The sequence below is a fragment of the Protopterus annectens genome, chromosome 1.part0, assembly GCF_019279795.1.
Source record: "Protopterus annectens isolate FY-2018-M chromosome 1.part0, PAN1.0, whole genome shotgun sequence".
Lineage (NCBI taxonomy): Eukaryota > Metazoa > Chordata > Ceratodontiformes > Protopteridae > Protopterus > Protopterus annectens.
This window is the reverse complement of record NC_056725.1, coordinates 245,782,277-245,926,455: the sequence shown is the minus strand read 5'-3', so window position 1 is coordinate 245,926,455 and position 144,179 is coordinate 245,782,277.

The following is a 144,179-nucleotide window of genomic DNA, read 5'->3' as shown; positions in this document are numbered from 1 at the left end:
ACTGAATACAAATCAGCACACTACCATGTGTGCATCATGGTGCAATGTGCACATGGTCTTAGCGCACTGTGTAGGCTTTATTGAATCCAGCCCAAATATTTATTATAGGTCTACTACACGTGTTTGCATGCTAGTAGCTCATGACTCACCTGGTCTCTGCCACATGCTCAAACAAACAAGTTCTCAAACTCCCACAAGCCCAGTCTCTTATTTCTATGTAGCCCTCCCACATCCAGTGCTGTAAAACTACATAGCCATTACCCTAAACCTCCACTCCCCAACTCTAAATTCCCCAACACCTCTCTAAACCTAAAACTACAATCCCCATTGCTAAGTTCATAATTACCATAATCACTACCTAGCTCTAAATGCCACTATCAGTCCTTAAACATAAAACTCCCTTCCTACTTCCTAACCCTAAAACTCTCTTCCTGCTCCCTAATGCTAAATTTCTCCTCATGCTCTTTAAGTCTATGAACTCCATCCTATTCGCTAACCCACATATCCCCTTACTGCTCCATTTCCACAGCTGCTTGCCTGAATACATATTTGAGTTTGAGTGTGAGCAGTGACCCACATAAGCTACAAGGAGCTTGAGTCCCTACCTTCAAGACTGCATTTTTTGAGCACTTGTGACTCAGGCATTTCTAGTGATCCCATTTATCACAGCTGTGTTATTGTAATGTATGTCAAACATTGTACATTTTACTATGAATCCAGTCTTGTGACATTTTGCTTTTTTTATATTTTACTAAAATATAACCGTATTTCATTAGTTATTGATTTTTCTTTGATTGAGTAAATGGGTAACTGAGTGAACTGCATTCTGTCTCACTTTATGTGATGTAATCTTCTACAGACTTCAGGAAATATATCAAAACACTGCAACCTTTCTACCCACATTTGCATCTCTAGAAAGTGTGACCAGTCAGATATCTGTTCAGCATAAAATAAATAGAAGTTCACATTTATTAAACTTAATGGACATAGTGCTACAAAAATAATTAAAGGAAAACTACATATTTTAGAATCCAAAAGACTACTCGTGATGAGTACCATTAAAGCAAAAATAAATAGTAAAAAATATCTTTACATGTGATATTTAAATTGAATATGTTTTATAACAATATTCAATGAAATAATTCATCAAGTCTCAGCACAATAATATTAAAAGGCTCCACTCATTTTGAGGAATTTTACTTTTCTTTAATATGTCTCAAGCACTACCACATTTTGCATAAGATAGACTTTACTATCTTGACAGACTCTGACCAAGGATAGATAATTAAGCAATAATCTGCAACTGGGTGTGAGTAAATCAGGATTTACCCACTGCTGAAATGGTTTAATCATGTTGGCAAAGCCAGTGGTGGGTAAATCCTGATATACCCTCATATAGGAGTAAATTATTGCTTTTATACAATAACAGTATCATCAGTACGCACAATGTTCTGTCACTGTACTGGGTAGAGGGTTCTAATCCCCTGTGGGTATTATGCATATTTCTCTGTTAGTTTTTCCTCAGAGTGTTTGGAAAACATCTTTGCCATTTATTTCCTTGAAGTGGGAATAAAGAGTTGCTGATATGTTTTTCATTTGTTCATTTAAGTTCATAGACAATAGCATTGTTCATGTTGTTATCTGTACCACCACACAGTCATTTGCACATTTAGCCTAATGGTGCAGTGCTGCTAGAAAGCTCTGCAAAAAACTCAGAAAAAAATTTATAATCTTAAATCAATATTAAGATAAGCATTGCATCCCAGTTCCACTCTCAAAAATATTGCTGAATGTACCGTGTTAGTAACTGTTGCTTTATTTATGCTGTGAATGAGAGGATACAGTAATGAACTGTCAGCCTTTAATCTGAATTGATAAGTAACAGATTATCCTTTAGGACACCAGATTTTGATAATTCCATACATATTGACCTCAAGACATCCTTCTTACGTCCTAAACTTATAAACTACCTAGTACTTACTATTGAAAAAAAAAAAAAAAACTAAATTGCATTGAATGCCAGATGTAGATAAAATAGACCAAAAATGTCAGGAAGGACTTTTATTATCAAGTGTTTTTTTTTCTTTAAGGTAACATCTGTGCAACTGGAAAGATTGAAGGTTTTCAATAAGAAATGACTTTACTGGCATTTAATTAGTGAATATACTACTTTACCTGTAATCATAAGCTGTTACTTCTGTGAAACTGAGCTTCATCTTGCAGTAGTCAACATGCCAAGCTTTACTTTGTCAGGCATTCTCATTTCTTAGCAAAGAAGTTATAAAAAATGATTAATTTGTACAAAAGCAACTTCAAATATTGAAATGGCTCCAGCTATTTCAGAAACATTCCCCCATATTCACGAATCTTCCGTGTAAGACTAAATAAGTCCTACTCAGAAACTGCAGTTGAACAGAATGAGGTCAGCGTGCCAAGCATATTCATGAGGGCATGCTGACTCTACTCCAAGTCTAACACGGACCATGCAGGAAGGCAGGGGGTGTGTTTGACTGCCGAGCAGTCCAAAGGTCCACGCCCCTGCAAGTGTCTGAATTGTGAAATGTCAACATACATGAGTCCGCTCAAATGTCTACATACCCAACACTACACTCCCTCACATTGTAAATCCCCAGTACAGTTATAAAATGTAAAACTTTTATTTTTTTTATCATTCTCGATATAGCTGCCCGTATTTGCGCGTGTGTGCGCGGGTGTGCCCATTGCTTAGCCACAGTTAGCAATTCCGACATCAAAGAGCATAATAAGAAATGTTTATGCAAATTAAGCCAAATAGCAAAAGCGTAGTGGTAGAGCCTTCGCACAAAGAGGAGGCTTTCACGGTTCGAGTCCCACCACTCACCTTTCTATTTTATGTTTAAATTAGTATATGAAGTAATTCCTGACATATATGAATAAAATATTACTAAAATGCATTGAAATGGCCTATGTATCAGTGAACAAAATGTATATATATATATATAAATATAAAAAGGATCCTGACATATAATTGCCCGTAGCTAAGCAGCACTTTACCCAGTGCAATATAGTTGCCCATAGTCAAGCAGCGCTTTACCTAGCGCAATATAGTTCCCCATAGCCAAGGAGCACTTTACCCAGTGCAATATAGTTGCCCATAGCTAAGCATCTCTTTACCCAGTGCAATATAGTTGCCCATAGCTAAGCAGCGCTTTACCTAGCACAATAGTTTTGCGTGGAGCTGTGCACCGCACTAACCAGCGCACCATAGGGCAACGTGGGGCAAGGTAGAGAAAAGTCACCTAAACACAGCCACACCCCCTAGCCTGTCTGGACATTAATAAAATAAAAAGCAATGACAAGGTTCAAACCCGGGACACTGTGCACCATAACCAAAGTACGGAACCACTAAGCCATGACAGCTTAGGATAAATATTCAGTGTTAACATACATATAGTTATAAATGGAAGAGTAACCATTGCTAAGCATGTCTGCAGTCAGCCGAGAAATTTCAAAAATGGCCAATCACAAAAAAGTGTGGGAAATGCAGCATATTTAAGCTCCATAGGTGGGAATACTCGCCATAACTGATTGTAGCTCCCATCTGCAGTCAGAATGTCTGGTGCTGGAGAGGGTAGTCACTTTTGAGCACAACGCTGGGGCATTGTGGAGTCAAAATACATGGTTTGGCTCCTTGTCCACCATCATGAGTCAAGACTCTTGCAGGGCCAGTTCCAAGGGATGGAGTACAAAGCAGAGGCTTGGAACCAGTTAGCTCATGATCTCACCAGTGCCACAGGCGTCCCTCGGACTGGTGAGCATGTCCGTCACCACCATGCAGACCTGAAGAGACAGTAGCAGGACCTACTGAACCAATGGATCCAGGAGGCCCGTGACATGCAAGATGCCCCACTACTGAGTAGGTAGCCATGGAATGAAGTATGTAAGACATGCTAATTTAGTCTATATAACAGATAGGGATGTCTCAACATCCCTTCATTTACTTCACAGCTGCAGGTGTTCATGATGCGAATCAGCAAGCCTATGCAGATAGGCTGCTAAGGCTGCACCACCAGGCAGGTTAGTAATTATTCTGCATGTATTGTTATATAAAATAGGTAAGAGAGCCTGACAAAAAGTGTTGTAGCCCAATAATAAAGCCATAAAATGTCCTGAATAATTTCTCTGCATGTACTGTTATATAAAATAAGTCAGAGAGCCAGAAAAAGAGTGTAGTAACCCATTAATAAAGGTAAAATAAGTCTGGAATAATACCTCTGCATGTAGTGTTAAATAACATAAGTGAGCAAGCCTTTAAAAGAGTGTTGTAACCTATTAATAAAGGTATAATACATCTTGAATAAGTCTTCTATATGCACTGTAATATCAAATAAATGAGATAGCCTGCAGAAAAGTGTGTAATGTAATTAATAAAGGTATAATACTTGGAGTGTGTCTGTGCCACTTACTTTGAAATGTTGTTGTACCCTTGCATTATATAAATAGTACTGTTGTATTAAGTGCTGTCAACCCACAGTTGGGCAGTCCCATATAAAGTGGATGAAGGAAGTGCCAGTAGTTGTGAAGCATATATACAGTCCTCAACAGTTGGTAATTGGCTGGCATGCATAGTTAAATCTGGCACATGAGTAGCTTGTTAATGTGTACCCCAGAATTGTGAGTGTGCTATATGAAATGTAGGTTTCTGTAGAAATGTAACTGAAAATGTCACGTGAACACATCCAGATATGTAGATATATAAATATACATAAAATATATAAGCATGTAGCAGTAACATCTGCATCTTGGACAGTTAGTATGTCAGATATAGGTCAGGTATATAATGAACTAGCCAAACCCATTACACAACCTAATGCACGTTGCCTAGTGTAATAATACATGTAGGGGATATACACCTGCAGTCAATAGGAATGTAGTGTAGACTAAAAGTACTTATAAGATGTTAATGGAGGTATCTTTTTACACCCTACTGTATGGGCATAAACAATGCAATTCCACACCTCAATGGGCATGTCTAATCTGACGACATTTGTTGGGACATATGTCCTATTGTTCTATAAATATCTGCATGAACTTTGATGCATGTGCCCTGTTCAAACACCCCAATCTTGGTGGCCTGTTGCCACCAATCTTCCCTGCATGCTGTTGGAATGTCCACTGTCGTTCAATATATGCATGTGTTATGCTTGCTGTTCAACTGTTGGAACCTTGGTGTGTTGGGTTAATGGGAATATTACTGCATGCTGTTACAACTAATTTGGAATGCTGTTGTCTATGTTGTAATTAAACACATCTAAACACAGAACGTATGGGAAGGCCAGTCCCAGCGGACCCACCTGTCCCTCCTCAGCTGGCAATTGCACCTGGCACCAGCAGGTCTGGTGCCCACCCAGGGCTCCCCTCCTCCGTTGGTCCTGGAAGCGCTGCAGGGAATGCGGCTCGTCCCCCCCCCATGCAAGTGTGGGTGGAGAAGGGCCACCTGTCACCCTCCAAAGTGTCCGGGCTGTGGTGCATAGGGAGATCCAGCATTCAGTCGCTGATCCCCTATTCCAGCTCAAGGCGAGAGTGGCATGACTCATGGGTGAGCCTGCCCCTCCTACGCAGCCCCCAGCACAGCCACCCTCGGGGCTGTGAAGGTGCAGTAGTTACTACCCATGGATGGGGATTTCAGTTCCACTGTTACCATCTGTGGGCTCATGGGCTTGCAATTTCCAAACATCCGTCCCCGTCAATTGTGTACACCCATCCCATGTGTCATATTCCATCCCTGTATGTGTCTTGTTTGTCTTGTCTGATTACCTCCCCAACCTACCTCCCAAATATACCTACTTCCTCTACCTCACTTTCCACTCTCACCTGAAAAAAAAAAAAGGCAATCTGTTCCCACAAAAAAAATTGTGCCCCATACATAGCTGCCCATTTCGCACACATGTCCGCTGGACATGTAAACTGATAATTATAATTCGCAGTACAACATACTCTGTTGTCCTCACCCCTCTCTCAGGGGTGGAAGGTTTCAAATTTCACTCCAAATCTAACATATGCACAGCTGTTGCTGGTAAAGAAATGGGCAGCTATGGACCTTCCCTACACCCATCCTGCACATCCCGAGCTGGTTTTTCTACTGTCTTTCCCTCTTTGTGCCCCCTTTTCCACCACTTTCCTATCTCCCCATTTTCTTTTCTTTCAAAGAAATTAGCGTGGGGGTTAGCGGGAGTAAGCACTTTTAAGCAGTAGTAAGCGGGTTTGAGCAAGTGTGCACATGTGTGTGCTTAGCTAAGTATTGCTAAGCATCGCGCAAACCCACGCAAACCAGCTTACAACTGCTTAAAAGGGCCTTAGTCACTCTGTATGTCAGGGCCCATTTTCTGCTCAGCAGCAAAATAAAACACCTCTGTCAGTCATGAACCCCAGTCCTTGGACACACTTGACTGCATGAAGTACCACTAAGTCACAGCAGATATACAATAACTTGGTGCTGAAATAAATATATCATGCATTACAATGAGTGAATGTAAAGGAAAATAGGAAGGCCATAACACAAAGCTTGTTCTGTGGATCTTTATCAGCAATTGTTGTGGAATTGCATTACATGAGTGTGATAAGAGAAGCAGCCATTCTAGCAGCAAATAATGTTACAGAGGCACTTTACAACCCCCAGACAGTATCATAGCAGGACAAACACTGGCATATCTGATTAGGGCAGCGGCTATACTTCCTAACTGACTACTTTTCAGGGATGTCCCTGATTGTGAAACATATTTTAGCTGTGTCCCTCTGAATCCCTCAGAAGAGTACTGACGTCAGTAAGAAAGGTGGGGTATTACACAATAAATACTGACTATAATAACAGTAGACACCACTTGTACTTCATAAAAGGTGTACTAATCCATATGCACTGCTTCACTCAAGTATACACTTACTGTCTCTATTATGTGTAAGGTGTACCTCACTTTTAACTACCTATCCCTGACTCTATGCAAAGATGTATCTGAGTGTTTCATAGGCCTGGCAGAGGCAAAGACACACAGGCATATCAGCTATTCTGCTGTTACACACTCTGCAAATAGCTTTGGTAGGACTTTCACAAGCATACCCTTATGTAGGAGTACAACACAGAAATACCAAAGGATGTAAACATGTACTGGTAGCAACTCACTGTAACAATGCTATTGTACCAGTGCTGAAAACACCTGTGGGTTGCACAGACAAAGAATAACAGTGTAACATCTGGCTACCATCTGGATAGGTTCACAGTTGGGAACTATGCAGACAGACCACCTGCCTTGATAAACTAACAGGTACACACCAATCCTTTAAGTCCAGTAAGATAACATTCACACAATAATAAAAAATGCTTTCTGTATGTCTGCACCCTGCCCCCACAATTAAAATATACTTGTGTGTTTAGGGTCTACCAAGGATGTAGGTAGGCATACTCAGTACTGGAATTGTCCAGTTTTCCTGAGAATCCTGTACGAATGTCAACAATAAAAAACACAAACCCTGCAGAAGTGAGTACATTAATATTCACAGTATAACAGTTCACAAACAGTTCATGTGCCAAAAGAATACTTCTTAATAACTACTTTTGTATGGCAGTTAATTATATGGGTAGGAAAGAAACTACATACTCACATATATCTTGTGTAAGCATTTGTAGGGGTGAGTTAAACTCTACACTGATAGCTCTGTACTGGAAGTGGCAACAGTCAGGTCTGAGTACAACATGTACATCACTGTCTACACCTCTAGCTTCAGATATAAGAAGTATACAAACCTTCTGACTTACACAACAGTGTCCACAGCAAACAAGCATGGGCGCCACTCTGGAAATCTGAAAGGGCTATGTCTACATACCTTAGCAATTTTATAGCATTGGGTTGCTATGACAGTGAGTACTGCAATTACCACATAGCAAGCTGTATGCATTTACCAAGTGCTGGGCATCAATTGGTGCAGAGGGCATCACATGCACATGCGCAGATACCTATAAAAGCAGACTGTACTTACTATCCCTACATGCAAGCATTACATTGCACATGTTAGAGACTATATAACTCCTGGAGAGTAGTGAAAAAAAATCATTACTTAATAAAAAAATATTTAATTAAGTAAAAAAAAAATTAATTACTAAGCAAAAATATTATTTAAGAAAAAAATACTTAATTAATAACCAAAAATAAAAATTAAGTAAAAAAATAAATTTACTTAATTAAAAAAAAAAAAAAAAAAAAAAAGTTGTCAAAGCATACACAGATGGACCTGAAACTGACAAACAGGTATGTAACAGATATGCAGTTACCAGCAAGTAGTAGATGTTTATGAAGAGTACTGTACATACTCTAAAATATGCATATGTGGCAGCAGTAGGTATGTATGCACTGATGCCATGCATAACTACTGCCATGGACAAATTAGTGTGTAGCTGTGTGCAGTGGGATATAACTGTGACATATGTAGCTCAGCATTAAATGTCAAACAGCTGATCATGTTATCTATGTTCTGCACAGTACTGTGTATAATGGCAGTTTGGGGGAGTAGTGCAAACACCTATATAAACTTTGATGTGACAGAGCAAGACATGTATAATAGTCATATAATGTGTAGCTTAGCATTGGCAACTGCTGTACCAGGCTAGTATACAAATGTAGCATTTGCAGCTATATATACTCTCTGTAATATTACTGTATGCACACATGTGACAACTGTTCATTTTGCAGCAAGGCCCAACAGGTCATCCGTGAGGTGTACGGACTTACAACAGTGTGGACATTGTGTGTGTATGGCACACACATAATGAGAGATATTTATGTGTCCAATATATTAGCATCTTAACATGTGCATAGAGCAAGGGACATACTGCAACTGTTTGTGAAGGGCGGACATATATATGTTAGTGCAGTTTGTTATGTGCATATTTTTATGTAGGTTGTAGTGTGTGGTAAACAAGACAGAATACAGTGCTGGCATATGACATGTGGTGTTTAAACTCTGTGGGTATGATTTGTTAGGTTTTTTAGTCTTCCAGACAGGGGGTCCTGCTAAAGATACATGGGCTAAGAATACCTTCCATGCATTCTGCACAAGACTGTGCAATATTATTACATAACTGTATCCCTCTCAACCTTTGCATAATTGATATTCCCACCATGAAAGGTGAACTGTATATGTGCCTATATGTATATCTATATGTACACCAATGGATGTTTATATGTACGCTCAAGCTCAATGTTGTAAATGTATTGCCATCCCTTTTGTTAAAAACCCTGTACCCATGAACTACCACATAGGTGGTAGTCTCCTCAACACCAAAAGTGTGATAAGAGACCACGGGACACAGGTGGACAGTAGTGCCCCTTTTGATAATCACAGTGCCACACTAGTCATGTAAACCATGTATGGTCCACATGTCATCAGAAAAGGTGTGTCATCCATGGAAAAAGGGGTCAGTGTTCCACTCCACTCATCAGTCATAAAACCCATCATAGAGTACAATGGCCCTTTTGGTATGTACCTAAGAAGACATCTACAGCAACTGTAGACGCCAGATACATACTTCACAAAAAGTATTACCAGACTCAAACATATGCCCTATGCAGACTGTCTTACAAAATCACAGCTACACTGTGTTGCATACCGCCTACCCAGAGGCAACCCCTGCCTAACACAAAGCTATGCCAAACCCACAGGTGTTGGACATGCTCCATATAAACAGATTAAATTCCATACAAGCTACACACTGTACTGATCTAAACCTTGTAACGTCAAAAAGCAGAACATGCTGGAGTGGTACATTCTCATCTCAGACACATACCATACTCTGGAACTACCTACATATCAATAGCAAATAAAGGTTGTCATTAGCAGTTGTCATGAATAATCATGATGATTGGATGTGAGATAGGAAATACAAGCTGGGAATCAGCTCTGTGGCTCTGCATGACAGGGGCACATGAACTTAAATTACATGGGTGTTGAAGGGCAGGGTACCGTATGGCTAGGCTTCCATAGGCCCTATGGCTAATAGCTTATTAGCTACCTAGGACCCGATACACACACACGCATGTACTTGTTGCATTAATTGCTATGTGAGGTTGACTGAATGTGATGGTGAATGTGTCAAAGTTGTGTATATGTGTGATAGCCTAGTGGGAAACTGTTTATATCATGGTATGTAGTGTTGTAGCTCTGATCCCAGCAAAAGATATGTATGCTATTGCTAGGCAGGAAAAGCAGTATGGCATACGGTGTGACGTAGTCCCATGGTGTTGACTGGAGTGTGCCATTGTAGGCTAAAGCAGTACATGTATACTTATTGATTGTTAACACTAGTGAATGCAAATCCCGTATGAACTGTAGTACTACCTGAAGCTGTAGGCCTAAACAGCACAGTATGGTGTATATCCACATTGATTGGAAACACTGTTTTGTTTGTTACCTGTAGTCCTCACACATTACATACCTCATGCATAAGGTTTTGTAAGTGCTGACACACAGTACTGTATGGTACACAGGTAAAACTAATCTGGGCTGCCATACCTTTGTGTCTTGTAGGTATGTCTGATGTGTGTGTGGGTATGCCTGTAACATGGCCTCAGTCATATGTGTGTCACAGGATATAAGTGCATATCTAGCAACATGTATAGTGTAGTACAGCAGTATGCCACCTATATTGATGAATGTGCACATATGTTACTTAGGGGTTTGCTATCAACAAATAGTGTGGTGTACTGGTAGATTTGTAACTGTACTTTGCATTCATTTTAATGGATGGCATATGTCTGTATGCATTAGCTTCACATATACCTCCTGTGGCTAGGTGGTGCATTGTGTCACATACAGTGTGCCATGTACTGTTGTATAGTCTTACATACTGGTTTCTCTTTGTTGCTATGCAGAACATGGTTTAATATATAGAATGTGCCAGACACTGTCAGGCAGTTGTGAGCTGAGCACTGATATGTGGTATTAAAAGTGTGTATCTACTGACAGCCAATAGGTTGCTATATATGGCATTTCATTGATATCTGTATTTTAGAATGTTAAGTGTGCCACATGACTTGCTCACAATTATTGTTTTATTGTCTTCCAGGGACATGTCTCACCATCAAAACCCTGCATATTCCCCTGAAGAGGAAGACATAATAATATCCACCCTAGTACAACATCACATCCTGCTGTTCTCCAGAGCCAGCCAGGACCAGCATGAGTGCACTGCACTGTGGCAAGATGTTGTCTGTCGGGTTAATGACATAGACATGCATAACCGGACTTATGAGCAGGTACGCCATCACTGCAGTGATTTAATTAGACATGTCCGGCAGCATGCCTCCGATGTCATCAGACAACAGCTTGCCACAGGTGGTGGTGCAACATTACATCCACCCCGCACCAGAGTGGAGGAGCTGCTCCTCAGCATGGTGGCTCCTGGCCAACCACTATGACAGACATGTGTCATCATGGAGGCCGGAGTCACCCAGCAAGTTGACTCAGAGCATGCAGGTAACATGGCATATCTGTAGACTACTGCTAGCTCGATTGTTAGAACATGCATACGTCAGATGTGTACTGTGTATTTAGAAGATGTAGAGCCTGGTGTTGTGCAATACTGATAATTTGGAACATAATCTGTATGCCTGTGACTGTCAACCATTGTACTACTGTAAAATTGCAAACTCACAGCAGCAATGTCATAGTTGTTGACACTGACAAACTGTCTCATATCCTTGTAGGTCTCTCTGGTGTGACAGCAAGACGGCAGACCCATGTTGGTGAGTGTTCTACATTTAATATAGCAAATAACATGTGTATGTCATAGGTGAGTTGTATATGGCCTACAACTCACCTATGACATACACATGTAAAACACATACACATAATGCATGCTGTGCATGTTTTCTGTGGGAATATGCACATCCCAGTAACATGAGTAGCTGCCTCAAACACATGCAATACACAGAGCATCCCAAACAATTGTGGTACACTGTAGTGGACATTGTATAGGCAGAGTCAATACACATGCACACAACATGCACCACTTTGTCATATGCAGTATGTGTTCATATTATACACATGGTGTATTTAGACACCTGCTGTAAGGTCAGACTCCAGTATCCCAAATGTCATCCACACAGCACACATACTATACCTGAGGGGTAGAGGCCTATAATGGGGCGGTGCAACACTCTTCAACACACAACACATTCATGTTAGGCAATGCTCCCTATTGAACACCTTACATACCCATGTAACAACTGCCTGTGATATGGTTAATGTAGCCACAGTGCTGCAGTTCAGGTACAGCAAGATAGTTGCCAGTGTGGCACGCATTAGTGGCCTTGAGTGACCACATGATGCTGACTGATAATGGCACATGGTACTACACTACATCCAGTTACAGTAACTACAGTACTACACATAGCATTCATTGCTATACACCTGAAGGTTGTGTGCATCCATTCATGGTATGTTTACCTGTGAGTGATGGTGCTCAGGACATTGGAAAGCATTTAATACTTGCACAGCAATGTTGTGTCTATGTACACATTATGTTCCAGGGTGAGGCCAATCATTGAACATCACACATGCTTCAAAGACATGTATATTGTTATTAACAAGGACTCTCTACACTCACACTGCATGCTGTTGAGCAACACACATCCTGTATGCTGATACGTGTAATAGGACTCTCTGGCTTCTGATACTGTACTCTACCATCAACCACTAATTAGTATGTTCTGGATTGCTGTTGGTGTGTGTGTGTGTGTGTGTGTGTGTGTGTGTGTCTACTTTACTGAGTAGTGTATGTGTGTTCATGTGTTCATGTGTGCATGTGTTCATGTGTGCATGTGTGCATGTATTCACGCGTTGATGTGTTCATGTGTTCATGTGTGCATATGTGCATGTGTGCGTGTGTGCATGTGTTCATGCGTGCATGTGTGCATGTATTCATGTGTGCATGTGTTCACGTGTTCATGTGTTCATGTGTGCATGTGTGCATGTGTTCACATGTTCATGTGTTCATGTGTGCATGTGTTCACGTGTTCATGTGTTCATATGTTCATGTGTGCATGTGTGCATGTGTTCATGTGTGCATGTGTTCACATGTTCATGTGTGCATGTGTTCACATGTTCATGTGTTCATATGTTCATGTGTGCATGTGTGCATGTGTTCATGTGTGCATGTGTTCATGTGTGCATGTGTGCTAACATCATGTACAGATTGTAAAGTGTGCTTCCTGTCTTCCTCTCACAGGTTCTGAGGTTGGGTTGGTTGAGTGCAGGAGGGAACCTGAAGTCACTGCCACAAATAGTGGAAATGATGATACATGTGTTGTGGCACAGGCAGGTTTGACAGGATCTGTCGTTGGGCCGCCAATCGACAGTACACAGCTTTCCACCCCATCTATGTGCACATTCATACTGCCAATACATCCTTCATCACCAATGGCCTTAGCTGAGGGACAGCATACAGTAGGCATTGACCAGGATAGTGTGGTATCTATGGCACATGCATCCCCTCACAGCAGCCATACCCAGATTCTTGGAATGTTACCACATAGGCAGATTCCATGGGTTCTCGTGGGAGCACTGCTGGTTGTAATGCCCCTGGCAGACGTGCCCCCACAGGTGTTACAACCTCAGGTATGTTCCGGGCTGTAATGCAGGCACAGGCACATATGGAACATTACACCAGACAGGGACTAAGGGTGCAGAGGGCCCATAAAACCGCTATCAATGACAGTATCCGTGACCTTGCCGGTGCCATCAGTAATTACACCAAGGTCATTGATAGATGTTGGGGGGAGACATTAGATGTCCTCCGCAATGTCATGTCCATGTGCCAGGACAGTGCGGGACGGTTATGTCAACGAGGACGTATGCCAGCAACATCATTGGCTGGCAGCCGTCGCGGACAACCCGCAAGTCACAGCCGCTCCCATAGTGGGAGTACCAGCCCCAGTAATGTTGGGGCTGGGCTGTCAATAGACCGTTCTAGAAGACCACATGCACATGGCTCTGGACAGTACCAGGAGGGACATGGGTCCAGTCGACATACCTCTGCCTCTGATGATAGTACCCAGTCTGGCTTAGTACCTGAATCTGTCCGTAGCACCCCTGCCAGGCATAGGTACTGTGTCCATGGCCAGAGACGGTGATCTGTACAGCCTGGCAGGTACAGTCTGTGGCTGTTTCACAACCTCCCATATATGACAGTCACATGGTGGAACTGTGTGCATGCAGACACACACATGTAAACCAAACACCTAGGGCTAACACATACACACACACATTACATCAACATTGGCACATGCTGTACTGTTATCCTTTACACACACACCCACATACACATACATGTCGATTGGATGGGTCAATGTCGGGCTCAGGCAAACCAACAACACACCCTGCACATATGATGAAACTGTGCCACCTCCTGTCATCTATAACACTGATGCAGGAACAGGCTAACATGGTGCTAATACACAGGGTGACTTTATAGCAGTGTAGCAATGTTAGCATGTTGTCAACAGTAAAGTGTAATGATATCCTTCTAGGTATATCTGAACAGGCATGATGCATTAAAGCTATGATTGTCAATATAGTATTGTTTACACCACTGTTAATTCCAACAATGTATTGTCCGCCCATGTGCCACTTGGCTGATGTGTGTAGTTTTGGCAGCATGTGTTAGTGAGTGGACAGTACGTGTGTGATGTGTGCAGTACAGAGTTGCAGGTGTACATTTGTGAACATGGTGGAGGTGCATTGTCTGCATGTACGTGCATAGTGGACACATGAGAAGGGTGGCATACCCTGTATTTCACAGTGTTAACATCTCACAGTTTCTATTAGTGGCCAGTATGCATTTTACTACACATATGTTTTAACTTGGGTACACATGTGTGTATGACATGGTTTGACACTATGCTGTGGGTGATACTGTTACTATCTGCCACTGGTTTGCATTCTGGTAGTATACACAACCTCAACAGCCTGACTATAACCAATCGTTAGATGATGTCTTGACAACTGACACACAGATGTTGTAGGAAACTCAGTAACATTTGGATCCCTCCGGTACTATACTATACCAGTAACCAGTGATATTGACTGCCACCCGTTCCTGGGACCACTCCTGTTTGGCATATAGCCCTCTTAGGTACAAGCAAACACACTAGGGATATGTCCATCCACATCTGGAAATGCATACAGTGGCCTACAGTGCATTCTCCAGATGAGACACTTATCCTCTGCAAGGGTATCATACAGACAGAAACCTGTTGTCCAACCCATGCTGTAAAGCGATAAGCCAACTATAGCATAGTCATCCACATTTACTAAACATAGTATCCCGACAGTTCCACATAGGTAGTAGCCCCCAACATGTAGAACGGGTACCGATGTATACATACAGCCAAGTGTTATGTCATCTGTCCTTTGTCATCTGTCTGGGAACATCGATATCTGTGCAGTAACAGAAACCTGGTTCAGGGCTCCCGAGAGCACCCCAGCACTACCAGGTTATACCTCATACCATGCTTTTTGGCCCCAAAACTTGGACCGAACCACAAAAGGAGGGGGAGTATCGATATTCATGAAAGATACTCACACCTCCAGGTTGGTGGCAAAGCACGAAGCATCACAGACTATCCATGTGCAACTAACAGTGGGTAAAACTGCCTTCCAGTTTATAGCCTGCTACAGACCACCCTCCCAAACCCAGGAACCCCACTTGGCCTTCCTGAGAACATTGGAAAATATGAAGGTCTCTCCAAACACCATTATATTGGGTGACTTCAACTACCCAAACATAGACTGGGAGCATTACTCTAGCTCCAACACCCTAGCCTAAAGGTTCCTAGAATTTATAAACTCAAATGCCATGGAACAACTTGTTACCACTCCCACAAGAGGGGAAAACATACTGAACCTGATCATCCCCAACATGGGGACTCTATGCTCCAGACCAGAAGTGTATACCTCACTGGTAAGATCAGACCATAAACTAATCTCACTGGATATTCACATCCCAACCCCACCCCCTGCCCAGAAAACCACAGTGAAAAAATTCTCTAAAGCAAATTTCACACTCCTCAAAACTGAGGTGGAATCCTTCAAAGCCCCCGGGCCTGTGGAAAATACGGCCCAGACCGCAGAATCCTTTATAAATGCATTCTATGAACACCTTCAGGAATGCATGGATCATGCGATCCCAAATAAAACCAAGACCCAATCCTCCAAAGGCAGGCGTCCTGTCTGGTGGACCCCTGCCATAAACAAACTATACAATAGAAGGAGGAAGCTACTAAATGATAGAGCAAAATCCCAAAAAGGGAAGGCATCACTGATCAGTATTAGCAAAAAACTACGGGCACTCATAAAATTGTCTAAGGCCAGCTTCGAGAGAAAAATTGCACAGGACACTAAGGATAATCACAAGGCTCTCTTTAGTTATGTTAGGAACTTGGGTGGTAATTCCCAGATATGCTCAGAATTAGTCCAAAATGACAAAAAATACACCAAACCCACAGACATTGCCAACATCCTAGCTGACAGGTTCAGCACAAACTTCTCCCCCCCTCCCCACCAAAAGGGCAAATATCTATCCCAGCAGAGTGCTTCCCCCCTGACATCTCAGAGTCTCAGGTAAGAGCTGCCCTCTCCAAAGCAAAAAAACACAGCATCAATGGGACCAGACGGTGTCCCGGGCTGCGTCCTACATGAACTCCAAGAAGAGCTATACCCAAACATAAAACTACTGTTTAATCTCAGCCTTACTACAGGATATGTGCCCAAAGAGTGGAGTACAACAACACTGGTCCCTCTCCATAAAGGTGGTGCCTCAACAGATCCTGGAAACTATTGCCCCATAAGCCTGACTAGCTTGGTCTGCAAAGCTATGGAAAGGATCATCATGGACCTCATAAATAAAGATATTGGGGACCTACAGGCACTGGATTGTACCCAGTTCAGCTTTGTTAAGGGCAGATCCTGCCTCTTAAACCTGGTTGATTTCTTTGAAACAGTCACCAAGGCCATTGACGAGGGGAAGGTGGTCCACACAGCCTACCTGGACCTCACAAAAGCCTTCAATACAATACCCCACTCAGGCATTATAGATAAGCTCACCAGCTTAAATATAAACCCCTATGTCACTAGATGGATTGCAAACTGGCTCAAGGACAGAACCCACATGGTTAGAATTGCTGGAGCCATGGCAGACTCCAAACCAGTTACAAGTGGTGTCCCACAAGGCTCAGTCCTGGGACCTCTTTTTTTCGGTATATATTTCTCGGAGGTACAGGCCAACATGGAAGGTCTGTGGCTGACCAAGTTCTCAGATGACTGCAAACTGGGCACCATAATCAACTTTCCATCTGACACAAGCATCCTCCAAAAGGGCCTCATAGAAACAGACAACTGGTGCCAGAGCCATGGCCTCAAGCTAAATGCCAAAAAGTGTATAGTCATCCCTTATGGCAAAAACAGTGCCACAAATTACCACATAGGTGGTAATCCATTAAGTACAGAAGAAGTAATTAGGGACCTGGGGACCCAAGTTGATAGCAATCTCTCATTTGACAACCACGTGGCCAAAGTGGTTAGAAAAACATTTTATATAGCCCACCTAATCATGAAGGGATTCACATCTAGATCAGGGGAGGTCATCGTGCCTCTTTATTCATCCCTCATCAGGCCCATAATTGAGTACAATGCCCCTTTTGGGATGTACCTTACCAGACACCTGCAGCAACTGGAAAGACCCCAAAAGTACCTCACCAAGAGGATCAAAGGGTCAAACAGATGCCATATGCTGCCCGGTTAAAGAAACTCCATCTCTACTCAGTGGCATACCGCCTGTTCAGTGGCGATCTGTGCCTGACATATAAAGCCATGTCCAACCCGGAATTAATGGACATGCTGCACCTCAGAAAATCCAAATCCCATCGAGCTACGCGCTTGAGAGACTTGAACCTCAGCACTGAAATAAATAGGACATACTGGAGGGACAGATTCATAACCCAGAGGCTCGATTCACTCTGGAATAAAATCCCAGTCCAGGTTAGGCAGAGTCCCTCATTGACTCTCTTCAAGAGGAATCTTGATGAGTGGATGGGAGATCGTAGGTTTACCCTGGGTATCACTTCTGTGTCACTGTTAGACAGAGGCACAGTATACTAACCTCAAAAAAGGGCATAGTAAAATAAATTTAAAATGGGTGGCGAAAGCCAAACACATTCTGGCTAGGCTTATAAATGCCCTAGGGCAGATAGCCTAGTATGAGCCTATGAACCTATGGTATTCACCTTTCCATAGGTATTCTGACGTGCCTTGGTGTATCACATAAGCAATAAGGGGTCTGTATGCATATCCACAAAGGTTGTTGTACAACTATAATGAATGTCCATTATTGACAGACTGTGTTGTGTTTGAACATGTCTGTAATATACCCCAGGCATGAACCCTCACTCACACTATTCTATACACAGATACCTGAAGTGTGCAATGCACATACTGTTGTTATACTGATATGTCATACAGTAGTAAAAGCAAAACCCAGAACACATCACACACACACACTCAGCAATTGCAGGATTCAAACCCCTACCTAACTATATTATGATATTGGAGAAGTACACATTAACACTACACGCTATATGCTTTACTGGGAGCTTTATTTCCGCTGCTATATTTGTAGGCTGCTGACATCATCAGACTTGCCAAAGATGAATATACCACTTTTAAAGTGTTTTCCTAGACTCCAAAAAGGGCACTTCTCTCAAAGGATATCACCCCCCCCCAATTGCAGGATTCAAACCCCTACCTAACTATGTTATAATATTAGAGAAATATGCATTAACACAACGCGCTATATGAGTTACTGGGAGTCTTTATTTCCACTGCTATATTTGTAGGCTGCTGACATCATCAGACTTGCCAAAGATGAATATACCACTTTTAAGGCGTTTTCCTAATCTCCAAAAAGGGCACTCCTCTCAAAGGAAATTACACAGAAACACACACCCAGCAATTGCAGAATTCAACCCCCTACCTAACTATATTATGATACTAGAGAAATATGCATTTACACGACATGCTGTATGCTTTACTGGGAGTTTTTATTTCCACTGCTATATTTATAGGCTGCTGACATCATCAGACTTGCCAAATATGAATATACCATTTTTAAGGCGTTTTCCTAGTCTCCAAAAAGGGATCTCCTCTCAAAAGAAATAGCACACCCTCAGCACTTGTAGGATTCAAACCCTTACTTAACTAGGTTATGATATTAGAGATGTACACATTAACACGACACGCTATATGCTTTAGTGGGAGTTTTCATTTCCACCGCTATATTTGTAGGATGCTGACATCATCAGACCTGCCAAAGATGAATATACCACTTTAAAGGCGTTTTCCTAGTCTCCAAAAAGGGCACTCCTCCCAAAGGAAATCACACACCACCCCCTGCACACTCAGCAATTGGAGGATTCAACCCCCAATATAACTATGCTCTGATACTAGAGAAGTATGCATTAACATGCCGTGCTATATGCTTCACTGGGAGTTTGCCTTTCCACTGCTATATTTGTAGGATGCTGACATCATCAGACTTGTCAAAGATGAATATACCACTTTTAAGGTGTTTTCCTAGTCTCCAAAAAGGACACTCCTCTCAAAGGAAATCACACACAAACATACACATGCCCCCACACACGCAGCAATTGCAGGATTCAATCCCCTACTTAACTATGTTATGATATTAGAAAAATACACATTAACATGATGTGCTATATATTTTACTGGGAGTTTTTATTTCTCCTGCTATATTTGTGGGATGCTGACATCATCAGACTAGACATGGTAATGTGTGTGCACTTTGTTTTATGCAATCCCAGGACTGAGTCATGGGGGACAGCAGGTGTTACCAGCTTGAACAGGTCTCCACAATTCTTACCTTGTGTGATCTATCTGTGGCCCAGTTGCCAATCCATCAGATGACAATACATATTTATGCACAGGTTGTTGATTTTGTGAATACAACATGTGTCTGGGATGTTGGAAAAGGGCTATTCAAAGTCTATGTGAGACGTGTGTAGCTCGTTTCATTGATGTATGTCCTGGGTGACTGCCTTGCAAACAGTCTAGCAGGTTTGGGAACCATGATCTGCCCATAACCAAGCCAAAGTTGGTAGGGTTGTGTGTTTGTAGGTTTCCAATAGCTCTGTTTATGACTTCAATCATGATGGACTCCATGGCCTTGCAGATCAGACTTCATAGGCTTATAAGACTATATTTCCCATAGTCTGTTGTGCACCAACACTTGTGGAGTGTGCCAAATATTGCTGTAACCCATTCAACAGTTTCATATCCTGTACAGAGGGTGAGGCTCAACAGACTGTTCAGGTGCAGGGTCTGTTTGTTCTGCAGTTCAGTTATGACACAAATAGGGAAACAATGTAATCCCATTGATGCCATGTTTTCAGTTTGGAAGGAACTGTTTACCCATTCTATATGTGATATCTCCTGGTATGATGATAGGGCCTTTTGTCAGTGGGAGGTGGGTATGTATGTATGGGCCTGTCTGACAGGATGTTGGCATTGTCAGTCATTTACACTTGGCCTGACTCAGGACATATATGAGTGTACATTGCTATTTATGACATAGCTGAAGGAAGTATCATGGTTCTGTATGGACTCCTTCGCAGATAATTTTTCCATAACCTGGTTTGTATAATGTTTGGAGTGCACATTGTTTATTGGTGATACTGATTGCAGGATTTTAATCTTCTTTGCTTTTCTACTTTCTACGAACAGCCTACGTATCTGTACTACATATTTGATTATGGCAGGGTTCCAATATATTATATATGTTTCTGTTTTCATATAACTGTGTGCACAAGGCAGGATTGGTGAATAGTGAGAGGTTCCTGGGTTAACACATGCAACTGCCAGATATGTGTGGCCCACTGCTGTACTCAGACATGGCCTAAGTGTGTGAGCATGCCCCGTTTAACTTTCAGTATGTTGTTGTCTGACATTTGCCTCATTTATTCAAGTGTGTGAGCATGCCCAGTGTGACCTTTCAGCATGTTATTGTCTGAGGTTCACTACATTTGTTGATGTGTGTGAACATGCCCAATGTTAACATTTATACTATATGTGTATTGACAATCAAGTTGTATTTTTACTGCAGGGCTCACCTTTGTGTCATAAATCTACAGGGATTATGTTGTGCCTGCAGGGTTTCCATGAGACACTTTGCATAGACTTATCAACATTTCTTCATACAGGCTGACCAGTGAAATACTGTCATGGTTTTCTGGTTCAGTACTGTGACTATAGTGCACAGTATCCTAGGTTTGAGGATTGTCACTGCATTTTTTTTCATACTGGGCAGACCAGACTGCATAAGGACCAGTAAAGCAAATATGAGCATGTTTACCTGCTTTTGCTCAACTAAGCCCAACCTTGCCTGAACTTGCCCAGCATTGCTCAATGTTCTTGAAAAAATAGCCAAGGTAGGAACTGTGCCCACTGTTGTCTCCGTTGAAATAACCACAAGATATAACAAGCTCTTCAGCACTATTAAACTGGTTTAATCCATAGGTAAAATAACAGCATATGCAAAAATGAATGAATAAAAAAGACACAACTTAGCGCTTTCACCCTCCTACTGAGGGCATCATCAAACATTAATAATAACACACACTGCAGTGTGGTATTAGTACTTAACATTAAATTACCATTCTCTTGTTAGGTGTTACAATTTATTGACATTACACCATTGTATTAATACACATTACATTTCATTGGAGTTGTCCACCATTTATTATTCATTATTTGTTATTATTATTTCTATTTTTATTTTTATTTTTATTTTTATTTTTATTTTTATTTTTCAGTGTATCATTTTTATTTTAGTGTAAATGTACAAGTTTTTGATGTGGTGCGATCTTTTAGAATTTTAACGATGTTTCTTGTAATATTTATGTATTGTTCAAGATTATTACACAAGAACTTCAAACGATTTAAATTGTTTAAACAGATGAATCTGATTGGTGTATGTAAGGAGGGTGTGTTTTTAAGGACGTTATTTAAACTTTAATGTATGTTTATACACAACTCTGATGATGCCCTCAGTAGGAGGGTGAAAGCGCTAAGTTGTGTCTTTTTTATTCATTCATTTTTGCATATGCTGTTATTTTACCTATGGATTAAACCAGTTTAATAGTGCTGAAGAGCTTGTTATATCTTGTGGTTATTTCAACGGAGACAACAGTGGGCACAGTTCCTAGCTTGGCTATTTTTTCAAGACCGTTGTTTCAGTGAATGTGAGCTGTATTGCTCAATGTTAACCAACATTGCTCAACATTGCCCAATATTGCTCAACATTGCCCAAAGTTGAGCTAGTTAGTGCGTGCAATTTTGTTAACATATACTAAATGGTGGTAATAGCTGTTTAGCACTGCTTTATATTGCTTAAAACATGGCAATCATGCCTCAGGTGGTGATGCAGGGCTGCCTATGTCGGATGCACATAGTACACTCTCTATACATGTTTGAAAACAGGTAGTGTCAAGTTAGGCATCCCTTTTACTATATGTGTGAGTCAGAGAGAGGTATCATTTCCAGGGTTCCTACTGAGCCAGTGGTGTGTGCTATGCATTGCCTCTTTGTCAAGGCCAAGGCATACTGGGCATGCCTCCTTCTGCCTACTGGGGCAGGCTCAGGTTATTCCTCCTCCGAGTCACTCTCTGCCTGTGATGGCCTTGGCAATGGTGGGGGGCTGTTTGGCCCGGCTCTATGCTGCTCCTGCTGCAGCTGTTTTCGCAGGATCATATTATGTAGCACAGCACATACCATGACAATTTGGGTACATGTAGTTGGTGAGTATTGCAAGGCTCCGCCTGGTGTCTCCAGGTACCGGAACCATGACTTGAGCAGTCCAAACACACGCTCGATTACATTTTGTGTTTGTGCATGTGCCTCATTATGGCATTCCTGTTCGGGTGTGTGTGCATTTCTGATGGGTGTCATCAGCCACGGCTCCAGTGCGTATCCAGCATCCCCCACTAGGTGACCATGAGGGATGTCCCCATTGGCAAATGTCTGGTAAAGCTGCGTCAGATGCCAGATATGGGAATCGTGGTAGCTTCCAGGGCAGCCAGCACACACATTCAGTATTATGCCCTGGGCATCACACATGAACTGGCAGTTGATGGAGGGGAAGCCCTTGCGGTTAAAGTAGGCCCTACCCTGCTCACCAGCTGGTGCTTTGATGTGTATGTGCGTGCAGTCTCTTGCACCCACTACCTCAGGGTATTCTGCTATTTGCTGAAAAAGACGCATATTGCTGGCCAATACCTCACAGGAATTGGGGAAATATACTTGGTCACCGACATGTGCTGACATGGCATCCGGGAACTGGTGCAGTGCCCTGGATGCTGATGCCTCTGAAATCCCCATCATATCACCAGTTGATCTCTAGAAGGTACCTGTTACTAGTATTCTTAGGCCAACACATACCTTGGTTTCTACTGGGTTGGGTTCCCCTCTGTTGGTTCTGTGTGTGAGGTGTGGCCTGCATAGCTCAACAATTTGCTGCATGAGGTCTTTGTCCACTCTATAGCACTCCATTATCTCCAGCTCATGTAGCCCCTGGTAGGTTACCCTGGGCCTGTACACTCTTCTCTGTCTCCTCACTGTGGGTTGCTCAGCAGCATTCGCATTGTCACCACCCTCAGCATGTTGCATATGTCGCCTTATAACAGCAATGGGAGCCCCTAACATATTTTTTGTCTCAGTAAAGTTTTTATGTTTTCACTTCTCTTAGGATACTGCAGTGTTGCAGTGTCTCTGAGAAAAACATGGTGGAATGTTGTTTGCAGAGTTTTAAGTGCTGGGCTGGGCTGGGCTAGTGTATTGCCTGTGTAATTGCTTGATTCTGATTGTTTTCACCTGCTAGTTCTGCTAGTTCTCCTTGGTTAACTTCCTACTATTTTCTGCACTTCCTTTTCCCTTTCTGTTTCCGCAGGAGGCAGCCCCGCGCAAACACGCACACATCAGCTCACAAGTGCGCACACATGCTTACATGGGTTTCCACAACCTAACACTTGTTTACTCCTGCTTAAATGCGCCACACAGGTGCAAATGCGCTTACACAGATTTCAGCAACCTTACACTTGCTTACTCCGGCTTAAACATGCGCACACAGTCTTACTCAGAATTACAGGTGTGCACCCATGCGCAAACATGTTGCAGGCACTTTTACAAGAAACTTTAGTGATATTCATGGCATACACCTTCAATTTCTTGCCTTTAGCTAGGATACCTGTTGACACGCCTCTTCCAGTGATGAGTAACTGACAGCAAACACATGCCACTCTGCTCCAATGAGCTCACATTCTTTCATACATACCCCCCCTCATGATGTCACCTAGCTTCTACTCTGATACTCCCCTTATCCTACTCTTACACTCCACAGACCTGGCTCATATGCCATGTAAAATTGGGATTCACTATCCTTACCCTCATTTGCATAGGATTGTCTACTAATGCTTGGTTACATTTCTTAGACTGAGCTTCCCCCCTTAGCAACCTCTACTCAGTAGCCATGTTGTCTTCAGCCTGCCATTCACTTGCATGGCAGATTAATATTATGAATTAAATCCCTATTTGTGGCTTTTTTTTTTTTGCTTTTCTGGTTTTTAAGCTATGCTTAAACATCGGAGATCGAGGAAAAAAAAATATTATTTTTTATTATTTTGCAACACGTAAAAATGCCAATGGCCATATATTTGACCATTGGCATGCTTCCTCAACTGGATGCATCCTTTATTTGGAGCTGTCATGGCTCCATTTTGCTATTTGCAGAACGGTACTCAGTTGCCAACCGAGTACATTTCTACAAATAACACTACTCTTGCTCGGACAGGTTAGTGTTTCCTGGATCGCAAATTTACCTCATTTGCATAGCTTTCAGCTGCAAATGAGGTAATTTGCATAAACCAACCCTGTCTGTGCAAGAGTCGTTTTAGGAGCTCTCTTGCACTCCTCTGCCGGCTGTTCCTGGATTGCTCAGCAGACATGTTGGCTGCATGGAGTCTTACTCTACTCTTAGACTCCGTGCAAGCCTTCGTGAATCCAGCACATTGTATTAGCTATGTTTGAGTAATGTATGAAAGGGCACTAAACAAAAGTATAAATAGTCTGACAACTTACTCCACTGAGATTACTTTTGTAATTGAGGACAGATTTAATCACTAGTGAGTGAAGAAGAGAATTGGTATTGGATATTATAGCAGAGGTCAAAAGAAGTGAAAGGGACATAGTAAATCCATTTCATATTCCAGGCAGGAAGTACCATTATAATGTCAAATAGAAAACTATATTTTTAAGTAAGCCCTAATGTTTGGCCCTGACAATATAAAATAAAACTGAGATGGTTCATTTATTTTGAAATGTATTTGGTTACATTTTGTTGCGCAATGCATTTGGAAATAAAAGTAGAGTTGAGTCACCTAAGCTTACAATAACAATAGATGCTCAAATATCTTAGCTATATGGGTTATATCCTACCAAGAATATAACAGATAGCTAGCTTCCAAAGCTTTGGGGCACCTTCCACATTCCCAAACTTTCAGGAAGTTAGAGCTGAGCTGACTAAAAGACAAGTTAGGTGTGAAACTTTTCATAGCTTTCCTGCCAGCAAAAGATGGAAGCTGAATCCTGAAAGGGCAATGCACAAAAATAGCAAAAATAAATGTCCACACCCTGGAATAAACACACACCAAAAATAGGGAGATGGAGGGAGGGAATGCCTATTCATCCAACAGCGATCATTTGAGCATCTTCTCTTATTGTAAATTCAGCTTACACAACTGTACTATGTTCATCACATTTGTCACTGCTGCAGTAGTCATACATGCTTTGTAAAAGTATGTACAGAGGACCAAGCAGCATCTTCTAGAATACTTCTTAAATCCAATCCTTTCTAAAAACAACACAGAAGAAGCCAAGGCCCTGGTAGAGTCAATCTTGACCCTACCTGGAATAGATATGTAATGGTGAGTATAACAAAAGGTAATAACCTTAGACAAACATTAGGAAATAGTCTATTTTAACACAGGCCATCCATCCTTCTTGTCTTTACAAGAAATGAACAATTGATGTGAAGATCTAAAAGGTTTAATTCTGGCAAGATAGTACCAGAGTAGCCTGTGGACATCTAAAGTATGGAGAATCCTTTCTCCCTCACTTTTAGGTTCAGGAAAGAAAATGGAGAATTGGATAGTTTGTCTTAAAGTATACTGGGAAACCACTTTAGCATGAAAGAAGGATTAGTTCTCAAAGAAACCCTGTCCCTATGGAAAACGAGGAAAGGTTGACTCAACATAAGAGCCCGCACCTCAGTTACACTTCTTGCAGAGGTCAAAGCAGCAAACTATTTTCCATGTTAAGAAACTGAATAAATCAGATTAGCTGATTCAAATGGAGTAAGTGTGAGTTTTTCTAACACAGAATTAAAATCCCAAAGAGGGTCTACCACTTTTCTGGAGGTCTCTTATGCAAAACCACTTTCAAGAACATTTTCACATGAGACTGCCTTGATAGAGGAGGCTCCATGGGCAGACATGCTGAAATGGCTGATAAATTAACCTTCATAGAGGAATAAAAAAGGCCATAGGATAGCAATTCATACAAATATTGTAAAACCAGAGAACAACTATCCACCCAGATGGGTACTGATTATGCTGTTGGCATCAACTAGAAAACCTTTCCTATTTGCTAATAGATTAATTTCTAGTATCAGGCATTCTTGCCTCCATTAATATCTACTGCATGTCTTTAGAAAATGGCTCCCTACTGAAATGTCAGCATTCAAAATGTTGAGGGCCAGCAAGTTGAAAAATAAAAAAGACTACAAACACAGGAGAAGAGCAAATCTCAAAAATCTCTGTTCACCTTAAAACTTCTTTGCGGGGGTGGGGGGTCAAGCTCTCACATCCCCAGAACATATATATATATATATATATATATATATATATACTAACCCCAAAATTGTCATACCTTGGAGTAAAGGGAATATTCAGAGAAATGATCTGATCTTTTGGCCATTCAGTCTCTGTGTTTCTGGTGTTTCTGGACTCGGATCCTGACATTTCAAATGTTTACCTTAGAAAACAGGTGTCTAAAAGGAACTAAGATCCTGTCATCCAGGCAGGCAACTAAAATAGATTGATGTTGGGTTTTATCAAACATACCTGTTCTTGTATAAGTAGATCCATTCTGTGAGGAAGCTTGTGGTAATTGTCCCTAGCCATTTCCAAAAGAAGGGAGAATCATGGTTGCCTGGGCCAGAAGGGTGTCACCACAATGATCTTGGAGGATTCCTACTGAATCTTAAGAAGCACCATGGATATTAATGGAAATGGAGGAAATACTACAGGAAAATTCTTGTCCAAAGTAAAGAAAAGGCATCTGTCTTCCAGGCCTTCTTGCATGGAGTCCTGAAACAAAATTGTGACAGTTGATTTTTCAGACAGGAGTCAAAAGGTTCTACTAGAGTAACTCCCTATAGATGGGTCAAATCTTGGAAGACCTGCAATCTAGATTTCCATTCATGAGGATCTTTCTCAGCTTGTCTGCCACACAATTTTACTCTGATGAAATGTAGGGTGCCTGTAGACTGAGATTGTGCTGTGAAGCTGTATCCCAAGTTGGCAAGGCTTGTCTCAAAGGGGGTACAATGTAGTTCCTCCTTGCTTACTGATGTACTAAATGACTGTGGTATTGTCTGTAACCACTTTAACTGGTCTAGGGGACCAAAGATGGTTCAGTGAGTTGAGTACCTTGATCAGGGCAAGCATCTCCTTGATATTTATATGCTTAGTATCTCACACTCCCTGCACTTTTATCCCACCACTAACTGCTTCCCAAGCAAATTCCAAGGAGTCCAAGGTGTTGGTAGTGACTGCTTTGGAGAAAGGAGGGAGAAGGTAAGACCTGGATTTAAGGATATCTGCTATATCCACAAACATATTTCTCTTCTGATAAATCTCAGTAATGGAATCTGAAAAGATAAAGGGTGTTGATGCTGGAACCAAAGATATTTCAGATACCACCGTACCTTTCTCATATGGAGTATTGTTAGGGGTATCATGAGAATCATAGATGCCATGAGACCAAAAATCCTGAGGTATTCCCTCACAGTGGCCATGATCTGAATGGAAAACCATAGAAATAGATCTAAATAAAGATCTATTTTTTCCCTGAGAAAAAATTTCTTTGAACTGAGGTGGCTAGTTGACATCCCTGGAAAACAATCTCTGTGAGGGAGTAAAGAAACACTTTTAAATGTTCTATTGGAATCCCAATTTGTGCAAGAGATCTCTCACCCAAAAGAAAGTGATTCTTGACATTTTGAAAAAAAAACTATGCAAAGATAAGCAAGTAATCAAAATATGGAAATTCTGGATAACCTGTAGCCTGCAATTAGCTATAATTGGATCTAGATAATTTGTTAACATTCTTGGTGCAGTGGATAGTCCAAAGGGTAAGGCAAAGAACTGATAATGCAACCCAGACACAAAATCTTAAGAAACATTAGAAGTCTGGACAGAGGCGCTGGAAGCTGTTGAAGACTGGGGGAGGGGGCTTGAATTAACATTTCCTGATTGGTCTTACCTATCCCATAGCTGATATTTGTATATTAGCCCAAGTGAAGATAAATATGATTATACTATAGATAATTTGAGGGGACCCATGTAAGGGAAGCAGCATTTAGGAACTGCCTCTAGCCATTAGTGGCATGAGGTGCAATCCTGGAGTACATTTTCTATCACCCATCCTTATATCCAAGTTGCATTTGAATATGGACAGGGATGAGCTTTGTTTTACTTGAATGGATAGTCTGTTCTGGAACAGTAGTAGCCTCTGTGATATATATCAGTCCCTCCACAACATTCAGTTTAGATACCTGGACTGAGTATTTCTGATGCCATTTGACTTGCTGATGTTCAGTAGGCCCAACTGTATTAGGTCGGAGGATGCCTTGTATGCCAGACATGTCACCTCTAAGAACTCTGTAGGATACTGAGTATAGTGATAAATCTTTGAGGTAGTCCATGCAAGACCTATTGTTTAGGACTTCTATCCTTTTAGTAATTTGGTTTGAGTTTGTGTGCTTTGGATTTATCCCTTTGGTATTTTGTTTTACTTTTGAGATGTATATGCCAAACAGAAAAAGTCTCAGCACCAAACCCTGGAGGACACCATTGGTGACTGGTCAATTTCCTTATTTTGATCTCCTACATCCTGTGAGCAAGCTTACATGTATGTATTCTTTGATTCACCTTCCTGATTATATTAACCTGATTGTATTTAATTATATTCCTTGTATAATACAGCACCACTTGTTAGAATGTGTTTTAAATTTGTAGTTTGGAACAGTCTTCTAGTAAGCAATGAAACAAAATGTATGAACAAATAATGACAAAACTACCCATTCAGAAAATTTCAACCATAAAAGGCCACTCAAAGTTCTGTCATTACAATCCACCAATATCAGTAAAGATGCAAAATCTCTGCAGAAGTAAGTCATCTAAGTAATTCCACATTAAAGGGATCTGTAACTAAAGAAGAAGTTGCTGCTAGCAAACAACTTCATATTTCATTGTTTCATCTACAAATAAAGTGCCTGTTGCCATTGAAGAATAAATCACCTATGCTTACATTAAAAAAAATGATAAGCTAGTAATTTTCCAATGGGGAATGGAAGGAAAACTGATAACAGAAACATAGTCACTAAGTACCTCCTCCAAAGGAAGACATTCATTGGACTGCAGTATCCACTCTCTTTAAAATACACCACAGCATAGTATCAGCAATCCATCTGTGTAGTATGGGAGTAGAACCCACAGCCTTCTGCATCAAAAGCAAGTACACTACCTGTCGTGCTACTAACATCAAAACCAGTGCAGCATAAATAGCGCTAAACTTCTCTTCCCCCAAAGCTCTCAACTCTTTGTAAAATCCACTTGACACACAACTAAATCTCTCAACATCTCAGCACAAGAAATCTGGAAAATGCCAAAATTTATATTGGGGGGGGGGGGAGGCACAAAACCAGGGACACATTTTAAATATTGCTTGTATAATCTTAGAAAGTTGGTGAAATACAGTGTTTTGTGTTACCATGTGTTTTCTGAAAGATAGGAAGACTGAAACTTAAAGGGCTATCATTATTTAGTGAATTCAGTTCTCACTGATTTGCCCGAAAACCACAAATTTTAAGAGGAACAGACCAAAAGTATGAGCCAAATATTCTGTGAAAATCTGGACAGTTGAGAGCTATGGACTCAACTCCCTGAATCACAAGTGGTGGTATGGGTAGAGAATTCAGGCTTTTGTTTGAGCCTAACACTAACCACCAGGTATACCTAACTGGGGCATTTTACACACACAAACACACACACACACACACACAGACACACACACACACACACACACACACACACACACACACACACACACACACACACACACACACACACACAAACATGCACACACCCGCACACACACACTCACACAGGCACACACACACACACACACACACACACACACACACACACACACACATACGCACACAGGGGTGTAGCATAACTCCTACAAATAAAACAACAAAACTCTCCTTACCAGCATGCCTCTGGCTTTGGCAGCACCAACAGAACAGCGGCATCATAACTCCTGTAACACAGAGCAGTAAGAGAACAAGAACAGCTGGTTTAGTTAGTTTAACTTCTGCACGTGAATCCACGTTAGCATGAAAACTCCACTTCATTAATTTTCCCAACAAGCTGTAGCTGGCTCTATGGTTCTGGTGTCCATGAGTCTGGATGAATAGTGGTGTGATGATAAGCATCTTTTAAGTCTAGTGTTGCCAGGAAACGTGAAAGATGAAGAAGAGGTAATAGATTGTGAAGTGACATTTGTTTGAATTTGGGCACTGTCACAAAAAATGTAGGAAACAAAGATCCAGAAATAGTCTCCAAGCATTTTCTTTCTTTGGCACTAGTAACACCCTTGAATAAAACCACTTCCCAACATGGGAAGGAGAAACTGGTTCTATCACTCTTTGGGACAGCATATAATGAAGAACAGGTATAAATTAAAGAGTCTGATCTCCAGGATGAGGAATGATCTCCAAGAAAGAAGAAACTTCCTCCAACATTAACGTGTAACCCTGATTAATGATTTTCTGAACTAATTTGCCTGAAACAATGTGTTATCAAAGAGAAAAAAAAAATGGAAGTTCCGCCTTTTTAGAAGAGAAAAGGGGCCAGGGTGTTAGGGGGTCACAAGATCTCTAGAAAAGTAATTCAGACTTGGTGGACTGTCATTGGTTTTGGGACATTTGCGACTTCTTCTTGGAACCTGCTTGTTTGTTCTTCTTAAATGTCTGTTTACCTGAAATCTGTTGAGACTGTTTATTCTGGGTATTTTTTGTTTTTGCTAAAATTGAATGATGAGATAGAAAATCCATTGAAGAATTTGGAAAATGGGGTCTGAAAAATCTTAGAGAGTCCCTGGATAAGCTTGTCCCTTTCATCAAATGTTTTCTTTACCTCTGTAGCAGAGGGGCTAAACACTAAGTTTCTATCCAAGGAAGAAATTAAAATCTTTTACATCATCTGAAAAGTTCTAAGAATGAGGCAAAGCAAACCTCCCTAAAAGAATACCAGTGGTCTTAGCCCTGGAAGAAGTATCAACAGAGTCATACGCACACTGCAAACAGTGAGTATTGGCATGTGCAGTGGAAGAAACTAAATTATTTAAAGCAGATTTGTCTTCACAAGAAGAAACTGTTCCTCATACTTTCACAATGTGTTAGAACAAACTTAAAGTCAAAACTGCAAAAGTATACTCTTTTTTCCCAATACTTGTCAAAAGATTTCCCCTCCGTATTAGAAAAAGTAGGATTGGGATTAAGTAAGTATTTAACAGCAGTCAACCATTGCTATAGCTGCTGAGTCAGGTTTGGAAATATTATATAACTTTATACATCCTATCTGTTTTTTTAGGGACAGCTGTCTATCAGGAAAATTGCAGGCAGTAAGACACACATCCTCTAAAGCAGACAGAACAGGAAAAATGAGTGTAGGTTCTGGAAAATCCTTCTGTATCAACTCATAGTAGTGTCTGGGGGATGGATAAACCTCAGAAATCTGAGGAAAAAAAATTGAATCCATATCTGCATCTTGCTTTTCAGATTCAGAATCTTGAATCTCTTCAGGAAAAGAGGAACAGGGCCAACCATGTTACTAATGGCAGCAGCTCTTTCCCCAAGGATGGGCACAGCGTTCTGACACAACAGGTAAACTTCCCTGTTCCCTCTCCCAGGACCGACAAGAGCGGTTCTCACTTGCCCACTGTGGGGACTCTAACAGCCACAGAGAACATGGTTAACCCTCAGTTCATAGTGTCTTTAGGTGTTACACCAGAGGGATCCAGAGTAAAAATGAGTGGCCTGATGTACAACAAATGGTCACAACAGAGTCACCCACATGCTGCTGAGGCAAATTGCTAGCTTACTGTGGTGGCAAAGTCTGTTTGCCTGACTTTTTCTTTTTGTGGCTGGAAAAAGGACTGAACATGGGGCCTACAATCTGTTCCATGCTCAATCCAAAAATGTACTACTTTTCCAGGGAAGATAAGCAGAAAATTCCAGGAAAACTATCAGTCCACAAAAGTTAGTTTATGACAGATAAAATACAGTAAAATGCACTTTAAAACACTATGGCGACCCAACAACTTCTAAAAAATCAACAAAATTTCTCTGCAGAAAATATGTTTTCAGTAGTTTACCCTACTTTTAAACTGACAGAAAAAACAAGTTCTCCATTTAAAAGAACATTACAATCCCAACTGAAACAAAATACTCCTAACTTTAAAATAAATTTCCTGAAGAGGAAAGTAATACAACTATAAGTAATTTGAGAAAACAGAAGTTTTTTTTCCCCAAAGGGAACTTATCTGCCGAACAAAGGAAAACAGAAGCCGAATGTCAATCCTCAAATGCCTCAGAGGAGTATATTCTTTGGCAGCAGTAAAGCTCTGAAGTTCTTTCTGCTTAAACTTATCAGTTAGTCAGCTCAACTTGAACTGCCTGACAGTTTGGTACATGGGAAGGTGCTCTAAAGATTTGGAAGCTGGCCAACTGTTATCTCCTTGACAGGGTATAACCCACATATCTAAGGCTACTATAGCAGTGATCAATACGAAGAACATGGAATATTTACTTTTAATGTTAGTTGAGTTCTTTCTACACTTCTGTCACTGCAAGGAATGGATCCGTTCTAATTGTCACATATCCCTCGGTGATTAATAAGCAGTATAATTATGGCCGCGTTCCAGGATATTGATCAGACACCTTGAACAAAATAAGAGAGCCTAGATTATAATTGCCTTTGCTGTAATCATCAGCTCAGAGTTGTGTACAGAAGCTAGAAAATCTATATAGCAATAATGTCAAATGTAAGACTGCTAATATGGAACAAACTGCAATAGTTGCTTCAGAAAGTGAAGATTGTGTGTATAAAATGAATTACAAGAAGATAAACTTTTACAGTTCAATAATGCACATTTAACATTATTATTTATTTCATTTTATAAGATTATAAATAAAGTATTATAGCACGTGTACTTAATTGTGATTGATTGGCAAAAGTGAGTAAAATATGAATCACGACTTTGGAAATTTTAATTAGCTGTCTTTACTCAGCTACACTTTTGTGTAGACAGGTTTGAAAAGTTAACAAAAAATCAGTTGGATTTTATCTTCAACAAATATGATGACCTTGTTAATGTCTGCCCAATAAGTTCTGTCTCTCACTTGTTAATGAAACGTCTGATTAAAAGAACTCTGTTAGAGTATTGACCAAGCTCTTTAAAAAAATTGCAATTTCTTTACTGACCTGTGTTCACTGAGCGTGCTCAGTAAAAAAAGGATGTATAAAAAATTATATTTATTTGCTTCTTTGTCAATTATGAAATGAAAACTTTTTAAATCAATACTTCTGGTAAAAGTGAATCACACATTTTTTTCATTTTACTATGCCACTTATAAATACAATGCTGTTTGAAAGAGTTTCAGTATATTAAAATGACTTGAATAATATGTTGTTCAATATACAATGTTATAAACACAAGACAGAATTTGCAAAGGCTTGATTATGTCGTTAAAATAACAACTATTTCATATATGGTTGTGCAAGATATTTATGAGATATTTGCAACATTTAGTTGACAGACCTAGGCTAAAGAAATGGTATTTGCATGTTGACTCCAGCACTTTTAAGTTGCAAATGATTGCTCTGCCTGATATACTTAAATTGAATCTCTAGCCTAAAATCAGTTATCCACCTTCGCAAATGCACCTTGTTATACATCCCATGGGTAGCTAAGAAGCACAGATTCCAAGGCATATATCATTCTGTGGCTGTATACAAAATGGTTCAGATGATGATTTGCACTGTAAGCAATACAACACCAAATTCAAGACTGACAAACACAAAGACAGCCGCCATTTTTACCTAATAAAAGCCTTAGGGCAGGATTCACAAAGGCTTGCACGGAGTCTAAGAGTTGAGTAAGACTCCATGCAGCCATCATGTCTGCCGAGCGATCCAAGAACAGCCGGTAGGGGCATGCAACAGAGCTCTCAAAACGAGTCCTACACGGACAGGGCTTGGATATCAAAATTACCTCAATTGCAGGTGAAAGCTATGCAAATGAGGTAAATTTGTGATCCAGGAAACCTGAACCTGTCCGAGTAGGAGTAGTGTTATTTGTAGAAATGTACTCAGTTGACAACTGAGTACGGTTCTGCAAATAGCAAAACGGAGCCGTGACAGCTCCAAAAAACGGATGCATTTACATGGGGAAGCATGCCAATGGCCAAAAATTTGGCCAATTGGCAACGTTCAGTGATGCAAAATAAAAATAAAATAACTTTTTTTTTTTCATCCCCATCTCTGGGGTTTAAGCATAGCACAGCGCCGTGCAAACGTGCTGCACCCTAAAAACCAGACAAGCAATAATTAAGATCCACAAATGTGGATTTTATTGCTAATATGAATTTACAATGCAAGGGAATGGCAGGCTGAGCACAACATGACCACCGAGTAGAGGTTGCTAAGGGAAAAGTTCAGTAAGAGATGTAACCAAGCATTAGTAGGCAATCCTATGCAAATGAGGGTTAGGATAGTGAATCGCAAGTTTACATAGCAAATGAGCACAGTCAGTGGAGTGTAGGAGTAGGATAAGGGGAGTAATAGAGTAGAAGATAGGTGACATCACGAGGGGGGTATGTATGAAAGAAGTGAAGCTCATTGGAGCAGAGTGGCATGTGTCAGCTGTCATTTACACATCATGGAAAGAGGTGTGTCAAAAGGTAGGCTAGGTAAAGGCAAGAAATCGAAGGTGTATGCCGTGGATAACACTAAAGTTTCTTGCTGAGTGTGTATGCATGCGGGTGTGCACCTGTAAACCCGAGTAAGACTGTGTGCGCACGTGTAAGTGTGTGTGTGTGCACGTTTAAGCCGGAGTAAGCATGTATAAGGATGTTGAAATAGTTGTAAGTGCGTTTGTGCCGGTGTGCATGTGTTTTAACAAGAATAAGCAAGTTTTAGTCCGTGTAAGCATGTGTGCGCGTGTGAGTTGCTGTGCGCACGTTTGCGCTTGTGTGTGCGGCGCTGCCCCCCCGAGGAAACAGAAAGGAAAAAGGAAGTGCAACAAATAGTAGGAAGTTACCATGGAGTACTAGCAGTGCTAGCAGGTGAAAACAATCAGAATCAGGCAATTACTCAGGCAGTCACTAGCCCAGCACAGCCCAGCACTTAAAACTCTGCAAACAACAGTCCATAATGTTTCTCTCAAGAGACACTGCAACACTGCAGTAAGCTAATAGAAGTGAAAACTGAAAAAGCTTTACTGAGACAAAGAAATGTTAGGGGCTGCCATTGCTGTTATAAGGCGACATATGCAACATGCAGAGGGTGGTGACAATGCAAATGCTGCTGGACAACCCACAATGAGGAGACGGAGAAGAGTGTACAGGCCCAGGGTAACCTACCAGGGGCTACATGAGCTGGAGATAGTGGAGCGCTACAGAGTGGACAGAGACCTCTTGCAGCAAATTGTTGAGCTGTGCAGGCCACACCTCACACACAGAACCAACAGAGGGGAACCCATCCCAGTGGAAACCAAGGTATGTGTTGGCCTAAGAATATTAGCAACAGGTACCTTCCAGAAACCAACTGGTGATATGATGGGGATATCACAGGCATCAGCATTCAGGGTACTGCACCAGTTCCTGGATGCCATGTCAGCACATGTTGGTGATCATGTATATTTCCCCAATTCCCGTGAGGTATTGGCCAGCAATATGCATCTCTTCCAGCAAATAGCAGAATACCCTGAGGTAGTGGGTGCAATAGACTGCACGCACATACGCATCAAAGCACCAGCCGGTGAGCAGGGTAGGGTCTACTACAACCGCAAGGGCTTCCCCTCCATCAACTGCCAGGTTGTGTGTGATGCCCAGGGCATAATACTGAATGTGTGTGCTGGCTGCCCTGGAAGCAACCATGATTCCCATATCTGGCATCTGACGCAGCTGTACCAGACATTTGCCAATGGGGACATCCCACATGGTCACCTAGTGGGGGATGCTGGCTATGCACTGGAGCTGTGGCTCATGCCACCCATCAGAAATGCACACACACCTGAACAGGAACACCATAATGAGGCACACGCACAAACACAAAATGTAATCGAGCGTGTGTTTGGCCTGTTCAAGTCACGGTTCCGGTGCCTGGACACATCTGGTGGAGCCTTGCAGTACACACCAACTACATGTACCCAAATTGTCATGGTATGTACTATGCTACATAATATGATCCAGGTAAAACAGCTGCAGCAGGACCAGCATAGGGCCGGGCCAAACAGCCCCCCACCATTGCCAAGGCCATCACAGGCAGAGCGTGACTCGGAGGAGGAATAACCTAATCCTGCCCCAGTAGGCAGAAGGAGGTGTGCCCAGTATGCTTTGGCCTTGGCAAAAAGGCAACACATAGCACATACACTGGCTCAGTAGGAACTCTGGAAATTATACCTCTCTCTGACTCGCACATATAGTAAAAGGGATGCCTAACTTGACACTACCTGTTTTCAAACATGTATAGGGAGTGTAGTATGTGCATCTGACATAGGCAGCCCTGCAGCACCACCTGAGGTATGATTGCCATGTGTTAAGCAATATAAAGCAGTGCTAAACAGCATTTACCACCATGTAGTATGTGTAAACAAAATCACACACACCAACTAGCACAACTGTGGTCAATGCTGAGTAATATTTAGCAACGTCCAGCAATGTTGGTTAATATTGAGTAATGTCGGACAAGCTTGGTTTAAGTAGGGCATAGCTGAACAAAAGCCAACATGCTCATATTTGCTCTACTGGCCCTTAAGCAGTCTGGTCTGCTCAGTATGAAAATATAAAGCAGTGATGGGCCTCAAACCCAGGATACTGTGCACTATAGTCATAGTATTGAACCACTAAACCATGACAGTATTGCAGTGGTCAGCCTGTATGAAGAAATGTTGATAAGTCTATGCAAAGTTTCTCATGGAAACCCTGCAGGCACAGCATAATCCCTGTCGAGTTATGACACAAAGGTGAGTCCTGCAGTAAGAATAGAACCTGACTTTCAACACACACAGTATAAATGTTAATATTGGTCATGTTCACACACATCAACAAATGTAGTGGACCTCAGACAGCAACATACTGAAAGGTCACACTGGGTATGCTCACACACTTGAATAAATGAGACAAATGTCAGGCAACAAAACACTGAAAGTCCGAATTGGGCATGCTCACACACTTAGGCCATGTCTGAGTACAGCAGGGGGCCACACATATCCAGCAGTTGCATGTGTTAACCCAGGAACCTCTCACTATTCAGCAATCCACCCTGTGCACACAGTTATATGACAACAGACACATATATAATATAGTGGAACCCTGTCATAATCAAATATGTTCTGCAGATACCTAAGTTGTTCATAGAAAGTGGGAAAGCAAAGACGATAAAAACCTGCAATCAGTATCATCAATAAACATTGTGCATCCCGAACATTATCATAGGTTCAGAGGTTGATACTAGGCTATCTGCCCTAGGACATGTACAAGCCTAGCCAGAGTGTGTTTGTTTTTTGCAACCCTGTCAGATTAGTACACTGTGCCTGTGAATAGTAGGTCACACAAGATAGCCAATTTACATTTAGTCTATTGTGCCTCTGTCTAGCAGGGACACAGAAGATATCCCATGGGTAAACATACGATTACCCATCCACTTGTCAAGATGTCTCTTGTAGGTGGTCAGTGGGTGGCTCTGCCTATGCAAAACCGGGATTACATTCCGGAGTGAGTGGAGCCTCCGGGATAAGAATCTGTCCCTCCAGCATGTCCTATTAACATCTGTGCTGAGGTTTATGTCCCTGGAGTGTGTAGCTCCAAGGGATTCGGATATCCTGAGGTGGAGCATGTCCATTAATTCTCTGTTGGACATTAACTCATTAACCCCGAGTACCTTTTCATGGCGTCTCTGTGCTTAACACCGAGCGCGCCATGAGAAGATACTAATTACAGGCTGTTACCCCCGAGTGCCTTCCACAAGCATGAGAAACTGTGCTCAAGATTTGTAGATGAGCTTAACGTAAAACACGCTGAAATCTTAACTGAATTTGTAAATTACCTTATATAGTTATGATTCAGCATGTTTTTACATTAAGTTCACATTAAAGTTCTTGTAGAAAATCATGTTTAAATGTTCTTGATAAAGTAAGTGGTGGCAGCCGATCGGATTCTTGCAATCCAAGCCACCACTTGCTTCACACACCTCCGTCTTGGAAACACATGAATAACGTGCCCCGTGAAAAGTTCAGAAGGTAAGCAAATTACACACCCTAGAGCTGCCCTTGTTTTATGAAAAAAGCTTTTTACAAGACTGAAAAAAAAACACAAGTTTGACGTGAAAACAGAAAAGTAATTATAATTTCCTATACCAGATTAGCCAGTTTCCAAAATACAGAAACGTGCCCTTCTCCAGCCAAACCCCACAAAAATACACTAATCCAATTCACGATGATGTCGCACGTATAGCTAAGAATTATTAATCAACAGATACGTTGCAGATATGGCACCTCCATCCTTTTACAGGATGGACTGATGAGGTATGTGCGTGTGATAGCAGCTAGATCATATTATTCAGAATAGATGCCAATCTGCAGCTGAATAGTTAGCCATGACTTGCAGGGCGGCCACTGTTTCTGCCAAAGTGCCAAACAATGAGAAGCATGGTGCAGTTAAAGAAACGCTACCCTAGAAGTGCTACATTCTGATCTTTTTGCAATAATAATAAACAAACATTGGCACCAGAACCCAATGAGACTTAATGCTAGACGTAATAGTGATATAATTATAAGAGAACACGGGGGGAAAGTTCATGCTGAACACCTATCAGCTGCACATAAACTTTATACAGCTTTCATAAACTTGATCCATGGGCGCCGAAACTGTAGGACGTGGGGGGCTGAGCTTTTGCATATTAAGCAGCTCATCTTCTATTTAAAAAAAAAATATATAGATGCTGTTGAATACAATTTTTTTTTAAACCTGGCAACCACGAATGGCAAGCAAGCGATTAAACCATGCAGCTGTGAATGCCTTCCATTCGATATTCGTGGCTGCACAGTTGCTTGCTTGCCTTCTATAATGTATTAGTTTCATCTACATATAAAGTATGTTCCACCTTCACATGGAGGGCTCTCATGTTTACTTTCTATCCTACATTATGGTTTGAAAGGGAGCAGAGCTGAGCAATGCTGTCTGCATATTCAGGGAGTCTACCTTTGGGTGTCTGCATCTAAACTTTTGACTGCTAATTTGTCTGCAGCCATCAACATGAAGGGTGTAATCAGATGAAGTTCTTGTCTCATGCATATTACACATGTACTTACTATTAAATGACCAAACAGAACGTGTAACTGAAATTCTGTTTGGTCGTTTAATAGTTAGCAGTATAATTTACAACTAAATCATATGCGGGCAGTGTCTAAGGAACAAACTGCAGCTATCTGTGAAAGAGAAATGAATCATATTATTTCAATGACTGTATTCTTTTTTAAAATTGTATAAGTATCTTTAGTAATCTATTGTATGTACCTAGTATGTTTGTTTGCTTATAGAGCTTTTCTCTATTGTATGTACCTAGTCTGTATGTCTATTTTTTGGAGCTTTTCTCCCCAGGACTCCATTGAAAACGGGTTCTTTTGGCCCAATGGACTATCCTGGTAAACCAACTGCAAATAAATAAATAAATAAATAAGAGTTCACAAAAGGAGATAACCGGCACCTGTAAGTATCTGGCGACTAGTCGGCAGGATGGGCACTGCTGGAGCTGCTTGTGCAGTTAGGGAAAGGTTGCACGAGGTGAGGGTGCCAAGAAGGAACATGTGCTGAGGCAGCCTTAGGGGTGAGGAATCGAGATTCAAGCTCCAGGTGATAGGTTCATAGATATCTGATCGCTATGAAGAGCATGAATATGTGTGTGTTAGTGGTGCTCTTTAGGATCATAGTGCACTTTGCCTTCACTTCACAATTAACATTTTTGCCATGTTGCCAATATATGAATATTGTAAAGTAAAAAAAAAAAAAAAAAAAAACGATTATACGGGCAGTGATTTACGTTTATTGTGTCAAGGAAATAATATTTAACTTATATTGCTGGATTTGTGAAATTAAATAATTGGGTAATTTTGCACTTGAAGAAAGATTTTCTAATCTGAGAAACTATAACTCTACATTGCAGGGAAGACAGGAAGTTGCATGGATTTTACTAGGGCAAGACTAGGTGGATGTTAATGACTGTTGTAACTTTAAAAATAAGATGCATTAACTGCCATGTAGAGGCCTGCAAGTTAAGAATTTGATAGATTCATTGGCTCCAGTAGAATGAGTCAGCAGTGCTGAAGTACTGGAATATTAGTTCCTTTAGTTGTTCTTTTTGGTATTGTCTAGGAATGAGAAACATACCTCTCAAGTGTACCTCATTATGAGGAACGTACCTCATTTGGAGTCTTAAAAAGTTCATGTTCCTCAAAGTTTCTCAATGTTCCACATTGAAAGACTCTGACACACATTCAGTGTTAGGAATTTTTTTAACTGAAATCTATGGTAAACAGAAATGAATCATATTATTTCATTAAAAGCACTATTTTATAAGTAAAACCAGCATATTTTAACAATCCTATGGCCTTCCTAGTTGAAGTTGTTAGTAAGCCACCAGTATGTGTTCCACATTTTGCCCATTTGTTCCACATTATGAGGGCTAGTGTTCCTCATTTTGGAGATGGAAGGTTGAGAGCTATGATGAGAAATAATGCCATCTCATACAAATAGAGGTAACCTGGCATATTGTCTTACGGGGGCAGAAACTATATGGTCTGGAATGAGAGAGTAAGAAAGACTTGAAGGGTTGGGTGTCTAGGCAACCATTATGATCATGTGAGTGGCTGGGGAGGGGGAAATGATAAGGTGAATAAAGCCTTTCTTCTTTTCCACTTTTTCTTTTTCCTCAGTTGTCAGGAGGAACCTCAGGAATGGCTTGCCTGGGATTCTTTCAGCTAAGTCGATAATTGTTTTCAGGCACCATTTATTTCATTATTTTTCTTAATTCTATCCATAAGGTGAAACACTGTTATTGTGATGAAAAATAGTATGACTCAATGGTCCACTGCAGTGCATGCATTGTTTGCCCATGTAGTACATGTTTATAATCTCCTCTGAAGGGTGGCATGCTCAGGATTGCAGCACCTCCATTCCAGTTATAGTAGATATCTTTGTCGTATGAGCTCTTCCCTATAGCCATTTGACTGTCCAGCAGACAAGGAATGGCGTTTTGTTGAGTTGTGGTTCTTCATAGGATCACAGGAGGTTACTAGCCTAATGGCCCTGGGGGCCTTACAAGCCTAGCCAAGAGTTTATCCCCAAAACAAACCTCAGTCAGCACCTGTCGCCCCTGTCAATGATCGACATAGGTGGAACCCCTGGGACAGATTTGTGGTTTCCCATCCACTCATCAAGGTTGCACTTGAATAGTGTCAGCGAGGTGCTCTGTTTGACGTGTATGTGAAGTCTCTTCCAGAGAAGAAGCAATGTCTGGGAGACAAACCTTTCTCGCTAGCAGGTTTGTTGATGTTGCATATTTGGGGGTGCAGGGGTCTTATCTCCTTGTACAAAAACAAGTTTAAAGAACATTGATGTTTGACATCTGTCATTTTTGAGATCCTGAATTGCAAGTCTTGAGGTAGTTGTAATATGGACCTCTCTAAATTCTAGGATGGGATCAGATAGGCTCTACCTTGAGGTGAGATGACTTGTATTTCTCATTATACTAAGTAGTTCCCTGAGTGAAATAAAGGTTATTACTTGCTGGCTACTACCAGCATGGAGCTACCTTATATTTTGGGATTTTTTTCTTGGCTTTGTCAGTCATGTGTGGAATTTAGGTGGGAGGAAGGACTCTATAATATCTATGTGTTATAGTATTTTACTGAATTACTCAGCTCATCCCCCTACTGATGATAATGAGTCTGTGTTACATAGCTGCACAAGGTAATATAATGAATGCCTCTTCAACAGGTTATGTGCAGCAATTATCACCTGTGTCTAAGCATGCATAACTTTGCAGTAATGAAAGTCAGGTCATTATCACATTAGCAATAAGTGCAGTTACAATATAGCACTGAGTCATTATCACTTTTCAGGTAAAATACATAAGTAGAAGTCGTTATCACATTATCAACGCGCTTCTGCTAAGCTTCTTTTTCCTCTGATGATTTCCGACCGAGGGGCCCTGCTTTTTGCATCCGAAATCAAGTGTTGGTTCCTGGGTATGATCTTCACATAATCCTCGGTCTAAAATAGAAGATCCAGCTCCCAACAGGCTAGGTTGTCAACACTAACATTGTGTGAAGGCTAAATTCCCAAGGTGCAATGCTTCCTTAAAGCTACAGAGCCCAACTCTACACAGTCCTGCACCGAAGGAGAATAAAAATGAAAGTGAAGAGTAAAAACAACTCAAGCAACCAGAGGATACAGCAAAACTTCGTAGAGGAAGCAGGCTCACACTAATATGGACAAAATACTGGATATCTCACTATACAAAGGTACTTTAAAAACTACATGGTGACTTAAAATAGGATAGGATGCTGAAGAAATCTAAGGGCTTAATACATTTAACGTTGTACTGTTTAAAGGGCAAACAGTGGAAATGCATAATATAGGTGGATCTTATGTCTGGTTGCATATTAGTCTCTGTTTATTCAGCTTAAAAAACAGAGGCGTTTTTTTTTTTTTTTACATAGACATTAAGACAGCAACTTGTGGATTATGGTCACAGCCAGATGGACACTCAGTTTTATCTATAGTACAAGCCATAAAAAAGAAGGGGAAGGAAAAGAAAAAAAGAAAAAAAATGTTATTTGTGCAGTTTTGATGAAAATATCTTGTTTCAAAATACTTTAGCATTGTTCAAACCCTGTATGAATACAGAGTCCGAGAAAGGAGTTCTAGATAAATTAAGGGCTCATCAAAATACAGGATATAATGTTTTCTACATGAATGTAAATATATAGTTAACTTAGCAATTTTCTCACTTTACTTTCAATGTGTGCTCTGCATGATTTTTCAAGCTACAGTACTAGGGATAGAATAGGTTTCTATGCTCTGCTGGTATTGGTTTAATGAACTGGGATACTGGATGAATAGGGATACCCCATGGTTAAACCCTAAAAAGAATTTCTATAGTCTCTATCTAACAATTGTGCTTCTAATAAGAACTGGCATCCCAATCTCTTCCAGGGGGACAGAGGTAGTGGTTAGGCACTGGGATAAAGCTGGAAGAGTTTCTCATCTATATCTAATAATGTATGTATGTGTTTGGGGTCCTGCAGTGATAACGGTTATTTAACAGTACAGTACATAGCTTCCAATTTGGTATTCAAGTCCTAAAGAAAAGATGTTGAAGTTAGCCTCATGGAATGTTAAAGGTTTACAAACAGATAATAAGAAAATCTTTTTCATGCATCTTGTCTATAAATCCAATCTAGACTTTATAATGATACAAGAAACACACCTACTAAAGGAGCAGTGGGTTCACACGGCAAATAAAAAATGGATCAAATCCATTATAGCAGCTGGTAATAACACCAATAAAGCAGAAGTTGCCATCATTATTAAAAATTTGTTCCAATACAATATTTTAAGACAAGATTCAGATCCAGAAGGCAGATGGTATTATTTTATAACCAAAATTGACAAAGTAGACAAACCAATCTTGATAGTAAATGTATATGCCCCTTGCTCCTCTCAACACAAATTTATTACGGGCATCTATAACTTAATAAACTCCTTCCCAGAACACTACTACATCCTAGGGGGGGACTGGAACTCTATTCAAGACCCAAATATAGATAGAACAAACAAAAAAGCTAAATTCAACTCACAGGCCACTACTGCCCTTTTCGAAATCAAAAATGATTTTAGACTTAGCGACCCACACCTCATTACCGTCCCTCATACAAATAGTAAAGGTTTTACCTTCTTTTCACAGTGTCATAAAACTTGGTCCAGACTGGATTTCTTCTTAGTCTCGGACACCCTATTACAATTTAAACTTTCACTAGACACAGAACCTAGATCTCTATCGGATCACTCAAAAATCACCCTTACAATAGATTGGGCACATTGCAACTCACGACATAACCATAATAGACTATGGCACTTGAACCCTAACTTATTAGAAAAACAAGATATTAGAAAAGAAATTGACTTATTACTGGACCAATGCATTTTAGCTATTGTAGATAACACCTTTCCGTTCGATATAACTTGGGCTACCACCAAGGTATTAATTAGAGGGATGTTAATCAATAAATACGCTTTCTATAAGAAAATATTTTCACCAAAGAAAAAAGTATTAAGGATAAAATATCTAAACTTGAGCTTAGGCTGCAGCAGTCTTATTCCGTGGAGGTAGAGAACTCCATTAATCAACTTCAAGCTAAGTTACTAGCACTACAAGCAGAAAACCTATCATTTCAAGAAATAAAAAACCTAGCCAATTACTCACAGTGGGCCCAACTCCCCTCTAGATTCTTGGCAAGACTGTTGAATAAACATAAACCTAATCCACATATCTCAGAACTTATTTTTCAGCAAAACAGTTACTCTAACTCACAAGATATAGTTAAGGTCTTCGAGAGCATATATGAAGAGGTGTACAACCCTACCCCCAAAACATTCAATGAACAGGAACTACTTTTATTTATTAATGAACTAAACTTCCCCAGGCTAGAGGTACAACAACAAACTTCTCTATCAGCTGAACTTACACAAGTGGACATCAAAACTATAATTAATAACCTCAAAAATAATAAGGTGCCGGGTCCTGATGGTTTCTCAGCCGAGTTCTACAAATGCTTTAGTTCTAAGATGTCGATCATACTACATCACCTATATAATCACATAATACAAGAGGGTATCTCTGACCGCACCTAAATGCATCCAGAACCATATTAATACCTAAACCAAACAAGGACACGACCAACCCTAATAATTACAGGCCCATTTCTATTATTAATTTGGATATGAGAATTATGGCAGCAATTTTGGCTAATAGAACTAAGACTATAATTACAAAAATTATTTCCCTAGAACAATCTGGGTTTATCAATCAGAGACAAACAGTTGATCAAACTCTAACTCTTGAAGCAATGATATCTTTATCCCTAAAGAAACAAACACCTATCTACACCTTAGCTATAGACGCTTCTAAAGCATTTGATAGAATCAATAAGTCATTTCTGACCTTGATTCTGCCAAAATTTAACTTTCCTACACAGTTTATTCACTATATAAACACTTTACACAACAGAGCATATACCACTCTACAAATTAATAAACTTAGCTCCAAAAAAATAAATATTAACAATGGGATTAGACAAGGATGCCCCCTATCACCTTTCCTATTCAACCTATATATTGAGCCCTCATTCTTACTAATAAAACAAAGAACATTTCATAATATACCCCTCCTTTTTAACACTGAAATTTCTCTATCAGCGCAGACGACTTAAATATATATTATTCTCTTCCCAACACGGATCTTTACAAAATCAATAATTCAATAGAATTATTTTCAAAGTTCGCGAACTATAAGGTAAACTTGGATAAGACAACAATATTCCCAATTAATAACTGCGCTCAATTCCCAACTGCAGGTACTATACCTAATATTAAAGTCAGTGACCACATACAATACCTAGGAATAGCATTCTATACCGATGCACATAATTACTATCAGGACAATGTGATTAAAACATGGAACACCATACAAAAAGACTTGGTAAGATGGACACAATTGAAACTCCCCCTTCTCTCTAGAGTAGCCATCATTAAAATGAATATCCTCCCCAGAATACTTTTTATATTTAATGCAACCAATACACTGATCCACAATAAAATCTTTAACAACATCCAATCAACCCTCTCAGAATTCATCTGGCATCCAAGACCCAGCAGGATAAGTTATCAAAAACTTATATATCCAAAGGACAAAGGTGGGGTAGGCTTGCCTGACTTTAAACTGTATTACGAAATTACCAAAGGTAGTAGACTAATTAATATTGCAAATTACAGGGAACAAATCAATATGTGGTGCCCAACCTGGTTGAAATTATATCATAACTATGTTAAAACATTACAATTTAATCCCAAGGCCCCCCCCCCATTTCTAAAGGGAATATCCAGAAGAAGATACAAAATACAAAATGACATATGGGAACAAATGAAAATAACACAAAATCTCTTCCAATCGCTAAATCTATTAACTGCTTTTTATACTTTCCAACCATTACACCTTAACCCCAATATTCAACTAAATGAAAAGATGGTTGACCTGAATCAATACCCACTACTGAAAGAAAAGACAGTTTTAGACATTTATCTACTTAGGCAGGAATCTATAACTAATATTAGAAACAAACTTAATCTCCCATTTAAATATACAATTATGATAAGACAACTGAAAGAAGTATGTTACAGATTTTGGAAGGATACTGACATCCCAGATCAACATATAGATACATGTAGAACACTTTGGGATATGATGACACGGAAAAAAAAATTATCTTAAATACCTATAAATTCATTATCTCACTTAGACACACGAAAGAAGCTATCCACTCCAATTACTGGACAAAACAAGACCCTACAATTACCTCCAATATAATTGCACAGGCAATTCAGAAATTTTCCAAAGACATTCTCCTTCAGAAGCTCAGATATACTCAACTTATGATCCTAAACAACGCATATTTTACGCCCACAATATTAAATAAAATGTACAAAGAACTCCCACCTTTTTGCCAATTCTGCCCCTCCAAAGAAGCTGATATTATTCATATATTTTGGAGTTGTAAATGTACATACAAACTTTGGTGTGCCTTAAGAGTCAAATTAAAGAAAATGGGCTATGAAAAATCAACCTTATCCTGGAAATTTGCCCTCTTACACGTACCTCCTATAGGAATGAAGAATAATCACACGCACATTCTAGTTACAACATTTATGCTAATAAAATACTACATCACATTAAATTGGAAAGACAGGTCCAAAATAACATGGGATGGATTCAAGCAAACAGCTAGTAAACAACTCCTGGCTCATAAATATTTATGGTATTCCATGAGGAAAAAAAGGACCCAGAAGGACACTTGGAAAATGATAATTGAACTCATTCTGACATGATTGTAACGCATATTTCTTCTGTATGCTGCATAGATTGATATAGATGAGAACTGTATATAGGTTATCTAATGTATATAGGTTTTATGTTTGTAGGTCTGTACATTGTATGTTATTGTTTTATTCTCTGTTATATCATTTTCTTGTCTTCATTTGGTTTTGATATAACCCTAATAAAAAGGAATTGAGAAAAAAAAAAAAAAAAGAAGTCGTTATCACATTGATGAATGCACAAGCCAGATTGTGTTTTTTCTCTCTTTGGAGTCATTGCAAGCCACTTCCCTCATTCTTCATCAACTACCTACCGTCCAAAACCCTTGATTTTTCTTTGTGTGTGTGTGTGTGTGTGTGTGTGTGTGTGTGTGTGTGTGTGTGTGTGTGTGTGTATACACACATATATATATATATATATATATATATATATATATATATATATATATATATATATATATATGTCTGTGCATATATGCGTGTATATAAATATGTATGTACATAATGCACTTGCACCTATATACATATACACACACACACACATATATATATGCATGTATATATCTTGTCAGACCGACTACTTCACTTTGTGATTAGTATGACAGCTGTATGACAGCGGTCTCTCTTGGGAGCTAGGGTGATGAATCTGCATATTTTGGCTGCAGTTCATTTAGAGGTGATTTATTTTTCTTTTTTTCTTTTTTTACAGATGGATGGAGTGGTAGCGAGGCATATGACCCTAGGGGCTGACTGGACAGCTTTTGTGCTATTCAAAACAGTGGCTGTATGTTTCATTACAGTGCATGTACATGACAGGAAATGTGACTGGATGGTCATTTGGAAAATGTTTCATTCAGGTGCTTGTACATACATCAACACTTTATTCAAGGGGTCTCTTGGGTGACCGCTTTATTTCAGGTCTTGTTTCTGGCACCAATCATTTGTTTGGGTGATACCCTCTTGGAGGATGTCCACATCAGTAGAGGAATTGATGACAGCGCCCAGCTTGCAGTCATCTGCAAACTTGGTCAGCTATAGCCCACTGGTTTTGGCCTGCACCTAAGAAAAGTATATCCCAAAACAACAGAGGCCCCAAGACCAATCCCTGGGGTACAGCGCCTGTTACAGGTCTACTGCTCGAGGTGGCTTTCTCTATTCTGACTAGGTGCATTCTGTCAGTGAGCCAGTTTGCTACCCATCTCTAACATACAGATTGATGCCTAGTTGAAAGAGTTTGTCTATTATTCTCAAGTGGGGAATAGTATCGAAGAATTTGGCCAGGTCAGGTGAGCATGTCAGTGTGTCAAGTAATACCTCATTTTGAAGACAGTATTGATAGTTCCAACATGGCAAATGAACTGTGCCTGTATGTTGTACACATGTGCAGATATCAAAGTTTGTTTCGGACTTAGGTTATGGAAATTATGATTTTTTTCATATTTTGGTAAATAACTTTGCAAGAGAGCATCTGAATGTGCCAAGTAATACCTCATTTCGAAGACAGTATTGCTGGTTCCAACATGGTAAAAGAATTGTGTCTGTATGTTATGCATATGTGCAGATATCAGTTTGTTTCGGACTTAGGTTATGGAAATTATGATTTTGTTTTCATATTTTGGTAAATAACTTTGCAAGGGAGCATCTGAATGTGCTAAGTAATACTTTATTTTGAAAGCAGTATTGATAGTTCTAGCATGGTAAAAGAATTGTGCCTGTATGTTGTACTCATGTGCCAATATCAGCGTTTGTTTAGGACTTATGTTATGGAAATTGATTTTTTTCATATTTTGGTAAATAACTTTGCAAGGGAGCCTCTGAATATGTCAAGTAATACCTCATTTTTGAAGGCAGTATTGCTGGTTCCAACATGGTAAAATAATTGTCTGTATGTTGTACACATGTGCAAATATCAAAGTTTGTTTTGGACTTAGGTTATGGAAATTATGATTGTTTTCATATTTTGGTAAATACCTTTGCAAGGGAGCATGTCAGTGTGCTAAGTAATACCTCATTTTGAAGACGGTGTTACTTCTTATAACATGGTAAAAGGACTGTGTCTGTGCACTGTACATATATACAGATATCACAGTTTGTTTAGTCTTGTACGATTATGAAAATTATACATTTCCAATACTTCTCATTATTATGCCCATATCTTTGCAAAGGAGCATGGTGATTACACAAATGATGCATCATTTTGAAGCTGACATTCAGATGCACAACTTCTACACTGATATGTAGGCTATGTCTGTTACAGATGATGAGATATTATGCTTTGTTTATTTATCAATTATGAGAAATATTATATTAATCATATTTATGTGAATATCTCCAGAAAGGAGCATCACACAGTAATGGTTAAGGTATCATTTTAAAGCTGACATTCATACTAACAAATTAAATACAAATTGTATGGGTCTACATGGTATATTGACCAAGATATTGTGCTTTGCTTTTCCAGAAAGGTAAAAAATATGCACAATATCAACATTCCTTGCCAAATATTTAATAATGACTTTAATATGCACTATCAACATTAACACTGTCGGAAAGGTCAGTGTCTGCTGAACAATTTTCGTGTTTACATTTTTAGTCTAGCTCTTATAGTTAAAGAGTTATAAACATTTGTTTTCTGTATGGTGTTAGAAATGGATTTTCTGAAAATGAGGTCAGGCTGCACTGTTGTTCCTATCGTGGAATTAAGAAGGCAGCTTTTTCTGAGGTGCTCCGGAGTGAATGAGTTAACAGGCACACATCACATCTGAGTAGGCGGTAAGCGACTGAGTAGAGCTGGAGTTACTGTATCTGAATTGCGCAGGGCATCTGTGTGAGTCCCTAGATCAGCTTGTTGAGGAACTTTTGTGGCCATTACAGTTGCTACAGGTGTCAGGTAAAGTACATCCCAAATGGGGCATTGTAACCAAGCATGGTCATGATGAGTATAGGGGCACAATGACCTCACTTGATCTAGATGTGAAACCATACGGGATAAGGTGGGCTATATAGAAGGTCTGTCTAACCACATTGGCAATGTGATTGTCAAAGGTGAGAGTATGAACAAGTTGTGTCCCCAAACCCCTAACAACTCCTATCGTACATAATGGATTACCGCCTATGTGGTGATGTGTGGTCATGTTGTTATTCCCAAAGGGGATGACTATGCATCTAATGGCATTTAGCTGTAGGCCATGGCTCTGCCACCAGTCATCCATCTCTGTGAGACCCTGTTTGTTTATGCATGTGCCAGCTGGAGAGTTGATTATGGCACCCAGTTTGCAGTCATCTGCGAACATGGTCAGCCATATTCTTCCAGTGTTAGCCTGTATGTCAGAGAAATATATACTGAACAAGAGAGGTCCCATTACTGAGCCTTGTGGGATGCCACGTGTAACTGGTGTATAAGTCAGACATGGCACCTGCAATACTGACCATGTAGGTGCTATCCATGATTCAGTTAGCAATCCATCCTGTGAGGTATGTGTCGATATTGACGCTGGTGAGCCTGTGTACAATGGCCAAATGTGGTATTGTTTTGAAGGGTTTTGCAAGGCCAGGTATGCTGTGTGGACAACCTTCCCTATGTGTATAGACCTGGTAACTGTTTAAAGAATACAAACAGGTTCAAGAGGCAGGATCTGCCCACAACAAAGCTGAAATGTGTAGGACCCAGTGTCTGTAGGTTCCCGATGTCTATGTGTATGAGTTCCATGACAATACGCTCCATAGCTTTGCAGAACAGGCTAGTTAGGCTTATAGGCCGATATTGTCTGGGGTCCATTGTAGCACCACCTCTGTGGGGCGGGACCACTGTCACTGTACGCCATTCCTTGGGTACATATCCTGTAGTATCTCTGATATTGAACCGTGACTTAATGTGAGGGTTACGCTCATCATGAAGCTTGTGTAAGACGCAGGCTGGGACACCGTCTGGTCCCATTGATGCTGTGTTGTCTGCTTTGGGGGGGGGCAGCACTCACCTGTTAATTTGTGATGTCAGGGAGGTTACACTCTGTTGGGATGAACAGTTGCTCCTTAGGGGGGATGGGGGGAGACATCTGCACTGAACCTGTTTGCCAGGATGTTGGCAATGTCTGTGGGTTCAGGGTATGTTTAGTCAGTATGCAGTAACTCACAGCATATCAGTGAGTGTCCAACCAGGTTCCTGACATAACTAAAGAAGGCCTTGTGATTGTCCTAAGTGTCTGGTGCAATAGTCCATTAGAAGCGGGCCTTAGATGAATACATGAGTGATAGTAGCTTTCTGCTAGTACAGATCACAGATGCCTTCCCTGTCTGGGATTGTGCTCCATCATGTAGTAGCCTCCTCCTTTCATTGTATAGCTTATTAATGGTTGGGGTCCACCAGACATTTCCCCTGCCATTGGAGGAGTGAGTCTTGTTGTTATTTGGGATAGCACGATCCACGCAGTCCACTAGGTGTCCATAGAATGCGTTTGTAAAGGATTCAGTGGTCTGAGCCATATTTACCACTGTCCCAGGGTCTTTGAAGGATACCACCTTGGTTTGGAGAAGTGTGACGTTTGCATTTGAGAAGTTCACCAAGATTAACTATGATGGGTGTGGAGATGGGATATGGATGTCCAGTGAGATAAATGTATGGTCTGACCTTAACAATGAGGGGTATACATCTGGTGTAGAACATAGAGTCCCCATGTTGGTAATGATCAGGTCCAATATGTTTTCCCCTCTTGTGGGTGTGGTGACCAGTTGTGCCATAGCATTTGAGTTTACAAATAGTAGCAACTGTTGGGCGATGTTGTTGGGGCTTCAGTAGTATCCCCAGTCAATGTTTGGGTATTTGAAGTCATCCAATATAATGGTGTTTGGGGAGACCTTCATATTTTCCAGTGTTCCCAGGAAAGCCGAGTGTGGTTCCTGAGTTCGGGAGGGTGGTCTGTAGCAGGCTATGAACTTTAAGTCAGTTTTGCACACTGTTAGTTGCACATGTATGGTCTGCGATGCTTCGTGCAGTGCTACTAACCTGGAGGTGTGTGTATCTGTGATGTATATGGATACTCCCCCTATTTGTGTTGGCCGTTCTGAGTTTTGTGGTCAGAAAGCATGGTATGAAGTATAACCTGGTAGTGCTGGTGTGCATTTGGGAGCCTGAACCAGGTGTCTGTTACTGCACAGATATCGATATTCCCCATACTGAGGAGAGTCCTGAGTGGGCGCATTTTGAGGGTAACACATCTGGTGTTGAGCAGCATTACCCTTAGTTTCTTCTACCCTGTAATGTCTATGGAGGTGGGTTTGTCTTTTGAGACTTGCTTAAAAAAAGCACTATGGGGGTGGCAAGAGCCTTAGCCAGTATTTGAAAGTCCAAGGGTGACAGGTGCAAGCTGTCCATAGCGAAGCTATGTGGCATGTCGAGCATGTCACCCTAGGCTGACAGACACTGGATCCCCTTTGAATGACACCAATATGTTAGCCAACTGTTAAAAGTTATCATTTCGTCTGTATACTGTGACATTCTTGGTGAGTGTAAGATGCTACACAAGGTCAGGGTCATACTGGCCTGGGCTACATGATCAGAGAGTTCCTCTATGTGTCATGTCATGTGCTCCAGGGAGGAATGTCTGAGGTTATTTGCACCAGCATGGACAATGATGGAGCCATTTCTGTACTTGCTTTGGAGTGACCTGAGTGCATGTGTTATGTGGCAGATCGTGGCACCTGACAGACAGCTCAAAGTGACCATCCCCTTCTTTGGCCTGGTGAGTGGAACGTCAGTGTGTCTGACAATAAGTGTCACCTATTACAAGTGTATTATGTGTGTTATGTAGCCCTAAGGGCAGTAACAGTGTGGCACACTGACTTTGTGAACTATGTGATATGTGGGTATTGTAGTGGGGTAGCAGTTGTTGGTGTGTCTGCTTTGGAGGTCTCTGCTGCTTAGGCAGAGTTTATTTAGAGCCTTCAAGTATGTTTATGTGTGATAATGTAGTTTGATTGCTGTCGCTATAGGTCTATGTGAGACTGGATTTGTGGTGTGTGTGGTTACCTTCACCACCTGATAGACTGTGCCAGTCATGGGTCGAGACAGCTCAGCCTTCTGTATGTCTGTATAGTTGCATCTCTCACATATATCTGAGTTTGTTGGGAGGAGGAGAGGGTTGTCGGTGTACATAAGGCAGTTGTGACATTGTGTCAACATTCCAATATTCACCAGCTGGACTGGAGAGTACACACAAAACCGACCCCTGGACATGCCAGGATATTATGATGACATACTCTGTTGACTAATCACAAAGGATCAGTAGGGTGTTAAGTGTGTAAAAGAGTATAACAGGGGTTTAGTGCTCAGGTTTGTCGGTGTTTTGTAAAGACTAGCTACGAAGGAGTCCAGACTGAAACATGACACCTCCTTTAGCTATGTCATAAATAGCAATGTACACTTATATATGTCCTGAGTCAGGGCCAACTGTAACTGACTGACAATGCCTACATCCTGTCAGACAGGCCCATATATACATACCCACCTCCCACTGACAAAAGGCCCCATCATCATACCAGGCGATATCACATGTAGAATGGGTAAACAGCTCCCCCCAAAGCCAAAAGCATGGCAGCAATTGGATTACATTGTTTCCCTATATGTGTCATGAGTGAACTACAGAACAAACAGACCCTGCACCTGAGCAATCTGTTGAGACTCACCCTCTCCACAGGATCTGAAACCGTTGAATGTGTTACAGCAACATATGGCACTCCCCACAAGTGTTGGTGCACAACACACCATGGGAAGCATAGTCCAATAAGCCTATGAAGTCTGATCTGCAAGGCCATGGAGTCCATCATGATTGAAGTCATGAACAGAGCTATTGGAAGCTGACAAACACACAACCTTACCAACTGTGGTATGTTCACGGGCAAATCATGGTTCCCAAACATGCTAGACTGTTTGCAAGGCAGCCACCCAGGACATACATCACTGAGCGGAGCTACACATGTCCCACACAGACTGTGAATAGCTCTTTATCAACATCCCAGACACATGTCGTATCCACAAAATCAACAATCTGTGCATAAATATGTGTTGTCATATGAAGGAATGGCAATTTGTCCACAGATAGATCACACAAGCTAAGAATTAACACCTGCTGACCCACATGGTTTATTCCTGGGATTGCATAAAACAAAGTGTACACACATTACCATGTCCAGCCTGATGATGTCAGCATCCTACAAATATAGCAGGATAAAAGCAGCCACCCAGTAAAGCATATAGTGAGTCATGTTAATGCGTATCTCTTTAGTATCATAGCATAGTTCAGTAGTGGTTTGAAACCTGCAATTGCTTACTCTGTGTACGTGTGTTTCCTTTGAGAGGAGTGCCCTTTTTGGAGACTGGGAAAACACATTAAAAGAGGTGCAATCCTCTTTGGAAAGTCTGATTATGTCACCATCCTACAAATATAGCAGGATAATCACCACCACCCAGTAACGCATATAGCGTGTAATGTTAATGTGTATTTCTCTAGTATCATGACATAGTTAAGTAGTGGTTTGAAACCTATTATTGCTGTGTGTGTGGGGGGATGTGTATATGTGTGTTTCATTTGAGAGAAGTGCTCATTTTGGAGAGTGGGAAAACACATCAAAAGAGGTACATTCCTCTTTGGAAAGTGTGCTGATGTTAGCATCCTACAAATATAGCAGGAGAAAACAAACCACTCAGAAAAGCATGTAGCGTGTCATGTTAATGCATATCTGTCTAGTATCATAACATAGTTAGGTAGGGATTTGAATCTTGCTAATGCTGACAGCGTATGTTTGTGTATGTGTGTAAATACCTTTGTGAGGAGTGCTCTTTTTGGAGACTGGGAAAACACATCAAAAGAGGTACATTCCTCTTTGGAGAGTGTGCTGATGTCAGCATCCTACAAATATAGCAGGAGAAAACAAAGCACCCAGTAAAGCATGTAGTGTGTTGTGTTAATGCGTATCTCTCTTGTATCATAACATAATTAAGTAGGGACTTGAATCCTGCAAAAGCTGAGTGTGTGTGTGTGACACTGTTAGTCAATGTGGTGTGGGTTTTGCTTTTCCTATGGTATGACATATCAGGATTAAAACAGTATGTGCATTGCACACATCAGGTATCTGTGTGGCAAATAAATATATGTACATGTGACCTCAATTAGTACATAGGTGTGAAGCCTGCATACCACATGAATACATTTGTTTCCTTTGACAGATTGTGCCGCTGCTTCTCAGATTGCAGGTCACATATGTATGTATGTGACAAGGCCGGCCACTGTAGTGATCTGTGGCCAAGGTCATCTGTGCCACACACCCCCATGACAGTTACTATAGAGTAGTGTGAGTGAGGGTACATGCCTGGGGTATATGTCAGACATGTTCAGACACAACAACGTCTGGCAGTAATGGACAGTCATTATAGGTGTACAACAGCCTTGTGGATATGCATACAGGCCCCTAATGTCTTATGTGATACACAGAGGGACTCCACAACACCTCTGGATATGTGGATACCAAGGGACAGATGACGTAACACTTGGCTGTATGTACACATTGCTATCCAGCATACATGTTGGGGGCTACCACCTATGTGGTACTGTCGGGATAGTATGTATAGTAAATGTGGATGACTATGCTATAGTTGGCTTAGAGCTATACAGCATGTGTTGGGCAACAGGTATCTGTCTGTATGATACCCTTGTGTAGGATATGTGTCCCATCCAGAGAATTCATTGTAGGCCAATGCATGCATTTACAGATGTGGATGGACATATCCCTAGTGTGTTTGCATGTACCTAAGAGGGCTATATGCCAAACACGTGTGGTCCCAGGAATGGGTGGCGGTCAATACCACTGGTTTCTGTTATAGTATAGTACTGGAAGGATCCAACTGTTACTGAGTTCCCCACATCTGTGTGTCAGTTGTCAGGACATCATCTAATGACTGGTTATGGTCAAGCTGTTGAGGTTGTGTATACTACCAGAATGCAAAACATTGACCGATATTAACAGTATCACCCACAGCATAGTGTCAAACCATGTCACACACACATGTGTACCCATGTTAGAACATATCTGTAGTAGAATGCATACTGGCCATCGAGAGATACTATGAGATGTTAACAATGTGTAATACAGGGTATGTCACACATCCCATGTGTCCACTATGCACATACATGCAGACAGTGCACACCCACCATGTTCACAGATGTACACCTGCTAATCTGTATGGCACACATCACAACACGTACTGTCCACGCACTGACACATGCTGGCAACACTATACACTTCAGCCACATGGCACATAGGAGGACAATACATACTCAGATTTAACACTGGTGTAAACAATGCTACATTCACAGTTATAATTTTGATGCATCATGCCTGCTCAGATATGCCTACAAGGATATCATTACACTGTCCTGTTGACAACATGCTAATATTGCTACACTGATATAATGTCACCCTGTGCATCAGCACCATGTTAGCCTGTTCCTGCATCAATGTTACAGATGACAGGAGGTGGCATAGGTGTCATCATATGCATAGGGTGTGTTGTTGGTTTGCCAGAGCTTGACATTGACCCATCCAATCGACATGTATGTGTGTGTGTGTGAGGGACAACAGTACAGCATGGGCCAATGTTGATGTAATGTGTGTGTGTATGTGTGAGCCCTAGTTGTTTGGTTAATGTGTGTGTGTCTGCATACACACAGCTCCACCATGTGGCTGCCATATACGGGAGGTTGTGGGACAGCCACAGACTGTACCTGCCAGGCTGTACAGATCATTGTCTCTGGCCACGGACACGGTACCTGTGCCTTGCAGGGGTGCTATGAACAGTATCAGGTACCAACCCTGACTGGGTACTATCATCAGAGGCAGAAGTATGTCGAGTGGAGCCATGTCCCTACTGGGACTGGCCAGAGCCATGTGCACGTGGTCTACTAGAATGGTCAATCGACAGGCCAGCCCCAGCATTGCTGGGGCTGGTACTGCCACTACGGGAGCGGCTGTGATCTGTGGGCTGTCCACGATGACTGCCAGCCATTGATGTTGCTGGCATACGTCCACAACGACGTCTCAACCATCCCGCATGGTCCTGGCTCATGGAAAACACATTGTGGAGGGCATCTAATGTCTCCCCCCAATGTCTATCAATGACCTCGGTGTAATTCCGGATGGCACCGGCAAGGTCACGGATGCTGTCATTGATAGTGGTATAATGGGCCCTCTGCACCCTTAGTCCCTGTCTCGTGTACCATTCCATATGTGCCTGTGCCTGCATTACAGCCCGTAACATACTTGAGGTTGTAAGACCTGTGGGGGCATGTCTGCCAAGGGCATTATGACCAGCGGTGCTACCACGAGAACCCCTGGACATCTGCCTCTGTGGTACCGTTCCAGTAATCCGGGTATGGCTGCTGTGAGGGGACGCAAGTGGCATGGATACCAAACTATCCTGGTCAATGCCAACTGTATGCTGTCCCTTGGCTAAGGCCATTGCTGATGACGGATGTATTGGCAGTATGAGTGTGTGCATAAATGGGTTGGAAAGTTGTGTACTGTCGATTGGCGGACCAATGACAGACCCTGTCAAACCAGTCTGTGCCACAATACATGTCTCATCATCTCCACTATTTGTGGCAGTAAATTCAGGTTCCCTGCTGCATTCACATTCAGCCAACCCAACCTCAGCACCTGTGAGAGGAAGACAGGAAACACACTTTACAATCTGTACATGATGTTAGCATACATGAACACGTGCACACATGAACACATGCACACATGCACACATGCACACATGAACACATGCACACATACACTACTCAGTCAAGTTGAGACACACACACCAACAGCAATACGGAACATATCCATTAGTGGTTGATGGTGCAGTACAGTATCATAAGCCAAAGAGTCCTATCACACATGTCAGCATGCAGGATGTGTGTTGCTCAACAGCATGCAGTGCGAGCGTGGAGAGTCCTTGTTGATAATAGTATACATGTCTTTGAGATGCATGTGTGTTGTTCAATGATTGGCCTCACCCTGGAACACAACGTGTACATGGACACAACATTGCTGTGCAAGTCTGGAACGCTTTCCAATGTTCTGTGCACCATCACTCATAGGTATACATACCATGGCCGGATGCACACAACTGTCAGGTGTATAGCAATGAATGCTATGTGTAGTACTGTAGTTACTATAACAGGATGTAGTGTAGTACCATGAGCCATCATCAGGCAGCATCATGTGGTCAACCAAGGCCACTAATGTATATCACACTGGCAAATATCTTGCTGTACCTGACCTGCACCACTTTGGCTACATTATCCAATTCACAGCCAGTTGTTACATGGGTATGTAAGGTGTTCAATTGGGAGCATTGCCTCACATGAAGGTGTTGTGTGTTGAAGCATGTCACACTGCCCCATGATAGTTCTCTACCCCCAGGTATAGTATGTGTGCTGTGTTGTTGACATGTGGGATACTGGAGTATGACCTTACAGCAGGTGTCTACATGCACCATGTGTATCAAATTACCACTAACTGCATATGACAAAGTGGTGTATGTTGTGTGCATGTGTATTGACTCTGCCTATACAATGTCCACTACAGTGTACCACAATTGGTTGGGATGCTCTGTGTATTGCATGTGTTTGAGGCGGATACTGATGTTACTGGGATGTGCATAGTCCCACAGAGAACATGCAGAGCATGCATTATGTGTGGGTGTTTTACATTAAATGTAGAACACTCACCAGCATGGGTGTGCTGTCCTGCTATCACACCAGAGGGACCTACAAGGATATGAGACAGTTTGTCAGTGGCAACAACTATGGTATTGCTGCTGTGTGTTTGCAATTCCACAGTAGTATAAGAGGTGACAGTCACAGGCATACAAATTATGTTCCAAATTATCAGTATTGCATGACTCCAGGCTCTGCATCTTCTGAATACACAGTGCACATCTGGTAAATGCATGTTCTAACAATTGATTTAACAGTAGTCTACAGATATGCCATGTTACCTGCACGCTCTGTATCTATGTGCTGGGTGACTCCGGCCTCCATGATGACACATGCCTGTTGTACTGCTTGCCCAGGAGCCACCATGCTGAGGAGCAGCTCTTCCACTCTGGTGAGGGGGAGATGTGTTGATGCACCACCTCCTGTGGAAAGCTGTTGTCTGTGGACATCAGAGGCATGCTGCCGGACATGTCTGATTAAATCACTGCAGTGATGGCGTACCTGCTCATACGTCCAGTTATGCATGCCTACATCATTCACCCGATGGACAACATCCTGCCACAGTGCAGTGCGTCCATGCTGGTCCTGGCTAGATCTGGAAAACAGCAAGTTGTAATGCTGTACCAGGGCTTCATAGATGACCTCCTCCTCCTCAGGGGAATAGGCGGGCTTCCTGTTGTGAGACATATTCCTGTAATTGATAAAACAGTCAGTGTGAGCATGTCATGTGGCACACTTAACATGCTAAAGTACAGACATCAATGAAATGCCATATATAGCAACCTATTAGCTGTCAGTAGATACACACCTGTCGTACCACATAGGACTGCTCAGTCCACAACTGCCTGACAGTGCCTGGCACATACTATATTCCAAAACATGTTCTGCACAGCAACAAAGTGGAACCAGTATGTAAGACTATACAACAGTACATGGCACACTCTATGTGACACAATGCACCACCTAGCCACAGGGGGTGCGTATGAAGCTAATGCATACAGACATTTGTCATCCATTGAAATGAATGTTAAGTACAGATTAAGTACTATCAATACACCATGCTACTTGTTGATAGCAGACCCCTCAGTAACAATGTACACATTCATCACTATAGGTGGCATACTGCTGTAATACACTACACATGTTGCTAGATATGCACATATATCCTGTGACAAACATACCACCAAGGCCATGTTACAGGCATGCCGACACACACATCTGACATACCTACAGGACACATAGGTATGGCAACCCAGATCAGTTTTACCTGTGTAACATACAGTACTGTGTGTCAGCAGCTACAAAACCTCATGCCTGAGGTTTGTAATGTGTGAGAACTACAGGTAACAAACAAAACAGTGTGTCCAAGCAATGTGGATGTAAACCATACTGTGCTGCATAGGCCTACAGCTTCAGGTAGTACTACTGTTCATACAGGATTTGTATTCACTAGTGTTACCAATCAATAAGCATACATGTACTGCTTAAGCCTACAATGGCACACTCCGGTCAACACCATGGGACTACATCACACCATATGCCTTACTGCTTTTCCTGCCTAGCAATAGCATACATATCCTTTGCTGGAATTTGAGCTACAACACTACATATCATGATATACACAGTTTCACACTAGGCTATCACACATATATACAACTTTGACACATTCACCTACACATTCACCATCACACCCAGTCAACCTTACATAGCCAGTAATGCAACAAGTACATGCGTGTGTGTATATTGGGTCCTAGGTAGCTAAAAGGTTATTATCCATAGGACCTATGGAAGCATAGTCATATGGTACCCTGCCCTTCCCCACCCATGTAATGTAGGTTCATGTGCCCCTGTCATGCAAAGCCACAGTGATGACTCCCGGGTGTGTTTCCTATTTCACACCCACTCATGATTATTCATGACAACTGCTAATGAGGACCTTCATTTGCTATTGATAGATGGTTAGTTCCAGAGTATGGTATGTGTCTGAGATGATAATGTACCACTCCAGCATGTTCTGCTTTTTCACGTTATGAGTTTAGATCAGTACAGTGTGTAGCTTGTATGGAGTGTAATCAGTATATATGGAGCATGTCCAACACGTGTGGGTTTGGCATAGCTTTGTATGTTAGGCAGAGGTTGCCTCTGGGTAGGCGGTATGTGACACAGTGTAGCTGTGGCTTTGTAGGACAGTCTGCATAGGGCATCTGTTTGAGTCCGGTAATACTCTTTGTGAGGTATGTGTCTGGCTTCTACTGTCGCTGTGGATGTCTTCTGAGTTACATACCGACAGGGCCAATGTACTCTATGATGGGTGTTATGACTGATGAGTACAGTGGAACACTGACCTCTTATTCCATGGATGACACACCTTTTCTGTTGACATGTGGACCTTACTCAGTTTACATGACTAGTATGGCACTGTGATTATCAATAGGGACACTACTGTCCACCTTTGTCCCATAGTCTCTCATCACACTTTCGGTGTTGAGTAGACTATCAGCTATGTGGTAGGTCATGGGTACAGGGTTATTAACATGAGGGATGGCAATACATTTACAACATTGAGCTTGGGCGTACATATGAACATCCATTGGTGTACATATAGATATACATATAGGCACATATACAGTCCACCTTTCATGGTGGGAATACCAATTATGCAGAGGTTGAGAGGGATGCAGTTATGTAATGATATTGCACAGTCTTGTGCAGAATGCATGGAAGGTAGTCTCAACCCATGTACCTTTAACAGGACCCCCTATCTGGAAGACTACAACCTGAGGAATCATACCCATGGCGTTTAAATGCCACATGTCATATGCCAGCACCGTATGCTGTCTTGTTTGCCACACACTACGACCTACATATAAAAATGCACATAACAACCTGCAACAACATATAATTGTCCACCCTTCACAAACAGTTTCAGTATGTCCCTTGATCTATGCACATGTTCAGATGCTAATTTATCAGACACATACATATCTCTCCATATGTGCGTGCTATACACATACAGGGTCCACACTGTTGTAAGTCTGTACACCTCACAGATGACCTGTTGGGCCTTACTACAACATGGACGCTTGTCATATGTGTGCATACAGTAACAGTACAGGGAGTATATATAGCTGCAAATGATAACACTACTATACTAGCCTGGTACAGCAGTTGCCAATGCTGAGCTACAAATTATGTTACTATCATGCATGTGTTACTCTGTCACATCCAAGTTCATATAGGTGTTTGCACTACTCCCCCAAACTGCCATTATACCCAGTACTGTACAGACCCTAGATAACATGTTCAGATGTTCGACATATAATGCTGAGATGCATATGTCACAGTTATGTCCCACTGCACACAGCTACACACTAATTTGTCCATGGCAGTAGTTATGCATGGCATCACTGCATACATACCCACTGCTGCCACTTATGCATGTTTCTGAGTATGTACAGTACTATTGATAATCATCTACTACTTGCTGGTAACTACAACTCTGTTACATACCTGTTACTCACTGTCAGGTCCGTCTGTGTATGCTTTTCAAGGTTTTTTTTTTAAGTAAAGTTTTTTTTACTTATTAGTTGTCATTGGTTATTAAGTTTTTTTTTTTTAATTAATATATTTAGTTTTTCAAGAAGTAAATATAATATTTACTGAAGTAAGGCTTCTGTATTCAGCAACAGAGTTTGTCAGTATTTGCTGACACATGCAATGTAATGATTGCATGTGGGGATAGCAAGTACAATCTGCTTTTATAGTTATCTGGGCATGTGCATGTGATGCCCTCTGCACCAATTGGTGCCCAGCATTTGGTAAATGCATACAGCCTGATTGTGGTAATTGCAGTACTCACTGTCATAGCAACCCAATGCTATAGATTGCTTAGGTATGTAGGCGTAGCCCTTTCAGATTTCCAGAGTGGGGCCCATGCTTGTTTGCTGTGGACACTGTTGTGTAAGTCAAAAGGTTGGTATACTTCCTATATCTGAAGCTAGAGGTGTAGACAGTGATGTACATGTTGTACTCAGGCCTGACTGTTGCCACTTGCAGTACAAAGTTATCAGTGTAGAGTTTAACTCACCCCTACAAATGCTTACACAACATTTCTGTGACTATGTAGTTTCTTTTCCACTCATATAAGTAACTGCCATACAAACGTAGTTATTGAGAAGTCTTATTTTGGCACATGAACTGTTTGTGAACTGTTATACTGTGCATATTAATGTAGGCACTTCTGCAGGGTTTGTGGTTTTATTGTTGACATTAGCACAGGGTTCATAGGATAACTGGACAATTCCAGTACTGTGTATGCCTACCTACATACTTGGTGGACCCTAAACACACAAGTGTATTTACAGTGTGGGGGGGGGTTGTTGAAATACAGAGAGCATTATGTATTATTGTGTGAATATTATCTTACTGGACTTTAAGGATTGGTGTGTACCTGTTGGTTTATCAAGACAAGTGGTCCATCTGCATAGTTCCCAACTGTGAACCTATCCAGATGGTAGTCAAATGTTACACTGTTATTCTTTGTCTGTGCAACCAACATGTGTTTTCATCACTAATACAATGGCATTGTTACAGTCAGTTGCTATCAGTACATGGCTACATCCTTTGCTATTTCTATGTTGTACTCCTACATAAGGGTATGCTTGTGGAAGTCCTACCACAGCTATTTGCAGTGTGTGTAACAGCAGGATAGCTGCTATGCCTGTGTGTTTGTGCCTCTGCCAGGCCTATGAAACACTCAGATACATCTTTGCATGGAGTCAGGGACAGGTAGTTAAATGTGAAGTACACCTTACACAACATAGAGACAGTAAAAGTCTAGACTTGTGTGAAGAAGTGCATATGGATACGTACTCCTTTTATGAAGTACAAGCAGTGTCTACTGTTATTATTGTCAGTATTCATTGTGTAATACCCCACCTTTCTGACTGACGTCAGTACTTTTCAGAGGGATTCAGAGGGACACAGCTTCAATATGTTTCACAATCAGGGACATCCCTGTTAAGTAGTCACAATTGGGCAGTATGGCCTCTGCCCTAATCAGATTTGCCACTGTTTGTCCTGCTATGATACTGTGTGGGGGTTGTAAAGTGCCTCTGTAAGTTTATTTTCTGCTAGAATGGCTGCTTCTCATATCACCCTCATGTAATGCATTTCACAACAATTGCTGGTAAAGATCCACAAAACAAGCTTTGTGTTGTGGCCTACCTATTTATCCTTTACATTCAGTCATTGAAATGCATGGTATATTTATTTGAGCACCAAGCTATTGTATATCTGTTGTGGCTTAGTGGTAATTCATGCAGTCTATTGTATCAATGGTCTGTGGTTCGAGACTGGCAGAGGTATTTTATTTTGCTGCTGAGCAGAACAAGGGCCCTGACATAGAGTGACTAAGGCACTTTTAAGCAGTTGTAAGCGGGTTTCTGCAGGTTTGCGTGATGCTTAGCTAAGCGCACACATGCGCACACTCACTTAAACCCGCTTACTACTGCTTAAAAGTGCTTACTCCCGCTAAACCCCATGCTATTTCTTTGAAAGAAAAGAAAATGGGGAGATAGGAAAGTGGTAAAAAAGGGGGCACAAAGAGGGAAAAACAGTAGGGAAACAAGCCCAGGATGTGCAGGATGGGTGTAGGGAAGGTCCATAGCTGCCCATTTCTTTACCAGCAACAGCTGTGCATATGCAATAAATTTGGAGTGATATTTGAAACCTTCCACCCCTGGGAGAGGGGTGAGGACAACAAAGCATGTTGTACTACAAATTATAATTATCAGTTTACATGTCCAGCGGACATGTGTGCAAAATTGGCAGCTATGTATGGGGTGTAATTTTTTTGTGGGTACAGATTGCCCCCTTTTTTTTTTTTTAGGTGAGAGTGGAATGTGAGGTAGAGGAAGTAGGTATATTTGGGGAGGTAGGCTGGGGAGGAGAACAGACAAGACAAACAAGACGCATGCAGGGGCAGTGTATGACACATGGGGTGGGTGAACACAATTGACGGGGACGGGTGTTTGGAAATTGCAGGCCCATGAGCCCACAGATGGTAACAGTGGAACTGAGATCCCCACCTATGGGTAGTCACCACTGCACCTTCACAGCCCTGAGGGTGGCTGTGCTGGGGGCTGCGTAGGATGGGCAGGCTCACCCATGAGACGCGCCACTTTCGCCTCGAGCTGGCGTAGGGGATCAGCGACTGAACGCTGGATCTCCCTACGCACCACAGCCTGGACCCTTCAAAGAGTGACAGGTGGCCCTTCTCCACCTATGCTTGCATGGGGAGATGAGCCCAGTCCCCTGGAGTGCTTCCAGCCGAAGGTGGCACAGGACCAATGGAGGAGGGGAGCCCAGGCTGGACACTGGACCTGCTGGTGCCAGGTGCACTTGCCAGCTGAGGAGGGACAGGTGGATCCGCTGGGACCGGCCTTCCCATACATTCTGTGATTAGGTGTGTTTAATTACAACATAAACAACAGCATTCCAAATTAGTTTTAACAGCATGCAATAATATTCTCATTAACCCAACACACCAAGGTTCCAACAGTTGAACAGCAAGCATAACACATGCATAAATTGAACAACAGTGGACATTCCAACAGCATGCAGGGATGATTGGTGGCAACAGGCCACCATGATTGTGGTGTTTGAAATGAATGCAGATATTTTTAGAACAATAGGACATATGTCCCAACAAATGTTTTGAGATTACACATACCCATTGAGTTGTGGAATTGATTGTTTATGCACATACAGTAGGATGTAGAAAAAAACCTCAATTAACATCTTATGAGTACTTTTAGTCTACACTACATTCCTATTGACTGCAGGTGTATATCCCCTACATATATTATTCACTTGGCAACATGCGTTAGGTTGTATAATGGGTTTGGCTAGTTCATTATATACCTGACCTATATCTGACATCATAACTGTCCAGGATGCAGGTGTTACTGCTACATATTTATTGTTGTATTTATATTTCTTTATCTACATATCTGGATATGTTCACATGACATTTTCCGTTCAATTTGTACAGAACCCTGCATTTCTTGTAGCACACTCACATTTCTGGGGAACACATTAACAAGCTACTCATGTGCCAGATTTACTTATGCATGACAGCTGGTAACTGACTGTTGAGGACTGTATATATGCTTCACAGCTACTAGCACTTTCATCACACACTTTAGATGGGACTGCCCAGCTGTGTGTTGCCAGCACTTATTAAAACAGTACTAGTTGTATAATGCAAGGGTAAAACAACATTTCACAGTAAGTGACACAGACACACTCCAGGTTTTATGCCTTTATTAATTACATTACACACTTTTCCACAGGCTCACTCCTTTATTTGATATTACAGTGCATATGGTAGACATACTCAAGACATATTATACCTTTATTAATAGGTTAGAACACTCTTTTTCAGGCTCGCTCACTTATTTTATTTGACAGTACCTGCAGTGATATTATTCTGGACATATTTTACCTTTCTTAATGGGTTACTACACTCTTTTTCTAGCTCTCTGACTTATTACATATAACAGTACACGCAGAGGACTTATTCAGGGCATTTTATGGCTGTATTATTGGACTATAACACTTTCTTTCATGCTCCCTCCCCTATTTTATATAACAATACATGCGAAATAATCACTAACCTGCCTGGTGGCGCAGCCTTAGCAGCCTATCTGCATAGGCTTGCTGATTCACGGCACAGTCACCTGCAGCTGTGAAGTAAATTAAGGGATATTGAGACATATCTATCCATTATACAAAATCAATTATCATTTCTTACATACTGCATTCCATGGCTACCTACTCAGTTGTGGGGCATCTTGCATCCCACGGACCTCCTGTATCCATTGGATCAGTCAGTCCTGCTTCCGTCTCTTCAGGTCTGCATGGTGGTGACAGACCTGCTCACCAGTCCGATGAACGCCTGTGACACTGGTGAGGTCATGAGCTAACTGGTTCCAAGCCTCTGCCTTGTACTCCATCCCTGGGAACTGGCCCTGCAGGAGTCTTGACTCATGACAGTGAACAAGGAGCCAAACCATGTATTTCGACTCCTCGATGCCCCAACATTGCGCTCAGAAATGTGTACCCTCTCCAGCACCAGCCATTCTAACTGCAGATGTGAGCTACAATCAGTTATGGTGAGTATTCCCGCCTATGGGGCTTAAATATGCCACATTTCCCACACATTTTTGTGATTGGCCATTTAGAAAATTCTTGGCTGACTGCTGACCTGCTTAGTAATGGTTAATCTACCATTTATGAGTATATGTATGTTAACAGTGGCTGTTTATCCTCAGATGTCATGGCTTAGTGGTTCAGTACTTTGCTTATGGTGCACAGAGTCCTGGGTTCGAACCTTGTCATTCATTTTATTTTAATACTGTCCAAACAGGCTAGGGGGTGTGGCTGTGTTTAAGCAGCTTCGCTCTATGTTGCTCCACTTTGCCCTATGGTGTGCTGGGTGGCACAGCACGCACATCCGTGCAAACCGATTGCACTGGGTAAAGTGCTATTTAGCTATGGGCAACTACACTGCGCTGGGTAAAGCGCTATTTAGCTATGGGCAACTACATTGTGCTGGGTAAAGCGCTGCTTAACTGCAGACAATTATATATTAGGATCCTTTATAAATCTATATTTTGTTCACTGATACATAGGCCATTTTGTTGCTTTTTAGTAAAATTGTAATCGTATATGCCGGGTATTATTTCATATAACTGATTTAAAACCTAAATAGGAAGGGGAGTGGTGGGACTAAAACCGTGAATGCCTCCTCTTTGTGCAAACGCTCTACCATTATGCTATTGCTATTTGGTGTAATTTGCATAAACATTCCTTCTTATGCTCTTCCATGACAGGATTGCTAACTGCAGCTAAGCAATGGGCACACCCGCGCACACACGCGCAAATACGGGCAGCTATTTCGGGAATATAAAAAAATATAATTTTAATGTTTTACTTTTAATAACTGCGATGGGGGTTTATAATGTCAGGAAGTGTGGTGTTGGCTGCATGGACATTTGAGCAGACTTGCTCTTCTGTGTTTACATTTTTATTTTCGAACCCTTGCAGGGGCATGGACATTTAGACTGCTCGGCAGTCGGACACGCCCCCTGCTTTCCTACACAGTCCGTATTAGACTTGCGGTTGAGTCAGCATGCCCTCATGAATATTCATGGCATGCTGACATCATACCATTCAACTGCAGCCTCCGAGTAAGACTTATTTAGTCTTACACGGAGGATTCGTGAATCCGGGGATTAGTCTATTTTGTAAGTGATATGCATACAGATTCAGAATTTGATAACTAAATTTAATTTAATTTAATTTACTATATTGTCTAAAAGTTACATTATGGATGTGCAGCAATGCATATTTATAATTTTAAAAAAGCTGGCAAATTAACAAAATAATTTTTTATGCTACTTCTGTCATGGAAAGGACTCCAACTTAAGACAGGTCTCAACTAAATCCTCAAGTATGAATTAACAACAGCTTCCACTATGCTTCCACAAACATCAGATTGTCAGTAATGAGAATGTCCAAACTGTGCAAGCTGCGATACCTGAAAAAAAAGTCCCAGAAAAAAAAAGATAAAGTAAAAATTGTGGTTTTTTTTTTTCAGAATAAACCAAAACAAAAAAAAACATAAAAAATGCATGAACATAAATAAGTGCAACAACTTAAGTATAAATGTGTTTATATGAATCTAATTTTATATCCCAAATTACCAAAATCCTGAATGACACAATCTCGACAGCATAATGTCGAAAGTTGGCTTTACCAAATGTTTAAAATCCTGAGTGTCAGAATACGTAAATGCTGTTAATAGTTAAACAGTGCACTGGTTATTTGTGCACTATCCCTTTAAGGTTTACAGTCTGTGAATGTAAACAGCATGGCGACCATTAAGTTTGGAGCAGTGAATCGTTGGTAAAGTATAGAAGTATACAGGATATTAAAAAGAAAAACAAGTTCTCGTTATAGAAGAGTAGGTTAAGTATATGGAACAGGTCAGTGAAAAGATTTTTGTGTTGTGTGTGTGAACGGGAAGGAAAAGTTAAAGGTAGAGGATTTTATGCATCTGTAGTAGTTGTTAAAGTGTTGCAGGCATATGATGTTTATGTTAGGTAGCAGATGTTGTTGAAGTAGTAAGTTAAAGTAAGTCATCAATATCTTGTGAGAGATATATCTGTTAAGTTATTATTTAGTTGTTTGGTAATGTATTTAGAGTTTTACAGTGTGCAGTATCATACTTGAGTTATGTACTGCTGGAATTAAGATCGATGTACAGTTCAGAATGGCATATTTACCATTTTCTTCAGTGTAGTGTGATCTCGGATTTGGTATATTTAATTTAAGGGGATGTGGAGGGTGCAGGGGGCTTGCCCCCCTGCTAAAACTTATAGAAGCATGAAGTATATTGGTTGGTGGATTTTTCAGTTTTATTGCTATAATTTGTTATTGTGTTATGTATCTGTGGAGGGCAGGATCATTCCTTGTGCTTATTATTTTTTGACACATTTATGTTTCATGAGCAAGGGGCCAATGATTTGAAAACAGCCCAAAGGTAATCTTTATCCACCACTGGGCAGATGCATTTTGTTTGGATGTGGTGTGGGTTTCAGTGCTATTTCAATGAATGTGAGTTTCAAGGGCAGAGAAGTTTTAATGCCAAGTCTATTTTCATTGTGAGACAGTATTGCTTTTTTTAGCAGAAGTCTGTTTGTGTTTGTGCATTGTTGAGCTGTAAAATGTAAAAATAAAATCCAAATAATCATTGTAGAAGTAAAGCAGTATGCACACATTAGTGTTTATGGTAAATGGGGTGAAATTATCAGGTAATGGGACATTGTAATGGCTGATGGGGGACTCTGGTGCCATATTTTGGTTGTCTGTTCTTCAGTTTGCGTTTGAAAGTTGGTATCCCACAATTCCATTGGAGTGGGTGGGGTTACGTAATCATGTATACAAATTAGATGTTTAACAGCGTATAGATTTGTACCTATCTTTCATGGGCCTTGTCCAGATTTTTGATGTTTCCAGGTTGAGAGGTATGAGTTAACTGCAGATGCACCTTGAGGCATCACTCGGATGTAGAATGTACGAGTTGTCCAGCAATGACATCAATATGTGACATGACTAATTTATGTAATCTGTATATTTATGCAGCTTATCAACTAACATGAATCATGCATCTCAAATACCCAGTACAGAAAAATCAGTTCAAACTGTACTGATCCCTACAGTCTCACAAGTGAAGCAATAAGCATGACTGCTGTATCAATTATTTCGAGATAGGAATCACTACACAAAAATGATGTAATAAATCAGAAACAATTTCCAAATAACATTACCAATACATATCCTAAGCACTCATGTAGCTGTCCACCCTGTGCATCAGAGAATATACATATGTATCCCTGAAACCAAAAGATAGAAATAAGATGATGGCACAGTTGCCATCACCTGCACAGGCTGGGGTTGGAGGGGGCAGGAGCCCAAGGCTAGCACCAAAGTAGTGAGCGTGTGTGAGTAAGAAAAACAGGCAGGCAGGACTGTAGAAAATATCAAATGGGACTGAGACAGAATGAACTGCAACCCTCAAAAATGCTTCATTTAGCTGGTATGTGTGGGTGTCTGTATGGCCACTGTATGTGAAATGTATGTGTGAGTATCTGCATAAACACAGCCAAGCTCTGTGTTAGGACTATGTCCTGAAATGGTGGACAGGTGTGTGCTGTGCATAGAAGAGGTATCAGTCCATTGCCCTCACTCTTGACTGTGAGAACTGGCTCTGCCAATAGTTGCACTGGCATGTCACTGGCTATGGTCAGATATGGTGGTGCTGCTACATGAATGTGAGTGATGTCTATTGTCCAACTTCTCTTCACAACTTAGCCCAGGTCCACAAACCCATGGACTACCATGTCTGGGTGTGGACACCAGAAGCACTGATGGAGCAGTGGAAGTAGTGCCACTATGAGAGCTGGATTAGGCATGGCCATATTTGCTAACACCAGATGATGTTCAGACCCTGCAAGCATGTAGAAGCTGCCCCCCTCCCAGTAGACATTCCATTACAGAAACGGTTCCATTGTGACATTCACCCAATCCATTAAATCAACCACAAGATAAAGACAGTCATCCACATCAGCTTATGTGACATCTAGAGCTCTATACATGCCCTCAGAGGCCCTAGTAGAACATGCTTGTGCTTTCTTGATGGCCCTAAACATACATTGAGTGGTATGTAATGTCATACAAGCATCAGGTGCATGGCAGACATTAGGCCTCCACCAACTGCCCCTATCAACCCTCCTGCATGGCAACTCACCCACACTTTGGCTACAGCCAGAGTCAACCGGCACTGAAACCACAGTAACCACACTACCCTGATCAATTGTGTCACCCTCAACCTGTCCATTACCTGAGGGCTCATTGGGTATATGAAGGCATACTGACTACATCTAAAGGAAATGGAGATGCAAAATTCACAACCACAGTGTCAGATTCAACATCTGCACCACCTGACTGTGCCTCTGTTTGGCTGCCATCATCATCAGAGCTTACTCATACTCCAACATCAGGTATATTTCCACTGTTAGGATCACCTGGGATAGTAAGAAACAAACACAGGATTGAAATTACTACTCCCCTAAATATTAACCTTAAATATTGAACAAAATGTAACACTGGTTGCACAGTTGCAGATGCTAGAGCAGTACAGACAATAATTTCACCCTTCTCACATCATATACAGATATATATATATATATATATATATATATATATATATATATATATATATATATATATATAAACTAATGCTTAGTAAGAACAAAAACAAAAAAATCACTTGTTGTGTACAGATGTCTCAATACTTTGCAGAGATGAGGGGTCTGGAAGAAATAAAACACTGAAAGGATGGCAATTAAGCATCACAATAGGAATAACACAGATACAGTGAATACACAATCAGAAATAGCTGTAAATTAAACTTGTCTGAGTCATCCGCCTACACTGATATTTACTGGACAACTTCTTTGTATGACATATCAGTAGGTAGGCCAATTTATATGCTAGTCTACAAGCCAATATAATGTTGCCATATGTAAGCTTACCTGGAACCTGCTCCTGGGACACACTTGTCCCCCCCAGCCACATCAGCACTGACATCAAGCACATGCTGCACAGGCTCCTCTGAGCTGTCATGATATCTGACAGTGAAAAGGAACTCCTCATATATTGTTGGTTGTGGCTCAGTAGCAGGACCACCCCCATAGCCAACTATTCCTGGGTAACTGCAGCCATGCTCCTCCATGCCAGTGAAATCATATCAGTGACCCACTGCTGCACCTGGTTGTAATTGCAGCCATGACCACAAACTGTATTTACATTGATGACTAACTGATTCCAGATCTCCTTTCTGGCAACCATATCCCTCCAGCCTCCCTCAGGCAGGAAGGCGCCATGCCACCTCAGAGCTTGGATTATGAGAACGTCAGCAGAAGTCCAAACTAAGAAATGAAAAAATGTGCCAAAAACCATGGGGTGAAAGTAAAAAGAATCTAACTTTTAATGACAGGTTTTCAAACCAGATAAAATTTTGATTTAGAATTCACAAAAAGATGGGATTTAAAATCCACAAATAGATAACCACTTTAATCCCATTACATACATGACTTCCTCAGATAAAACAAACAGGAATCAAAACATTTAAATACCCACTTCAGTTAATTTTAGACGAATCATACTAGTCCTATAAAACCTATTCTTCTTGATAGGCTGGTAACACTGACATAATTACAATTAACCTTAAAACCTGCTCTGTTTAAAATGATGAATGTAAAATGTTAACAGCTCTTCTTCACAAATTATGGTTACATTAAAATTCACAAAAATAGTTCTAACCTTATAAAACCGAATATACATAAAATATAATGCTATATCACCATCATGTAGACTGACAGCTTGAACTAGTCTTGAGCCAATCAGTTAAGCCCTAAATGACACCCCCCAAAAAAAATCTCTTCTAAAGACCATAATAGGTTTATCATTCATGTGATCCTGCAAACCTACATTCTCTTTAAAAATCACTCAGTTCTTATTTAAGACCCATCTAATGATATCACAATCTACATTAAAAGTGGTGATGAAAGAATATTGGTAAGGAGAAACAGTTCTTACTCCACCTGCAATTGTCCCAACCTGTGTCAGACTTGTACTGTTTTGATTTTGACATAAAATGGGGACAAAAAATGTTCTTTCTTTTGGTAATAACCTCCTGTTTCAAATCCTTCAGCGGTGACCTTGGGTATCTTCTCCTTTCAAACAGTTGTCCAACAAGGTGCATTCCTCCAAAAACTGAAAAGTTATTTCATCGATTACTGGATGCTCATTATCATTGCTGAATAATAAAGATGTCAAGTTATCAATGCCAGTCAATTTTCACTGTGCCCACCAGAGATTCCCTGGACAATCTAAGAAGTATTAACACCAGTTCAGCGACATGTACATTACCTTCCTCTCCATTCAGATATTGAATTGAAAAGCAAATGGTAAGAACATAGTTGTGTTGAAAGTATAACCTGTCTGTCACACAAATGTAAACACCTGCCAAACTACATATACCAACAGTGAATTATAGGAAGTGCATAGAAATCAAACTTTAATTTTCTACTGGCTATATAAATACATTTCTAAAAATTCACAAAATCTAAAATGTCCTCGAATAATAGAAGCAAACCTTAGCAAAATATGTACTTCTCTGTAGAGAAATCAGCTTCAAAGAAATACTGTTTCATCTGAATACACAATTCGCATCACCTTCAAGTTCCCTAGCTATGCTTCTTTAGTGTAGATTCAGCCCTCTGACAATTGAGAAGAGGCAAAGTGGGTGTGAATTCATTAGAATTGCTGAATACCAAACTTCTGACTTTGTGTAGCAGATGTAAACAGTGTAGCCTCTATACCACTTTTAGGTGCTAATGGCTTGCAGATTTTAATTAGTGTGAGTGAAGAAAAACACAGCAGTAATTCAGACACCATTCCATGCAGTAGATATATCAATGAGGATATACATACAAAGTGTGGAACTAATTTCAGTGAGCTTTAAAATAAAGCAACACACCACACATGTATACTTTTTGTCCATAGTAGCACAAGTCTCCTGCCTTTGATGAAAACTGTTGTTCGTTGTTATGTATTTTTATCACACTTTGAAAGCAAAATGATAGAAAATATACTACAGGCTGCATGTCTGACAGTAAAGCAGAGATTAAGACAGGATGACCAGAATGGAAAGAGAACATGTAGCTCCATTTCTACAAACTTATTCTTAGATACTTGTGTGATCACTCACTGCACTAAATACAGTATGTTAGCCACATAGGTACAACCAACTGAGAATTTCCAACTGTATGAACTGTTAATACTGGATATGAAATGGGAATTGTTTGTTTGCACATGATTTGGTTGGCGTTGCAAAGCTGTGAATGTGGCAGAGGTAAATAACCCACTATAAATGTGTTTTGTAAGTGCAATACTCTGGTAGTTCAAATCCAGAGCCATCTAATTGTTTAATCTTTGTTTCACTTTTTTTCTGACTTAGTACGAACATGGTTAACTGGCTAAAAATTGAAAATTGAATGTCAGTTGACTTATGGAGTGAAAACACACACACAGTGGCATTGTGAAGCACTAAGGAACATGGATGAAAATGACTGCAGAAATTCCTTCCATTCCCCAAGTGTCTTGTGCTTTAAATGAGACAACATATGTAAAGTGGGGTTGGAGTCCCACAATAGTTATTTTTACTGAGGAAGGGTCATAACGAGTACTTACACAAGGAATATATGTTAGCTATTACCTTTTCCATTTGAGCATTGCCTGCCTGTGCGCAAACATGGCTCACTACTTATGGAAAAAAATGACAAAGCAAATTTGGTTCTCCTTCTTTTGTTCAAACAGGTTAAGTTTTGATGCATGACCATCGGCATTTTGGACTGTAATGAGTATGGAAAATAAATCTGCTACCAAGCTTTTCCTGTGGCAGCAGGTGTAAATGCTATGAGTTCCTAATCTGAACATAAGTGAGCCAAGGTTCAAATACATCACACTCCACTTTTTAGAAAGGATGTCTCACTGTAGTTTTCCACAAACTGTGAATACAAAGGTAATACCATACACCAATAGCTATGTATAGCAGGTTGGTTGAGCATGCTCATACTTTTGTAGGTATCATATGTATTATGTGTTTAACTGGTTTCATGACAATGATGATTATGTAATAAGACATGCAGTTGGATATCAATAATGGACACGATAGTTTACTGACAATCATCTACACCCCCCATAACCCAAGTATAACTAATGTACTGTGAAGTATAAACCACACAGTACAAATCTATTACTAAAGCAATGTAAGTCTATCCATCTGCAGTATATTGTCAGATGTTAGTCCTGCATTACACCTGAGAATGCATAAGCCGGGACCTTGTAATATCAAACACATACAGGCTTAATTGATGTACAGCACAAGTCATCCTTTAAATTGTATATCTGTGATGTCCATGCCTGTTATGCACTTCTGCGGCAGTGAGGTATAATCATTTGTGTGGAAGTGTGTGCATTCCCTTTCTCCATAGGTTTGAATCCCACATGGTACAATTTACTTTAACAGTGTTTAAGTCCAAAATGTGTCAGGTCATCTCATTGATCTCTCTAAAGTCATGGCTTAAAAGCAAAGTCATTTAGCACTTTAGTGTTAACCATTAGACAACGTGAGATGAGGTATAGCAACACACATGCTATAATTTGATGCCAAATCTCACATCATCATTTTTGTTTCAGAAACTACCTTCTTCTTTGTTTGGCAGTGTCTCTCTTCGCTTACTATCTCGTAAACACAGTTGGCATGGTCGTGTTTATTTGCATACTGATTGTAAAATGCTATATAACAATTTGGTGGGAAAACATTTCTACTGTTGTTGGAGGATCTTTGCACATAAGGCAGGAGATGTGAAGAATGGTACCAAATTTAGGGAACAGAGTTGTGGTGTGGAGGAGTCAAAAATATTATTTGCACTCCTTGTGAAGTGTTACAGCTGTTGGCTGCTGCAGGGGGACTATACCAGGTCTCAGTATAAAGCTGAAGCTTGTAACAGCCTAGCCAAGACAGTCTCCAGTGTGGCTGACATACTACACACTGGGGAGCAGTATAGGCATCATTACAGTGATCTGTAATGGTGCAAGAAGGCACAACTTGACTAGTGGCTGGATGAATTTAGAATTCCTGATATCCCATAGTTATTTAAGTATACAGCTAAAGCAATGCCAAATGATATGGAATGGTATATATAGACTAAACTAGTATGCATAATGCTTTCATGTCTCTTTTTCTATCATTTTTTATTTGACAGCTACACAAGATATCTCAGTGAACAGGGAGGTTCATGCCAAGAGATTGGGGAGGCTCAAAAAGGCAAGGGATATGCATGCAGCACAAATGAGCATGATTGCATTAAGCATATTGAGATTCTATAGCTAAGTATCAACTTAAATATGCAGATCTCAACTGTAGGTGCAAGCATGCATGCTTTCTTCTCTAGCTGTTAGCAATTGTTTTAGCTAGCTGTAATAGTGCATTCAGATTAGTTGGCTTCAATTCCCACAAGTAACCTATACATTCACATTCAACAAGTATCATTTTTAAAAGTTAACTGCAGCAATATTGTCTTTCATGCCACATTGCTAAGTTAATCTGCAGTGTATATTCCAAGGATTACACTTAATAATAATTTTTGGGATTGGGAAAGCTCTACAGCTAATATAATAAAAAAAATATTTATTGTAACAAAGCGTGAATGTGATATGTAATGGTCCTAATCATCTATTTCCTTTTTTGTCTCACCCCACCCCTTATCTTTCTCCCTTTTTTATTGCTTTATTTCTTCATTTATTCTGTGTGTGTGTGTGTGTGTGTGTGTGTGTGTGTGTGTGTGTGTGTGTGTGTGTGTGTGTGTGTGTGTGTGTGTATGTGTGTGTGCGTGTGTGCATGCGTGGCATGTGTACGCGCGCGCACGTGTGTGTGTGTGTGTGTGTGTGTGTGTGTGTGTGTGTGTGTGTGTGTGTGTGTGTGTGTGTGTGTGGGTGTGTGTGTGTGTCCATGTGCATTAAGTAAAAACATGCCATTTGGGTGTCATATTTTTCTACAACAAACCAAATGCTTTTCAGCACAGGGCAATAGGCCCACCACTATGGTTCAGCCTGATGACCCTCAAGCAGCATCAACACCCAGCACCTCTGGGATACAATCTGGCAGTACTTCCTCTACAGCCCTTGTACTGCCTGGCCCATCCATATCAAAGATTCAAAGAGTCAAGATTCAAAGAAACTTTATATTCATTTAGGAAACACAAGTACTACCTAAACAAAATTTCGAGTGTCAGCTCTTTTACAGGAGGAAACAAACACAAAAAAGACAGACATGATAGGCATTAAAGAACAAACAATAGTTATAGTACAAAAGTAAATGTGTAGGTAGTTGACGCACATGCTTGTACATTATTTATATATACTGTACAACACTGACTGCTAGATGATTACCACATGAAAAGAAAAGTACACACAAGTGAGATTGGGTGATATTGTACATAAGGAAGTGATAGGAATTGCACTTGAATGAGAATATGTTAATTTTAGTTTGCAATAAATAAATAGAATTACTGTATGGAAAAAAGGAAAAAGAATGAGAGCATAACAATCTAGTATCAGGCAGCATTGCCCCAGCTGCTAGTGCATTGATCTCCTCCAGGGATTATTGGTTTATTTGTTGATTACATCACTTGCCAGAAGCTGCCAGGGATGGTGCATGATATCATAGAAAAATGGTCCTGGTGTTCAAATCAGTCACCTGGAGGGTTTGCACATTTGAACATAAATGATACTCTAATGTAAGCAGTTTCACAGGGAACTGAAGAAGGGGACAGTGATGACAGCTCTGAGAGTGAGGACTGGATACTTGCTGTTCCCATGCCTGATGGACATATGCCTCTGAATCCCCTACCTGTCCCCAATCATGCTATCCCGCAGTTTTTGTGTCTGTCATCATCCCTGTGTCTGTCTTGTTTGTTCTGTTTGTCTGCACATGCTTCTTTGCCTACCCTACCTACCTGACCCTCACATTACTGTGTCCCTTCGCCAACATTCTTTGCTTCTTGAAATCCAAAAAGATAATTAAATAAATAAAAATAAGGGGCACCTGTCCCACAAAAATATGTCCCATACATAGCTCTCCACTTCTCTTATGTCCCTTCTTGACAAAGCTGATATCGTACAACTGGCTATACAGCATTATTGCATTGTTTTCACTCATCTGTGCTGTGATGACAATCCAAATTAATCAAAATTTCTCTACATGTCAATGCTATGGTGTTGGCAAAGTGGATATTTATGGCTGTCTTCTAGTTCCCTCCTGCAAATTCCTTTATTGCTTCCTCATTTTTCTTCCCTCTGCTTGCGCCCTCTTTTCCCCACTTTCCTATCAACCCAATTTTCACACCTTATTTGGGTCAAAAACCAGAATCATACACCACACAGATATGGCCAGAAATAGCCCATAAAAAAGCCTTCACTTTTTGTACTCTGTATTTGTGTGGAATTTGGCATCATGCACCAATGCCGAATAGTAGTGAAGGGCTCTATACGTTTTATGGCAAAACCTGTTGCGTTTTTCCCATCACTGTCCTAATCAGGCTGTCTCTACTCAATGGTGCTTAAATATGCTGCTCTGATGGAACACAGAGTTAAACCAGAGTAAAGGCACTACTCTGAAACAGATAGTCTGAAAGTTCTGTACACTGCTGGATGCAACAAAGTGTTGCTTCCTATATGGAGTGTTGACATAAATCACTAGAATGAAGATTTTTTTGCCCATAGCATCAAGGGTTCAATTATAGATACATCTCACATTATTTCTTAATGTGAAGTAATATAAGTGATATGTTTAAACATACACATCTTAACACTTGTCACACTTATGTGTTCTCATCAACATATATTGAATAATGGCCAAAAAAAGTATTTGAAGTGTCATCCTTCCACAGAACTATCACATATTTATCCAACCTTGTTCTGCTTGTCATAAGCCTGCTGTCCCTATCCTACCCCTTCTTTAACCCCATTGTCAGTCTATTCATGCTACACTGCATGCTAGGTTAATAATGATAATAGACCAAAACATGTCCATGAATGTTCCATTAATCCAGACATGGTTATGTGTATGTCCATCTCTCCTTGTATTCACCCCTTCATTGTCATTCCTCTTTACATATGTGTATCTATTAGGCTGATGGGTGTACAGGTCATCTCATGGTTTTTGCATACTGACATGACTGTACTGATAGAAAATAAAACGTGTTACCTTAATTCAATAGGTTATTGGTGATCATGTAATGTGCAAGGTTTCAAAATCTGCTGTAGGATTCCCCTTCTGCCATGTTCAGGTAATGATCAATGAAATGTTTGACTAATGTGATGTGGAAACTGTCCTTACTGTGAAGAAGTGCACACAATTTTCAAGATATCTGGCAATACACAAATAGCATATATGCTGAGTCATAATAATCATTTTAAAAGATGTACCACCCTTTGTCATTTCTAGAAAGCTGTATACACAGTTAACTCGTGAATTGCAGTGAGGCCTGCAAACCTGCTACTAGTTGTACAACTATATTGAGGTAGGCATTACTAATAAGGTTTGGAAAAGACACATACTTTAGCATAGTCATTGATAGTCACATTTGGAGTCTTGGTCACATTTACTTAGCTAATGCCATCCTGACACCATTAAAAAAGAGAATAATCTGGATTTGAACCCCGGCTCACCAGATGCTCACTACCTCTATACACTGTACCACAGAGAAAGTTAGGTTGCAGGTGTATTTTCCACATGCAGTACTGTCCAGAGTGTTGATGACCATGCATTGCCACTTAGTCTGTTTGTATGAAGGAAGGCACACTATGTTGCATTTTTCAATATTTTCTTTAAGAAGGGAACCACATTTGTTCAGCACTTAATGTCATGGAAACAGAGAAGACAATGGCAATAGTTATTTATGTAATAGAAATTTAGATCCAGCATTTCAAAGATAGAATACAGCATGACCATCATAGTATCTGTCAGAAATTTCTCCTATAACATATCTTACAAACTACTTCACAAGTCCAGCTAACACTTTACCATCATTCATGCAAATGAGTTTCTTGTTAATGCACTATGTGAAGAGGCTTCAGCATGCCTTACTCTGGTTACTTGGTTGTATCTTCCATTACATGGAAAGGCATTCATAAACACAAGATAAGAGCAGTGACACGTGTACTTGACTGAACAAATACTTTCTGATATGCATGCTTGTTCTGCAGCGATGCACTTGCAAATGATATATCAGTATTTGTGCTATTATTAAGCAGATTACACAAATACAGAGCTTAACTGCATTGTTACATTTGATATGGGTTTATATTGACACTGGACAATGGTCATTCATGATCATATCACATCGATATTGTCAGTAAATTCTATTAATGTGGACATCAACATAATTTCATCTGAATATGAAGACACATACCCCCACCCTTGCAGTACTCCAAAGTTTGTGTGTGTGTGTGTGTGTGTGTGTGTGTGTGTGTGTGTGTGTGTGTGTGTGTGTGTGTGTGTGTGTGTGTATGCGTGTGAGCATGTTATTTAACCAACATCCTGAGAAACGTACATTTATGGCTCAGTTCTGCAATATGCATTCATTGCAACTTCTTTCACCTAGGTCACCATGATGTCTTTAAATGTATTTTTGCAAATTGCAATCACACAATAGTATCCCAAGTTCTGCCTTTGCACACAAGTCACATTACAGTATATGTTACCTGCAACACTATGATGATGTCATTTTCTGTAAATAGCACTGTAACACCGATAAAATGAGATCTCTTTGATGACATGAGTGTTAGGTACTGTGCTCTCCAGCTTGTGTAACTAGTTAGGCAAGGGATCAAATCACACAAAAGACAACTTGTGCATTTGTCTGTATGTCTGAATATGTTTGTGCATGTAGTCAGAAGAAATTTACTTGAGGTCCTGCTACCCTCACTCAAGTATCATTCAGAAAATACTTTTACACTGGTGCTTGATGCTACAGCAACTTCCTGCAGCCCTCACAACATCATCTTCTCACCATGCACTGATGATGTCATAGGTTCATAGGTTCATACTAGGCTATCTGCCCAAGGGCATTTATAAGCCTAGCCAGAGTTTTGTGGCTTTCACCACCCCTTTAGTTTGGAGGATACTATGCCCATTATTTTGCTGTGCCTCTGTCAAGCAGTGACACTGATATAATCCCTGGGGTATATCTGCGATCTCCCATCCATTGGTCAAGATTTCTCTTGAATAAAGCCAGCGAGGTGCTCTGCCTCACATATACCGGGATTTTGTTCCACAGCATAGGGAGTCTCTGGGTGATGAATCTGTCCCTCCAGCAGGTCCTATTAATAACCGTGACAAAAAATAAACTGCCCTTGTGAGCCATTTTAAGCCTAGACAATTATCCCTTGTGAGACTCAAACCCTGCATCTTGTGTTTGTAAGGCAAACACCTTAACCATTAGGCCACCCTCCCAACCTTCTTCTATAAAGTGTATTATGAGACTATTAATGTCAGACCTGTGTCGTGCTTGCATTCATTTTGTGTTCTCTAGCTTATGTAACTAGTTAAGCAGGTGATCAAATCTCACAACAGTCAATGTGTGTGTGTGTGTGTGTGTGTGTGTGTGTGTGTGTGTGTGTGTGTGTGTGTGTGTGTGTGTGTGTGTGTGTGTGTGTGTGTGTGTGTGTGTGTGCATGTGTGGTGTGTGTGTATGTGTGTGTGTGTGGTGTGTGTGTGTGCGCGTGCATGAATATAGTGAGAGTGAGAAGAATTTGATGTGAGGTCCTGCTGCCCTCACTTAAGTATTATTCAGAAAATACTTTTAAGCTGTTACATGACTCCAGAGCAACACCCTGCAGGCCTCACAGCATCATAGTCTCACCATACACTGACAATGTCATCCTCTATAAAGTGCACTCTGACAGAGTTAAAGTCAGACTTGTGCCGGGGTGCTAGCATTAAGTATTGTGTTCTCTAGCTTATGTAACTATGAACCTATGACGTGCAATTGCAGCTTAGGTGCAGCTATAGTGTGACTGTATTGCATCATGGACATACCAGTACATCACATCAGTATTACCACTTGATATATTGCATGAACACATATTGATGCATGTCAGGATTAAATGGCAGTATAACATTTTCACTGGTAATGTTAGGGGGACAATGATCGTGTGGCACGTCTTGAAATTTGACATGTACTTATAGAGGGTGCTAAATATATTGTTTGATATGTGTACAATATTACAGTGACAGCTGTATTGACACTTGACTTTGTACTGCTGTACTTTCTGTTACATGGTCGTAATCAATGCATTGTCATCAGTCTTACATACTGCTCTACCATTCAATATCATGGATCACTTCTTAATTCTCACATCAATTTCAGATGCTTTAGACAATATCCATTCATATTACATGTGTCAGATGCATGCAATACTCAGCTGTGGAATCCACTCATAATAGTATGGTGTTTGTATGTATTGTTATCCATATGGTTGACAACTACATCAGCCAGGGATGCTTTAGTCAAGTATCACATTTGTCACACTAACCTCCCACACATCTGGTAGGCCATGCAGAACTATTTTTTTGGGATGCATACCCATTATAATTTGACAGTGCAGACTTTCCTTCAAGTTGTTCTATTAGATGCTTGTGTGATATAACTTTCTGTGCTGCACCAAGTATATACACAGCTCAGTGATAACATAGTTGATATGGGTTTGATACTTACAGGTGGCGATTGTGACTTATATGTCATGCAAACCGATCAACATGCCATGAATTACTTTGATTTAAACTCCAGTTTTAACAATGACCATCTTAAACTCTCCAAAAAGTGGTCATTTTTGGGGAAGGGGTGGTGAATTCAACTTATAGAATACTGACAATTGTTACAGTTGTAGACGTCTGTTCCTGAAGAATGTGAATAATACATTGCACTCACATATCCTCTCAGTGCCATAGATTAATGATCATAATATTATACAAGTGTCCATGATTCTGCCTGTTTCTGTCTACATTTGTTCAGGAGTCTGTTGCTGTGTGTCCCTGTTTGGTTGAGAGTTATGTTGACATGACAGTCACATTCAAGGAAGTCATTTTGCAGATCTTCAGGGTATGCACATAGCCCTAATTTATATACCATCCTTGCTAAATGTCCTCTCCAGTGAATATGTCACTGATGTTTATATCACAACCATTCAACACCACTGACATGTAAACTTGTATGATCATCACATATATGCTATAATGTATGATCTGAAGTAGGGACTTCATTTGTCAGCAACCTGTGGGTCTTGGATCTGATATCGGATCTGAGCCGGCAACTTGTTTCAAGCTAATGGATCTGAGCTCCTAGCTCCTCCCCTCACCCATAATCCCCTGCCAACCCTCCATGATCTCAGATCTAGTTTGCCGTGCTTGTGAATAGCTGAATTCCATTGAGCTCAAGAAAAAAATCGTCAGTTAAGTGTGTTTTTCTGTCAAATTCTCTTCCTTATTTTAAAAAAATATAGTGTGTAAGAGTTAGGTACCCGTAGTGTAAAAAATATTTCTTTTACTTAGATTTTTCCCTCCCTTCACTGGTCGTTAGTGAGTGTGTTTTGTGTTTTTGGGGCCTGTGTGTTTGTGTAGCACTACCTTTTTTTCTTTACATATGGCTGAGGCCCCAAAAGCCATTTTTTCTAAATGTACCGAGTGTGGCCATAAGCTCTCCCTGGCTGATGGCCACACTTGGTGCATTCGGTGCCTTGGGGTTGAATACCTCGGATTCCGGCGTGTAGCTCGCGAGACATTTGCCTGCGAGCTACATCGCCAAAACCAAACGGCTGCATCAGCACTTTGCCGTAGTGCAAAGTGCCTGAACAGCACAGCCGCTGCCACTATAATCTATGGATGAGCAGCTGCAGCCGTACGGGCTGTGTAACGCATTCCTTCTTCCCGTGCAAGGAATGCATTTATTTAATTATTTATTTATTGTGATGTCAGACTGACAACACAATAAATAAATAATTAAATAAATGCATTCCTTGCACGAGAAGGAATGCGTTACACAGCCCGTATGGCTGCAGCTGCTCGTCCATAGATTATAGTGGCAGCGGCTGTGCTGTTCAGGCACTTTGCACTACGGCAAAGTGCTGATGCAGCCATTTGGTTTCGGCGATGTAGCTCGCAGGCAAATGTCTCGCGAGCTACACGCCGGAATCCGAATACCTCACCTCAGGCTGTACCATTTGTGCAGTGTTCAACCCCAGGGCACTGAAAGAGCGGAGGGCGAAGCTGGTCCTGGCGGGACTTTTGCCCCCGGACTCGGCTCCGGCCTCCGCTGCTCCCATGGCACTACCACAGGCTTTGGTTGTTGCCACTCCTGCCCCCCTTCCTTCGGCCGGGACTCAAACTCCTGTTAAAGTGCCGGAGGACAGGGAGGCTAGGAGGGAGAAGCACCACAAGCGGCGGGCCGAGGCCTCCACTTCGGCCCCGCCAGCTAAGCGGGCTTCTCCCACCACTGCTTCTAGGTCTCCTCCTCCTCAGCTCCGATCCCCTTGTTTCTCCCCAGGGCCCGAGGAGGAGGAGGCCCGATCTCCATCGAGGTCATCGAGGCAGCATTCCAGGCCTGCCTCAGTGGCCTCTTCGAGATCAACGTTCAGCATGTCTGATGCAGACTTGGACTGGATGATGCGAAGATTCATCCAGGCCCAGCTGCAGATGGGAGTGCTCTTGCCTTCCCCCCCCCCCTTCAGGGGGGAGCTTGACACCATTTTTCCTTCCAATTGCTCCTTCTCCGACCCACTACCTGGGCTCGGAGCGTTCAGAGCCGAGCAGCGTTGGAGCCGGGGGTGGGTCGGCGCCAACAGTACTTGGTACTTCGGATCCGACCCTGCCCTCGAGCCTGTCGGATCCGACCTCTCGGAGCCGTGGCCCAAGCTTCAGATCCGAGGGATTCAGTGTGCCATCGGCTCCGTCCAGGTCAGAGCGGACTGGTCCTTTGGATCCGATGGTCTCTGCACCAGTTCCGATCCCTTCATCGGATCCGAGTGGGAGCCGACTCTCAGAGCCCAGAGAGAGTGGTTCCCCCTCAGCCTTCGATGTAGTGGAGAGGGCTCTGTTGAGAGCATCCGGACCCCCGGCCCTTGTCTCGGCTCCACCCTGCACTCCCTATCTGCTGGGCCAGGCTGCCATCACCCGGCCAAAGGGACAGCCTACTTCAATGTCCCAGGTAGTACAGGATGTTGCTGGCGAGGCCTCCTCGGACAGCCCCCCCGAGGAAGTGCCCCGCAAGCATAAGTGCAAGAGGAGGCACGTGGACTCCCCTGAGTCCTTAACTGAGGACACGGACTTGGATGAAAGGGAAGGCTCCCCAAGATCACCCCCTGAGGATGTCTCCTTTGGAGACATCATGGAGATGCTGAGGATCAGAGTTGGGTGGTCTGCTCTCAAGTCTTCCTCCGACGAGTCCGTGTTTCTGGAGGCATTCAAAGCAGGCCCATCTACCTCTTGGGTGTCCCCTCCGGTCGACCCCTTGGTGGACCTTATTACCACCAGGGCGTGGAAGGACCTGGACACCGTGGAGCCAATACCCAAATGCTCGGACAGGATACTAAGCCCCCCCTCAGACAGGTCGCACTGGAGCAAGGGTCACCCCATAGATGCCATGTTGACGGCGGCAGCCACGAAGAGGGAACTAGCTCAGGAGAGCCCCTCAGTCCATCCACCGAGCATGGAGTCCCGCTTGATGGACCGCTTAGGGAAGCGAGTTTTTAGTTCAGCGACCTTCTCAGTAAGGTCTCTAAACTATATGGCACATGTCATCAGGATTCAGCGAGATCTTATCAAAGAATACGCAGCCTCCCCCCCTAAGTCCATGTCAGTGGAGTACAAACAATTGTACTCCACCCGAATGGCCACTCTGAGATCCATCTCAAATACTTCTTTGCGGCTATTGCCCCACGCCACCGAGGGAGCCGCTAGGGCTAGCGGAGCGGGCCTAGTCATGAGACGTCAGGCCTGGCTCCGTCATTGTGACTTTGCGGAGCCCTTTAAAGCGTCTTTTGCGAACACCCCTTTTGATGGTTCTGCCCTGTTTGGCAAAACAGTTCGTGAGACACTTGTCCACAGCGAGAAGGATGGAAAGACGTTGTCTGCCATCGGAGTCTGCTTCTCTGCACCCCAGCGGTCCTTTTTGAAGAACCAAAAGGGTCAGAAGAAGATGTGGTTCCGGAAATCGCAATATTCCCAACCCGCTCCAGACAACCAGTCCTTCCGTGGCAGAGGAGGACAGGGAGGACACCAACCCAGGGGCAGAGGGGCTCCGAGAAACTTTGGGTCCAGAGAACCTTTCTCTGACTGGCCCATGCAGCAGCCCTGAAGGGTTGCCCAACTGCTCCACTCTTGAGGCAGTCGGGGGGCACTTCTCGGAGCACCTAGCAGCATGGGAGTCCATCACGACAGACCGCTGGGTGCTTCAAATTATATCCAGAGGTTAAAAAATACCATTACTTCATGTCCCCAAATTCAAGAACCTCCCTGATGTACCACCCGATCAGAGGGAGGCTGCAGCCGCAGAAATTCAGCAGCTGCTAAGAAAAAGAACCATCCAGCCTGTCCCCCAAGACCAGCTCGGATTAGGGTTCTACTCCAGGTTCTTTTTCCGAATGGTCACTCTTCAATCTATTCTCCCCCTTCTAAGGGAGAATGATTGGATGTGCTCTATAGACCTCAAGGATGCATACTACCACATTCTAATGGACAGTTGATCCAGGAGGTTCCTCCGCTTCTGGCTGGGAGCCAGTCACTACCAGTTCAGGGTCCTTCCCTTTGGCCTCACCACAGCCCCCAGGGTGTTCACCAAGGTATTAGCAGTGATTGCGGCCCACCTGAGACTCCAGGGAATACAGGTCTTTCCGTACCTGGACGACTGGCTCCTGACCGCCCCAACAAGGCATCTACTTTGCTCAGCCAGAGATTTCTTTCTCCACCTAGCCCCACAGTTAGGCATCACCATCAATGCTGACAAATCCTTTCTGGCCCCCACACAAACCATAGAATTCATAGGAGCCAGAATAGACACCAGAGAGCTACGAGCCTTTCTAATGTCCGAACAACTTCGGAATTTGCAACTCCATGTGCGGGCTATCCTCCAATCAGAGACCCCACCAGCGGAATTGGTCCTGAGGGCGCTGGGCTCCATGGCGGCAGCGATAACGCTCCTTCCATGCGCCCGTCTAAACATGTGGGTACTGCAATGGACCCTTCTAGTACAATGGTCCTTTCTGTCTTTTCCTCTTCATCACCCCATTGCTATCAGCAAGGCTTGCAGGAGGGCTCTATTATGGTGGCTCCATGCTCTGGACCTCCATATGGGCCGACCCTTCTGCACCACTCCCCCTCTCACCACGGTGACCACGGACGCCTCCCAACTTGGGTGGGGCGGCATTATTCAGGCAGGATGGTCCAAGGCACATGGAACGATACAACTGCATATCAACGTTCTGGAGATGAGAGCGGTGCTGTACGTGTTGCAAGCACTTCAGAATCTCCTCCCCGTAGGAATGATTGCAATTCAGTTGGACAACATGTCGGTTGTCTGGTCCATCAACAAACAGGGGGGAACCAGGTCTTACCCTCTATGCTGTGAAGCCATGAGAGTGTGGGAATGGGCAATCTCCACCAACCGCTTTCTGATTGCAATGTGCATTCTGGGGTGGGCCAACATCCTAGCGGACAAACTCAGTAGCACCCTTCTTACCCCGTACGAGTGGTCTCTCAACCCACTAGTAGCGAAGCAGATATTCGCAATATGGGGGCAACCCTGCTGCGATCTTTTTGCCTCTCCCTCAAACACCAAATGCGGCAATTTCTTTTCTCTGATTCCCCTCCAGGGGAAACTCCAAGAGACGGTCTGGTGCATGCTTGGCCACCCAGTCTACTTTATGCCTATCCTTCTCTACCCCTGATGCTGCAACTCTTACAGAAAGCTTCGCGGTTGGAGAGCAGGATGATCCTCATTGCCCCATTCTGGCCTCGGCAAATTTGGTTCCCTTACCTGTGGTCTCACCTAGTTAATCCTCCTTGGATTCTGGATCCCAGTCCGGATCTAATCTCCCATCCGTCGGACTTACCGACCCCAAATCTGGACAATCTGAAGCTGACAGCTTGGTTGCACCAGTTCCACTCCTAGTTAGGACTCCCGGTATCTTTTCACCAGTCAAAGCCATCCTTGTGGCAGCGCATAAGCCCTCCACCAGGAAAGTGTACCGCAGTAAATGGAAACGTTTCTCCATCTGGGCGGAGCATCATAATCTAGATCCCTTTACGGCTCCTCTTCCATCCATATTAGACTTCCTAACCGAACTTTTTCAGGAAGGCGCTAGTTGCTCAACTGTCAAAGTGCAATTGGCTGCCATCCCCCATTACCATGTGGGACATGACAGAGGGCCCTTGATGTCGGCCAAGTTGTGTAAAACCTTTCTCAAGGGCACTTTTTTTGCTTAGACCCCCTATAAAAGAAGTCGTACCACCTTGGGATCTTTCACTAGTTCTTCAAGCCTCGAATGCTCCACCTTTTGAACCTGCTGCTTCAGTAGATCTCAAATACTTGTCCTGGAAAACAGCATTCCTTGTAGCCATTACTTCTGCGAAAAGAGTTTCGGAGCTTCAAGCTCTTTCTGTGAAGCCTCCTTATTTGATCTTTCATCCGGACAGAGTGTACCTCAGGATCAATCCCTCTTTCCTTCCCAAAATAGCATCAGAAACCAATATAAATCAATCCATTAATTTACCGGTTTTCTTCCCTAAATATCAGAATAAAGGAGAGTACAAGCTGCACTCATTAGATGTTCATAGGCAGCTACGTTTTTATACTCATAGAACAGCTGGTCATAGACAATCCGACCAGCTGTTCATTTCCTTTGCCAAATTTAATTTGGGGAAAGCAATATCAAAAGTATCTCTATCATGCTGGATTTCACAATGTATCCTATTAGCGTACCAAGCCTCTGGGAGACCCGCACCTGAAGGAGTTTGCGCACATTCCACTCGTTCCATCTCTATTTCTGCGGCCTTCAAATCTAGAGTTCCATTGGATGATATTTGTTCGGCAGTCACTTGGGCCTCATCTCATACCTTTATTAACCACTACAAACTGGACATGATTTCTAGAGGGAGAGCATCCTTTGGCTCTGTGGTGCTCAACAATATCCTTCCATGATGGCCACCCAAGATTCAGGTAGCTGGGGACTCTGTCCCACAGGTTGCTGACAAATGAAGTCCCTACTTCAGATTAAGAAGTTATGTACTCACCATAACGTTCCATCTGAGTAGGTAGCATCACCCCCCCCTCCTTCTTCCTGGCCTTCAGCGGATCTATGTTAGTTGGAATACCCTTTTTGGGTGCATATTGAGGGGCAAACTCGATCTGAGGTTATGGAGGGTTGGCAGGGGATTATGGGTGAGGGGAGGAGCTAGGAGCTCGGATCCATTAGCTTGAAACAAGTTGCCGGCTCGGATCCGATATCGGATCCAAGACCCACAGGTTGCAGACAAATGAAGCTACCTACTCAGATGGAACGTTATCGTGAGTACATAACTTCTTATTTTATATCATAATATACTTACACAGGGGGTGTAAACAAAAGTACATACTGTGGTATCTACATATGTGCTAACTGTTATGCTGCTAACTTGTGCTGGAACTATGCATACATTGACATATCCTATTTTATGAATAATGATATATTTACCATGTCCTCTTACTCTTTATTCATTTATATCATTCAGGTATTTGCCCGTTTCCATCAACACCCTTTCCATGCCCTGTGTATGGTTTCCTTGTATTTGCCTTTCTCGTTTAACCTACCTCCCTCTATTATTTTATTTTTCAAATAATTTTTTGAGAGTGTATTGCAATGAGTCCACTTTTCTTTATTGTGTTATTATTGCTGGTATTGTAGTATTTTTACCCCTGGTAGTCATTATGGCTGTCCACGCAAACTTGCCAAGCAAGTTTGCTCATAAGAAAACTTGAATGCACCTTCTTTCTCTGCCTGCGCTGCTTTGCATGGTTCCTGGTCAATGACATTCTTGTATATTATGTGATTAGTGCTGCTGCTCCTTGCTCTAACACAAAAACTCCATGTAGGCTTCATGTAAAGACTACACAGAGTTTGTTGAATTCCTGGGTATATCTACATATGACCAATATGTTTTCTATCCCCAACATACATAGTTATTAAACCTGAACAACATTATTCATTCAATATTGCTCATAGCCCCTAAGTTTTGCTCAAATTACAAAAAAAAAAAATTCACAGCTATCCAGCTCTTAGGTTTACTTTCCTCTACATTCATTTTGTAATGATGTTCATCTCTAGCAATCATTTTCAAATACTCTACATGCAAACTCCCTAATTTTTCAGAATGCATAATTCTCCATTCCATTGTTAAGACTTTTTTTTGGTAAAAATGCTAATATTATACATCTGGAAAACTCCTCCTTACTCCAATCTGCTGCATGTCTCTCAACCATGAGTTCTAATGCTTCCCAGGACGAAGTTGAGGTTTTACCAAATATCTCAGACTTGCATTTAGTTGCCTGCCTCTGCCTTTTTGTGTTTTGCTACACTCCCCAAAAAATATTACATAGTCCTTTGTCTTTAGGTCCACATCTCCAAAACTTCAAACTAGAAATTCTTCTATATTATGCCGCTTTATTGACTGTGTTATATGACAAATTTGATCATTTGATGATCCCACACATATGACAATTTCCGTAAGCGGAAAATAATTTTTCAATGTAAGTTTTCCATTGTTTCATCATTAAAATTTCCTGAATCATTCAGACACTCTCTAGTTTTAACTCCTTTTTAAGCTTTTGTGTTGTCTGATACCTTTATATATTAAGCCTCATTCACCCTTATTCATAGGTTCATAGGTTCATAGGTAGATACTAGGCTATCTGCCCTAGGGCATTTATAAGCCTAGCCAGAGTGTATTTGGCTACTGCCTCCCTATTTGATTAGCCTACTGTGCCTCTGTAAAGTAGGTCACAGAAGGTACCCTTTTAAGATTAGTTTACTGTGCCTCTGTCTAGCAGGGACACAGAAGAGATCCCAGGGGTGAATTTGTGATTTCCCATCCACGCGTCCAGATTTCGCTTGAAGAGGGTCAGCGAGGGGCTGTGTCTAACATGAATTGGGATTCTATTCCAGAGTGAGGGAAGCATCTGGGAAATGAATCTGTCCCTCCAGCATGTCCTATTTATTTTTGTGCTGAGGTTTAAGTCCCTGGTGCGTGTAGCTCTAAGGGACTTGGATTTTTTGAGGTCCAACTCCACTTGCTTCAAGAAGTCTATTTGTATTTCTTTTCTAGTGTAGTGTTTGAGCATTCAATATATATCTTTAACAGTGTACTAAAAATTAAGTTATGTTGATCATTGAGTTGAGAATGGTTTTGTATTTCTGGGAATGAAGAACTCCTCTCCTGGCAATTGTCTTGCTTATGTAGCTCCCTTAACTGTTCCCATCCCAATATGCCTCCTTCTTCCCATATTATCTGCTTATGTCTGGGAATTCTATTTTTAACATCAGACTGATTTGTGATCCTCTTATAGACAGGCACATTCCAGCACAAATCTTCTAGTTGCTGAAACCCTGTCTACCAATTTCCCTAAGTATTAGTCATAAGTTTTATGTGTAGAGAACCACAGAGTTCGCTACCCATAAACCTCTATCTTTATGTAACTCAATCATTTCTACTATATTAAATGCGATTATCTGTGAAGGAAGAAGTATCAAAAAACATCCCACCCATGTACAGTAGGGTAAGCCGTTCCTGTTTTGGAATTTTATGTCGGTTTGCTTCAACATATTCTGCGAGTAGGACTTGAATCTTCTTATCCACCAAAGCAATATTGGTATAATTCTTATGGGGGTCTATGCCAGAAGAACAAAATGTCAAAAGATTGAAAATCATAACATCCAAAACTCAACATATCGAAAATGGAAATTTTCCCTTTCTCTACTGTTGTGCGATCTTAGAATTGGTATATATAATTTTCAGGGGGTATGGGGGTGCAGAGGGCTTGCACCCCTGCAGTAAAAATGTTTTCAATATTTTGAGTTTTATATAATATGATTTTCAGTCTTTTGAACGTTCGTTCTTATGACATAGACTTGTTTTATGGCATGTATAACTTGAAGGAGGATCATAATCTTGGTAGCATTATGTCCTATCAACTCCCTTTTGTAAGAGTTTGCTTATTTTCTTATAAATAGTCTCCAAGTTTTTATAGCCATCCTTTCATATGTATAGCCCACCTCTAAACTCAGGAAGGTGGGAGAATCCATCTCCCATATATTAGCAACTGCTCCCCATCTTTTTCCTTCTCGCATTACTGTTTTATAACAGTTCAGTTCTAGACCTGACATATTGCTGAACTGGGCAGAAATATCTAATGATACGGTATAGTTGATTATGTTTTCAGCTGTTAAATACAGTCATTAGCATACAGCAGAAATGTGGCCTTCCACTTCTTTGCTTCTGTTGTAATGTCTTAGAAACTCACAAAAACAATCTTCAATTACTAAGAAAAACAATTCTGCTGATCAAGAGCATTTTGCCCCCCTGGAGATGTTTCCTTTTGGAGGTATTCCTTCATTTTTTTAATCATCACAGGTGGCTTTATCATACATTCCCCCAGATTCACTAATCCTCTGTGTAAGACTTAATAAGTCTTACTCGGAGGCTGCAGTTGAATGGATTGATGTCAGCATGCCATGAATATGCAAGAGGGCACGCTGACTCAACCGTAAGTCTTAGACGGGCCGTGTAAGAAAGCAGGGGCCATGTCCGACTTCCGAGCAGTCTAAATGTCCATGCCCCTGCAAGTGTTTTAAAACTAAACAAAGCACAAACACAAGAGCGAGTCCACTCAAATGTCCCTGCACCCAACACCACACTCCCTGATATTGTAAACCCCTATCACAGTTCTAAAACGCAAAAACATTAAATATATATTTTTTTAAATCCCCAAAATAGCTGCCCATATTTGCGCATGTGTGTGCGGGTGTGCCCATTATTTAGCTAGAGTTAGCAATTCTGACATGGAAGAGCATAAGAAAGAATGTTAATGCAAATCACACCAAATAGCAATAGTGTAATGGTTGAGCGTTCGCACAAAGAAGAGGCATTCATGATTCGAGTCCCACCACTCCCCTTCGTAATTATTTTTTAAATCAGTATATGAAATAATACCTGACAATTATGTTTAAACATTACTAAAAAGCAGTGAAATGGCCAATGTATCAGTGAACAAAATAAATATTTTAAAGGATCCTGATATAAAATTGCCTGCAGTTAAGCAGTGCTTCACCCAGAGCAATAGAGTTGCCTGTAGTTTAATAGCGCTTTACTTAGCGCAATAGAGTTGTCCATTGTTTCATAGTGCTGTACCCAGCGCAATAGAGTTGACCATAGTTCAATGGTGCTTTACCCAGCACAATGTGTTTGCACGGACGTGCGAGCTGCACCAACCAGGACACCATAGGGCACCGAGGAGCAACATAGAGCAAAGTTGCTTAAATGCAGCCACACCCCCTAGCCTGTCTGGATAGTATGAAAATAAAATGAATGACAAGGTTCGAACCCAGGATGCTGTGAATCAGAAGCAAAGTACAGAACCACAAAGCCATGACAACATAGGGGAAACAGCCACTATTAACATTCATATACTTACGAATGGTAGTTTAACCATTACTAAGCAGGTCTGAAGTCAGCCGAGACTTTTACAAAACGGTCAATCACAAAAAAGTGTGGGAAATGCAGCATATTTAAGCCCCACAGGTGGGAATACATGCCATAACTGACTGTAGCTCACATCTGCAGTTAGAATGTCTGGTGTTGGAGAGGGAACACACTTCCGAGTGCAACGTTGGGGAATCGAGGAGTCCAAATACATGGTTTGGCTCTTTGTCCACAATCATGAGTCAAGACTTATGCAGGGCCAGTTCCAAGGGATGGAGTACAAGGCAGAGGCTTAGAACTGGTTAGCTCATGACCTCACCAGTGCCCCAGGCATTCCTCAGACTGGTGAGCAGGTCCGTCACCACCATGCAGACCTGAAGAGACGAAAGCAGGACAGCCTGAACCAATGGATAGAGGAGGCCCGTGGGATGCGGGATGCTCCACAACTGAGTATGAAGCCATGGAATGCAGTATGTAAGAATTGATAATGGAGTATGTATAACGGATAGGTATGTCTCAATATCCCTTCATTTACTTTACAGCTGCAGGTGACCGTGCTATGAATCAGCAAGCCTATGCTGATAGGCTGCACCACCAGGCAGGTTAGTGATTATTCTGCATGTATTGTTATATACAATATGGGAGAGAGCATGAAAGAAAGTGTTGTAGTCCAATAATACAGCCATAAAATTGCCTGAATAAGTCCTCTGCATGTACTGTCAGATAAAAATGTCAGAGAGGCAGAAAAAGAGTGTAGAAACTCATTAAGAAAGGTAACATATGTCTGGAATAATATCTCTGCAAGCACTGTCATATAAAATAAGTGAGTGAGCCTGAAAAAAGAGTGTTCTAATCTATTAATAAAGGTATAATATGTCTTGAACATGTCTGCCATATACACCATTAAAACAAATAAAGGAATGAGCCTGTGGAAAAGTGTGTAAAGTCATTAATAAAGGTCTAAAACCCAGAGTGTGTCTGTGTCACAGAGTCTGAAATGTTGTTGTACCCTTGCAGTATACAAACAGTACTGTTTGAAAAGGTGCTGGCAACCCAGAGTTGTGCAGTCCCATATAAAGTGGGTGATGGAAGTACTAGTAGCTGTGAAACATATATACAGTCCACAACAGGCAGTTACTGGCTGGCATGAATAAGTAAACCTGTCACACGTGTAGCATGTTATTTTTTCCCCAGAAATGTCAGTGTGTGTCAAGAAATGCAGGGTTCTGTACAAATCGAAGTGAAAATGTCATGTGAAAACATCCCAGATATGTAGATAAAGAAATATAAATGCAATCAAGAAATATGTAGCAGTAACATCTGCATCCTGGACAGTTAGTATGTCAGATATAGGTCAGGCATATATTGAACTAGCCAAACCCAGTACACAACCTAATGTATGGTGGCAAGTGTAATAATACAGGTAGGGGATATACACTTGCAGTCACTAGGAATGTAGTGTAGACTAAAAGGTCATTATAAGATGTTGACTGAGGTTTTTTATACACCCTACTGTATGTGCATAAACCATGCAATTCCACACCTCAATGGGTATGTGTAATCTTAAATATTTGTTGGGACATATGTCCTATTGTTCTATAAATATTTGCATTCATGTTGATGCACGTGCCCTGTTTAAGCACCACAATCATGGTGGGCTGTTGCTACCAAACATCCCTGCATGCTGTTGGAATAACCACTGTGGTTCAATATATGCATGTATTATGCTTGCTGTTCAACTGTTGTACCCTTGGTGTGTTGGGTTAATGAGAATATTATTGCATGCTGTTACAACTAATATGGAATGCTGTTTTGCTGATGTCGTAATTAAACACATCTAATCACAGAATGTATGGGAAGGCTGGTCCCAGCAGATCCACCTGTCCCTCCTCAGCCGGCGAGTGCACCTGGCACCAGCAGGTCCGGTGCCCAGCCCGGGCTCCCCTCCTCCATTGGTCCTATGCCACCTTTGGGTGGAAGTGCTGCAGGGGATGGGACTCATCCCCCCCTTGCAAGCGTGGGCAGAGAAGGGCCACCTGTCACCCTTTAAAGGGTCCGGGCTGTGGTGCATAGGGAGATCCAGCATTCAGTCGCTGATCCTCTATGCCAGCTTGAGGTGAGAGTGGCGCGTCTCACGGGTGAACCTGCCCATCCTACGCAGCCCCCACACAGCCACCCTCGGGGCTGTGAAGGTTCAGTGGTGACTGCCCATGGGTGTTGATCTCAGTTCCACTGTTACCATCTGTGGGCTCATGGGCTTGCTATTTCTAAACATCTGACCCCGTCAATTTGTCACCCACCCCATGTGTCATACACTGCCCCTGTATGTGTCTTGTCTGTCTTGTCTGTTTACCTTCCCAATCTACCTCCCCGGACATACCTACTTCCTCTACCTCACTTCCCACTCTCACCTGAAAAAAAAAGGGCAATCTGTACCCACAAAATAATTACGCCCCATACATAGCTGCCCATTTTGCACACATGTCCATCAGACAAACATGTAAGCTGATAATTAGAAATGGCAGTACAACATACTTTGTTGTCCTCACCCCTCTCCCAGGGGTGGAAGGCTTCAAATTTCACTCCAAATTCATTGCATATGCACAGCTGTTGCTGTTAAAGAAATGGGCAGCTATGGACCTTCTCTACACCTGTCCTGCACATCCCGAGCTTGTTTACCTACTGTGTGTCCCTCTTTGTGCTCCCTGTTTTTACCACTTTCCTATCTCCCCATTTTCTTTTCTTTAAAAGAAATTAGCACAGGGGTTAGCAGGAGTAAGCACTTTTAAGCAGTAGTTATAGGGTTTGCACCAGTATGTGCATGTGTGCGCTTAGCTAAGCATCGCTAAGCATCATGCAAACCTGCGCAAACCCGCTTACAACTGCTTAAAAGTGCCTTAGTCACTCTATGGCAGGGCCCTTGTTCTGCTCAGCAGCAAAATAAAATATCCCTGTCAGTCTCGAACCACAGACCTTGCACTCACAAGACGGCATGAAGTACCACTAAGCCACAGCATATATGCAATAATGGGGTGCTGAAAGAAATATATCATGCATTACAATGAGTGAATGTAAAGGGAGAATAGGAATGGCATAACACAAATCTTGTTCTGTGGTCCTTAACCAGCAAGTGTTGTGGAATTGCATGACATGACTGTGAAAAGAGAACCAGCCATGCTAGTAGGGAATAATGTTACAGTAGCACCTTACAAACCCGACACAGTATCAGAGCAGGATAAACACTGGCATATTTGAATAAGTCAGAGACCAGACCTCCCAACTGTGACTGGTTTACAGGGATGTCCCTGATTTGCAAACAAATGTTATCTGTGCCCCTCTGACTCCCTGTGAAATGTACTAACAGTAGGCAGAAAGGTGGGGAATCACACTTAATGAAAAATGACAATAAGTGAGAGTAGACACTGCTTGCATGTCAGAAAAGGTGTAGTAATACATATGCTCCGAATCCCCCACAGTCTCAACAGCAAAATATCTGAAATATATCACAGGTGTATCCCACTTATATTTACCTTTCCCTGAGGCTGTTCAAATATTTACCTGAGAGTATCTGAGGCCTGGAAGTGTCAGAAACACGCAGGCATATCAGCTTGTCTGCTGTTACACACTCAGCAAATAGCTGTAGAATGAATTCTACAAGCATGCCTGTATGTAGGAGTACACCACAGAAATATCAAAGGATGTAGCCATGTACTGCTAGCAACTTCCTGTGACAATGCCATTGTTCAGGTGCTGAAAAGACTGGTGTGGTGCACAGTCAAAAGATACTAGGCAAACCTCTGTCTACCATCTGGATATGTCCACAGGTGGGAGCTACTGAGACAGACTACTAGCCTTTATAGACTAACAGGTACACAGCAACTCTGCATGTTCAGCAAGATAAACAGCACACAATAATAAATAATGTTCTCCGCAGTTCTGCACCCCTACCCAAAAGTACCATATACCTGTGTAGTCAGGCACACCCACGGGTGTAGGTAGGCATACACAGTACTGAAATATGTCCAGTTGTCCTGAGCAGACTGTGCTTATGTCAACACAAACAAACCACAAACTGTTCAGAAGTGAGTAATGTACTAATGACAGCATAGCAGTTCACAAGCAGTGCATGTGCCTGATATTCATAATTGGTAGTACAACATACTTAGTTGTCCTCACCCCTCTCTCAGGGGTGGAAGGCTTCAAATTTCACTCCTAATGTATTGCATATGCACGGCTGGTGCTGGTAAAGAAACAGGCAGCTATGGACCTTCCCCACACCCATCCTGTACATCCCGAGCTGGTTTCCCTACTGTCTTCCCCTCTTTGTGCACCCTTTATCACCACATTCCTATTTCCCCATTTACTTTTCTGTCAAAGAAATAAGTGTGGGGGTTAGCAAGAGTAAGCACTTGTAAACAGTAGTAAGCGGGTTTGCACCAGTGTGTGCCTGTGTGCACTTAGCTAAGCATTGCTAAGCATCGCGCAAACCCACGCAAACCCACTTACAACTGCTTAAAAGTGCCTTAGTCACTGTGTATGACAGGGCCCTTGTACTGCTCAGCAGCAAAATAAAATACCCTTGTCAGTCTCGAACCCCACTCCTTGGACTCACCAGTCTGCATGAAGTACCACAAAGCCACAGCAGACAAACAATAACTTGGTCCTTTAAGAAATATATCATGCATTACAATGAGTGAATGTAAAGGGAAAATAGGAAAGCCATAGGAACACATTGCAATAACTACTGTTGTATGCCAGTTAATTCTCTAATTTGAAAAGAAAGCACATACTCCCATGTATCCAGTGTTAGCATTAGGAGGTGTGAGTAAACTTACACACTGAGAAGAGTGCACTGGAAGAAGCAACAGTCAGGTTTCAGTACAACATGCAAATCACTGGCTACAACCCTAGCTTCAGATATGAGACATATACCAACCTTCTGACTGAGACAACAGTGTCCACAGCAAACAAGCATGGGCCCCACCTTGCACAACTGAAAGGGCTACGCTTACCTAACCTACCATTTTATAGCAGTGTCCTGCAATCACAGTGAGTACTGCAATTACCACACAGCAGGCTGCATGCAATTACTAAATGGTGGGCACCAATTGGTGCAGAGGCCATCACATGCACATGTGCAGATACCTAGAAAAGCAGCCTGTACTTGCTGTCCACACATGCAATAATATCATTGCACCAACTGAGAGAGAGAGCGAGAGAGACAGACAGACAGAGACAGACAGACAGACAGATGGAGACAAACAGGCTGTAAGAGACAGACACTAAAAAGAAAGACCAACGCACAGAGGAAACCAAAACCCAATAAATAAATAAATAAATAAATCAACAGCTACAGCAGACAGAAGTGAGGAATACAAAGGTAAGGTATGTAACAGATATGTATTTGCTGGCATCTTAATGATGTGTCTGAAGGGTACTCTACATACTGTGAATCATCCATATGTGGCAGCAGTCTGTAACTATATGTATATGTATATGCACATGTGCATAGGGCAAGGGACATACTGCAACTGTTAGTGAAGGCTGGACATATATATCTTATTGAAGGTGGCTATGTGCACATATATATGTAGGTTGTAGTGTGTGGCATTGCAGACAGCAAGCAGTGCCGTTTTATGTCATGTGGTGGTTAAATGCTGTGGGACTGAGCTACAGGCAGTGAGGCCTGATACAGCTGTACGGCCTGAGGACAGCAAAATGCATTCTGCACAACACTGTGCAATATTATTACATAATCGTATGTCTCACAACTGTTGCATAATTGACATCCCCACCATGAAAGGTGGGCAGTATATGTGCCTATATGTGCATCTATATGTACAGCAATGGATGTATACATGTATGTGTATATATATATATATATATATATATATATATATATATATATATATGTGTGTGTGTGTGTGTGTGTGTGTGTGTGTGTGTGTGTGTGTGTGTGTGTGTATATATATATATATATATTGATATATATATATATACATATATATATATATATATATATATATATATATATATATATATACATATATAGATATATATATATATATATATATATATATATATATATATAGATATATAGATATAGATATATATATAGATATATACATATATACATATATGCTTATATATAGATATATATAGATTATATATAGATATATATGGATATATATAGATATATATAGATATATATGGATATATATGGATATGTATAGATATACATAGATATCTATAGTTATGTATAGATATGTCTAGATATGTATATATATATATATATATATATATATATATATAGAGAGAGAGAGAGAGAGAGAGAGAGGGAGACATGGGGGTCATATGTACTGCAACAGGTGCCTGTTGACCAAGGCATGGACTGAACACCAATGTTGGTACTGCAGTGCCATACCCCATTCCAAAACACTTTACCCAGTAACTACCACATAGGTGGTAGCCTGCCTAACACTGAAGGTGTCAGAAGGGAACATGGGACACAGGTGGACAGTAGCCTCCCCTTTGATAATCACAGTGCCACACTAGTCTTGTAATCTGTCTACGTGATACGTGTCATCACAAAAGGTGTGTCATTTAGGGAAATATAGGTCAGTGTTCCCCTCTACTCATCACAATGCCCCATGTGGTATGTACCTCACATGACAACTACAACAAGTGGAAAGGCCACAGACATACCTCACAAAGAGTAATACTGCCCTCAAACACATGCACTATGCAGACTGACTCACAAAACCACAGCTAGAGTCCGTTGCATACTGCCCATGAGGTTACCTCTGCCGGACATACAGAGGTATGTCACACCCATTGCAGTCGGCCAATCACCATGTCATCACCTCACAATCCCTTTGGGCTACATGACCTAGGGCCCTAATCCTCACCACCTCACTAAACAGCACATGCTGGAGGTACAGGTTCCTATCCACAAATATGCCATACTCTGGACTAAACCACCCAGCATTAACAACCAAGGCTCCTCATTAGCAGATGTCATACATACCCCTGATGATTGTTTGGGAGATAGGTAATATGCCCTGGGAGTCGCCTCTGTGTATCCGGTTGACAGGAGCAAGTGAAATCACATTACATGTGTGTCAAAGGTCAGGGTAGCATATGGCTAGGCTGCTCTAGGCCCTAGAGCCAAAAGCGAATTACCTACCTATGACACAATGCACACACACATGTACTCAGTGCAATACCTGCTATGTGAGGTGGAATGAGTGTGACAGTGAATGTGTGCAAGGTCTGTAAAGGTGTGATAGCTTAGTGTGAGGTTGTTTCTTTCATGGTAGTTTGTGTCCTAGGTGTGAGACCAGAGAAAGATGTGTCAGTTATTGGGATGCAGACATAGTAGGATGGCATATGTTGTAACGTAGTTCCTTGTGTATGACTGTGGTGTCCCATTGTAGGCTAAAGCAATACATATATGCTCAGTAAGTGGTACTGCTGATTAATCCAGCTCACATATGAACTGCTGTACTACCTGAAGCTGTAGGCCTAAACAGCACAGTATGGTGTATGTTCACATTCCCTGGTAACACTGTTTTGTGTGTTTCCTGTAGTCTGCACACATTACATACCTCAGCCATAGGTATCTGTAAGTAGGGGCACACAGTAATGTAAGGTACACAGGTAATGCTCATCTGTGTCAGCATACATTTGTGTGTTGTATGTATGTCTGATGTGTGTGTAATGATGCCTGCACCATGCCCGCAATCACATGTGTGTTACACGGTATGTGTGTGTGCCTAGCAACATGTATACTCGGTTATAGCAGTATGCCAGCTATATTAACAACCGTGCACATATGTTAGTTAGGGGTATGCCATCAACGACTAGAGTGGTTCACTGGTAATACTGTAAATGTACTTTACATTCATTGCATTGGATGACATATTTCTTCATGCATTAGCTTGATATATACCCCCGTGGCGAGGCTGTGAATTGTATCCCAAACAGTGTGCCGAGTACTGGTGTATACTGGTTTGTTATATGGAGTGTGGCAGGCACTGTCAGCCAGTTGTGGGCTGAGCCGTGATATGTGGTATTGAACGTGTGTATCCTCTGACAGACAAACAGATGCTATATATGGCAGTTAAGTGATATCTGTACTTAATAATGTTAAGTGTGCCACATGACTTGCTCACACATATCATTTAATTGTCTTCCAGGGTTATGGCTCATCAACGCAATCCATCATATACAGCTGCGGAGGAACAGGAAATACACAACAGCCTGGTGCAGCACTATACACTGCTGTTTTCCAGGGCCAGCCAGCACCAGCATGAGCGTACTGCACTGTGGCAAGATCTTGTTCATCGGGTAAATGACATAGGCATGCATAATTGGACATTTGAGCAGGTACACCATCACTGCAGTGATTTAATTAGACATGCCTGGCAGTGTGCTTCTGATATCCATAGACAGCTTGCCACAGGTGGTGGGGCGGCCATACATCCCTCCATCACCAGAGTGGAGGAGCTGCTCCTAAGCATGGTGGCTCCTGGCCTACAGCAGCAACAGCATCACACATGTGTCATCATGGAGGCCAGAGCCACCCAGCATGATGACATGGAGCGTGCAGGTAATATGCCCTAGCTGTAGACTACTGTTACCTGTATTGTTAGAATATGCATATGTGAGATGTGTACTGTGTGTTCAGCAGTTGTGCTGCCTATTGTGTGCAATACTGATATTTGGAATAGTATCTGTACACCTGTGACTGTTGACTGTTGTTCTACTGTAGTTTAGCACACTCACAGTAGCAATGCCACAGTTGTGGCCACTGACAAACTGTGTCATATTCTAGTAGGTCCCTCTGCTGTGACAGCAGGGCAGACGATACATGCTGGTGAGTGTGTTAACACTTTAATATTGGTAATTACATGTGCATGTCATAGGTGAGATGTAGGCTATGTACACGTAACACACCTATGCATAATGCATGCTGTGCATGTTTGCTGTGAGACATTAAACATCTCAGTAAAGTCAGTAGCTGCCTCAATCACATGCAATGCACAGAGCAGCAGACACTTTTATGGCAACACTGTACTGCACATTGGATATGCATAGTTGCTACAGCTGTACACAACAGAACACATTTATCATACACAGTACACGAAAACATGCTACATTTGGCATTACCACACACTTGCTGTAAGGTCACACTTCAGTATCCCACATGTCATGCACACACACATGATGTACCTCAGGGGTAGAGGCCTATCATGGGGCTGTGCAACACTCTTCAACACATAAAACAGTCATGTTAGGCAATGCTCCCTATTGGGCACCTCACACACCCATGTACAATGTGGCTGTGTAATTGTTGAACGTAGCAACGGCACTGCAGTTCAGGTACAGCATGCTAGGTGGTGGTCTTGCACACATTAATAGCTGTGAGTGACCACAAGATGCATGATGATGATGGCACAGGGTACTACACCCCATCTAGTTACAGTGACCACAGTAATACTCATAGCAGTCATTGCTGTGCACCTCAATGTTGTGTGTGTGCAAACATATGCACCTATACACAATATGCATAGCATGTTGTGTGTGTGCTTACATATGCCAGTATACACAATATGCACAGCAGTCGCCATCCAAACAAAGTGTCACATATATGTCCTGGAATGCTAGTGGGTGTATAGGTCACATAACACACATTGGGTATGTGTGGTGTTTAATGTTGCAGTCGTGTAGCATGCCATGCCATGGCTGGCACCGACATATCTGCAATATGTCCCACACTCACCATAACCACTGTACACTGGCCATGTCGAGCATTGGGATTCCTTCACATCAACATGCACCACTCATCCCATGTGTGTACATAGCATGCATGTGCTACACCTGTGCCCACTGTTATCTGCAATGGACACAGACACTGTACACAGACATGGAAATCTATGTGTCACACAGATAACACATGCAGCTATGGCATGTATACCTGTGAGTGATGGTGCACAGAGCATTGCAGAGCTGATAATACTTGCACAGCAATGTTGTGTACAGGTACACATTGTGTTCCAGGGTGTAGCCAGACACTGAACAACTACACAGTTGCATCAAAGCCATGTACACTGCCATGAAATAGGGGCATCTACACTTGCACTGCATGGTCTTGTGCGACACATATTCTGCATGCTGACACATGTGTGGTGACTGTTTACCTTGTGATACTGACACCCACCTTCACCCACTATAGAGTATGTGTTGGATTGCTGGTGTGTGTGTGTATGTGCTGTAGTGAGGAGTGTATATGTGTGCATGTGTGCATGTGTGCATGTGTTCATGTGTTCATGTGTGCATGTGTTCATGTGCTCATATGTGCATGTGTGCATGTGTGCATCATGTGCAGTCTGTAAAGTGTGTTTCCTGTCTTCCTCTTACAGGTGCTGAGTTAGGGGTGGCCAAAAGCAGCAGGGAACCTGAAGCCACTGCCATGAATAGTGGTGATAATGAGACATGTATTCTGGCACAGGAAGGTTTGACAGGGTCTGTCGTTGGTCCGCCAATCAACAGTACACAGCGTTCAACCCCATCTATGCGCACACTCATACTGTCAATACATCCCTCATCACCAATGGGCATAGGTGAGGGACAGCATACAGTTAGCATTGACCAGGAGAGTGTGGTACCCATGGCACTTGCATCCCCCTCACAGCAGCCATAGCCGGATTCCTGGAATGGTACGACATAGGAGGTCCAGGGGTTCTGGAGGTAGCACCGCTGGTCATATTTCCCTTGGCGGATGTGGTCTCACAGGTCTTACAATGTCCAGTATGTTCCGGGCTGTAATGCAGGCTCAGGCACATATGGAACAGTACACCAGACAGGGACTTAGGGCGCAGAGGGCCCATTACACCGCTATCAATGACAGCATCTGTGACCTTGCCGGTGCCATCCAGAATTACACCGAGGTCATTGATAGATGTTGGGGGGAGACAGTAGATGCCCTCCACAATATGTCTTCCATGAGCCAGGACCGTGTGGGACGGTTGCGACGTCAAAGCAGATGCATGCCAGCAACAGCAACAGCTGGCAGTGGTCGTGGACGGCCCACAGTTCACAACTGCTCCTGTAGTGGCAGTACCAGCCCCAGCCATGCTGGAGCTGGCCTGTCCATTGACTGTCCCAGTAGACAACGTGCACATGGCTCTGGCCAGTCCCAGTAGGAACATGGGTCCAGTCATCATACCTCTGCCTCAGATGACAGTACCCAGTCCGGTTTAGTACCCAATACTGTCCGTAGCACCCCTGCCAGGCAGAGGTACTTTGTCCGTGGCCAGAGACAGTGATCTGTACAGCCTAGCAGGTACAGTCTGTGGCTCTCCCACAAACTACCGTAAATGGCAGCCACATGGTGGAGCTGTGTGCATGCAGACACACACACACATTAACCAAACAGCTAGGGCTCACACATAGACACACACATTACATCAACGTTGGCCCATGCTGTACTGTTGTCCCTCACACACACACACACAGACATGTCAATTGGATGGGTCAGTTTCAGGCTCTGGCAAACAACAACATACCCTGTGCATATGATGATACCTGTGTCACCTCCTGTCATCTGTAACATTGATGTAGGAACAGGCTAACATGGTGCGGATGCACAGGGTGACATTATAGCAGTGTAGCAATATTAGCAAGTTGTCAACAGGAAAGTGTAATGACATCCTTCTAGGTATGTCTGAGCAGGCATTATGCATCAAAGCTCTGATTGTCAATGTAGCATTGTTTACACCACTGTTAGGTCTGAGTATGTATTTTCCACCCATGTGCCACTTGGCTGAAGTGTAATGTGTTGCCAGCATGTGTTAGTGAGTGGACAATATTTGTGTGATGTGTGCAGTACAGATTAGCAAGTGTAAATCTGTGAACATGGTGGGTGCACACTGTCTGCATGTACGTGCATGGTGGACACATGGGACGTGTGGCATACCCTGTTGTACACATTGTTAACATCTCATAGTAACTTTTAATGGCCAGTATGCATTCTACTACAGTTATGTACTAACATGGGTCCACATGAGTGTATGACATGGGTTGACACTATGCTGTGGGTGATACTGTTAATATCTGTCAATGATTTGTGGTCTGGTAGTATACACAACCTCAACAGCATGACTATAAGCAATCATTGGATGATGTCCTGACAAATGACACACAGTTGTAGGGAACTCAGTAACAGTTGGATCCTTCTGGTACTATACTCTAACACTAACCAGTGGTATTGACCGCCACCCATTCCTGGGACCACACCTGTTTGGCATATAGCCCCCTTAGGTACATGCAAACACACTAGGGATGTGTCCAGCCACATCTGGAAATGCATGCATTGGCCTACAATGCATTCCCTGGATGGGACACATATCCTACACAAGGGTATCATACAGACAGATACCTGTTGTCTGATACATGCTGTATAGCAGTAAGCCGGCTATGGCATAGTCATCCACATTTGCTATACATACTATTCCATCAGTGCCACATTGATGGCAGACCTCAACATTTATGTTGGGTACCAATGTGTACATACAGCCTCATGTTATGTCATGTGTCCCTTGGTAGCCACATATCCATAGGTATTGTGGAGTCCCTCGGTGTATCACATAAGACATTAGAGGCCTGAATGCATATCCACAAGGCAGTTGTACACCTATACAGACTGTCCATTATTGTCAGTTGTTGTTATGTATGAACATGTCTGACATATACCCTCACTTACACTACTCTTTAGTAACTGTCATGGGTGTGTGTGGCACAGATGACCTTGGCCACAGCTCACAACAGTGGATGGCCTTGTCACATACATACATATGTGACCTACGATGTGAGAAGCAGCGGCACAACCTGTCAATGGAAAACTATGTATTCATGTAGTATGCAGGCTTCACACCTATGTACTGATTGAGGGGACATGTACACATATATTTGCCACACAGATACCTGATGTGTGCAATGCACTTACTGTTTTAATCATAATATGTCCTACCATAGTAAAACCAAAACTCACACTGTATTGATGCACACACTGTCAGCTTTTGCAGGAGTTAAACCCCTATCTAACTATGTTATGATACTAGTGAGAGACGCATTAACATGGTGCACTATATGCTCTATTGGCTGGTTTCCCTTCTCCGTCTGTATTTGGAGGATGGTGACATCATCAGACTTTCCAAAGAGGAATGTACCTCTTTTAGTGAGTTTTCCCAGTCTCCAAAAAGGGCACTCCTCTCAAAGAAAACTGCACACATACACAGTCACTGTTTGCAGGATTTAAATCCCTACCTAACTATGTTATAATACTAGAGAGAGACACATTAACACGGCGCACTATTTGCTTTACTGGCTGATTCCTCTTCTCCATTTGTATTTGTAGGATGTTGACATCATCAGACTTTCCAAAGAGGAATGTACCTCTTTTAGTGAGTTTTCCTAGTCTCCAAAAAGGGAACCCCTCTCAAAGGACACTGCACAAAGTCAGTGTTTTCAGGATTCAAACCCCTACCCAACTATGTTATGATATTACAGAGAGATGTATTAACACGGCGTGCTATTTGTACTACCGGCTGATTTTTCTTATCCATTTGTATTTGTAGGATGGTGACATCATCAGACTTTCCAAAGAGGAATGTACCTCTTTTAGTGAGTTTTCCCAGTCTCCAAAAAGGGCACTCCTCTCAAAGGAAACTGCACACATACACCCCCCCCCCCCCACGGCGAGTTATTTGCTTGACTGGCTGGTTTCCCTTCTCCTGCTGTATTTGTAGGATGGTGACATCATCCGACTTTACAAAGAGGAATGTACCTCTTTTAGCGAGTTTTCCCAGTCTCCAAAAAGGGCACTCCTCTCAAAGGACACTGCACACACAGTCAGTGTACCCCTACCTAACTATGTTATGATACTAGAGGGAGACGCTTTAACATGGCACGCTATTTGCTTTACTGGATGGTTTCTCTTCTTCTGCTGTATTTGTAGGATGGTGACATCATCAGACTTTCCAAAGAGGAATGTACCTCTTTTAGTGAGTTTTCCCAGTCTCTAAAAAGGCACTCCTCTTAAAAGAAACTATATGCACACACACAATGCTTGCAGGATTCAAACCCCTACCTAACTATGTTATGACACTAGAGTGAGATGCATCAGCATGGCATGCTACTTGCTTTACTGGCTGTTTTCCCTTCTTCTGCTGTATTTGTAGGATGGTGACATCATCAGACTTTCCAAAGAGGAATGTACCTCTTTTAGTGAGTTTTCCCAGTCTCCCAAAAGGGCACTCCTCTCAAAGGAAACTGCACACATACGTACCTCTTTTAGTTAGTTTTGCAAAGAGGAATGTACCTCTTTTAGTGAGTTTTCCCAGTCTCCAAAAAGGGCACCCCTCTCAAAGGAAACTGCACACATACACACACACCCCCTATGGCGCGCTATTTGCTTTACTGGCTGGTTTCCCTTCTCCTGCTATATTTGTAGGATGGTGATATCATCAGACTTTCCAAAGAGGAATGTACCTCTTTTAGTGAGTTTTCTGAGTCTCCAAAAAGGGCACTCCTCTCAAAAGAAACTTCACACACAGCCAGTGTTTGCATGATTCAAACCATTCTCTAACTATGTTATGATATTAAAGAGAGACGGATTAACACAGCACGCTATTTGCTTTATTGGCTGGTTTTTCTTCTCCTGCTGTATTTGTAGGATGGTGACATCATCAGACTTTCCAAAGAGGACTGTACCTCTTTTATTGAGTTTTCCCAGTCTCCAAAAAGGGCACTCCTCTCAAAGGAAACTGCACACATACACACACCCCCTGTATTTGTAGGGTGGTGACATCATCAGACTTTCCAAAGAGGAATGTACCTCTTTCAGTGAGTTTTCTCAGTCTCCAAATAAGGCACTCCTCTCAAAAGAACCTGCACACACACACACACACACACACACACACACACACACACACACACACACACACACACACACACACACACACAGCCAGTGTTTGCAGAATTCAAACCCTTACTTAATTATGTTATGATACTAGAGAAAAACACATTAACATGGTGCACTATTTGGTTTACTGGCTGTTTTTTCTTCTTCTGCTGTATTTGTAGGATGGTGACATCATCAGACTTTCCAAAGAGGAATGTACCTCTTTTAGTGAGATTTCCCAGTCTCCAAAAAGGGCACTCCTCTCAAAGGAAACTGCATGCACATACACACAGTCAGTGTTTGCAGGATTCCAACCCCTGCCTAACTATGTTATGATACTAGAGAGAAACGCATTAACACAGCATATTATTTGCTTTACTGGCTGTTTTTTCTTCTCCTGCTGTATTTGTAGGATGGTGACATCATCAGACTTTCCAAAGAGGAATGTACCTCTTTTAGTGAGTTTTTTCAGTGTCCAAAAAGGGCACTCCTGTCAAAGGAAACTGCACACACACAGTCAATGTTTGTTGGATTTAAACACCTACCTAACTATGCTATGATATTAGAGAGAGATGCACTAACATGGCACGCTATTTGCTTTAGTGGCTGGTTTCCCTTCTCCTGCTGTATTTGTAGGATGGTGACATCATCAGACTTTCCAAAGAGGAATGTACCTCTTTTAGTGAGTTTTCCCAGTCTTCAAAAAGGGCACTCCTCTCAAAACAAAATGCACACCTATCCCCCCCCCCCACAGAGTCAGCATTCAAACCCCTACCTAACTATGGTCATGATAATAAAGAGAACCACATTAACATGGCACGCTATTTGCTTTACTAGCTGGTTTTTCTTCTCCTGCTGTATTTATAGGATGGCGACATCATCAGACTGGACATGGTGATATGTGTACACTTTGTTTTATGCCGTTTCAGGAATGGTCCATGTGGGTCAGCAGGTGTCAACAGCTTGAACAGGACCTCATAATCCTTACCTTGTGTGATCTATCTGTGGACACACTGACATTCCTTCATATGTCAACACATATTTATGCACAGCTTGTTGGTTTTGTGGATACTACATGTGTCTGGGATGTTGATAAAGGGCTATTCAAAGTCTATGTGAGACATGTGTAGCTGTGTTCAGTGATGTATGTCCTGGGTGGCTGCCTTGCAAACAGTCTAGCATGTTTGGGAACCATGATCCGCACATGAACATACCACAGTTGGTAGGGTTGTGTGTATGTCAGCTTCCATTAGATCTGTTTATGACTTCACCCATGATGGACTCCATGACCTTGCAGATCAGACTGCATAGGCATACTGGACTGTACTTCCCATGGTGTGTTGTGCACCAACACTTGTGGGGAGTGCCATATGTTGCTGTAACACATTCAACTGTTCCACATCCTGTGTAGGGGGTGAGGCTCAGCTGACTGTTCAGGTGCAGGATCTGTTTGTTCTGTAGTTTATGCATGACACATATTGGGAATCAATGTATTCCACTTGCTGCCATGCTTTTGGCATTGGGGTAGCTGCTCATCCATTCTACATGTGATATCTCCTAGTATGATGATATGGACTATCGTCAGTGGGAGGTGGGTATCTATATATGGGCCTGTCTGTCAGGATGTCGGCATTGTCAGTCAGGTACAGATGGCCCTGACTAAGGACATATATGGGTGTACATTGCTATTTATGATATAGCTGAAGGAGGTGTCATGATTCAGTCTGGACTCCTTCTCAGCTACTCTTTACAAAATACCAACGAACCTGAGCACTAATCCCTGTTATACTCTTTTACACACTTAACACCCTACTGATCTTTAGTGAACAGGCTACAGAGTATGTCATCATAATATCCTGGCATGTCCAGGGGTCGGTTTCGTGTGTACTCTCCAGTCCAGCTGGTGAATATTGTGATGTTGACACAATGTCACATCTACCTCATGTACACAGACAACCCTCTCCTCCTCTCGACAAACTCAGATATATGTGTGAGATGCACCTATACAGACATACAGGGTGCTGATCTCTCTTGACCCATGACTGGCACAGTCTATCAGGTGGTGAAGGTAACCACATACACCACATATCAGTCTCACATATCCTCTAGCGACAGCACTCAAACCACATTATCACACATAAACATACTTGGATGTTGTCAATGAACTCTGCCTAAGCAGCAGAGACCTCCAAAGTAGACACACACACAACTGCTACCCCACTACAATACCCACATATCACATAGTTCACAATGTCAGTGTGCCACACAGTCACTGCTGTTTGGGCTAAACAACACACCTAATACACTTGTAATAGGTGACACTTATTGTCAGACACACTGACGTACCACTCACCAGCCCAAACAAGGGAATAGTCACTTTGGGCTGACTGTCGGGTGCCAGGATCTGCCGCATAACACATGGAGTCAGGTCACTCCAAAGCAAGTACAGGACTAGCACCATCATTGTCCGTGCTGGTGCGTAAAACCTCAGACATTACTCCCTGGACCACATGACATGATACATGGAGGAATACTCTGATCATGTAGCCCAGGCCAGTATGACCCTGACCTTGTCTAGCATCTTACACCCACCAATTATGATGTCACAGTATACAGACAAACATATCACGTTTAACAGTTGGTTAACAAATTGGTGTCATTCATAGGGGATACAGTGTCTGTCAGCCTGTGGTGACATGCTTGACATGCCACATAGCTTCACTATGGACAGCTTGCACCTGTCACCCTTGGACTTTCAAATGCTGGCTAAGGCTCTTGCTACCACCATAGTGCCTTTTTTAAGCAGGGCTCAAAAGACAAACCCACCTCCATAGACATTACACGTTAAATGAAACTAAGGGTAATGCTGCTCAACACCAGATGTGTTACCCTCATATTGTGGCCACTCAGGACTCTCCTCAGTATGGAGGATAGCGATATCTGTGCACTAACAGATGCCTGGTTCAGGCTCACTTATGCACACCAGCACTTCCAGGTTATGTTTCATACCATGCTGTCTGACAACAAAACTTCGAACAGACAACACAACTAGGGGGAGTATCCATATACATTACAGAAACACACACCTCTGGGTTAGTAGCACTGCACAAAGCATCACAGACCATACATATGCAACTACCATTGTGCAAAACTGCCTTTCAGTTTATTGCCTGTTACAGACCACCCTCCCAAATTCAGGAACCACACTCAGCTTTCATAGGAACTATGGAGAATATGAAGGTCTCCACAAACACCATTATATTGGGTGACTTCAAATACACAAATATTGATTGGGGATACTACTCAAGCCCCAACACCCTTGCCCAACAGTTGCTACAATTTGTAGACTCATATGCTATGGCACAACCAGTCAGCACAGCCACAAGGGGGAATACATATTGGACCTGATCATCACCAACATGGGGTCTCTATGTTCCACACCAGTGATATACCCCTCATTGGTAAGATCAGAACATACATGTATCTCACTGGACATACATATACCCTCCACACACCCATCCTGGGTAATCTTGGTGAACTTCTCATGAGCCAACGTCTCACTTCACCAAAGCAAAGTGGTATCCTTCAGAGACCCTGAGACAGTGGCAAATATGGCTCAGACTGCTGAATCCTTTACATACACATTCTATGGACACCTAGTGGACTGCATGGATTGTGCTATCCCAAATAACAACAGGACTCACTCCTCCAATGGCAGGGGATCTGTCTGGTAGACCCCAGCCATTAATAAGCTGTACAATGTCAGGAGGAAGCTACTACATGATAGAGCACAATCCCAGATGGGGAAGGCATCTGTGATCTGTACTAGCAGACAGCAACGATCACCCATGAACTTTTCTAAGGGCCGCTTCTACTGGACAATTGCACCAGACACGTAGGACTATCACATGACCTTCTTCAGTTATGTCAGGAACATGGGTGGAAACTCACCGATATGCTGTGAGTACTGCATACTGACTAAACTTACCCTGAACCCACTGGTATTGCCCAACATCCTGGCAAACAGGTTCAGTGCAGATGTCTCCCCCTCATCCCCCCTAAGGAACAACTATCCATCCCAACAGAGTGTAACCTCCCTGACATCATACAGTAACATGTGAGAGCTGCCCTCCCCAAAGCGTACATCACAGCATCAATGGGACCAGATGGTGTCCCGGCCTGCATCTTACACGAGCTTCATGACAGACGTAACCCTCACATTACATCACTGTTCAATATCGGAGTTACTACAGGATATGTACCGAAGGAATGGCATACAGTGACAGTGGTCCCACTCCACAGAGTTGGTGCCACAATGGACCACAGACAATATTGCCCTATAAGCCTAACTAGCCTGTTCTGCAAATCTATAGAGCGTATTGTCAAATGACTCATACACATAGACATCGGGAATCTACAGACACTGTGTCCTACACATTTCAACGTTGTTGTGGGCAGATCTTGCCTCTTGAACCTATTTGTATTCTTTAAACAGTTAACAGGTCCATCGACATAGGGACGGTTGTCCACACAGCCTACCTGAACCTTGCAAAACCCTTCAACACAATAACCCACTTGGCCATTATGCATAGGCTCATCAGTGTCGATATGGACACATATCTCACACGATGGATTGCTACCTGGATCAGGGATAGCACCCACATGGTCAGAATTGCAGGTGCCATGTCTGACTATACACCAGTTACAAGTGGCATCCCACACGGCTCGGTCCTGGGACCGCTCCTGTTCAGTATATATTTGTCTGACGTACAGGTTACCACAGGGGGAATATGGCTGACCATGTTCGCACTTGACTGCAAACTGGGTGCCATATTCAACTCTCCAGCTGCCACATGCATACTCAAACAGGGTCTCACAGAGATGGATGACTGGTGCCTGAGCCATGGCCTACAGCTAAATGCCATTAGTTGCATAGTCATCCCCTTTGGGAATAACAACATGCCCACACATTACCACATAGGTAGTACTCCATTACATATGGTAGGAGTTGTTAGGGGTTTGGGGACATGACTTGCTCGTACTGTCACCTTTGACAATCACGTTGCCAAAGTGGTTGGACAGACCTTCTATATAGGCCACCTTATCCCATATGGTTTCACATCTAGATCGAGTGAGGTCATTGTGCCCCTATACTCATCACAGCCATGCTTAGTTACAATGCCACATTTGGGTTGTACCTTACCCGATGCCTGCAGCAACTGTACTGGCCACAGAAGTTCCTCACCAAGCAGATCTAGGGACTCACACAGATGCCCTGCACAGTTCGGATGCAGTAACTCCAGCTCTACTCAGTTACTTACCACCTACTCGGATATGATGTGTGCCTGTTGTTTGCAGATATACCCAACCCAGAATTACTGGACATGCTCCACCTCAGGATATCTGACTCCCTTGGAGCTACACACTTCACGGACATATACCTCAGCACAGATGTTAATAGGACATGCTGGAGGGACAGATTCTTATCCCAGAGGCTCCACTCACTCTGGATTGTAATCCCAGTTTCACATAGGCAGAGCCACCCACTGACCACCTACAGGAGACATCTTGACGACTGTATGGGTGATCATATGTATACCCCTGGGATATCTTCTGTGTCCCTGCTAGACAGAGGCACACTAGCCTAAACGTACATGGGCTATCTTGTGTGACCTACTATTCACACGCACAGTGTTGTAATCTGACAGGGTTGTGAATGCCAAACACACTCTGGCTAGGCTTGTACATGCCCTAGGGCAGATAGCCTAGTATCGACCTCTGAACCTATGCTAATGTTCGGGATGCACAATTTTATTGCTGATACTGTTTGCAGGTCTTTATCGTCTTTGCTTTACCAGTTTCAATGAACAACTTAGGTATCTGCAGAACATATTTGATTATGACAGGGTGCCACTATATTATATATGTGTCTGTTGTCATATAACTGTGTGCACAGGGCAGATTGCTGGATAGTGAGAGGTTCCTGGGTTAACACATGCAACTGCCAGATATGCGTGGCCCACTGCTGTACTCAGACATGGCCTAAGTGTGTGAGCATGCCCAGTTCAGGCTTTCCGTGTTTTTTTGCCTGACATTTGTCTCATTTATTCAAGTGTGTGAGCATGCCCAGTGTGACCTTTCAGTATGTTGCTATCTGAGGTTCACTACATTTGTTGATGTGTGTGAACATGACCAATATTAACATTTATACTGTGTGTGTTGGACGTCAGGTTCTGTTCTTACTGCAGGACTCACCTCTGTGTCATAACTCGACAGGGATTATGCTGTGCCTGCAGGGTTTCCATGAGATACTTTGCATAGACTTATCAACATTCCTTCATACAGGCTGACCACTGCAATAGTGTTATGGTTTAGTGGTTCAGTACTTTAACTGTAGTGCACAGTATTCTGGGTTCGAGTCCCATCACTGCTTTATATTTTCATACTGAGCAGACCAGACTGCTTAAGGGCCAGTTAAGCAAATATGAGCATGTTGGCTTTTGTTCAGCTATGCCCTACTTAGACCAGGCTTGTCCGACATTGCTCAATATTCACCAACATTGCTGGATGTTGCCCAATATTACTCAACATTGACCACAGTTGTACTAGTTGGTGTGTGCGATTTTGTTTGCATATACTACATGGTGGTAAATGCTGTTTAGCACTGCTTTATATTGCTTAACACATGGCAATCATGCCTCAGGTGGTGCTGCAGGGCTGCCTATGTCGGATGCACATACTACACTCCCTTTACAGGTTTGAAAGCAGGTAGTGTCAACTTAGGCATCTGTTTTACTATATGTGCAAGTCAGAGAGAGGTATCATTTCCAGAGTTCCTACTGAGCCAGTTTATGTGCTATATGTTGCCTCTTTGCCAAGGCCAAAGCATACTGGGCACACCTCCTTCTGCTTACTGGGGCAGGCTCAGGTTGTTCCTCCTCCGAGTCACGCTCTGCCTGTGATGGCCTTGGCAATGGTGGGGGGCTGTTTGGCTCAGGCCTATGCTGGTCCTGCTGCAGCTGTTTTCGCAGGATCATATTATGTAGCATAGCACATACCATGACAATTTGGGTACATGTAGTTGGTGAGTACTGCAAGACTCCACCAGATGTGTCCAGGCACCGGAACCATGACTTGAGCAGCCCAAACACATGCTTGATTACATTACGTGTTTGTGCATGTGCCTCATTATGGTGTTCCTGTTCAGGTGTGTGTGCATTTCTGATGGGTGTCATCAGCCACGGCTCCAGTGCATAGCCATCATCCACCACTAGGTGACCATGTGAGATGTCCCCATTGGCAAATGTCTGGTACAGCTGCATCAGATGCCCGATATGGGAATCATGGTAGCTTCCAGGGCAGCCAGCACACACATTTAGTATTATGCCCTGGGCATCACACATGACCTGGCAGTTGATGGAGGGGAAGCCCTTGCGGTTGAAGTAGACCCTACCCTGCTCACTGGCTGGTGCTTTGATGCATATGTGCGTGCAGTCTATTGCGCCCACTACCTCAGGGTAGTCCACTATTTGCTGGAAGAGACGCATATTGCTGGCCAATACCTCACGGGAATTGAGGAAATATACATGATCACCGACATGTGCTGACATGGCATCCAGGAACTGGTGCAGTACCCTGGATGCTGATGCCTGTGATATCCCCATCATATCACTGGCTGGTCTCTGGAAGGTACCTGTTGCTAATATTCTTAGGCCAACACATACCTTGGGTTCCACTGGGATGGGTTCCCATCTGTTGGTTCTGTGTGTGAGGTGTGGCCTGCACAGCTCAACAATTTGCTGCAGGAGGTCTCTGTCCACTCTATAGCGCTCCACTATCTCCAGCTCATGTAGCCCCTGGTAGGTTACCCTGGGCCTGTACACTCTTCTCCGTCTCCTCACTGTGGGTTGTCACCACCCTCAGCATGTTGCATGTCACCTTATAACAGCAATGGCAGCCCCTAACATTTTTTTGTCTCAGTAAAGCTTTTTCAGTTTTCACTTCTATTAGCTTACTGCAGTGTCTGCTGTGAGAAATATAATGGACTGTTGTTTGCAGAGTTTTAAGTGCTAGGCTGGACTGGGCAAGTGTACTGGCTGTGTAATTGCCTGATTCTGATTGTTTTCACCTGCTAGCTCTGCTAGTACTCCCTGGTAGCTTCCTACTATTTATTGTGCTTCCTTTTCATTTCTGTTTCCTCAGAGGGCAGCGCCGCGCACACAAGTGCAAACACGCTCACAGCAGCTCACACGCATGCACACATGCTTACATGGACTAATACTTGCTTATTTGGGTTAAAACAGGTGCACACCAGTGCAAAAGCGCTTATAACTCTTTAAATAGCCTTACACATGCTTGCACCGGCTGAAACGCATGCACTCATGCTTACACGTGCTCACTCTGTCTTACTCGGGTTTACAGGCATGTACATGCGCGCATACCCGCTCAGCAAGAAACTTTAGTGTTATCCACGGCATACACCTTCCATTTCTTTCTTTTACCTAGCCTACCTGTTGACACACCTCTTTCCATGATGTGTAAAGGACAGCTGACGCATGCCACTCTGCTCCAATGAGCTTCACTTCTTTAATACATACCCCACTCGTGATGTCACCTATCTTCTACTCTGTTACTCCCCTTATCCTACTCCTACACTCCACTGACTGTGCTCATTTGCTATGTAAACTTCTGATTCACTATCCTAACCCTCCTTTGCATAGGATTGCCTACTAATGCTTGGTTACATCTCTTAGACTGAGCTTCCCCCCTTAGCAACCTCTACTCGGTGGCCATGTTGTCTTCAGCCTGCCATTTCCTTGCATTGTACATTAACAATTTAAATAAGATCCACATTTGTGGGTTTTAATTTTTAGTTTTCTGGTTTTTAGAGCGCAGCCCATTTGCACGGCGCTGTGCTACTCTTAAACATCGGAAATCGGAGAAAAAAAGTTATTTTTTTTTTCATATTGCATCGGGAAACATTGCCAATGGCCATATATTTGGCCATTGGTATGCTTCCTGCACTGGATGCAACCTTTATTTGGAGCTGTCACAGCTCCGTTTTGCTATTTGCAGAACGGTACTCAGTTGTCAACTGAGTACATTTCTGCAAATAACACTGCTCTTACTCGGACAGGTTCGGGTTTCCCGAATCGCAAATCTACCTCATTTGCATGCCTTTCGCCTGCAATTGAGGTAATTTGCATATCCCAGCCCTGTCATGTAAGAGCCGTTTTAGGAGCTGTCTTGCACGCCCCTGCAGGCTGTTCCTGGATCGCTCGTCGGACATGATGGCTGCATGGAGTCTTACTCTACTCTTAGACTCTGTGCAAGCCATCATGAATCTGGCCCACTATCTTAATCCACTGAATGAATGCATCCACAACAATACTTACAGCAGCAATTCCCAATGTACCATATCAAAAATGTGTAATAGCAAATAAAACTAGTTCAGTTTACTAATATCCTACTTAATTCTTCTCAAGACACCTAGTGAAATAACATCAATAATTAATAGTATGCATGTCCTTAATAAATTCATTTTGTTCTGCCCTTAAAATCTTGGGTAAGACCCTATTCAACCTTTTTGTTTGGATTTTTTCCAAAATGTTAATGTTCAAATTTGAAAGAGACTGAGACTGAGATTGGTCTATAATTAGCTAAGTCTGTTTTATTTCTGTTCAATTTCTGCATTACAATATTTTTCCAGAGTGCAATCCTCCTTCACCCCTGATGCTGGAGACAGGCACCCCACATTTCTTGAGTTTATATATACCAACTCCAAAGTTGCAGCAACTTAAAGAAGGGAAAATTAACCCAAAACATACACCACTGCTGGCACACATTACTGACAACACTCCTCTATATCTTGAGCCTTGGGCAACTGACACTTGAGAACTCAGAATTTGTCCACCAGTAGGTTGCTATTTAGGAAGCTACTGTTAAATCACTAGATCCTTTCTAAATCTTTCTGCTTTAACAAAATAACTGATAGAATATTTTTGATAACTTCAAATCTAGTTGAACTATAGTAACCCTTGTATTTTAATTATTACAGAGTTTGAGATATTCCATTTAAGTGATAATCTGAGACAAACAGATTTACTGCCATGTGGCCCTGAGGCACTGAGGGATAAAGCCCTTACTATCCCCCAGATGATAAATTTGCAATTAGCAAGACAGGCACTAGAGATGCTACAATGTGAGAAATGGTGTAAGTGGCTAATTTTGACTCAACTATCCTGGTGCAAAAGGGCAACCTAGTGTCGCTGCAATAAGTAGCATATGTGCCTGGCTATCTCCAGGCTGCATAATCAGTGATCAAATTTGTCATGAAGTTGCATATACATAGAAGTGAGAATGCAACTCCTGAGGACAGCAGTTGTTGAGCAAGCAAGGCTGCCATGAGGGGGTGGAAGTTAGGGTACTCTCCCCTACAGCAGTATGGCACTGCACCACCATCCTCAGTCTCATAAGTGGCCAATCAGAGCCTAGGGGAGACTACAATGAGTTTAGTAGATCAAGTAATCAAGAACAGGAGCTGGTGTCAGCTGTCCAAAGGGAATAAGATTTCACTGCAGCTCCTAAAACCTATTTATCTGGTGGGGGGCAGTGAATTAATATCCAGTGGTAAGGGATTATGATTTAGTGCCAGCAAGTATTTTATTTAGACATTTGTTATCCTGGTAAGTAAACCATTCATCATGGACTCTTTTCAGCCTTGGCTCAGGACACTAAGGCAGGCTAAATTAAGTATCTGTTTTAGCAATATATGCTTTAGTCATCCAGAATTCCTTCTGAGAGGTGAAAGGAAACTTAACTACCAGGCAAAAATCCACACAGATATGGATACGACATGGAAACTCTATTTAATTATTGACATTTGTTTATCAGGAAACTCCAACTAGGTAGGAGGCCATTTTCAGTGGAGGCCAGGGGAGAAAATCTCCACTGCTTTGCAAAACATTTTAAGAACAATAACTTTATGGTCTTTAAAAATAATACAAAAACAACTGCAGTTTAATTATGTCAAATTAGATGTAATATGAAAACATTGGTTAAGAATAGATACAATTATATGCCAATGATTTAATACTTAGAGATGCCAGTTTACAGAGAAATTAAATGTAAGTTAATATAATATAAACAGGAATTGCAATATGAAGTGAGAAAAAAGCAGGGTTATGGTATAAATAGAGGGAAAGCCAGGTATGAGAAATAGATACAAGTAAGAAAGTGCATGAAGAAGGGATAGTAAGGGTATGTCACATTATAACAGGTATTTCTGCACATTTAAGGATATAGTGTATCCTGGTGTTGAGCAAGAACAGCACCAGCAAAAGGCTAGGAAGTCTTTCAGAATGGTTCAGAAAGATAGGAGAAAGGATATATACCTAATGGATAGAGATAAGGAGTTCCAGTTCTTAGCAATATGGTGCACATACAGACAATGCCCAGCAAATTTAATAGGTTTATATCCAGGTAAGAGTTTTTGGTCAATGGATCATAATCACTGCCTGGGAACATAGTTGTGTAGAATGTTATTTAGTGCTGGACAAGCAGATGGATTTTGGATAATTTTATAGGTGGTAAGAAGCTTTGTATATGCTAGTTGATATGATAGTTATAACCAATTTAGGCTTTTCAGCGATATACAGTAGAGGGTTCCGAAAGGACTATTTGCTGTATATTTAATAACTTTGTTATAGCATTCTTCAAGTTTTGATTTGTGTGATGTCTAAAGATTAGTAAAGCTGGGAGCACACTAAAGAAGTGTGGGGAGGATATAAGTAGTGGCAAGTGTACATTTCTTTGTGATGGTTAGAAAGTTTTTGGCTTTGTAAAGCATCCCTAGTTTTTGATGAGTTTTTCTTATGCAATTTTGTATATGCAAGATGAATTTAAGATTATAATCCAGTATCATCCCTAATAATTTGCTATGAGAAGTGACTTCCATGGTTATATTATCAAGTGAGAGGACTTTCTTCCATGGGATAGGGTTTGTGGGTAAACAAGTAGTAGCTTGTTTTTTTTTAAGATTGAGAAAGAGTTGTGAATTACAAAGCCAAGTTTCAGTTGCTGTTAAAGGCTTCTGTGTAAATTTTTGAAGGTATGCCACATTGTCAGATTTGCAAATGAGTGTGGAGTCATTGGTGTACTCTGTTACTAAGGCCTTTTGTGTGGATGTGTGGAGTGTGATGGTGCGATTGTTGAAGAGGAAAGGACCACGGATAGTGCCTTGTGGTACACTGGGGGTGAGTGGGGTGTATGGAGAGAGGGTGGGCTGCCATTTTATTGACTGATACATAATGGATAGGTAGCGTTTGAAACATAGAAGGGTGAATTGAGAGAGACCTGATAAGGACATTTGAAGTAGAAGTTTGTTGTGACAACCTGTGTCAAAGGCTTTAGACAAGTCTAGAAATAAAGAGGAGATTAGTTTGCCATTATCTATTGCTTTATTGACTGTATCTGTATAAGTCATAAGTGCCGTGTTAGTACTATGGGAAGGACGAAAGCCATGGTGTGTGAGCAATAGGAGATAGTTTATCATTGTTTTTGCGTACATTTTTCATGTATTTTGGAGAGGGGGATATGATTGCTATAGGTCTAAAGTTTGTATACTCTACTAGTACATTGTTAGTAAAGTGTATACTCTACACAAAGAATAACTGAGAATCAGAATTAAACCCTGGATATTGGAGCAGGGAGGCAAAGAACTTAAACAGACTGCATCTACCCGTATTTACATGCTATACAGACAAGTTCTAAAAATAACTATGCCTCAGACAAATGTATAGCTTTCACCTCCAGCATTTTTGAAGTTATGCTCCTTTTGGGATGCATATTAATAGGCAAATCAAGCAAATATAAAGACCCTAGCATTTCCTAACTGAAACAATCACAGGCTTATAAGAAAAGAGTTAGCCAGTGAAGCTGGAAACACTATTACTTTATTCAGTGCTCTATAAGCTCTTTATGGGCAATTTGTGCCTTGCCTTTTAGGCCATTAGTGATCCAGCACTCCAAGACCTTTTATGTCTTCACAAGGGAAGCAGTCTCACTAATACTAGAATCATCTTTCTAAATCTTCATCAGCTAATAAGCAAAACACAGGATAGAGATAGATTTGTTATGCACTGCATATCACTTCTTGAAACAAACTTCTTTTCCAAATTAAGCAATGTGACATGCTATCATTTTTCAGAAAGAAATTAAGTAACTGTATGGGTATCCACAGGTTTACCCCTGATAAGATTGGCCTGTTGCTCCTAGAAAAAGGAGGTTAGGTCTAATGAGGATAGCTTACTGGCAGGATGTAAGTGGCCACAGGACCCTGCTGCCTTGCATTATATCTGATTCTATGACATCTACTAAGGCTAGATTTTTTTTTTTTTACAAATTTTGTGTATGGAAAATGTTTACTTGGTATGCAGTACAGTTTCCATTATTATGTCAGAAATTATACAGAAGAATGTAATGTACCCAATAACACTGATAGGCTTAAGGCATAGCTAAGTGCTATAACGGCATCATTAACATGCATATATTAAATCAAGAAAACATATGCCACAGCTTCTTACTGTTATAAACAGCATATTACGGAAGAGTTTATATGCTTCCAGCATATAAAGAAACTAGTATGTTACTAAATATAGTTTTATATGGGAGTCAAAATTCAGTCTTATTCAAAATTTTATGCTACGTAATTAGATTTTGGAGGTTTGGGATTGGTTATTACAATTGTTTTCTTGCCATAATTGCATGTTTTAGATGCTGAAAATTTTAAACGTTATGCAGATATTTCAGTTAGAAAATTACTGCATGCAAAATACAAATATTTTGAGAATGATGCAAAGAGGGAAAGGCAAAAAAATTCCTGTACATAATAATGCAAGAGAATGTGTCAAGAAAGTGCGGGCATGGCTGATAAATATGAGTTGTGTTGTACAAGAAAGTGAATTGTGTTACATAATAAAAATTATCTAGTATATCCCTACCATGAGTAAACAAGCTGTTATGTAGCACCTTTAAAACAACATCAGAAAAAAATGTATGAAAGCATAGGAATAACAGACTTTTTGTGGAGATTGCAGATGAACAAATTGCCCTTTAACACATTGCAGCCTAGGGACAACTTCAGGTGTTTCTGGAGTTATATCCTCCTGACATACCTGTTAACCTCATAGTGCAAGAAATCTGGATGAAGCCTAAAGTAATATGGGGAGCAAGGCCCAAAAATATGGACAGAGTTTAAATATCGCTCTTATAAACTTAGAAAGTAGATTTGCGTTAGCGTAAATTTTTCTGAAGGATATGAAGTCTGAAACTGAAATGCATGTCATTTTTAATTACTTCAGTCTTCATTGATTTGCCAGAAAAACACATTTTATGAGGAAAAAACAAAAATATGAGGCAAAAATTTGACATTCTGCAAAAAATCTAGACTGTTGAGAGATACACCTCCCAATGCATCTTGGTGTCCAGTATAGTATATTTATACCTGTAGTATTAATTCCAAAACTATGCTACATACAAGCTATTGAAAGACTTCCCCTGGTAATCAATAAACTCCGTTTAGGCTTTCTGCGAAGCCTACATGGAGTTTACGTGTTTGCCAGGTGAGCAGCAGTGCTTAATGAATATTCATGCCATGGTTTTCCTTCAAACATAAACATGCAGGGTTTCATGGCAGCCAGGAAACCATGTAAAGCAACATGGATAGTGAACTTAGTTACAGCATAGCAAACTGGGTTAGTGGAATTGCACAAAATGCTACATGGACCACCAAGGCTTTTCATATATTAATGTATTATGCTGCAGGGATAGGACAGGACAGTGTATGCATACACTCCAACATACTGGGCTAGTAGGATTGTGTGGAATGCCACATGGACCACCAGGGTTTATCATATACGAATGTATTATGTTGCAGGGACAGGACAGTGTATGTGTACAATCCAGCACACTGGGTTAGCATAATTGTGCAGAATGCCTCATGGACCACCATGTTTTTTCATATATTAATGTATTATGTTGTGGGGACAGGACAGTGTGTATGTATACTCCAGTATACTGGCTAGCAGGATTGCACAGAATGCCACACTGACCACCAGGGTTTCTCATATATTAATGTACGTGTTGCAGGCATAGGACAGGACAGTGTATATAGTGCTGAGTATTGTGGAATCCCCTTGCAGGCAGTCTGTACAAATTGTGTCAATGATCTATAAGGGTACATGGACTGTCATTAATAAAAAACAGTCACGGGAAGTGTGTTTATTGAATAGGGACACACAGATGAAGTTTAGGGATGAACTCCGGGAAGAAAGCAGGTGAAGCATTGTAATGTACAGCACATGAGGAAATGTAAAAGGAATACAGTTGCAGCAGGAACACTAATCACATCTCCACATGGCACAGTACGGACTGCACAATGACAAATGTATATGATGGGACCATCACACAAGGTGACATAAGAGTGGGGGATGTCTGTGTGATATAAGCATCCATAAGTGAACAATGGAGAGGACATGTATCAATGATGTTAAATACAATTCTGTTTGGCTGCATAATGTGAAGTTGTGCAAACTGATTTGCCTGAGTGTGCCTGCATTGTTAGCAAAGGCTTCCAACAAGTAGGACACAGATACAGGCTCATGGCCAAGAGTAAAACCATGTTGCACAATCTTGGACAATATCAAAATAATACCACCAGTTATACACATGTCTCTGACACAATGTATGTGTCTCTGAGTGAGCATAGATGGTTCTGCACCAACACACACTTGTGCAACTATTAGAAGTGTAATCAAGCACACTCTCTAGACACTAACATATGCAGGAGGTGCGAGACGACACACTTGATATTATGGTCTTTACAGGCTGGTTGACTGGTGTGCATGGCAGAGATATATATATAGCACAATCTGCACTGTCAAGAATGTAAACCATGTCATCAATGTCGTTAAATAGCTATGTATGCCATGAGTGCATCACCAAAACAGATATCGCACATGCATGTGGTATTACACCTTGATAGGAGTTCCGTTCCACCAGACAGTAATTTTTTGCAACAAACCTAATACCCAGATATGAACAAATAGGCGTGTGAAAACTCAAATGACAAAGGTGGTACACTTCAGTTACACATTATTGGAGGATGTATATGGAGGGGCATGAGGAAAAGTGCTTTGGACTCAGGTATTGGTGTGGTGAAGGCTGTGAACAATGAAGGTGTTATAGCCTATCATGTGGACACATGCTGGTGGACATTCCACATACTATATATCCCAAGACACAGGACAAATAAAAACTGGTCTGCTGATAGAGTGTGACATCCACATGATCCTTGGTTTGTGCATTTGTTTGCATAATGAAACAAATCCCCATATGTTTTTTTTTTTTTTTTCATGTGTCGTTATGGCTGTGGCAACAATCTCTAATGTGTGTTGTTACTGTCTTTATTATACTACTATCAAATTTGGAGTTAATGATTTTCCACAATCTGTAGTCCTCCAAACAGCTGTTGGGAGCAGGATTTATATGTCATTTTTGACATCTGTGATTTCAGTCATGGACAGAAAAGGGCCTAGCAGACAGCAATGATGCACACACTTGATCACTGAACACAAGATATAGGTCACTTCACAAGTGTCTACATATTTAGATACTACATATGTGATCCACTGTTCTATCCACTTGGTGATATAGGTTTTGCTAGCCACACCTGTCACGGTGGGTGAATACCTCAGTGTGGACTCCTGTCGACTGCCTTGGCCTTTTTAAATTCCACAGGATGATGTTCTTTGAGGATATCTGACAGATGTAACAGACACAGACGTATCAGCAAAACCTCACACATCTGATGCACACAGCTGGGATATTACTAGTGTCCATTTAGAGAAGGTCCATAATGACACATTTTCTACCTCACAGATCAGGAGAGTCAGGATGTGTCTATAAAATTCATGTATCAAGTGCTGTCCCCAACCAACTCAGATGGATGCATGTTGATATATGCCCTTCTACAGGAACATAGTCCATCTGGAGGGTGTGTTAAAGTGTATATCACACCATGTCAGGTAGGCATATGTTCTGAGTCATGCTATAGGGAATCTGCGATGTTGTCACACCCTATTATTTCTATGTGATAGGCCTGCGTGAAGGTCACACAGTGCATACTGTCTATCTTGATCTGTCCTAGGATTTGAACACAATTCCCCTACTCAGGTATCATTGTTAAACTCTACCAGCTGGAGAGGAAGTGTGAAAATATAAACAACAAAATCTAAAGATTTTTGAAAAGTATAAAAAAGAAATATGGACATGGGAAAGAGAGAGAGATTTGATATGGTGCAATATTTATGCAAAGGTGAAAGCCAAATTAATCAATATAAAGAAGGCAGCCCCAAAGATATTTGAAGAGAAATACAGGCAAAAGCATCCAGATATAGAAAATTTCACAATAAAAAAATAATATCGCAAAGAGGGAATGTAGAAAAGAAGATTGGTAAAGCAGAAGTTAAAAAAAATTTGAATATGAAGTTATGGAATGCCTGCCAAGTGAAGGATTTGGTGTAGAAGGTCTAACACAGGTCACATCACAGCATGATAGAACAAGCCCCCAAAGCAAGAAGAAACAGGAAGATCAGGAGACATCTGAAGAAGAAATATGAGCAGGGAAAGAAAAAGAGAGTTTATATGGTGTAATACCTATGCAAAGGAGAAAGCAAAACTAATCAATACAAAAATAGCAGCACCAAAAATATTTGAAGAGAAATACAGGCAAAGGAATCCAGACTTGGAAAACTTTGCAATACAAAAACTAAGAAGACAAAAGAGGAAAAGTAGAAACTGAGATTAGTAATGAAAAAGTTAAAGAAAGAGAAACTGAGGTTATGTAGTACCTGCAAAGTGAAGGAGTCAGTGAAGAAAATCTAATTAAGAAAGCACCACAACATGTCATGTGCCATATGAAGATATTTTGGAGCCTTCCACAGAAAACCAATATAAACATTCACTTGAAGATGGAATGCAAGGGATAGAACAGGAAACTGCGGAAACTCTGACGCAGTCAATGTTGAGAAGTGATAGGCCACTGAGTTCCCATATGACAAAGCAACAGATGGTGCAGGATAAAATTGAAGAGAATGTGCCACAGGAAGGTGCTATAGAACTTTTTATAGAATGCCCACAGGAAATGGAAAACAAAAATGGTGCCCTCAGTTTAGAAGAAAATGAGCTAAGAGGAGAGTTGCTTGATTTAATAGAGATAGATAGACATATTAAGATCAATGAAAGAAACATGCTGCAGAAGGTCAATAAAACCTCAAAAGTCAGAAGTTTGATAAAACAAATGAACGCAGTAATTAGGACCCTGCATAGAGAGACCCATGCAATATAACAGAAGACAACAGGATATATTACTTTGCAAACAAAATTAATAACTGATAAAGTTCTACCACAAGAGCACAGGGTAATAAGGGAAAGGAAGGGGAGAAATTGAATACCATCATGGAAGTATTGTATACAGAAAACAAAGCAATTAAGAGTGTCACTGTTAGAAGAATATAAAAGAGGTAACAGATCAACAAAGATATTAAGAGAGATAGAAGTAATAAAAGCAATGTGCAGTATTAGAACAGACTGAACCAAAAATTTTTGGACTTTTGGTAATTATGGTTTAATCTGTGCACTCAGTCTACCTTGTGTATTTTTTGTTCAGTCTGTTGGTATTCTGCTCATACGCTGGAGATGCTTGGGAAGAAAGGTTGTATCTATCAGTGGCTGCATTGCCCTTTCTGCTTTTTTGAATTTGGAGTGGTAATTTTCAGTTTATCAACTATTTTTTGTGTTTGTATAATTCATACAACAACAAACGGTAATTTTTGACCATCAGTAGCTTTTTATGAACATATTGCTTATCAAGATGCGAGGTATCGCACCCTGCTAATTCGTGCATCTAAGAGCATTTGATTTTGATCCTTGGTATGTTTGTTTTCCAAATAAGTTTGTTATTTAGATGTGGTGTCTTATTGGAGTTAATCAGGGACTTTCTTGAAGGTGGGATTATGTCTTTTGCTTACTCATCACTGCTACGTTTTAAGTGTGATTGACTGGGCCTTACATTTAGTATTTTGACGTTTCAACGGTTGGTGTTTGTGTTTTCTAACTGGATAGACTAGTCCGATACAAAAGCATGGTCATATTCATTTTCTGATCTACTAGTCTATATGGGAAATTCTTATGTTTACAACATGACGAGTGACAACTGGATCTTTGGTCACACAGTGGGATGCCATTTTCATCTATAGAATTGATTAAATGTAAACCGGACTTTTTTTCTGCATTGGAGAATTAACATCAGTCGAAACGGTTGGGTTTGGACATTTCCAATTATTTTTTCACTTTAATAGTTTTCATGGGACATTTTGTGTTTTCAACGTGAAGGGCTATTATTGATTTCTTGGTCACATGGTGGGACGCCATTTCCATTTTGTAATCTGATAAAACAAACGGACATTTTTTTTTACATTTTTTGACCTGCTAACAGTCAAGGCAATTGTGTTTGGATACTTTGAACTATCATTTGTATCTAACTTTTGGAAAGATCTGGACGCAAACATTTGCTGGTTTGGTGTTTGAAACATTTACTTTTTTCACTTTGTGCTTCTGGCTTTTTTGAATATTTTTATAGTAAATTAGCTAATTATTGACATATGTTTTTTCAGCCATAAACATATTATTCTTCCAATTTATGGTTGTGTGTGTTATAGATGAGAACAATCTTTTTGTTTTTGGAAGTATATTGGATAAATATTAATAACTAAGCTATTCAAGCCAGTATATAGCATATGTTGTATTTCTGTTAAATAATATATGTCCTTCTCTAATTCAATCATATTGTTCATAGCTAAATGGCTTTGTATTATGATGTTCTTTGGGTTCAGTCACTAAGAATATGAGAAGTAGTTTAGGTATCAACGTTTTTGAAATATTTATTCTCTGTGGGGGCCTTTGCATACTCCGTTGAGGTTTTTCATGGTGTAAAAATATAACTAGATACAGTCCATCTATATTAACTATTGACTAGTATTTTCTATGGTCTGAACATGGTCTCTACATGATTTTTATACTTAGAATTGGCATTATAATTTTTGGATCATAAGCCCTCCGAATGCTGGTCTCAACCCCTTGATGTGAATTTATGTGAGTTTTTCTCATATTTTCATGTGGTCTATAAACTCAAAAATTTAAATCACTTAGCTACACAGGAATTCTTGATGAATGCTGGTCTGTATTGACATCTGACGCTATATACAATTTCTTAAATAACTTTTTTTTGATCAGGTGAGGTGACAGAGACGAAGTCAGTCACCTTTTATTTAACAATAACAAGCAACCATGTGTTTGCTACTAAGGGCAGTGGACTTCATTTAAAATAAATAAATATATATATATATATATATATATATATATATATATATATATATATATATATATATATATGATATGTGGCTGCGACAAAGGTCGGCTACAGTTCTTTTTTTATTAACAAGAAATTTTCTTTGAACCTTATATCTAAGGAATCTGGACAATTGTATTAATTCAAGGATTGTTGTGAGCAACATTTGGTGAAGTTTTTATATATACAAAAATTCTTTTGTCATGTTTTGCTCAGTATCAGAATTCTATTAAATAGACAGTCTGTATTAAGTCAATATATGAGACTTATCTACCTTGAAGGATATCTATTTAACTGAATTTAAATCTATTTATTTGGCTTATTAACAGTATTGTCTAAAACTATTGATACATTCTGGTTTATTTGACACTATGGATCTCACTGGGATACTGCAGGGCCTATCTGCCGATAGAGATAATCTAGAGGTTTTTGGTTTACAGCCATTTAAGTCCAGCAATTAAAACTTTGAAAAAGAAAACCCTAAATATCTTTGTGGGTTATTATTTCAAAAATTGACTAAAAAGATGAGGACTCTTAGGGCCAATATTTGGCATTTAAAACTTTTCAAAGCCTACAAGCTTAAGGATATTACACCATGAGGTTTACGAGTCAGGATTCAACCCTTAGTGGGCCAAATAGATGACCAACTGTCTCAAGACTGAGCCCAAGCACAACATAAAGCATCCATGTGTTTTGTAGACATTTTTATCTCTTACTATGAAAGAATGATTGAGACCAAGATAGAGGAAGTCACTGCCAATTGCCAAGAGGCCAAGGTTTATGAGTCAGAGAGATTTTTAGCAGTCATTTAACTAATTTGACCAAAGATTTATCAACATTAGAAGAACAACTTGTAAAAAAGAAAACCAGAAATTCCAAAGGGACATTGTAGATTATGAAAAAGGGAAACCTTTTGTTACCCAAAAAAGTGTTTGTTTTTCTGATTCATGTTTCAAAACAACTAATAAAAAAAAAGAGACCAAGATCAATACTCAGAAAAACAGTACAGAGATATAATGGCACTTCTGAGGAGGATTAATCCTCTGCCACTGATTTAGACTCCCTTCCTACCCAAGAATCTCCAGTAGCAAAAAGGAAACCTCATGCAGACCCTTTAGGTATAAGAAATACAGGGGGGGCAGAAAACATAGAAAAAAAACACACAAAACATTCAACAATTACTAGAGAAGATTGTATCACAGTAAACAACGTACACGATATTTTTTCATACCAACTGTCTGATGTACAAATTAAAGTATTGAACAAGGGTTTAAACTTTGTACCGATTTTTGTTGTGCCTGAACATGTTTTGGTTAATGAATTGAATGATTTTTGCAGATTACTTAACCTGAAAATATTTTTTTCAGATAAAACAAATACTCAAAAAGCTACTGGTTTTCAGTTTGGTAAATCTAATTTTCAGCCCCCCATGGAAAAACATGTGGCCATTTTCAAGGAATGTGTTCTCAAGGACTTACATTTTTCTCATGAATATCAGACTATTAGACATAACTTAACGAAAGCAGAAGAAAAAGCCTTACAGGATCTTAGTTCTAATCATGACATAGTTATATCACCAGCTGATAAGGGAGGTGGCATTGTGGTAATGGATTGGGACATGTACCAGGCGGAGGCGGAAAAACAATTGTCCGATCCCGGCTTTTAAATACATATGGTTGTGGATCCAACTCCTAATTTTAAAAAAGAAATAGATTCATTTCTAGACCTAGCCACAGAGGAAGGCATCATTAACCAGAAGACCTGTAGATAATTGAAGGTGTCAGATCCCATTTCCCAATATTTATATCTACTTCCCAAAATACACAAAAATTCCACCTGTCCTCCGGGATGACCGATTGTGTCTGGGAGGGGATTTTTGACTGAAACTTTATCTGCCTTCCTTACTGAATATTTGCAACCCTTAATATCTATGGTTAGGTCTAGGTTAAAAGATACCACTCAATTTCTTAACATTATTCAGGATGCACAATTACAACCAGACTGGTATTTATGTACACTTGATGTCACCTCTCTTTATACAAGCATACCACATTGGGCTGGATTACAGGCCATTCAATATTGGCTGGAAAAATCAGAATTATACACCCCTGGTTTCAATACACTCCTCATATCCTTAACTGAACATGTACTAACTAAAAATGTTTTTCATTTCCAAGGTAAATCATACTGGTAGGTTCGTGGCACAACAATGGGAGCATCTTTTGCTCCTATTTATGCTGATTTGTTTATGGGCTTTTTGGAGGAACAGTTAATTTATGATGATAGCCATAATCTTTTTCCCGATCAGCTAGATATTTGGAGATTTTATTTGGATGACTGTTGGATGGTGTGGCAGGGGGATCAATCATATGTGCATGAATTTATCCAATTCTTAATGAGAACAAATGGGGTATTCAGTTTACATTACACATTGAGTACCATCAAATTATATTTCTGGATGTCACCATTACCAGACAGGAAGATCATACTTTAGAGACTCGGGTACATAGGAAATGTCCAGAATACAATACCCTATTACATGCTTCTAGCCGTCACCCTTGCCACATCATCAACAACATTCCAAAGTCACAGTATCTATGCACTAAATGTATGTGTTCCTCCGAACAAAGCCTTCAAGCATGCCAACAGGATCTAACCAACAGATTGCTTACCAGAGGATATCATGAGGATTGTATTTCTTGGACAATAACCCAGGTGGATCAAATAGATAGATCTCAACTTTTAGAATATAAAGCTAGAACTAGTCATAGTACACAGAAATCACAACCCATCAGGCTAGTAACCACCTTTGGGGGCAACACCTATAGGTTCAAAAATATTATCAACAATCATTGGGACATTTTGCTTGCCCATGACCAATTGAACAGAATACTTAACTCTCAATGTTTATTTTCTTATTGAAGAGGCAGAACAATCAATTCACATTTAACTCATTACAAATGTTATAATCCACCCACAAAAAACTTTATTTGGTGATACATTATTAGGTTGTGTTCCTTGTGGTCATTGTAGCGCTTGTTCACACATATTTCAAACCAAGGAATTTACTAGTTGTAATACATCTAAACTTTACCAAATAAGATGTTTTGGCAATTGCAGCAGCAACTGAATCATCTATTTAGCCACCTGTATCTGTTCTTCATTTTATGTTGGACAAACGTCCAGACCTTTTAGACACTGTATCAGTGAACATCTAAGTGAAATTAGAAATAAAAGAATCTCAAATGCTCTCCACAAACACACCTTAATACATAAAACTGCTAAATTTACTTTTACTATCATTGATAAAATACAAATGAATAGGACATCCAAAGCTTGTTGGCATAATATATTAAATAATAAGGAATCTTCCTGGATAATCAGGCTAGGTACTCTATTTAGACCAGGCCTGAATGAGTTAAGCTAATTTTAGCTTTGGATTGTTTGACTACTGATTAATCTCTCCAATTAAGGTATTAAGCCCTGTTGGCTAATCTATGCACACATATATAAGCAGGAATCAGGGTTTGCTCTAATGAATATATTTTGTTGCACTGAAGAAGGCTTGAACTTTAAGCCGAAACTGGTTTGCTGTGGATATTTTATTTATGGAGCTTGCCGCAATAAATTTTCAAGATTTTCATCTTTCCTTTGTGCTGTGTTTCATTTTTGGACTTTTGTAGTATTAGAACAGATCATGAGCTATCAAATAACAAACTAATAATTTCAGCACATGCAGAAAAACTTAGAAGATATTCAGATAAATATAAAGGAATAGTACAAAATAATCAATTTATTGATGACCCAGAAAAGGTTTATAGAGAATTGGAAAACAAGGTAAAAAGAATTGAAGCACAACCAAAGAAAGAAGAAAAATATATTTTTGGAGAAATATTTATGAAGATTCTGTGGAACATAACAAAGATGCTAAATGGACAGAAGAAGTAAAAGAAAGAATAAGAAGTTTAAAGGTAGAGGATATGAAATGGAATGAAGTATCAGCCAGAGAGATTGAAACAAAGTTAAAAAAAGCCTCTAACTGGAAAACCCCAGGCCCAGATGCAGTACCTAACTTCTGATGAAAGCATTAACATATTTGCACCAAGATTAAGCCATGAGTAATAACTATTTATATGCACACCATGAACAGACACTAACCTAGCTAACAAAAAGAAAAACAATGCTCCTACTTAAGGGTGAACCTGCAAGCTGCCCTAAAAATTATAGACCGATAACTTGCCTTTCATTGATGTGTAAACTATACACTGGAATTTGATGCTGATAGTTATTTAGAAGAAAACTCAATTTTGGCAATAGAACAAAAGGGCAATAAAAGAAAGTCATATAAAACAAAGAATAATTTGTTGTTAAATAAAGTCATAATGGAGAACTGTAAAAAGAGGAAGAATCTAAGTATGGCATTGATTGACTATTAAAAAGCATTTGATAGTATCCCACATTCATGGATGAAAGAGTGCTTAAAAATATATAAGATACACCCTACACTGATCGACTACATTACAATGACCATGAAACAGTGGCACACCACTTTGCAATTAAGCCATGATAAAGGACAACTTATTATCCCAGGGATAAAAATTCAAAGGGGGATATTCCAGGGTGACTCTTTGTCATGGTTGCTATTCTGTCTTGCCCTTAACTCATTAAGCTGTCTACTTAACAACCATGGCTATAATTTGGCATCTAGAAAATGACAAAGTGTAAAGATTTGTCATCTTCTCTGTGTCAATGACTTAAAACTGCAAAACTCATCAGATGTGAAACTGAAAACACAACTGCAAGTTGTCAAAACATTTTCAGATGATATAAGAATGTCCTTTGGTCTTGACAAATGTGCAAAGGCAACCTTTAAAGCAGGAAACTGCAGCACCAAGAAAACATCAGTTTGGAACAAGAATGTTTTACAAAATAAATTGAGCAAGATGGAGTGTACAAATATTTGGCAATTGATGAAAGATCACAAATAATACTTAAATAAATGTGAATAAAACTTAGTAAGCAATACATTAGAAGACTTAAATTAATCCTGACAGGAAACAGCATTGTCATCTAGGAACAAAATTCAAGATATACATCAATTTGCCCTTCCTGTCCTAACTTACAGTTTTGGTGTGATTGACTGGCCCCAACATGTGTTGGGTAGATTAGACAGGAACACAAGAAGGATGCTTCATGCTCACCAAATGATTTATAAAAATCAGTGCATACCAAGATTATATATTCCCCATTCCGAAGGAGGGATGGGCTTCCTTGAAAGTGATTACATGTATAGATCTGCAATCGTGGGACTGCACACATATCTACTGACCTCACAAGACTCAAATGTTATGAAAGTTTTGAAACATGAGAAGAATAAATCTAAGATGTCTTTTCTGCTTAATCTAGCCAAAGCGTATCGGTATCAAGCAGGAATGGAAATCAAACCAGAAGGAGATAAAAATCAGGCAGCAACTGAATGTGCCAAAAAACAAAAGAAAGAATATAAGGTAAAGGACCAGATGAGAAGGCAAGAAATGTGGAAAATGCATAAATATAATTGCAAGTATAGAAAACTTCTGGGAGAATGTCATGTTGATCAGGATCAAATACAAGAATGGTTAAGGAGAGGCAAATTCAAACCAAGAGAAGAAAGCTTAATATTGGTGGCACAAGATAGTGGGCTATGTACATGTTGGTTTATAAAGTCCATTGAACATGTGGGAGACACAGACAAATGTAAGCTGTGTAAAACATAACTGGAAACAGTTGCATACCTTGTCGCTGGTTGTGATATACTAATGGCAGAAGCACTGTATACTGAAAGGCATAATAATGTGGCAAGACTGTTGTACTGGGGATTGTGTAAACATTATGGTATTGAAGTGGCTGAAAATGGAAACATGAGCCAAGAAGCATTATAGAAAATGATGAAGTCTACATCACATGGGATCACCCATTACCAACAGTTCAAAAGATAGATGCTAGAAAACTGGATATAGTGGTCCATGAAAAGAAGACAAAAGTAGCATTGATCATTGAAATCACCACATATAATGACTATGGTGTCTTGTGTACAGAGAGACACAACATCATAAAATATCAGGATTTGCAGATAGAAATGAGAGCAATGTGGAAGAAAGATACCCGGACCATACCAATAGTAGCAGGAGCAACGGGTCTTATAAAAAAGAATTGACAAACATATTTAGATATGTTATCAATATATGTAACCCTATACGAATTGCAGAAGGAGTCATTACTGGGCACATTGATGATGCTGTGAAAAGCACTTCTGGTTGACATCAAAGATTGAAACAATACTAACTTCATGAACTTCAGTCATACTTTGACTTAGAAATGGGATCCATTCCCATCATTGTTTTAGAAACTGAAAGGACTTGGAGAAATGAAAAAAACTGGAGATTAACACTTACATCGCTAGATGGTTAACCAATGTCCTCACCGGCAGACGGCATACTGCGAAGGTTGATAAATCAACCTCTACCATTGCAGATGTCACTACTGGTGTACCCAAGAATCTGTGCTGGGCCCTATACTGTCTGGAACCTGTTTTTCAACAGCCCAGACTACACAATATTACCTGTAACTTACCAAGTTTGCTGATTTATGCATATTTGTTGCAATAATTGAGTCCACCAATGATGTCACTATAGTACAAGAGGTGCTAACGCAAACAAATGCTTGGTGCCAGAGACACATGGTCTACTAATAAATACAGAATCTGTCAGGATTTGTGCTTTATGCAAAGTGGAATTTCTTGGTAAATATACCATTTATGACAGTACCCCCTGTGCTGAAAGCAGTGGTGCAAGATTTGGGAATACACTTAGATAGCAATCTGAACTTCGACCAACTGTCAACAGTGGTATGGAAATGCTACATCATTCACCTCAGAAGTCAGGCCAGCCATTGTATCCAGATCTGAGGAGAATATAACAGCATTGTACTCAAACCTCATCTGAACACTAATACAGTATAATGCTTTATTTTCCATGTACCTCACCAGACGCTTGCAGCAGCTGGACAGACCACAGGAGTTTCACACCAAGAAAATAAAGGTCCTACCAACCATGACATGACTTACATACATTGATATACTGAAAGCCATTTTTCTGAAATCTGTATTGGAAAGGATGAAGTGACTTTTGCCTGGAATACAGGACATGTCTGATCCTGCCCTTATGTATATACTGCACATCCACAAATCAGCAGAATCTGTTGAGAGGAAGATGGCAAAAACAATGTCCCACATGCCATTATAAAATGCCCTTTCTACTGTTATGTGCACAAACACACACACATACACACACACACACACACACACACACACACACACACACACACACACACACACACACACACACACACACACACACTCACTCACACACACTTGACTGCAGTGAGAATAGAATCCCTACCTAAGTACATAGACTGTAGAACACAGTACTTTACACAAGCACTACAGCCCAAGTCTGACTTGTAGTGTCTCAGACAACACTTTACAGATGATAACATCAGCAGTGTCTGTTGAGGAGACTATTACAGTGTCCCACATGCTGTTGTAAGATATCTCGAATGTTAAGCAACTGCACAAACATACAGTTGAATGTAGTGAAAATAGAACCTCTAAGTTAGACAGGTTACAGAGCACAGTACATTATGCAAGCACCACAGTTGAAGTCTAATTTAGAGTGTCTCAGGCTACACTTTATAGCTGATGACATCTGGATTGTCTTTTGAGGAGAATATAATAGTGTCCCGCATGCTGGTGTAAAATGCTCTCTGTAATGTCAAGCAACAGCTCACAGGCACACAGTTCCCTGCAGTGAGAACAGAACCTCCACATATCTAAGTACACAGACTATAGAACACAGCATTTTACACAAACGCCACAGCACAAACTTCTTATGGCTGCAGGTCAACTGGTAATGGATGACATCAGCAGTGCATGTTGGAGAAAAGTGGGGAGACCTGTATGAAATGGATCTGTAGGCATGTGCAAGTATCAAAATATTGTCATTTCATGGAAAGAAACAGTTAACTGCAGGATATACAAACACAGATGCACATAGACACACGCACACACACACACACACACACACACACACACACACACACACACACACACACACACACACACACACACACACACACACAGTTGAATGCAGTGAGATCAGAACCCCTGTCTAAGTACAAAGACTATAGAAATTAGTACTCTATGCAAGCACCATAGCAAATGTACATGGCTGCAGGTCAACTTATAGTGGATAATATTAGTAGTGCATGTTGGAGAGTAGAAGTTGGAAGCCTGCATGAAATGGATTTGTATGCATGTGCAAGTATCAAAATACTGTCAATTCATGGGATTGGAGTGGTAACTGCAGAATATACAGTTCTGCTCCTCTGGCTAGACTTACACAATTGACTGCAGTGAGAACTGAATCCTTGCCTAAGTACAGTGAATACAGAACTCAGTACTTTATCCAAGCACCATGGCACTAGTCTGACTTTTACATGGTTGCAAGTCAATTTATAGTGGATGACATTAGCAGTGTCTGTTGGACAGAAGAAGTTGGGAAGCCTGCATGAAATGAATGTGTAGCCATGTGCAAGCATGAAAATACTGTCAATTGATCGTATTGGAGTGGTAACTATAGGATAAACACTTCTGCTCTTCTCACTTGACACAGGCACATACCCTATTAACTGCAGTGAGAACAGAACACCTACCTATCTAAATGCACATACTACAGAACACAGTATGTTGTGCAAGCACTACAGCACAAGTCTGATTTTTACAAGACTGTAGATGAACTTATAGTAGATGACTTCAGCAAGTCATATGGGAGACAAAATGTTGGGAGACCTGCATAGGCTCATAACTTCATATGTACATAGGATGATACTAGCCTAATGACCTAGCAGTGTTTAGAAGCCTAGCTGTATAAAAACACATGTAGCCTTATTGAGCATAGTTGGATGATCATTGCTAACAGGACAATTTCGTGAGCAGCACCAACTGACAGTCCATGAGGGACATAGGTGTTAACCCAGAGGTGACTTTACAATCACCCAACCAGTAGCACTGATTCACACTCACTGGCAGCCTATTACAGAGAAGTGTGAGTCATTGGAGCATATATCTGTCTTTGCAGCATGTTCACTTTATGTCACAGGCTAACCTGAGAACCATGGGCTAAGTTATTCTTGTCCCATTGGATTTGCAGATGTGCAGAATTTCCAGTAGGGCAGGGTCTGAGACTGCTTTGTAGGGCAGGCATAGGTCAACTCTCAGCAGCCTGCATGATACTGAGTACACTGACAGATCTTTCAGTCTTTCCATGTCTGTCATGTTTGGATGCCATGGAGACTACCAGGAATAACCCTGTGTTTTCTGCAATTGCTGTAGGTCTCTGGTGAGGTACAGAAAGAAAGGAACATTGCTCTCAATTAGTGGTCTAATAAGGGTAGACTACAGGAGAGGTACGACCACTCTGGTCTTGGATGTGATGTCAATATGAATGATGTGGGCAATGCAAAATGAGTATGTCACCACTATGGACACATAGTGATGAAAGTTTAGATTGCTATCAAAATGTGTTCCCAAGTCTCACAATGCTGTGGTTGAGCTTAGAGGGGTGCTCTGTATATCATAATTAGCAGGGGTACTTCATTTCCAAAGGGAAAATGAGCCATTGTATGCTTTAAGGTTCAGTCCGTGGGTTTGGCACCAATCTTGTGTATGGCATTTCCTTATGTAATATGTTACCATCATTGGGGGGCTCTATATTAGTGTGTCCAGTTACCTGTCATCTGAAAACTTGGTAAACCACAAGCCATCTACCATTGCCTATGCTTCAGAGAAGTAATTTGCAAATAGTTGAGAGCCCAGTACAGATCCTTGTGATATTCCAATTGTAATTGGCTACTGGTGGAGGTGCAGTCCCCAAATTTGAGAGTGTGTGCTATGTCAGTGAGCCAGTTGCCTGCACTTGTACTACTGTATGGCTTAATTCCCACATGAGAGATCATCACTATGACACATGAAAGGGGGATAGAGTCAAAGGCCTTGGATAAGTCAACAGACGTGGTATGTCCTGTTATTCCTTTTTCGGTCTGTGGGGTCAATAGCCAAGAAGTCTATAAGGTTTAATAAGCAAGACCTACCCTTGACAAAAAAGTAAGTAGGGTCAAGAGTGTTGAAGGTCACTTATGTCCCTGTGGATATAGTCCATGCCAATTCCTTCCCTAGCCTTGAAGATAAGTGTTTTTAGGCATATGGGTCAAAAGTTGTAGTTCTGCATGTTACTAGATTGATGTGCATTGCATAGCACACAACATTTGATATTACATTTTGCACTGTGGTTAATATATGTGTGGTAAAAGTACTGAAACACCCTTGGAAGGTGGCAACAGATGGATGTATTATAAATATGTGGCATATTTTTAGATAGGGCCCTTAGTTTGTAATGCTTCTACATGTAAGTTCATGTCATACACAGGAAATGAACAGTAAAAAACAGTAATACAGCATAATATAAACATTTTCATAGCCCTGCAAGCAGTGGGTTTGTGAGACGGTTAGCAAAGTGCATATGCATGTGAGATACACGTCTGCACATAGGTAAGCCATGTGCAAACCCAAGCTGTATTGCTAACGCCTGACAGTTAATATTGAGTCTATGAAATACACCTGCTGCTTAACTGACTCTGTGGCAGCATGTATTAATGCATTGATAAATTCCTTTTTTGGCCTCAATGGTACTGGGTTCGAGTACAAGTGTATCTAATACTTTAAAATACTTTTCATTACAGACTGATAATGCAATGACATGAAGTGTTTATAAGAGATGTGTTGCTGTGTGTTGTCATAGCTCAGAGGGGTTAAGCAGCATTGCATGGAGGTAACCACAGCATTTTCCCATCACTCACCCTTGCTGCACATTGGTCTAAAAGCGTGAAGGGGTCCATTACTTTTTCTGCTACTTATGTGTGTTGTGTTTGTTTATAATTTTTGACCAGATTAAAGGTGTTCAAATTGGGTAGATAAGAAAGTGGTGAAATGAAGATCAAGCAAGGGGAAGAACAAAGTCCGACAGTACTGAGACTCTAGAATACAGCTGCTACTTAAACAATTCTGTGGCAGCATGTGTTAATGCAATTAAACCAGTGATACATTCTGGTACTGGGTTTGAATATAGCTATATGGAATATTTTAACTACTTTCAGATTACCATTGCTGTGGGTTGGTACATGATACACACCATCATGTAATAATGCATTAAAGAAAATAAATGGGAAAAAGAGGATAGTGGAGAAATAGGGAGCAAGCAGAGGGAAGCAGAAAGAGAAAGCAGGGCAGGAATGTGGCGGAAGGAGGTAGGAAAGAACCATATATATCCATTTCTTTACTAGTGCAAAAATAACATATCTGCAACATATTAACTGAATGTGGACTGTCATCTCCAGAAAGAGGGATGACCACAACACATTCATGTTGTATAGCCAATTGGGCCAAATCAAGTGTGTCAAGAAGACACATGTGCAAAATGGAGAGCTATGTATGGAAAGATTTTTTTTTGTGGGAAAGATGCCCATTTTTTTTGAGAGAGAGAGAGAGAGAGAGAGAGGGGAATGCTGTGGAAGGTCTAGGTGAGGTAAGTTGGGTAGTTGAAGATGAAATTGCAGACAGACAAGCAAAACAAGACAAGAGACAGGGATAGTGATGGACACAAAAGGTTGAGGGACACCATGATTTGGGTGAGGATGGGGACATGCTGAACCCATGGTCTTCAAGCTGGGTGACGGCGAGAATCGAGTTCTCACCCACTGAACTGTTATCACTGTCACCTCATTCTGCTGCTGGCTAGAGTGCCTGACATCTGAGTCTCCTCCTCCTGGTATTATGTAAAATGAGGAAGAGCAGCCTCACCGGCTGGCTTAGGCATGCACTTACAGTGTAGTACACAGCCCTATGCACCAACCCTGGCAATTCAGTGTGGGTGATAAAATCACCACCTCCACCACTCTTCTAGAAGGGTACCACTGGACCAGCCTCTGGGGCAGGACTACCTGAGTGGGAGGTAATGCAGGGGCAGCAGAGTCAGTGCTACCAGGTTGTCTCTCAGACATGCTGGGCAACTGTGCAGGTGCTGGTGGAGGGGGGGTAGGCAGATCTTGTGTGGCAGGCCCATCCCACGGTGTTGTGCAGCATTTAGTGATGTGGTACACATGAATGACATAGACACATTTTGACAACACATAATAAAAAAATAAAATAATAAAATAAAAGTAAAATAAAAAAAGAGAAGGTAAGGGTTGAAGTGAGAGAACAAAGAGATAAGATTAGTACCTTCATATGTGACATACAATGCATTGATACAATTAATTGACTCTATTATCTTAACTTTTACTTTAAAGACTACCAACTCCTAACATAACTTTTACTTTTAAAACTATAATCTCCTAACAGATGCAAATTATACTACAGATTTCAGCAAGTACTCTTTGATTTGGGTATATATTGCACATATGCGTGTTCAAATTATACAGATTACACTTTACAGTAGGGTATTTCTACCACTAGTATAGGGGTTTTAATTTATTTGAAATACAAATTACAGAAGTAACTGTATTGTATAGTTGGGAAGTGTGATACTTGAACCCACAACCTCTGACTAAAGTGTAATGTCGTACTCTTGGTTTGTGCTACAGACTAATGCATGCAGGCTTGCTTTTGCAGTTGAGATATGCATGCTCAATTTGATGCAACTCTATAAAATACCAAAAAAGCTATATTTAACTTTTAATACTAGAATAACACTACTATTCTGCTACATACATACCACATGCTTACCTCATCCTCACCAATCTAGTCCCAAGGGTTTGAATATTTACCTCATGATCATGTGTTGCTATGGAAAAAAACAGAACAGAATACCAATATGAATACCAGTCTTGCATATATCCAGCTTGCTTTTAAGTCTTACAAGAACTCTCTGTAGTTGATACTTACACAGGTGTGGGATGTCCGCAGTCCTAAATTCCTCAATCCAACAGTTGAGGATACCCTGCTTCCTCCTATGGGGGACATTGTAGCAATGCCTACATTGTTCTCCAGTGTGGGGGATACTGGTGCCACTGGTTACAGCCCGGGCTAAACTATCCCAAGCTTCTGAATTATACTGGGAGGCATAATAGTTCCCATGCAGAAGCCTCGTACTGTTGTTCTTTACTAGGAATCAATAAAAACCTTGGACGCCTGGACACCCTATGTCTGTGCCCTAAACCTGACACCTTCCCCACAAGTGCCTGCCATGTCTGCCACAGATCTAGAGGAATGAGGAATGATGCTTTCTAGCCAGTTCCAGTCATCTTGTTTACTGGGAGTTTGCACACTGTTTGAATATGTTGTGCTCTGCTTATCATTGCATACAAACATTCTGCTCGGCAGTGTGCATCTCCGAGCACTATGTTTGTGCGACAGTAAGCGAAGCACAACAGTAGCAAGAAAAGCAAATTCAAGGTTATTGGATATACAGGTAGTTGTGTATATGTGTTAGACAAATGTGAAGGCCATGGCAGTCCAGATAGAACAAATAAACTTACAGAAATATAGTACACAATATACCCGCAGTCATACATTTGAGAATAAATGTGATAATACATAGATAAATTAATATATAACTGACACAATACTAGTGCCTCAGCCCTGATATATAACTGAAATTAGCTACACCATGTCAAGTGTTATAAGTGAGAATGACTATAATGGAAAGTGAAACAACAGTAAACGTATATAGAATATGCAGTATTTGAACCCAGAACAGTGTTTTGTAGTCTCAGGCTTACACCTGTTGCCACAAGAAAGTCAAGAAAACACTTGTCTCTGTAGCAGTTCATTGCTATAAACTGCAATGTCACCACAGTCAAACAAATATTGCACACCCTGTACTACAACCTACAAACATCTGTACTCCAGGCTTACACTTAACACCTGCTGCCACAGAACTACTTACATAACATTTTCTATTTTACTAATCATTCTTAAGGTA